The 144,179-nt window shown below is 38.9% G+C and overlaps 1 pseudogene across 1 annotated transcript; it reads right to left on the bottom strand.

The window, feature by feature from the left end:
* Positions 1 to 10,801: 10,801 nt before the first annotated feature.
* Positions 10,802 to 12,162, bottom strand: LOC307117298 (putative nuclease HARBI1; annotated as a pseudogene). The gene is made up of 4 exons: positions 11,728 to 12,162; positions 11,474 to 11,589; positions 11,250 to 11,361; positions 10,802 to 11,167 (listed from the first exon to the last, which is right to left on the bottom strand). The product of its transcript is annotated as a putative nuclease HARBI1 (transcript).
* Positions 12,163 to 144,179: the final 132,017 nt, after the last annotated feature.

Raw genomic sequence — 144,179 nt, 5'->3', positions numbered from 1 at the left:
TGCTGTCAAACGATTAAAATATTTAATCGCGATTAATCGCATTAATGCCATAGTTAACTCACAATTAATCACAATTAATCGCACATTTTTTTTTATTCTAAATGTCCCTTGATTTCTTTTTGTCCCATTATTTTTTATTATTTTAATGCTCTTATCAACATAGAAAAGTGGATCGGCTTGCTTTGTTCAAATGTTTGTTTTATTGAAAACAACATTGGCATACTGTAGTGTTCGATTTCACACCAACATTCTCACTTGAAGCAGTCATTCACACTTGGAGCAAATAATCGCTCACACAATGTAACACTGTCCATCAATAAAAGGGTGAAAAAAAATACTTTGTTGCACAAACAGCCCCTTCAACAGCCCTTTCTAAGGGATCAAAACAGGGTGATACAAAATAAAATTACAAAGTGCACATGCAAGGTAAACTAGGACTCCGCCTATAGTGCAGTTAAACCAGGGGTCGCCAACTAGCGGACTCCGGTCCAAATCCGGACCGCGAAGCCTTTTGACGTAGGCTAATGAAACAGTTAACGTTGCAATGCTCACTGTTACGTTCAGACCCAGACGCGCGGTCAAGCATGCAGGTGCGTTCACACCGGACGCGAATGACGCGACATGCACGCCGCTTAATTCGCGCCGCAGAATGTCTATTTGCGTCTTTGCATTGACTTAAATCACTCGCGCAAAACGCTTCATTCGCGTCCGGTGTGAATGCACCACCAGAGCAGAAAGCAGCGCTCAAGACGAGCACTTTTAGTTGAAGACCCCTGAGTTAAACCATGGCATAATACGTTTCTCATTTCGGCGTCTCACGCTTGCCATCCACGTCTACTCTTTTAATGGCGAACAAGTGTGGGCAGCCGCAGCGTGCCTGATGTTTTGTTTCCGGTCTAGCTACATCCGGAGTGGTGTTGTAGTTTTTCTAACGTTACTAGTTGCTGCAACAGCATGTGAAAAAACTACAAAGTTTGTTAGACCAAAAAGAACGTTAATCTCGCGATAAAAAAATTGACGCCGTTAAAATAGGTTTGCGTTAACGTCGTTAATAACGCGTTTAACTGACAGCACTAATATATATATATATATATATATATATATATATATATATATATATATATATATATATATATATATATATATATATATATATATATATATATATATATAATTTGTATACAGAACTGCATTTATTTATTTATATATATATATATATATATATATATATATATATATATATATATATATATATATATATATATATATATATATATATATACAGGGAGTGCAGAATTATTAGGCACGTTGATTTTCTGATCATATTTTTTTTCCAGGCACATTTGACCAATTCCAAACCACAGTAATCCTAATAACTACTATTGATTTAGTATTTAATAATGTATAAGTGATATATAATTGTTCATGAAGGCTGGAAATGAAAATCACCTTATATTCAGGTGTGCAGAATTATTAGGCATGTTTTCTTTTACAGATAAATTGAGCCAAAAAAGAGATTTAACTCAGACTGAAAAGTAAAAAAAAAAGTTTTCATGCTCTCGTGTGTACGCAGATATTTCTTGAAACGAGGGGGAGAAAAAAGATTGTGTAGGGAAAGCTCTGGCTTCCTGTGGACGGGGACTAAGTTCCATTATTGTAATATATGTCCCCCCTCCACTTCTCACATCTCCCTCACCTTATCTTCTTCCCAATTTGTTTCTTGTATACAAATTATATCACTCCTAACTTCCTTTTATCCTTAAACCCATTTATGTCTATTGAAGTTACAGTGGCCATGAAGAGGCCATCATCCTCTTCACCATAGTCATCATAGTCCAAAGTGTGTCGGGAGAGGCTGTCAGAGCTAACAAAGGTGTTCCAACAAATAGTTTTTCAAACACTAAACTTAAATCCATAAACAAACACTCTTGCGCTGCTTCTTTGCCGCCTCACGCTCTGGACTGTACCACCACGTGTGCTCAGGATGATATGGCCATAAGCGAAAGCTGCAGGCTATTTAAGACATTCATACACTATACATTTTTAAATATATAAAATATAGTTTGACCATTACAATTAACATTCTCATTTAAAAACAGCGGTTGATTCAAAATCTGTTGTCTGCCTTTAGGTTCAAAATAAACCATTTCATGTTTTAAGACTTCCTTATTCAGGCATATCTACTATCATATTTTCTTTAAGTTTCATTCTGTTGTGAACTTCTTTTGTTCCTTGAAGCAGAGACCAGGAGAACTTGGATGTATTTTCAGCAGGGATTCTTTATTGAGAACACAAATGCATAGATGATAACTCAATCACTCAGGGGCTCCAAGAGCCATTAAAGACAAATCCATAACATATCATTACCCATTTGTCCACACTTATTGATAAAAAATACATTATTTTTCCCCAAGCAGAACCATCATTGTTTAAAAACCTTTAAAAAAAAAAGATTTAGTCTATATTTGTGGCAAGCAGCGATGCCGAGGGACCATGAGGAACGGGTCTCATGGAGGAGCTCAGATGTATAAGAGGAGGAGCGACGGCAGTGAAGGATGAGAGAGGACCAGGCCAGGAGTTACGTCATGTTTTGTTTACGTTTTGTTATGTGTGTGCGGCAGTCGTCCATGAGGGGCTGCCGCTTTTACTTTCAGTTTCTTTATTTTTCATTAAAGTTTGTTAAAGGTCCCGTTTTTCGTGTTTTTTTGAAGCTTTGATTGTGTTTACAGTGTGCAATATAACGTGTTCATGTTTCATGTGTAAAAAAACTGTATTTTTCACACAATTTACTTATCTGTATACTGCTGTTTTCACTGTCCTCAAAACGGCTTGAGGATTTCCTTGTTCTATGAAGTCCCTCCTTCAGAAATACGTAACGAGTTCTGATTGGGCCAGCGGTTCCTGTGTTGTGATTGGACAGCAGCTTAGCTCACGTTGCCCGGGAAGGTCACGCCTCTCACCATAACGGGGAGATGAACGCGCTCAAACTACAGCCCCTGAAGGCCAAACAAAGGTGATTTGACTCCGGGATGAAAATAACAGCGTCTGAACAGCATGGCGACAAACGCAACCAAACCGAACGCAACACTTCCTCTTCTCCACGTGGGAGCAACAAGACCACGCCCCCTTTTTCGCGTGTTCTTGTGGGCGGAGGTTAGTCGACAAACTGTTCTACTGACGTCATTAAAGCAGGAAGTACAGGGATGTAGAACAAACCAGCCGTTCGCTGTAGGCTTTGAAAGGGAACTTCTGTTCAATAAAATATCTCGCTTGGCATTGAACTTTGAGCTTTATAATTTTACAGGTATTATATATGCTCTAACGGCAACATTACACACTAACTAAAGTTTGAAAAATGGGATCACGAAGAACAGGACCTTTAAACATTCGCCGTTTCCCGCCTCCTTCTTCCCATACCTACAAACCCTAGTACAATATATATATTGTGGAAAAAATATTTAGTGGAAATAGCAAATAAGCGCTCCGCTCTAGCCATCTACTGATTATAACGGTAATTGAATGTCTTTTATTTTTAAACAAGTGTGAGTTTTGCTGCATCTTGAAACTTTTAGTTTTACAAATGGGACAATATTTCAAGGATGAACAATTAATGTTTTGGTCATCACCTTAAAAATAACATTTAAACATGATAATATTAGAGTTTTGAAGTGCTGGAAAAAGAAGTACTTGAAAGCATTTGACTTTCTGACACAATACCATGGCTACAGTTAGTGTTACTACATTAAATCCATGGTCCATGTTGCTGATTTTGGACTGAAAGCCTTCTTGTTTCTCCTCGTTTCCAGGTCAGTGCTGTTAGATCTGATATCTCTGGTTTAGAACAGAATTCTTCACTGAATTTGAACGCCTCTCACTAAATCTCACGGCAATCGTATTCATTTGGTGGCCCATTTAACTTTGCCACAGAATGAATTACATCGCTGCGTTATAGGTCTAAAGATTCCTATCTTATCACCTATCTCTGATCTCACACACAAAACGTACATATTTAGACATAAACAAAAACGATCCAATACGTACATATCTTTACGTATTATAGTGTCTTTCACGTATCATATGGACGTAATTTCAGGTTTGATGCGTATCTATATTTACGTGAAAACAACCTAAAATACGTATAGATTCAACGTATCCATTAAGGCATATGAAGCCGCTTTTAAATCGTATATGGTGAATTTATATTTTAATTATTCATTTGAACTTATGAACTATAAACGTTACGATTCTGTGGTTTTGATATAAAATTAATACGAATCTGACGAAACCAGAAAAGTGCGTGTTCCCGACCTGTCGGAGTCGGACTCATTTCAGAGTTGCAACAGACTCAGCTAACGTTACGGTTTGGACGTCTCGTTTTTCCAGGTTGCATTGGCGAGATAGGGGGTGAGTCTCAGTCAGCTCCCTAGTTTAGTAGTAAGGGCACTGATCAGTACACAAGTCAATGGGCTAGCTCCCTCATCCGTGCCCTGACTACTGAACTAGGGAGCTGATTGAGACGCACCCAGGGTGACCAGACCCCGTTTTCCGGGGACAGTCCCGGTTTTTGGTGTTCTGTCCCCAGAAATGTCCCCGTTTTACATCTCGTTCAAAACAACCCACAGATATATTGCAAAAAAAGCGCCCAACCAACATACAGCAGCCTGTGAGATTCGCTGATTCTACTTGTTCGCGCGCTCGCCGCTACTTACTTCATGAAGAACGTAACCGAGGGCAGAGCGCCATTATCGGCAAATATCAAAAGAAACCTTGTTATCGCTTTAAAGGTAGTAACATACTGACTGTTCATGTCAAATTAAAGTAAAACTGTTTGTATGTGCTTTAATAAAAGAGCCTCAACAGGGTGCGGGATTGTTTTGTCCCCAAAAGTTCTGCAGTCGCAAAGTGTAAGTACCACACACTTAACTATAAAAACCTAAACAATTAACATTACAATTGCAACAAATACATGTGCAGAAATGCACATACTTTCTGCTTAAAATAAGCCTAAAATGCAAAATAACAAGACCAACTGAGGATAGTAAGAGTTATTTGCAAGCACAAACTTTTGAAATTTAATTCAAAAACATTTGAATTAAAAAAGTAATTTATATAGTACAAACTTGTGAAAATAAAAACATTAAATACAATTATAAGTGTTAAATTATTTGTTAAATAGTTTTATTTATCATATTTAATTAATTTTTGTAATGTTGTTGTTGGAGGCTTCCTATATTATATTAACATTAATAATATTATGATTTAGTTTTAGATTATTAGGATTTTTGGTCTGGATTTAATACAATTCAACGAACCTGCAAAAAAAACAAAACAAAAAACAATGAAAACTGTTAATAGTAACCACAAGCAGTTCAAAACAATATTATAACATGACTTAACAAAAACACAAAACATTCAAAAATGTATTGTCCCTGTTTTTTAATTAAAAGATAATAACAAATGAGATTTTAGTGATATTTTGACCACTCAAATAGGTAATGTCCCCGGTTTCCATTTCAAAAATCTGGTCACCTTAGTTTAATACTATCTATCTAATATAATAAATATCTTCATAATTATTTTGATGCATTTATTGTTTGTTTTTTACATGTTCAGATCACACACTATGACAGATAACAAACTTGATGTAGTAACTTGTTGAACTAGTAAGAAAAGGGCCGCAGTTGCTGCAGCTCTCGATGAGCTGTATGACCGCAGCCAAATGGACGCCCTCATTAAAAACACACTGACCCTGCACACATGGACCTGGGTCAGATAGTCAAACAAGGACAGGCGGTTATTCAAGCACTGAGCCAGGAGAGCTCCAAGAATAATCTCAGCAATCTTCTGAAGGAATCCAGAGATCTGTTTGACCAACCAAACAAAAATGACCCAAAGGTCCAACCAGTGATGGTGAAGTAATATAATGTAGTTTTTGAACATCCACATTTTTAGGCAATCAGTATAACATTTGACTGAACATTTAAAAATATAATTAAAGATTGATGGAACAATAGATGTAATCTAAATATTTTAAATTATATTAATAATTTGTACTACGATTCAGACGGTCATAATCTTATCAATCTTGATGTGCGTAACAAACTGTCTGATCTTAATGATGCACAGATATAGTGTAATGTTTGATTTCACAGACAAAGAGAGAAAAAGGATCCAGTCCAGCTGTAAAGTCCAGCGTATAATGAGAGAGAAGTCACGTCCGCAAAGGGCAAAACCTTCTACTTCACATAATAAGATTTCATCATCCTAAAGGAAAATCATTTATTATATTGTACATTAGTTTTTTAAATAACAAAGATGTTTTGACTGACTTTTACCTTCAGATTCAAGAGTCAGCCAATCAAGGGCATGTCCAAAGCCAACAGAATCTATTCCAGACCAGGGTCCAGATCATGGTTGGTTAGGCCTATATGATTATTATTTTTTTATTACATTTATTAGGTCTTATTGTAAATTCATGTCTTTATTTTTGGATATAAATGATATGAAACAACACATTTTTCATGGTGTGCAATATGCACATATGAGCCCCAGTAGCCCCAAATGATTTTGATCTGTGATACTTCTATAAAAATGCTTTCCTTAAAGGGGTGGTAAAACACATTGTTTTGAAGGCTTGACTGTGTTTGTGGGGTGCACTGTAACATGTGTTAATGCTTCGTTTTTTTAAAAAAATCTTTATTTTTCATATATTTGACATTTATTCTACACTGCTCTGTCCCTCCTTGTAAAATGGTCTGATGCTTTCCGGGTTGTATGAAGCCAGTCCCTCAAAAATACGCAATGGGCTCTGATTGGTTAGCTGGCCCAGTGTGTTGTGATTCGCTAACCGCAGTGCACGTTTGTCGGAAACGCCACGCCCCTTACCTTACCGGTAGACTGTGCTTTGGTCAGTATTAGAAACAATGGCGTCAATAAAACCATATGAGCCCCAATCAGACCCAGAACATTTTAGTGAAGATGATCGAGCAGAACCCGTTCAGTCCTAATGAGTAAAGACTGCGGATCTATAGTGATCGCTACTGAATGGCACTGTTACTTTTGTATTTTTAGAACGATTATAGCCAAATATCTGTCGCAAGAACTATTAACCCAAAACACTAAACACTGGCTTTACTATAGTAGCCAAATCACACACAGAACCATGTTTAGCATGCCTGTAGATAAACAATACATAAAAGCTCTAATCAAAGAATCATTTACACTAATGCCAAGTTCGCTGTTGAGATATTAACGTTAGTGTTTGTAACGTTAGGTGTTCGTCGGATAACGTTAAGTATGAATAAGCATTTAACAGACTGGTTTGCAGAACAGCGTTGTCATCTGTTTACTTCCTTGCTACAACCTATTACAGGAAAACACATCGATGAAAATAAATCAGACTTACAGGTTGTGGCCCGTAAACAGCTTCTGTTTGTAAATCCAGCTTTCAGGACAAGCCGTTGTGCATATCCTGCATTGAACTCGCGAACATTGTGAAAGTTTTCCTCCGTGAAATGTGCTGCGGGAGTGAACCCCGCGCGCGTCGTGCATCCACGCACCGGCAGTGTTTTTTTCACGCAGCTGATGTTGTGCAAATCCGGCATTGAAATCGCGAAGACGGTGGATGTTTTCCTCTGTTAGATGTGCTGCGGGAGCCCTGCGCGCGTCTGATTCCCCGCTGACTCAAACACACGTGCATATAACATGCTGTATGTTAAACGCTCTGCAACGCACCCCTGTCCCTATGAAGGCTGAACAGAGCAAGTACCCCAGACCTGCAATCCGGATTAATATAACAGCGTTTCTTCGGCATCGCGGCAACAACACTCCAGCCATACCACAACAGCGCGGCGATACAAAATGGCCTCACCCCCCTTATTTAATATTCTCGGAGGAGGGGTTTATGTAAATATTGAGCCTGGTGATGTCACCAACCCTGGAGGAATGTGTGTAGTCGCCTACTGGCCGTTTGCTGTAGTTCTTAGAAACTGATTTCTTTAAAAGCAAATATCTCCCTTTGCTTTAAACTTTGAACGTTGTAACTTTGCAGATGTTGTTTATGCTCAAGCAGCAACATTACACGCTAGCTTAAGTTAGAATAGTGAAATCGTGGTTTACCACCCCTTTAAACTTAAAAAAATGAGCACAACAGTGCCTTACATTGTAACAAAAAGCAATTATCTGTAGTAAGGTAACTGCACTGCGTCATTAGACAGGAGACAGTTTAGCGACTCTCAGTGGTGTACATCATTTGCAGAATCTGTGGTTGCAGACCTGCTGTCAGTGGCTAGCTCTACGCCTCATTGTGAGAGTTCTCCACATGCAGCATCACTACACTGGGGCAGAAGGACAGCAGCTTCATCAGAGAGATGGAGGGAGGCTGGACCCGTGTTAATCAGCACCACAGCACATCACACACGGTTGTGTTCAGAGCCAGGAGAAGGTGGCGGTGGTCAAATGCAAAGACTGTTTGCCTGAACAATACACCTGGGGCCTACACCATGAAGGTAGTTGAACAAACTCAGGGTTACAGGATTGGTTTTGAGTTGACAAAACCAAACCGATGCAATCAGGCTTTATTGGTACCATGACGCAGCTCATCAACTTTCTCTGTCAACTCAAGCTTTGATCCTGAAGCTATGATTACTTCACGCGCGCGTGCACATAAAAGAGTGACGTCGGCACTAAACAACCAATCGCGTTCGATATGGATAGAGCGAGAGCCATATATTTTTCCGCGGAGGAGCAAGAGCTTATACTTCAGAAATATGAAGAATATAAAAGTGTATTTCAAGCACGCAGTAACACTGTCTCTGCTGCCAAAGCAAGAGAAGAATGTTGGAGGAAAATTGCTGATTGCATTAAAGCGTATGTAAAAAAAGTTTTTTTTTTTTTAAAAACATTCTAGGCTTTAGGTCATTCATGTAAAAATATGTGTATATACACTGCAAAAAAACGCTCTTCTTACTTAGTAATTTTGTCTTGTTTCTAGTCTAAATATCTAAAAATTCTTAAATCAAGATGCATTTACTAGATAATTACATGACATAAGATATGTTTTCTAGAAAATTTCTGTTTTGTCCCAAACAGAAATATGATTATTTTCCTCACCCCATTGGCAGATAATTTTGCTTGTTTTAAGCAAAAACTCACTTTATTTTGATTTTATTTTTAAGAAAACAAATAAATCTTTTGTCACTTAATTAACTAGTAAATGCATCTTGATTTAATAATTTTGGAAACAAGAAAAAATACTAAATAAGAAGAAATTTTTTTGCAGTGTAATGCAGCCTATATGTGTTCGCTTGTAACACTTTACAATAAGGTTGTATTTGTTAAAATAAGTTAATGCATAAGCTAACATGAACTAACAATGAACAATAGTTTTGCATTTATTATTCTGTTAATGGTAATGGCAAAACCATTGTTCATGTTACTTCACTGTGCATTAGGCCTCACTAATGTTAACAGTTACAACTTTTGATTTAAAAAATGTTTTAAATGCTAAAATGAAATGAGTATACATACATACATACATACATACATACATACATACATACATACACACATACATACATACACACATACACACAACATATGTGTGAATGTATAGGCTATCACATCCTAAAAAAATGATATTCATTGACTTTTAGATGCAACCCCAACTCCAAACGTTCTTTGCAGCAGATCAAGACAAAATATAAAAATATAATTCAAAGTGGTGAGTATTTACCACAACCTTTTATTATTTTTGTGAACATTTTATCATAATAACTTGTTTGCAGCAAACCGAAAAAAGTGTGACCTCCGTGAAACTGTGTGAGAGCCAGCTCGTCCTGTACACACTGTGGCAGAGGAGTCGGCTCTGAGTAACAATAAGGAGAGGCCGATTATAGATGGCATTACAGATGCTGTGCAATCTGACCCTGGTGCTGGCTCCTCTAAGCTAGTGACTCTGGGTATGTGTGCAATGCATTACTATTTTTATTTTTTATTTTATTACTCTAACTTCAGATTTTTCTGCCTCTATGTTGTGCAGTAGAGGGAAATGCAGTGTCCCTGTTGAAGCCAGCACACATACGCACCGTCTCCCACACAGATGTCAGTATGCAGCAGACAGAACACCATCAACATAACCTGCTTTATAACAGTTATGCTTTACATTGGCCTCATTTTATTTATTAGGGTGACGCAAATGATGAAGACACTCTGTGTGTTCTGATGCAGCTGCTGAGGTGAATGCACTGGGCTTTTTATTATGGCACACATTTGAATGCGTCATAAAATAGTGACTGGCCCTTACACTTATCTTTTTTTATCGTAGGATTTTTCACAACCTGCCCCAGAAACTGAGGCCTCTGCTTCAATGGGCTATAGGAGGAATGTGAACAAGATAATTCTTAACACCCTTGACCTAAATTAGTCAGTCCTAGTTATGCCACTTTTTAAAAAAAAAACATTTTATTTAACCTCCAGAAAACTTTAAATGATTGTTTGTGGTGGAATGATGTTTCAGGTGGAAACAGACTCTGTCAGGGTCCTTTACAAAAGGAGTCTAGAACTAGACTGTTCCCTAAAGGAGCTGGACTGTGAGCTGAGGAGGCTCCAAATGAAAAAAAGTAAATTGGAGATCAAACAGCTGGAAAAACAGATCTCAGTATGTGAACTTATTTAACCAAGTAACACTTTAATATGAACATTGTATATTTATTAATTTAACTTTCTCTTGCTCTTTCTTCCTCCCTAGCCACATGACCAATAAAACCGTTTGAGACCAGTCTGCAGTGTCAATGTGCTTTTATTAAGTAAAATTGTGTGTTGTGATTGCATCTCTGACAGCTGCCCCAGCTGGGTGGTCAAGTGTGATGGGCTCAATTTCATCGGCGAGAAGCTGGTTTTGTGGTGGTACTCGCTCCTTTCTGATAGTGGCTATATTGTGCAGAATTGCACATGCAGCCACTATCTGTGATGCCCGCTGTGGTGACGCTCTTAAGCGCCGAAGGCAGTCCCTTTAGGATGCCAAAGGTCATCTCGATCTTAACCCTGGTTTTACTGAGGGCCACATTGAAGCGGTTTTGTGGCCCTGTCTGCGGGTCAGGATAGGGAGTTAGCAAAAACCTCTGGCATGCATAACCCCTGTCTCCTACCAACAGGCCATCAAAAAGCCCTGTCAGGGAACAGAAAAGGGGAAAATTGTGTAAATGTTTCTGTCACAATTAAAATGATGTTTTGTACTGTACCAAATTTACCTTCCTCGAAGCGCTGACACGACACAGACTCACGGAAGATTCTGGAATCATGCACTGAGCCAGGCCATTTGGCATCCAAACTTGTGATCATGTATTCATGAGCACAAGTCATCTGCAGATGAAATGTACAGTAAATCATTGTCCTATCTGTTAAAGTTATTATTCATTTAAAAGGTTAATCTCAATGCAAATGAAAAATCATCTCATGTGTATAGTAGCCCTACCTGAACATTAAGGCTGTGAAAGGACTTTCTGTTCACATAATCAGCCTCATGTTCTCCTAGAGCTGTGGAGATTGCAACATGTGTGCAGTCAATTGCTCCTATGACTCTAGCGAATCCTATCATAGGATTTAAAAATACTTAATATGTAGCTAATGTAGCCTATAATATATATAAATCTGCCTTTTGGAAAGAAAAAAAGAACCTGAATGTGAACGGTTGAATTGTTCATATGTCACCCTATCAATATATCTTACCGGCAATTTTATAAAAGCCCTCTTTTATGGACATGGTCGATAAATGTCCAGGGAACACAATGAAGCCATTTATGTACCCCTGCAGTGCAAGGACCACCTTGCGAATGGTTCGACAAACCGTGTTTTTCCCAAGGTTCTCTAAATCACTGACCGCGTTCAAGTATGTGCCACTTGCAAAAAAAAACGCAACGCAATTCATACCATTTGCGGTACAGTAAGGGCATGGCTTCGACGAGTCACATTTGTTATGTGCGGCTCAAGAAGTTCGCAAATATAACCGATTCCTTCTACGGAAAATCTGTACCTTTCATACAAGTACGTATCAGGAAAGTCAAGGGGATTTTGTCTGTCCCTAAAAACTCTTTCTCTACGAAGTGCTCTTCTAACAATTTGCGCGGAGATGTCCACAGGATTCGGTAGAAAAGGTGAAGCCATTGCAAAAGACGCTGGGAATTAGTTACGTCATCTATATATATTTTTTTGCTCACAGCTGATTGGTCAAACTTAAATCTGAGATCTCGAATCCAGAACATAACCTGCCCCGGAGCAGGTTAGCCGTGCAGCGTAAGATACACAGATTAAAGCTGAGCTACTTTCATAGTACCTAAAACCCAGGATTGGCACAAACTAAGCTTAAACATATCTGGCTAGCCAGCTAAACCGGCTTCATGGTACAGGCCCCTGCAGTGACTGCGACTGAGCTGTACACCGTACACAAGTGTCTGATTGATTTGATTTCTTTATTTCAAACATGAGAGAAGAAAAAAATAAAATACAATAATGTTCAAACATTTTAAAAGAAGAAAAAGTAAAGAAGAAAAATAAATTTAAAAAGAAAACAGCAAAGTATCTTACTTTCCTGTATAAACATGCGTCTATCTCATGTGCGAAAAGGAGTAGGAAGAAGTAAAACTTATGAACTCCTATCCCCTTTAATTCTTGCTTTCCTTTAAATAACAAACATATGCCTACACCTACGCATATACATATATATTTACATACACATATACACATCTATATATATATATATATATATATATATATACATACACACATACATATTTATACCCCTATATCCACATAACACATACCTACACATAATCATACTTCAAAATGACCACTAACAAGTATTTCAAATCATAACAGAGCTCTCCTATTTTCCTACAGTACTTCTTGATACTTCTTAAAAATCTTTTCTGTATAATTTTTTTTTAAAGAGGAATATGTTAGGGCATTGCTTTAGGTTTTCATCTAGTTTCAGAAGCACTATGATTTCAGCTTCCACAAGGCTCCCACCACAGTGGTGAAGCAGGACTCGCATGGGCAATATTTTCACCATCATGAAGGTACTGGCTTATTTTAGCTTTTGAAGAGTTATTTTCTTATATATGTCATTATAAATGTAATACTTAGAATAGTCACATAACTACAAGCTGCCGTTGTCAAACTTCCTTTTTGATTTTTTATTGAACTTGCAAAGTTATGAATTCAAACACTTTTTGAATGTTTTCTTTTTTCTTTTATTGTAGATCGACTCTTACCAATGGCACTGCCTAATTCCATATGCAGTTATGGTGAAGAAACGTACAGTGTTGGCATAGGGAGGTCCATTGCTTTAATTAACATGAAGGGTGAGTGTGTGTGTGTGTGTGTGTGTGTGTGTGTGTGTGTGTGTGTGTGTGTGTGTGTGTGTGTGTGTGTGTGTGTGTGTGTGTGTGCTTGCGTGTGTGTGTGTGTGTGTGTGTGCTTGCGTGTGTGTGTGTGTGTGTGTGTGTGTGTGTGTGTGTGTGTGTGAGCGAATACTAACATCTGCCCTTTAACATAAGCATGTTTAATAATAAACTAGTATCCACCCGCTCGCTCGCTAACATCTATCCCTTAACATATGCATGTTTATTATTTGAAAATTAAATGCATGTATGTAGTCTACTTTTTAAAAATAGCTTTGGTCCTAATTACTATTTTACTATTTGCAATCATTTTTTTCTTATTAAGCTGCTACACATGTACTGCAGAAGCCAATTTGTGTATTTCTGTTGGTTGATATTAAACCAACATGTTGGTTTGCTTTACAAGCACATTTCTGAGGATATAGTGTGTATAATATCAGCACCTGATTTGTATAATTTGTCTAGAATATTCTTGTCTAGAGAAGACAAGAAAATATAAGTCATTGGCAGAAGCTGTCTTTATGCATTTAAATGTCTGTACTCTGCTCGGCCATCATTTGCATTCTGTCATTACTAATCTAATTTACTGACAATTATGGTATAGGTCACTACGAACTGTCTTTGCCCCCAACATAGAGACACTTTATAGTTAACTTAATGTATTACTAACGTAATAATGACACCAAAACATATTTCTTCTAATTAAATAAATGTAAAAAAAAAAAAAAAAAAAGGTTTAAGGGCCGATGTAGAGCCCTAATGCACAGCATCCTGTCTCCCAGGGACAGCTCCAGTCATTTGAATGAACGATGATACAGAAAATGTTGAATGCAATGTCTGCAAAAGTAATTTTCCTAATTTAAAGTATATGTTTAACAGTTTGACACAGTCACTTGCCTATTAAAAGTTTTGCCACAAAAAATATTCCAACATAAGCAATTTTGACAACATTACATTACGTCTGCATTCTTTGATATGTGGAGCAGTTATTGTCTAATTACCAAAAGATATATTTCTGTCTTAACCATTTAAAAGATGTTAAATAACTTATTGATTGTAGCACTAAAAATGCCATGTTATTTTTTATTCACAATTTATGATATACCTTTATAAAAACAAATAATGTCATCATATGCATTAATAATGTATGTAATTATTGAATGTAAAAAATCTGGTAAAGTTTGAACAAATAGTGAATTTTTAACTATTGTTGTGATCACAGACATTTTCATTATTTCCCGTGTCAGTAATACCCCAGCAGTGTATAATATGTACAGTTAGGTTAGGGTTATGTACAGTTCCATGATAAATGAACTGTAGTGTCAGGGTTGTGGATAGAGATGAGGCAGACTGTGTAATAAACTTTATTGAAAAACTACAAAAACCTCTCCAATGAGGGAAAACACAGTCTTCTCAAACGCCGGCAATATGTTCACAGAAAATGACATTTGAGGCACACAGGACAGGCAAAAACATCACGGGTCAGGACTCCTGACGGGGAACCACAGAAAACACAGGAGGAGAACAAACAACACAGGACAGGCAAAAACATCACGGGTCAGGACTCCTGAAGGGGAACCACAGAAAACACAGGAGGAGAACAAACAACACAGGACAGGTAAAAACATCACGGGTCAGGACTCCTGAAGGGGAACCACAGAGGAGGAGAACAAACAACACAGGACAGGCAAAAACATCACGGGTCAGGACTCCTGACGGGGAACCACAGAAAACACAGGAGGAGAACAAACAACACAGGACAGGCAAAAACATCACGGGTCAGGACTCCTGACGGGGAACCACAGAGGAGGAGAACAAACAACACAGGACAGGCAAAAACATCAGGGGTCAGGACTCCTGACGGGGAACCACAGAGGAGGAGAACAAACAACACAGGACAGGCAAAAACATCACGGGTCAGGACTCCTGAAGGGGAACCACAGAAAACACAGGAGGAGAACAAACAACACAGGACAGGCAAAAACATCACGGGTCAGGACTCCTGAAGGGGAACCACAGAGGAGGAGAACAAACAACACAGGACAGGCAAAAACATCACGGGTCAGGACTCCTGACGGGGAACCACACAGGAGGAGAACAAACAACACAGGACAGGCAAAAACATCAGGGGTCAGGACTCCTGACGGGGAACCACAGAGGAGGAGAACAAACAACACAGGACAGGCAAAAACATCACGGGTCAGGACTCCTGAAGGGGAACCACAGAGGAGGAGAACAAACAACACAGGACAGGTAAAAACATCAGGGGTCAGGACTCCTGACGGGGAACCACAGAGGAGGAGAACAAACAACACAGGACAGGTAAAAACATCAGGGGTCAGGACTCCTGACGGGGAACCACAGAGGAGGAGAACAAACAACACAGGACAGGCAAAAACATCAGGGGTCAGGACTCCTGACGGGGAACCACAGAGGAGGAGAACAAACAACACAGGACAGGCAAAAACATCACGGGTCAGGACTCCTGACGGGGAACCACAGAAAACACAGGAGGAGAACAAACAACACAGGACAGGCAAAAACATCACGGGTCAGGACTCCTGACGGGGAACCACAGAAAACACAGGAGGAGAACAAACAACACAGGACAGGCAAAAACATCACGGGTCAGGACTCCTGAAGGGGAACCACAGAAAACACAGGAGGAGAACAAACAACACAGGACAGGTAAAAACATCACGGGTCAGGACTCCTGAAGGGGAACCACACAGGAGGAGAACAAACAACACAGGACAGGCAAAAACATCAGGGGTCAGGACTCCTGACGGGGAACCACAGAGGAGGAGAACAAACAACACAGGACAGGCAAAAACATCACGGGTCAGGACTCCTGACGGGGAACCACAGAAAACACAGGAGGAGAACAAACAACACAGGACAGGCAAAAACATCACGGGTCAGGACTCCTGAAGGGGAACCACAGAAAACACAGGAGGAGAACAAACAACACAGGACAGGCAAAAACATCACGGGTCAGGACTCCTGACGGGGAACCACAGAGGAGGAGAACAAACAACACAGGACAGGCAAAAACATCACGGGTCAGGACTCCTGAAGGGGAACCACAGAGGAGGAGAACAAACAACACAGGACAGGCAAAAACATCAGGGGTCAGGACTCCTGACGGGGAACCACACAGGAGGAGAACAAACAACACAGGACAGGCAAAAACATCACGGGTCAGGACTCCTGAAGGGGAACCACAGAAAACACAGGAGGAGAACAAACAACACAGGACAGGCAAAAACATCACGGGTCAGGACTCCTGACGGGGAACCACAGAGGAGGAGAACAAACAACACAGGACAGGCAAAAACATCACGGGTCAGGACTCCTGAAGGGGAACCACAGAAAACACAGGAGGAGAACAAACAACACAGGACAGGTAAAAACATCACGGGTCAGGACTCCTGACGGGGAACCACAGAAAACACAGGAGGAGAACAAACAACACAGGACAGGCAAAAACATCACGGGTCAGGACTCCTGACGGGGAACCACACAGGAGGAGAACAAACAACACAGGACAGGTAAAAACATCACGGGTCAGGACTCCTGACGGGGAACCACAGAAAACACAGGAGGAGAACAAACAACACAGGACAGGCAAAAACATCACGGGTCAGGACTCCTGACGGGGAACCACACAGGAGGAGAACAAACAACACAGGACAGGCAAAAACATCACGGGTCAGGACTCCTGACGGGGAACCACAGAGGAGGAGAACAAACAACACAGGACAGGTAAAAACATCACGGGTCAGGACTCCTGACGGGGAACCACAGAAAACACAGGAGGAGAACAAACAACACAGGACAGGCAAAAACATCACGGGTCAGGACTCCTGACGGGGAACCACAGAGGAGGAGAACAAACAACACAGGACAGGCAAAAACATCAGGGGTCAGGACTCCTGACGGGGAACCACAGAGGAGGAGAACAAACAACACAGGACAGGCAAAAACATCACGGGTCAGGACTCCTGAAGGGGAACCACAGAAAACACAGGAGGAGAACAAACAACACAGGACAGGCAAAAACATCACGGGTCAGGACTCCTGAAGGGGAACCACAGAGGAGGAGAACAAACAACACAGGACAGGCAAAAACATCACGGGTCAGGACTCCTGACGGGGAACCACACAGGAGGAGAACAAACAACACAGGACAGGCAAAAACATCAGGGGTCAGGACTCCTGACGGGGAACCACAGAGGAGGAGAACAAACAACACAGGACAGGCAAAAACATCACGGGTCAGGACTCCTGAAGGGGAACCACAGAGGAGGAGAACAAACAACACAGGACAGGTAAAAACATCAGGGGTCAGGACTCCTGACGGGGAACCACAGAGGAGGAGAACAAACAACACAGGACAGGTAAAAACATCAGGGGTCAGGACTCCTGACGGGGAACCACAGAGGAGGAGAACAAACAACACAGGACAGGCAAAAACATCAGGGGTCAGGACTCCTGACGGGGAACCACAGAGGAGGAGAACAAACAACACAGGACAGGCAAAAACATCACGGGTCAGGACTCCTGACGGGGAACCACAGAAAACACAGGAGGAGAACAAACAACACAGGACAGGCAAAAACATCACGGGTCAGGACTCCTGACGGGGAACCACAGAAAACACAGGAGGAGAACAAACAACACAGGACAGGCAAAAACATCACGGGTCAGGACTCCTGAAGGGGAACCACAGAAAACACAGGAGGAGAACAAACAACACAGGACAGGTAAAAACATCACGGGTCAGGACTCCTGAAGGGGAACCACACAGGAGGAGAACAAACAACACAGGACAGGCAAAAACATCAGGGGTCAGGACTCCTGACGGGGAACCACAGAGGAGGAGAACAAACAACACAGGACAGGCAAAAACATCACGGGTCAGGACTCCTGACGGGGAACCACAGAAAACACAGGAGGAGAACAAACAACACAGGACAGGCAAAAACATCACGGGTCAGGACTCCTGAAGGGGAACCACAGAAAACACAGGAGGAGAACAAACAACACAGGACAGGCAAAAACATCACGGGTCAGGACTCCTGACGGGGAACCACAGAGGAGGAGAACAAACAACACAGGACAGGCAAAAACATCACGGGTCAGGACTCCTGAAGGGGAACCACAGAGGAGGAGAACAAACAACACAGGACAGGCAAAAACATCAGGGGTCAGGACTCCTGACGGGGAACCACACAGGAGGAGAACAAACAACACAGGACAGGCAAAAACATCACGGGTCAGGACTCCTGAAGGGGAACCACAGAAAACACAGGAGGAGAACAAACAACACAGGACAGGCAAAAACATCACGGGTCAGGACTCCTGACGGGGAACCACAGAGGAGGAGAACAAACAACACAGGACAGGCAAAAACATCACGGGTCAGGACTCCTGAAGGGGAACCACAGAAAACACAGGAGGAGAACAAACAACACAGGACAGGTAAAAACATCACGGGTCAGGACTCCTGACGGGGAACCACAGAAAACACAGGAGGAGAACAAACAACACAGGACAGGCAAAAACATCACGGGTCAGGACTCCTGACGGGGAACCACACAGGAGGAGAACAAACAACACAGGACAGGTAAAAACATCACGGGTCAGGACTCCTGACGGGGAACCACAGAAAACACAGGAGGAGAACAAACAACACAGGACAGGCAAAAACATCACGGGTCAGGACTCCTGACGGGGAACCACACAGGAGGAGAACAAACAACACAGGACAGGCAAAAACATCACGGGTCAGGACTCCTGACGGGGAACCACAGAGGAGGAGAACAAACAACACAGGACAGGTAAAAACATCACGGGTCAGGACTCCTGACGGGGAACCACAGAAAACACAGGAGGAGAACAAACAACACAGGACAGGCAAAAACATCACGGGTCAGGACTCCTGACGGGGAACCACAGAGGAGGAGAACAAACAACACAGGACAGGCAAAAACATCAGGGGTCAGGACTCCTGACGGGGAACCACAGAGGAGGAGAACAAACAACACAGGACAGGCAAAAACATCACGGGTCAGGACTCCTGAAGGGGAACCACAGAAAACACAGGAGGAGAACAAACAACACAGGACAGGCAAAAACATCACGGGTCAGGACTCCTGACGGGGAACCACACAGGAGGAGAACAAACAACACAGGACAGGTAAAAACATCACGGGTCAGGACTCCTGACGGGGAACCACAGAAAACACAGGAGGAGAACAAACAACACAGGACAGGCAAAAACATCACGGGTCAGGACTCCTGACGGGGAACCACACAGGAGGAGAACAAACAACACAGGACAGGCAAAAACATCACGGGTCAGGACTCCTGACGGGGAACCACAGAGGAGGAGAACAAACAACACAGGACAGGTAAAAACATCACGGGTCAGGACTCCTGACGGGGAACCACAGAAAACACAGGAGGAGAACAAACAACACAGGACAGGCAAAAACATCACGGGTCAGGACTCCTGACGGGGAACCACAGAGGAGGAGAACAAACAACACAGGACAGGCAAAAACATCACGGGTCAGGACTCCTGAAGGGGAACCACAGAAAACACAGGAGGAGAACAAACAACACAGGACAGGTAAAAACATCACGGGTCAGGACTCCTGAAGGGGAACCACAGAAAACACAGGAGGAGAACAAACAACACAGGACAGGCAAAAACATCACGGGTCAGGACTCCTGACGGGGAACCACACAGGAGGAGAACAAACAACACAGGACAGGCAAAAACATCACGGGTCAGGACTCCTGAAGGGGAACCACAGAGGAGGAGAACAAACAACACAGGACAGGCAAAAACATCACGGGTCAGGACTCCTGAAGGGGAACCACAGAGGAGGAGAACAAACAACACAGGACAGGCAAAAACATCACGGGTCAGGACTCCTGACGGGGAACCACAGAAAACACAGGAGGAGAACAAACAACACAGGACAGGCAAAAACATCACGGGTCAGGACTCCTGACGGGGAACCACAGAAAACACAGGAGGAGAACAAACAACACAGGACAGGCAAAAACATCAGGGGTCAGGACTCCTGACGGGGAACCACACAGGAGGAGAACAAACAACACAGGACAGGTAAAAACATCACGGGTCAGGACTCCTGACGGGGAACCATAGAGGAGGAGAACAAACAACACAGGACAGGCAAAAACATCACGGGTCAGGACTCCTGACGGGGAACCACAGAGGAGGAGAACAAACAACACAGGACAGGCAAAAACATCAGGGGTCAGGACTCCTGACGGGGAACCACAGAAAACACAGGAGGAGAACAAACAACACAGGACAGGCAAAAACATCAGGGGTCAGGACTCCTGACGGGGAACCACAGAAAACACAGGAGGAGAACAAACAACACAGGACAGGCAAAAACATCACGGGTCAGGACTCCTGACGGGGAACCATAGAGGAGGAGAACAAACAACACAGGACAGGCAAAAACATCACGGGTCAGGACTCCTGACGGGGAACCACAGAGGAGGAGAACAAACAACACAGGACAGGCAAAAACATCAGGGGTCAGGACTCCTGACGGGGAACCACAGAAAACACAGGAGGAGAACAAACAACACAGGACAGGCAAAAACATCAGGGGTCAGGACTCCTGACGGGGAACCACAGAAAACACAGGAGGAGAACAAACAACACAGGACAGGCAAAAACATCACGGGTCAGGACTCCTGACGGGGAACCACAGAAAACACAGGAGGAGAACAAACGGAGAAACACAGGAAGAGAAATGAGGAGGGTGACGAAGAACAGCAGGTGAGACAAATGAACTAATAAAGAGTTAACAAGAGGAGGGGGCAAGACAAATATGAGTGCACATCGCAGACAGATAGACAATGTTTTGAAGTGAAGTATCTGAAAACTGCAGTGAGACTCTGAAGAAGAAAACAAAACTTCTATTCATTTACAAATCAGTCTGCGTGGAAAAGTTCATAAGGCTCCCATGTGTCCTCCCACTTTGCTCCACTGAAAAACTAAATACATTTGAAGTAATTTATCTTTGTGACATTTATTGATGCATTTATTATGCAACTGCATTTCAGTAGCAGAATATTAGAAGATGCAGAAAATAAAGATTGATTTAAAGCTTCTTAACTTGAAAACTCTGCATGCAAAGCTTAGACTAAAAAAAACATTCAGGTCCCTGTGAAATCAATGTAAAAAGTACATATCAGCCAGAGCAAGGCTGCCAGCGCACCTTTGTCTCTTCTTTCCCCTGAAATTTAAAGCAAATTACATTCACTTTTATTTACATCTATATTATTAATTCATGTGCGATCGGAATTATTGTAAATACTAGTTTTCCTAGTTTAAAAACTCAAGTCAGAACTTGAATGCAATGAGCTCGACTTCAGAAGTGGGAAGTATGAAATTTCCGCTAGCACGTGAAGGCAGCATGAGCAGTTTCTTTAATTTAATTTTTTAGATCCCATAGCTATCCTGATCCTTCACAGAAACTCAAATAGAAGACAAATAAAATCAATTCAATGTTACTTACATTTTTTGTTATTCTCGTTCCCATGGTTTTTAAAACTGGAAAGTGTTCTTGGTTTAAATGCACTGGACAGTCTATTGGGAAAAGAGCAAAAAGAATAATATTACTATTTGAAAAGGACTGAGTCTTAAAACATACACAATGCTGGATGTATGTATGGATAGAAGATAGAAGGCATATATATGTAGTGATGAGTGAAATAGAGAAATAGATCTTCCCTGCTGAAAAATCCAACAGCATAATGTATATTTATTATATTTATGCCTGGGCCAGAATGGGATGCTGCTTGCTGGTTTGCTGGTCATGGGAAGCGGATGTTCTGGTAGACCAGCATATGTTGGCCTTTGAATGCTGGTCTGATGCCGGCAAGACCACAGTGGAATTCACATGTATTGCATATCACATTTCTTATTGTGTGTTCATAGTTAAAAGACCAAGAAAATCTTCCAATTCATTTTAATTAAATATCAAAATGCTGTTTAATGGTGCAATGCAAATACCTCAGTGTTAAATGAACACTGTTTAGTGTACATATGGTTCTGAACTATAGAGAGTAAAGTTATACTGATGCAGTGTTGCAGTTAATACAATTTATGTGATGACTGACAATAAGTAACATATAAATAAACATCTACAAAACTGTTTTGCAAAGAACATTGTATGAGAAATGCACCAAAGCGACTGAGAAAAACTGTAATGTGTTGAATATTGTAATAAGTAAGCAAAATCAACATTCAGGGAATTAGCTTTAATCTTGTAGTAAAAATGTTCAATGTTGGGACGACAGCTGAAGGACACTGGCTACTGGAGCAGAGGCTTGTCCAGCACAGTGTCTTCACAGAGTCTTCACTTCTACAAATACAGGTCAACAGGACAATAAAAAATGTCATATGCCTAATTTGTTAATCTCGCTAAAACAAAAAACTGTACTTTAAAGAATAACTACAAATACATAAATTGCTTGTTTTGCTAATGGTTTGTTGTGAGCTTTACTACAGCCACATTCAGTTATTAAGTCGTCAGCATTAAGCTGAAAAATAAACATGATTTAGAAGTTTACAGCATTAACTATATCACAAATTCAAACAGCAGCAGTCAAACATATATAAAGATTTGAGTGTATATGATTATTCATCTAGATGAAACATTGTGCTAAATCGAGAGTTAATTGAACTTAGAATATAGGAAATGAATGTAACATCAGGTAAAAACAATGGATAACATACCTTTGAGTTTGGAAAAGAGACATTTGTCGGTGGAATAGCTGTGATGGCTTTTGGAGGGGAAGCACTAACTCCTGAAACAGGTAAAGCAGCCTTGTGAGTTAAAGATGTATTCCTTAAAGATATATCAACCGTTTGTGACACAGTTACAAAGTCTAGTACTTAATAATTGTATGCTTGGTATATAGTTAGAAACAATACCTGTTATTTGTCAACTAAATAGATTATACATAATTACCTTTAGACATCTCAAGGATCCTCTTTTTTATTGGTGGCTGGAGGGTGGAGATGGGAGATCCAGTTCCGCCAGTGCTGTCACTGGGAGCATCCTCTTCAGGAATGATTGTCTACACAATCATCTTCCCTGCTGGATGCCATGCTGTGGTCCAGAATATTTCACTTTAAAATTAGCAGAGCAAACCACATCAATTTCAATCATATCTTTAAGGCTAAGCTTCACACCACAGCCCCATCATACTAAGTAGTAATATTTAATATTCATATTTAAGGCACACAGAACAGTAGGACAACCTAATAATATAATAGACTCATTTTAAACTGTAATTTTCCTTTATACGTTTGCTTTCACTGTTATCAAACTTCAGAAGTTTATTTACAATAAGGTTGAATTCATTAAAGCAAGTTTTAACCACTTAAAAGAAACCTCTGGAATTACACTGTTCATCTTTATAAACAATAGTATGCTATTGGGATCACACAGCCATCATAATGCATATGAAATCTCTAAGAGATGAATGCAGTTTTGTGCACAAGGTGCAAATCAATCCCAGAATAACAGCAGGTTGGAGAGCAGCAAGGACCTCAGATCCTGGAGGAAACAGCTGGTCAAGTGTCTACATTAAAACAGGCCTGATACTGACATGACCTGAAACGCTGCTCCGTAAGAAAGAAACCATTGCTCCAAATGTCAAACCCAAATAAAATAACACTACTTTACATTCACTTGCATTAAATTGATATCACTGCTGCAGTTTAATGGAGTTCTATGGCGGTTTTGTCCTCCAAGGCTCCGCGACAGTCACGCGACTGAAAACTATGAATACACTTACATTACAGCATTTATACGTAATTAATGTACAAATATGTAAGAAATGTACGTTTATAAAGCCATAATGTGTCTATATTGTATGCATATGCATCCATTCAAACGTCAAATGCATACGTTTGCCTTGAACAAACTTTACGTATTGAACAGGTATTTTCATGAGATCACGTTGAATAAATAACTATGCTCCACTCTGTCAAAAGCTTTTTCTAGATCCACACTAATTAAATAACCACTTTCTCCCTTTTCTTTGATATACCAGACAATATCTCTTATATTACAATCTGTATCTGTTTAAAACACTAGAAGCGTGATTTGTAGTTATGATGTTAGGAATCACCTTCTTCATCCTATTAGCTAAAATCTTTTAGAATAACCATGTTCCACATCCTCTCTCTACTTCACTTAAATCAATTATTACATATAAAAAAATCATGATCACTCCCACAATATAATTTATAATAGATTTTTGAGATAAATTGATCAAATTTTCTACAGCATAGTAAAAAATCTAATCTACTTTGCTTCAGAACATAATTCACAATTTGTGTTCGTGAATGTTCTCTTTTGTGTAGTGTAACAACGACTCCAGTAGATTGGGATCCATGTGCAGTTTGTTAAAAGAACTCAAACTCACAGTATAAACAGGCGTGGGCCAGTAAACCAGGGCGGACATATATTCAGGTGAGTGAGATCTCCAGTGGCTGATGGTGGAATCTTCTCCAGTGTTTGTGACAATAAGTAACATATGTCTAGAAAGCCAACATTTAAGAGTTTACAATTCAAGACTCAGAATTACTCAGACTGTTATTAATATGGAGATATATAGGCTCAAACATTAAAACAAACATAAAAAATATATTTTTTAATGTATAAAAATATTATGTGAATGTAGTATAACAACTTATAACCACAACTAAAGTGAAGCCACAAGTGTGGTCATGCTTTATTTCAAATCTGAGGATGAAATCTCTAAAATGATGAATTTTATGAAGCATATTGTAAGACTATATCATGTGAGTTTTAGCGAATGCTAAGATGAGATGCTATCATTATGTTATTGGCCTATAAAACACATACTTTCTGTCTACTAACTAGTCTTTCAACTGCTTAATTCATACTCAGTTTTCACTCAATTAACTTTTCACACGTCTGTCATGAATGACTTAAACCTAATTTATAGAAATTCTTTTGTTTTGTTTTGAGCCATTATAACCCATTCAGATTCTGGATTGGCCCATCAACTCCACATTCATCCCACTTTACATTAAAACTTACTATCTGAAGTCTTTCTAGCAAACAAACAAGAAAAAGCATGCCTTTAGTACCTTATGTGAAATAAAATCTAGCTCCTGGCGTGACAGGTGCATTAGAGCTACAGTTAGCATCAAGCTACATAACACAATATAAAAGATTAATATTACACTTTAACTCCAAACTCCCTTTAACCCCTTTTTTCTGGACAAGCAAATGTTTTACTCGGCCAAGTGAGTGACAAGGACAAGCACATGAACAGGCGTAATGTCGAGCCCTGACTCTCGGAATTATCGTAAAAACAAGTTTCCTAGGTAAAAATGGCACATGAACGCCCTCTGATGTCGTGTTTAACACAGGGAAGTTCGGAAATAATTTTGAAACCCCAATTCCCGAGATGGGCGTGTCATAAGCTTTAACATGGTGGCGGGGAGAACTACTGCTGTGGCAGGTGTGGCTTTATTAGCTTTTTCCCCTAAAGAGCTAGGTCATCTTATCTTGACTTTAATGTAGTGCATATTTACATGTAATCATTTGAAGCGTATTGTATGTTTGGTACACAGCTAAAATAGCCTGCATTTGACGGAAATGACAGAATTGGCAGAAAGTGGACTATCTGGAATGTTTATATGGTTGTCAGTGCATATGTTGGTTTTAATAAGATTTTCTCAATAAATAGGCAAGAATAACCTGGTGTCCACCATGATTCCTGTTCATTCCCACAACAAAGCACTTGAATACAACAAGCTCGTAATCACGACTTCTGAAGTGGGAATTGGGAAATTTCCGATAGCACATAAAGGCAGCATAAGTCATCTCATATTTGCTGAGGAATACATGTGTCCAGGCAGCTGGTAGGTTAGCCAACAGTTTGACCAGAGTATGGGAATTTCAGCAGCTGATTCTGACGATTGATTTAGTTCGGATTTAGAAGAAAAGAAAAAGGAAATAAAAGGAAAGAAAAAACGACATATTCCAAATTATGAAATATTAATTTGCCATTTGCCTCCTCTCTGACATCTTTGACACATGCAATAATTAATAGCCTACTATGCATTGTCTGGATAAAATATAATGAAATAGCCTAGGCCAAATGTTTTCACATTTCTCTCTCACAAAAACCTTATGCCATAGTTATCGTGTGTTTATTAGCTTCTTGGTTCACATGTTGGCAATGTTTATCACGGAGAGATGACATGAGGAAGTGCACTGAACAGCGTGACCAGAAGGGGCAAGATTATGATCCCGTTGTGTTTATTAGCTTCCTAGTTCAAGCGTAGAAATGTAGAATTGGTTCGTTCTTCAGAGACAGAATGAGGAAGTGTAAACACAGAGTAGGGATGGGCATATCAATATGAAGTAGCGATATATCGATACTGATGTGAGCATCGAAAACACACAGAAGAGCATCAGTCAGAGGGCAGGATCGAGCAGGTAAGATGATTGACAGCTCTAGAGGACGAATGATGACTCATATCCGACTCAAATCAGGAAGAGGAGACAGAGAAGAGCTGTGTACATGTGTCAGCTGAATGGAGATCGGATAATTCAGTGGGAAATGAATAGAAATGGTATTCTGTATGACGAAATATTTTGCAAACGTGATAATAAATCTATATTTGTCCAAATATGTGCACTTTTAAACTGGACCCCGAACGGATGCGGTTTAGTGCATGTGTGTGACCACAAATAAACCGGAGAAGACGTGACTGGCTTTCGATTCTTGTTGATCTTTCATTCAAAATATTGTTCATTACAGATCCATTATTTTCAAAATTAACTCTCTCGTCCCTCATTTGGAGCTTGAATATTACAAATTATTTCTTCTTCTTTACCTTTTAGTTCAATAACCCAAACTCTGCCATCACTGTCTTTATACACTACATTTGTTCTGCTAATCACTTCCCTTCTGATTAAAATAGCAACACCTCTTTTTTGTTGTGGATCATTATTATACAACATTTCTCCATCCCACATTTTTTAAAACCATACATGTTTTCATCATTCCAACATGTTTCTTGTAGACATGCTGCTTATCTTAGTCAAATGAATCAAATCAAATCCTCTTCCATTAATGGAAACAATACAACATTGACTCTTCAATACAAGAAAGGAGAGATTAACAAACAAACAGCAAAAACAACAACAAAACACGCTTCTCATCGTCTAATTCAGTCAAACTTCATCCACTTCAACTGTTTCATTGTCTTTCAACAAAGCATACCTTCACCCATTCCAGCTTTCCTCCTTTGCAGTCTTTAACTCTTCTCTTCTTCTGCCTTTTAAGCACACGTTCAATGTCTATGCCACCTTTTACACCTCTCTTCAGCCTTTCTTTTCCTTTCTTTTCCATTGCTTGAATCCTCCCCACATTTTCTGCTTCTCTTACCTCAGTCGATGTCTTTATTCCCGTATCCTCAGCTTTTTCCTTGTCTTGTCCTTTTTCGTAGTCCAGTTCATTAGTGTCCACATCTCCCTGTGCCTTAGAAAAGTCTTTTTTATCAATCTGTCCTTTGGGTCTATATGACACCAATCAACTTTTCATTAGTTGAAAAAAAAAAGGTTCCCTTCATCTCAAAATGTTGTGACTTTTCCTACATTATCTATCTATACATACACAAATAACTGGGCTTGATTCGGTTGTTCTGAAGGTATGTAAACATTTTTTTATTAATGTTGTCTTTGGGGTCAATATGAACCCAATTGAAAATGAATGGGAAATGCAAAAAAAATATTACTTTTTCAATTTGTCAAAAAAAAAAATCCAGCATAATACTGAAAATGTTCACACAGAAATGAAGGCTACTTGAGCACAAATGCAATGTAGAAAACACACACACACACACACACACACACACACATACTTGTTTTTGTGGTATAGAAGGACTTTGATGGCCAAACCAGTATGGTGGTGGTATAAAGGGACACCCCTTTCCCAATGCCCTACAGTGATGATAAAACTATCAAAAATTTTGTTTTAATCTGCAGATCACAAATCTGACTTCAAATATTCTATACACACAACAGAACAGAAAATATGATAATATGATATTTTGGTGGTACACAAGGACATTCCCGCCCATCCTGAAATGTTCCCGCCTATGACATAATTGTGATTTTTGGGGCCCGACCGTATTATGAGGACACTCGTTTTACAATACACAAAATATGTCATTTCAGTGGATTACAGGGACCAGTGTGGTTTACAGGCACATGACCACACACACACACAAATGTGACAACACAGTGTATTACCAAGACTAAGGTGATTTAAGAGGACTGGATCTTAAACACAATACACAACTGCACAATCCAACATTACGGGGGCCAGTGTGTTTTACTGGTACATGACCACACACACACTAACCTGAAAACACTGCGTATTACCAAGACTAAGGTGATTTAAGAGGAATGATCTTTAAACACAATACACAACTGCACAATCCAACATTATAAGGACGTGTGTGTTTAATGGTTCATGCCCACAACACACACACACACACCTGAAGATATGGTGCATTACCAAGACTAAGGTGATTTAAGAGGACCGGATCTCCAATACATTACACAAAAAAACTTACAACATTACAGGGACCAAAGTGTTTTAGAAGTACTTTAATTATGACTTAAAATATTAACATAAACATTGAGTTTTTCCAGTTTTACCATGTGATACCATCATGTCATGCCATTTTAAGAGGAAAGTGACACCCTCAAACATAAAAACATGTTTCAGAAAGCATACAGCATCATTACAAAGCTTCGGAAAGATAGACAAAACAGCCCATTTGGAAACAGGCACATCTGAAATCAGTCATTAAACAGCTTTGATATATATTAAATTAACCCACTCGACATGCAATAAATGCTGCAGCATATAGAGAAACGACTTATAAGAGACGCTTTACCCAAAAAGACAATTCTTCACAATTGTCGAGTCAGTTTCAAAGCAGCTTAGAGGAAAACAGTGATAACAGGAAAATGATGTATTATTATTACATTTATTAAAATGATATTTGATTATGAAGTTAGTTTGGACTGTAGAGCAGCTCTAGAAGAGTATAGTGTCATCGTTCAGTGTTGATTGAGTTATGTTGTACAAATCATCAGTTATTCCTTTAGTTAATATCATCTATAGCATGGGCGCCGGAAGCAAAAAAAAATGTGGGTGGGTCCTCTCAGAATATTTTTACTGGAGTAGACGGCATTTACATTAAGTAGAAATATACCGCCTTGTTTGCTAAACGTCTGGTTGGGCCAGACAAAAAAAACAGAAATCACCGTATCAGTGAGAGCAGCAATAGTGCCGGGTGAGACGCATGGCATCAAGCTGACGCAAATCGACCCGCGGTTCGAATCCACCTTTTGCCGAACTCACTCTACTCCCTTTTTCCATCACATATCAGATCGGAAAGGCATTTATTTCCAATAGAAATGAAGAAAATATTAGAAAAGTTGAAATAAAGCATCTAACGTGTTTAATAATGGTTTGTGCACAGACGTGCTGAATTACAGACGGTAAAAGTGAGTGGGTCCAATATCATTGATCGTAAAAAGTGGGTGGGTCTTGTCCCGCACACATACAATGGTTCCGACGGCCATGATCTATAGCAGCTCTGGAGAAAACACTCTCATTCTCGTTCTCATATAGTGCCGATGCAGTCAGATCAATAATAGTTTTGAAACTTATAATAATACTATTTCTTTCAAGAACAGTTCAACTTCTAGATGTATAGAGTGAGCTCTTAGTATGTTCTGCTGCCCTACATAAGTTTAGCTATAGAATGAAACTAACAAAACCAACAACCAAAATAATAATCCAGCATCAAATGAGACACATGATGTAACATCACTTATTTTAGGCTTTGCTTTTCAAGGTAATTCCTCGATTTCTTACAAAATATCTTTTGTCCTCTGTGCTTTCCCAAAACAGGATCCTCAGCGGTCTTACACTGCGGTCTTTCAGTCAGTGTGGCCAGTTCTCCTTTGGCTATATGAGCCTTAAAATGTTCAATTACAGCTGTAACTTCAGCATTTGACCAGCAAACGTTTTGTCCTTTCAGTTTCTGCCTCACTGTCATTGTCTGTCCAGAAGAACACATGCTTTAGTAAGCTCTAACTATATTAGAGCTCCTGTACTTACACTGATGGAGGTATTCTGATTTAAACCTCAGGTACCTTGAGAAACTTCAGTGGTTTTCTCAATGGGCATCTTCTGAACACCTGGAAGAAATCAGTTATACACTGATCAGAAACTCAGATATAACGCAAACCTGTATCTAGATCTTAAAACTGAATATACACCTGATATCTAAAAAAAATCACATTTCAAATGACATTCAAAATATTATTCTGGAGAAGAAATGTTATATTAAACACCTCCTTTTTAAGTTTTTGACCAACATGAACATGATCAACTTATTGGTATAGGCCAGAATTACAATGTTGGTCCAACACTGATTCCATTAATGTTCTTCTAGAAAAGTTTCACTATATAAAAGTGCAAAAATCTGATTATTGATAACTGATTATTACAATTAATGGCAAAAGGAATGTTTAGAAATGTAAACTGATATTACCTACTGACACACTGCAGCATTATATATTATAGATCTATATATATATACACACACACACACCGTATATAACTGTCTTAAAACCACTGGCTTAAAATGAACATTTCTAACGCATCATCTTACTCTAAAGGTATAAATTCTGTTGTGTACCTTATCAACATTATTTAATATTAAGCCATTGATTTTGGGCTGTTGGCAAACATAATTTTAAAGTGGAAACCATCTAAACATCAACAGACAGGTTGTTCATGTTTATACGCACTTTACTATCATTACTAACATTCAACAATGCATGTATTGATGGATTTTGTTACCCTTGTTATAAAGTGTACACTATTTCAACATTACCTGATGTGTTATTAACATTTGTAGACTCTTTATCAACATGACTTGTCATTAACAAAGCATTTATTATTATTTAATGAACCTACAAATGTTAACACATCAGTTAATGTTGAAATAGGGTACACGTGATAATAAGGTTCTCAAAATCCAATAATATACATGCTTTGTTTAAAGGTCCCGTTTTTCGTGTTTTTTTGAAGCTTTGATTGTGTTTACAGTGTGCAATATAACATGTGTTCATGTTTCGCGTGTAAAAAAACACAGTATTTTTCACACAATTTACTGATCTGTATACTGCTGTTTTCACTGTCCTCAAAACGGCTTGACAGATTTCCCTGTTCTATGAAGTCCCTCCTTCAGAAACACGTAACGAGTTCTGATTGGGCCAGCGGTTCCCGTGTTGTGATTGGACAGCAGCTTAGCGCACGCAGAGCGCACGTTACCGGAAAGGTCACGCCTCTCACCATAACGGGGATGCATGCGCTCAATGATCTCTAAGTACAGCGGCCCTGGGAAAGCCAAACAAAGGTGACTTGACTCCGGGATGAAAATAACAGCGTCTCGACGACATGGCGACAAACAAACTACACAAACGCAAACGAAAGCAACACTTCCTCTTCTCCACGCGGGAGCAACAAGACCACGCCCCCTTTTTCGCGTACTCTTGTGGGCGGAGGTTAGTCTACAAACTGTTCTACTAACGTAATTAAAGCAGGAAATACCAGGATGTAGTCCAAACCGGCCGTTCGCTGTAGGCTTTGAAAGGGAACTTCTGTTAAATAAAATATCTCGCTTGGCATTGAACTTTGAGCTTTATAATTTTACAGGTATTATATATGCTCTAACAGCAACATTACACACTAACTAAAGTTTGAAAAATGGGATCACGAAGAACAGGACCTTTAATAATGTTGATAAGGAATACAACAGCATTTTTACCTTTAGAGAAAGATGGTGAGTTAGAAATATTCATCCGTAGTGTGTGTGAACTGCTGTGTAAACTAATGTAAATATGTACAGTAAGATAACCTTACAAAAACAGTAAAGCTACAGGTATTGTTCATGATTAGTTCATGTTAACTAATGCATTAACTAATGTTAACTAATACAACCTTATTGTAAAGTGTTACCATAATAACTATAATACTTTTAGATCACTATTATTAGAATTGTTGCTAAGATACTAATATACTACTACTGTCAATGAAAAATTTATATTTTATAATGATTATTTTATTTTACAATACTTCTTTCTTAATTTCTTCGCTTAAGCTGTTATACTGGCAGAAGCCTGCAGTTTCAGTGAAAACAGGTTTATAAACGCATCTTATTACAAATGGGGTGAAATACTGTAAATCAACTGTTTAACATTTATTGGCTGTGAAACGAGGCGTGGACAATGCCAGATCATGAGCTGAGCTGGAGTGAGGAAAGTGTGCGGTTCAGTTTGAAACACGCAGCACAACAAACTGTAGACTTACTTCATTATCGTCTTGTGTGATTTGATAAGGGCACGAAGCTATATCGTGCTTTTGATTTTAATTTCATTTTAGAGACGCTTTACCAAAGTGCATGCCGCAAGATACAAAGACAATTTATGTTATTACACAAACACATTTGGAGACAGAATTAAATCCGGTGACTCAAAGCACTTCAGGAGGTGGTCTGAGACGCATTCCAGATGAAACTGGACAAGTGTAAATGCAGATGGTTGTTGAAACCGCATATGGTTGTTGAAACCGCATATGGTTTACCACAACTTTACTCCTCACAAAACTGCCAAATTATAAACAAGTGAGAGCGTGTTTTAGGCTATCTGACATGTTCTAGTCAGATATGACAGCGCTCATCTTCATTAAAAGTAGTGAGAATAAATTATTAAACCAGTGCTGATGCTACTCTCTCTCCTATTGATCTTGAAATTAGCTGATGATAAATAAAATGCTTCTCATAGCGGTAGTTTTACGATGACGTGAACACCGTTAAACCAGCGTATAGCATGGAAATAAAATATTGGATATATATCCGTTTTGCAAAGGCCCATTTATGTGGCCAAGTGTAAATGGAATTGTTTTGACAAATCATATCAGTAAAAACACATGAAAAGGTTCTTACTAGACTAGCATTTTCTAAAATGATGCAAAGTTCTTTTTATTACCATCTCAGCACAGCCTTGATCATCCAATGAGAACTGGTCCTTCTCAGGGCTCACCTGAAAGCAAGGTAAAGAAAGAAGAGATAAACATTCAACTACAGACAAAGATTCAGAGATGATCCAAATGAAGCAGCACAGACACTGGACTCCATCTGATAATAACAATGAGGCCGATATATTAAGACTAATAAATAATGGATTATTTCCTGCAGCTTCAGATGTGTACTGTTCACCATGATGGTTGTGAAATGTTTGAATCACTTTGAAAAGGAAGACACAGTCAAGGTGCATCACAATCAGCGCGGTGTTACAGGGAGAGTTTGTTTGTGCATTCGCAGCATTTTGTGGAATTGTAAGCTGTAATATATTTAAAATGTTGTGTATATCTGATTTATCTCAGATAGGATGAGTTACTGAACGCTAGAGTAAAGTGCTTCACTGTAGGCCCACCGGTGATCATCTCTTCCACACGCGAGCTCAAACAGCAATGCAGGACAATAATAACTGACTGTCATATATACATAACATTATAATGAGAAGACTATTGCAATAAGACGCTGTGAATTCTTTGGGTCTAGCTGCCGTGCTTCAGCACTGTTGTGGGAAGAACGCGCTGAACAACAGGAGTTCCACATTTTGACAAACACAGTCAAGTTCACTTGTGCATTTGCATCAATGTGTGCAGATATAAGTCGTGATAGTAAAGTTATGTAGTATAAACCTTTGATTTCTCTCATATAGGATGGATTAGGATTAGTTAAATAACTCAAGCAAAGCTCTTCATTGTACCGCTGATGATCATTGGCTTCAACGCAGAACATTAATAACAATAATTGGGACTGTCATATATAAATTACATTATAATGAGAAAACTATCTAAGTAAAACGCTGTGAATTCTTTGGGTTTAGTTGCCGTGCGTCCACAACAGGAGTTTCAATACGTAACTTAGTTCAAGTTCATCTATGCATGATTTTGTGCAAGTATGAGTTGTAATATTGTGTTTATTTTGTATAAATATCTAATTGATCATATATAGGTTGTGTTCCATTGAGCTAAACAAAAGCGCTTGGGTTTATGGGTGTTCATTCAGCTCTTCAGCTTTAGCGCGCGCACCTCAAACACACGTTATTTGAAACCATCCAATTAAACACGCATAATATTACTGTCATTTTAAAAATGTTCATATGTTTTCAAAAGTATTGATGCATTATTTATCAGAACTAGTACTTTTATTGTTCTTGTATCATTTTCATCAACAATATGAGTAAAATAATTCCCTTATTGTCCATTTGATTTGATTTATCCATGGCACAGGCATTTGATTCTTTATGTAGACTAAGTAATGTTGCCCATGACTTGATTGCATTTTAATTTCATTTTATTTATTATTATTTGTAAGGCAATAGATGTTTTGGGTAAAACTTTACAATACATTTGTTATTGCATTAACTAACATGAACTAACAGAGCAAAACTTTTGTTAATGTGAGTTAATGTTAGTTCACAGTGTGCACTAAATGAACAGATACAACACTGGATCCTAGACATGTTGATATTAACGTTAACTAAGATTAATAATCCTGTAGAAGTGTTGTTCATTCATTGTTAGTTCATGTTAGCTAACACTAACAACATGAAAACTTATTGTAAAGTGTTGTCATTTTTTTTTTTTATAAAGAAAGTTAATTAATTTAATTTTTACAATCATATGATAGCCAATAGAATGAATGGCTACTGTACTGTATAGGTTTGATTGATGTTGAAGTGTTTGAGTCATGGCTTTTAATGATGAGCCTTTTGTTTTTGTAATCAGGCTCTCAAAGTATATAAAATTTGGATTTAGATTAATCGGCCAATATATCAGTTATCGGCTTTCAAATATAAAGAACGATCAGTTATCGAACTCTGCCCAAATGTTTATATTGGTGCACCCCTAATTTTAATTTCCAAAAAAAAGAAAAAACAATACCTTCTGTACTCTCTGTATCTCTGACTTCTGACTGGGACAGAGTGAGGAGGGATCAACCTCACAGAGAGTCTACAAAACATCAAATTAGACATGAAACACTGATGTAAATATGTGAACAAGCCTAGATCTCACACGTGTGTTTGCTTGGTTTGCTCATTCTCTTACAGCACAACTCTCACTTACCTCATGTAGACCCACAGTAAGAGCAGCACAATCATCACTGCCTGATGACAGCTGGGTCTGACGGCTGATCTGAACATATGAAATAAAGCGTTACATACAGAAACACTTCACCTAAAAACATAATATATGGAATATAGCAAAGGGATAATGTACAGTCAGCCAGTAATTAATACAAAATAAACATGGACAGGATAATCAGATAATCATACATGACTACCCATCAATAAATATTTGCACATGAAATATTGATTTGAGATAATATACAAGATTACAAAATAGTTCAATTTCAAATCAATATTTCAAGGTAATGTTAATGTCTTTTATGCATCACATTAGATGCGTGTTCATTATAGTATGTCATGTTGTGTGTGTGTGTGTGTCTTACAACAGTTTTATGAGGACACCGTTTTATGAGGACATCATAAGAACATGTTCTTGATGTTTGACTTTGACTCAGTGTGTTGTGTTAGTTTGTCAGAAGTCTGGTCTATGAGGACACTAGTTTTACCGGGACACTGGTCACTAGACACATTTGGACGGCACCTGAGCTCCAGTATTTGTGTGTATGAGAGTGATACGAGACACTGCGTCTGTGCTAGTTGCACAGTAAGTGATCCTGACTCACTTTTTACACACAATCATAATTCAGTGACTGATAACTCTGGCAAACGATCTGTTTCTGAGCTGAAATCTGTTCTATTCTTTAAGGAATAACTCAATTATTACATTACCTTCTTGGATACCTTTAGAGTTGCTGTATCTTGTTTGGTTTAATCTGATTCTTCTCAGTTATCATCTGGAAAAAAAAGAAGAGCAAATAAAAATCAAAACAAAATAAAGACAAATAAATACTCATTTTAGTATTACATATTGAAAGCCAATTTCAACCGAGGGTCCTATTTTTTTCTTCTTCAATTATTATATATATTATAATAATTATAATAAATATTTTTCGATATTGGTATTAGCCGAAATGAGCTGTGAATTATGGGTTATCAGTATCGATCCTAGTATTCCATATGTGCACCACAGTGTCCCAGTAAATCTAGTGTCCTCATAGACCAGGATTCTCAAACTAACACAACACACTGAGATCCTTCAGTCAAGACAAACATCAAGAACATGTTCTTATGATGTCCTCATAATACGGTGTCCTCATAAAACAGGTGTAAAGCTACACACAACCTGACATACTGTAATGAACACACATGTAATGGGATGCATTAAAGCCACGAACATTAACTTGTAGGGCTGCACAATACATTGCTTTATCATTCATACCTATTCATGGTAGTGACATTGGAGTATAGCCCTATGTGAAGTCAAGTAGGCTATATGGATCATAGTTGATCTCTTACAGTGAAAACAGCCTAATAAACTGCTGCGGACTGTCATTAATTGCAATAAAACATCCAAATACAAAGAAAAAAATCTGTTTTGTAGCTTTAACCAGGAATAATTATATCTGATGTATACAGTAAAGACTATGCAGTGTTATTTTACAGTTGATTACTCTATATACCCTTATTACTGTTCCTAAATGCTATTAGACTTACCTGGAAAACATGAGGCACTGTTTATTTCATATTTTTGTTCCATTTTTGTATCTATGCTTGCAGTTTATTATTTTCTATGCAGACGCACACCCCTACAAAAGCACACCAATCATTCTAGAATGATTAGTTATTTCCAAATAAAGCTATTTAAGTCATCTGGTGAAATTGTTTTTCATATTGCATTATATATTGCAGGGGAAAAAAACAATATTGCCATATCAGTTTTTTTAAATATTGTGCATCTCTATTAACCTGGGTAACATTTAAGCTTTAATATTACCTTTAACAATACTCTGTAAATAAAATATAATGTACCAGCTTTATTAAACAAGTTTTAAATGACGAGCATCGCTGATTGTCTGTAAATAGAATCACTATAAGTGCGCTAGCACCGTTAGCATCAAGCGCTAGCTGCTTTCTAAGTGTAAAACGAGCTGGGAAGAGCTAACAGGACATGCACAAATAAGACAAACGGACCCACAGGCTATTAGAGAAGCATTATAACATTATTAAACAGTGTTATAACTTACCTTTAAATAACAGTTGCCTTCATCAGGTCCGCAGTCCTCTCATGTCCGGTCCAAACAGGAAATTAACTTGCCCCATACACCTCTGACTACACCACACTTATCATAATATAAACGGGATTTTATCATATAATTAATATATTACTTGCAAAAATACTTAAATAATTAGTATTTTGCATTATGTTGCATTATACAGACTTATGCTGAAGCTGAATGAAGCTCCGCCCACCGGCGCCATCTTGTTTTCACGATTTCCCGCCTACCGGAACCGATCTGTCCAATCAGAGGCCTCAAAACTTACACTTGTGTGTATTATGCAAATTTTTGATGACGCAGGTGTTATACCGGGACCTGGCTCCAGGGGCGCACTCCCGAAATCAGGGATACACTGTGTATAGTAAAATTTCAGGGTTTTGTGGTATGTAAGGACATCGCGCCAAAATTGGAGAGGGTGCTTCTGGGACATAGTAAATGACATCCACACTGCCGGAATTATGAGGACATGGCCCCTGTCCTCATAAACCCAAATGTCCCCGTAATGCTGGTGCGTATTCAGGTCAAAAGTCCTCGTAAACCACAAAAACAAACACACACACACACACACACACACACACACACACACACACACACACACACACACACACACACACACACACACACACAAACACACAAACACACAGGTATGACTGCCACAGAGAGCATTTGTATAGAATTTGGCAAATAAAATCAGCCACAAATGCATACAAAAATATATAAAGGGGTGAGACACTGTTGCATTATACGACTGACAGACTGCAACGGTTGGAGGAATGTTAATTTGTGTTCTACCTATTGGATGCCCTGAGGGTAAGCAGATTAACATCACATTTTCATTTTTGGATGAACTATCCCTTTAATAATAAAGTCTGATTTCATATCGAGTTGCATTTGAATGAAACGAGAGCGTGTCCGTTGTGATGTGTGGATGTGTGCTGTGTTATAATGCGAATGGCGCTATTGACTATGGCCATTATAAGGAAGGAAATGCCACATAATAGATTCTTGCTTAAAAAAGTGCATAGAGCTGTAATGTTTTGTCTGAAGTTCCTTGATTTTACCACTAGATGGTGATATTTTTACCCAGATAACTTCTCCTTGATTAAAGGGTTGTAATGCTCTCACCTGTGTTGAATCACACCTAATGATAACCCATATTTAAGGCCTCACCGCCCTTTGTTCTTGTTCAGTCCTGACGTTAGCCAAAGGGTTGCCATTCCTAAGAATGTTTTCCTGCCTTTTCTGTTACCTTTTTGTGGATTTCCTGTGGGTGGGGATATATTAACGGGGTATACTGTGCGGTCGCACACTTGGCACATGCCTTGCGACGGTACTGAATCCTAGTCACAATGAAGAGATAAAGTTAAGCTTCTAACAAAGTTTCTAACCATTGTACTGCTGTAAATTTCCTCACTAAAACATTTTTAATATACTCTAATGAACCCACAAATCCCAGCTCATTACATGAGATATATTGGTCAAACTTTGGGTTCATCATTGAGATTATACCTTGAGCTGCAGTCTCAGAGAGGAGAGGCGATCCAAAAGTGCCAGAAGCAGACATTTCTTCATTGTCTAAAAACAGAACAAGAACAACAACAAAAAAAGAACAATGTTATCAACTACACAGCAAGGAGGGTAGGCAATAAAAAGTGCATACATGTTTGAAATAACAGTAGGCTGTTATCTAAATGTATAAAAAAGCCTATTTTAAATATATCACCCATACAATTGCAAAATCTGCAACACGGAATACAACAATTTCAGTAGCCTTGGGACCCAATTTTAACAGTACCTTGCAATGTGGGAACATTAGGGAGTTGCTGTCATCCATATTGTCTATGACATCTGTTAAATGACATTGTAAAAATGTTATCAAGTATTATTATACCAACCATACACACATACGGCAAGTAGATTTAACAACATGTAAATGACACATACCACCAATTTCGTCCAGAGATTTTCCTTGAATGTCCTTCACTACAGCTTTGAGATCTCAGCCAGCTGAATTGTTGATTGGGGCAGTCGATAGTACTCCCTATACACCCTAATATCATGGCTGAGAAAATCGGCCAGCTGGTCCAGTTCATTATCTTTCAAGTTCATGACTTATTGTGGCGATCTGTTTGCGAAGGTTAGTTGATCTTAGGTTTTGAGGATCTTCGGCTCCACGAGCATCTGTAAATTGACCAAATTGCCCTCTGTAGTGACCATTACTACAAGGAATAGCAAAGAGGTAATTGTTGTTTTCAGTTACTTCACACTCTTTCCTGTGACAGGTTAGCAGTCATATCAGGAGTCAGGATCACCTTTCGAAGCAACCTTTCGTCCTTTTCCCCCTTAATTCCACTCTGGCGAATTGTTTGCAAAGTCTCTTCTCAACTTCTGTAAGTCCACAGCACTACCTCCCCTAACAGCAAGGGAAGGGTTTATTTACCCTGGACTATCTATTTAAGTAAGGTAAGACATGTAAAAACAATTGTTAGAAAAGAAAGTAATTTAGAATAAAAATGGAACATCTGTGTACATGCGTGTGTGACACAGACAAACTCAAGGTATGCAAGGACACTGTCCTTTGGACTTGTAATGACATCCAGTCTTCCACAAAACAGTGGAATCTACCAAACATACAGGACAAAACATACAGATAAGCTTGCTGGCATACCATGAGTCATGCAAGTTCAAGATTAACCTGACAAGATTGACTGAAAACCGGATTGAATACCACCAAGAAGTGACTTCTGTTTTTGGTAATAATTGTTGGCACTAACAAGCGATAGGTATTGTGTAATCTCTGTGGCATCATGAAACTGACACAGCTAAACCCACAGTAGCTTTTAAGACAGAGATGATTTCATTGTTATCAAGATGTCAAAATATAGGCTTTAAACCTTGACAGCAATTCATTGGAGAAACAATCTAAATGACCCACCTCTTTACGCCAGGGCCATTCTTTCCCACCATAGTCATAAGTGATTTCAGTTCCTGCTGTAATTTCCTTCAGGGCAAAAAGGCAGAGATGTGGCTTCCCTTCTGCTTCGATCAACTTCATTCTGCAAGTTGGTGCCTTGTGCTCATCGTTTACCAGTCGCCCAAATGACCCATCTTCAAGTGCTCCATCAATACTGCAAATTTACAAACATCATGCAGTAAACAGTTTATAGTGACACGCTTTTGAATTGTTCTTTAATTTGTGAGCAACTACACTAATGCCAACATCCAATACAAGTATAGTTGTGTATACATGAGATCTTTCCTTCAGAAATCCTAACTTCTCACTATAGAAATCTAAACATTAGTAATTCTGAACCTACCACCATGTCTTCAGCTTCCATATGAAGTCAAACATGAAGATTGAACATGCATTGTGGTACAGTTTATGGCTATGTTCAGCTTCAGCTGCATCAATGAGCTCCCATCAATACTCCACCACAAACGCTCTTTTGACGCTCTTTAATGTGGCGTGACTGATCACTGTTCAAGCGCCCGCGCGCGATTATATGTGAACACGATCGTCTGTGAATGTGATCAATCATCTCTTCCTGAAGAATAAACATGAATTAATATCTTAAGGTATGTTTCGATACATTACAACTTACCGAAGCGTATCATATGTGGTGTAATCGCTCAATCAGTGTTTCAACTGTGGAAAGACGTCAATAAAACCGCTTGAGAACAATGTCACGCAGCATTACATTTACCTCAGAAATCATTCAGTGTCCACAGCTGTGAGTTCACCAGAGGAATCAACTCTTTCACTAAATATATGACCTATATTAGCCTATATATTCATTATATCCTACTTAACCTGTTAGTGATGCCTTGATTATTTCACTTTTCAAATTTCCTTTTCCACTTTGAGAAAGTTTATGTTGAGATGTAAGAGCAGCATCTGTGGATGACGCACGTGGATCATTCTGTGCTGGCAGTATGGCAAAGAGGTCCACTCTTCTTCAGACCCTCGACTATGGGCTGGATTCCAGCGAAAATGAAGAAAACCTGCAAGACTCTGAGCCTGAGGACTGCAATCCCCCTGAAGAGGAGGAAGAGGATTACCAGGAATCGGAGGATGACTGTGAGGAGGCAGATGCTGACCAAACCTTCATTTCTAAAAATGGGCAAATAACCTGGTCTACCATTCCACCTCCACAGAGGCCAGGGAGATCACCAGCTGCACCAGTTAAAGTTGATACTTGGACCAACTAGGTACGCGTGTTCTCGTGTAGAGGACATAAAGTCTGTGAAGCTGCTTTGAAACAATGTGTATTGTGAAAAAGCGCTATACAAATAAATTTGAATAGAATTGAATAAAGTCCACTTTTGTATAATATTTTCCATCAAGCATCCAAAGCATTTTGGTGGAGATGACACATGTTGAAGGAAGGTGTGTATGGTGCTGACCGGAGGGATGTGGACTGGACAGTATATTGGTCTGCTCCTTCTTGCAGAAGTTTATTGATCCAGCAATGAGAACCTGGCAAGTTTGTGGGAGGCTCAAACTGGGCGTGCAATTTTTTGGTGCTGGCATTTTATGTCTTGGCCATTAATGCCTTTGTGGTGTGGAGAGAAGTCAATCCGTCATGGGAGAGAGGGAAGAGCACGTAAAGGAGGATCTTTCTGGAGCAGCTGAGGAAAGCTCTGGTGTCTCCTCTCATGGAGCGACGGCAACACCTGCCTCGTGCTCCAGCATCTGCAACAATCCTAAAGACATCGGGATTCTTCCAACGCTCCAGGGCCCTCCACTGAACCGCCACCATCAAAGCGAACAACGTGACAGGTTAGTCCACGGGCCAAAGATTCAGAAACTGACAAGCAGTGTGCAAACTGCAAAACAGCCATTTGTGCTGCTCACACGGTGTTCTTGTGCCAGATTGTGGGATGATTATTTGACCATGCGTTTTACACCATGTATTTTACATATTTTTGGTAGATTGTCATTGCTTTTATGTTTAGTGTTCAGAATGTGATTTATCGTCCACTTTTACTCCTGTTCATTTCTGGATATTGCTGTTGGTTATTTACACTTTTTTTTTCTAAAGGTAATTTTTTATTTTTTTCTACACCTCATTAAATCAATAATATGCAACTACTATCTGACTCTGAGTTTTGTCCTTTAGGTGTGACTTATGTGGCCACATCCAGTCAAATGAGCGGCTTTCAATGGCCCTCTGCTGGTCAAACAAGTTATTGCTTAAACTGTAATCCCCTAAGGTATATATCTAACCACTAGATGGCAGAATTCTACACCTTACACCTAGATCAATATCCAGAAACTATTTAAATTAAATTTAGATAATAATTTAAGTGATTGTTTTCATAAAAAATTGATCTTTCACATGCAAGCTTATGGTGTAGTTGCGGATTTTTGTGGTAAATAGATACAAAAGTTCTTCAAATCTCCCAAAACACAGCATTAATGTATAGATGAGAAGTAAACAAAAAAAGTATATATTATTTGTATTATTGAAAATGTATATATTTTTTTACAATTATGCTTTAAATTTTGGGGTCACATGGACCCGAAAGACAACATTTGTAAACAGGAAACAAGGCTCATTTGAGGGTTAATCAAGTTTATATCCTCTTTGTTTATGCTCTGGACTTGCACAGATCCTGTACGTCTTCACTTGATTATCACGTATCACTCTGAAGTGCTGCATTCCTTCTTCCGTCATGAACTTTGTGTTATAGGGTAAAGACGTCACCTCTTGTGGAAACTTTACCCTCATGAAACATGTTCCGTCTGCGACTGTTGTCCCGGATGGTTTCTCCTCCTTAGAGGCAAGAAGGGAGTTCCACCCCAATCCATCAGTTTTTGAATGATTTCCTCATCTTCTATGCAGCTGGGCGGACTCGAGAAAGATACCATTCATTCTGTTACACACAGTTTCCTTATCTCGCATTCCTGTTCGTTAATCTGTATTCCATTCAACAGCAAATCACAGTCCATCTCATTTCAAAATCATTTTTAGTCTTTCTTCTTAGTCCAATCAGTTTTCCAATTACAAGCTTCTCTTCAACTGCTTTATTATCATTTATATTGTTGTACTTTCTATGTCTTTTACAGTCATTGTTAATGTTGCTTCTTTCTTATATTTCCTCTGATACCTTGTTTGCTTAACTTTTTATCATTTCTTGTCGTTGAGATGCATCATTTCGTTTTTCTCCAACTTCTTTATCAATTCCAAAATCTTCAGTTGTTTGTAGATCTCTTCCTTTCTTGTCCATTTTTTCCCCTTTTTGTTTTCTCCTGGAAACCTCCATCGCCCATGTTTCATTATTATTTTCTTCATTCCCTTCATTTATATTCCCTTCAGTCCTGTCTGCAATATATCCTGGTTCTGCATTTTCCATCCATTCCAATTCATGTTCTTTGTCCATAAAGTCCATTTCCGAGTTGTCTCTAACCCCAAACAGTAAAAAGCTTTATGGGGTTAAAAAAATAAGAATAAAAAATAGACCAATCCTAAATCAAAAATAAATAAATAATAATAATTAAAAAAATAGATAAACAAAGAAAAGGAAGAGCCTCTCTCTTCCAACTACTGCCAGCTCTCTACGGCTCAGGGTGATATGGCCATAAGCTGAAGCTGCGGCCAAGAGCGGGCTATTTAAAATGTTATTACACTATTGAAGAAAATCAAAAATGCTTACAGCACCTGGTATATACCAGGCGGTCTCCCATCTAACTAGGCCCGACCCTGCTCAGCTTCTGAGATCAGACGAGATCAGGCGTGCTTTTCTTAATTTTTAAAAAAAATAGTTCATTCAAGAACATTACAGATAATTTTCAAAACACTTTCTCCCCCAGAAATCTACAAACCAGGGCTTAAAAACGAAAAAAAATATCAATCGGTTCACTCCGAACAGAATCGATATTATAGCGTTTCCGTTTTTGCGTTCCTCAATAAACATTACTGTTCCGAAAACGGTTTGATATGAAAAAATACCGGTTAATAACGTTATTTTAATTAAGCCTATACTTTAAACAAATATGTATAAATAGACTTATTTTCACTCAATAATAATATAACACATGGTAATTAAACTTGAATATTTATTTAATAACATTTTTAAAACCAGAAATACATGCGTTAATTACAAGGCATAAACAGCGGACCTGTTTTAATGGAGCGTTAGACAATCTAAAGTGGCCTCTAATGCCGAATTATTTTCAGAAGAGTGATAACATTCTTTGTACATAACTTTTTTTCAACACGACTTGTTTTAAAAAATGCATGAATAAAGAATAAATAAACTGGATAACCATTGCTCTTTTAATGCACCGTCAACTGCTAATTTTAAAGCAAACACTGCGAAACACGTTCTTGCATCACATAATCAAATTCAGTCAGTTAATAAAGCTTGATCATTTAATGCAATATAACATACCATTTAATACGAAGCATCAACCTTCTATATAGAAAACATTGACCTGTCCTGTATTGGCAATCTGAAAGACTATAGGAAAAATGTTTGATAGATGCTAGTAACCTACTTGGACAGGCTTAGACAAAATCCATAAACTAAATCAGTCTATTTGAGCTTAAAGTCCGTACTGCTTATTTAAACGTACGAAAATAATGTCCTCCAATACCTGCGCTTTCATTGTAGACCTCAGCGGGGAAAGAAATGAACTTGAGGCGTGAAAATGCGCTCACACTGACTTGCGTACCGATAGATTCATAGATGATGGTGCGCGGGCATTTCACTCACGCTTGATCCGTCAACGCCACATGCTGTACTACTCATTACATGATTGGTCACTGCCAAATTAAAATATTAAAGAGAACGATAAAATAATGTTATTAACCGGTTAATGGTCATTTCAAATTAACGTTTCTGTTCAGAACGATTCAAATTGATTTTGATTTCGTTTCCGTTTTTGTTCCTCTTAATTTCGTTCGTTTCCGGTTTTCGTTTTTTGAACCGGTTCAGAGCCCTGCTACAAACATACATTCAATGATACACTGTAGTCTAGGGTGACCATATTTTGATTACTGAAAACCAGGACACTCAATGAGATACTCAAATGATACTCGGATTCATTATTCATTTCAATACATTTAAAGTATGCCCCCTCTGTATGGATAGAGAAATGTTATATTAGGGCCAGGAAATGACCTGAAAACAGGATGTTTGGTCACCCTACTGTAATTAACCATCATGCATTTATCAAACCTCACACCTCTTTTTACAAATTCAATTCTAATCCATTCAATGTATTGTTTTTCCCAATCAATATATTGAGCATCTGCATCTTCCCTTCACTAGTAAAATACTCTTCTAATGTCTTTATATATTTTTCATTTTAAAATGAATCCACAAATCCAACTTCATCTTTTCCCTTCTAGCTAAATTCCTTCTACACCATATTACATATCTCACAACAGTCAAAAAGATATTTTGGTTTTCATGATCTATGTTGACTCCAAATAAGACCATACAATTCCAGTTCTGTTCATTCTCAATTTCATCTCCTTTATCCCCCAACAATTCTTTTACCACCGTTTTCATATTCAGTTTAAAAGCTTGTAATTCTGCACATGACAGAAACGTGTAAAATCCCCTCCTCTTTTATCAAACAAACTTTACACATAGCATGTTCTGTTAATCCCATTTTATGCAGTTTTAATTCAGAGAATATTATATTGTCTTATACAAAAGTCTAATTTTCCATTCCTGCATCTACATATAATTTCCTTAAATTTTTCCATAACGTCCTCTTATCAAAATCGTCAAACACTTTTTTCCAAAATGTTCCAGCCACAGGCTCTTTAAACACTAAATTCCCCCCAGTACTTTTCTAATATTTCCATTGCTCTTTTAACACTTTTGACATCCTTCACTATCAGTGTTGTGTCATCTGCATATTGATATACTTGTTGTAATTCTTCATTTTCTCTTAAATCCACTCCTTTGATTTCCTTTTCTTCCATTATTGCTAGCCCAGGGATTCTGCTAACATTATCCCACCATATTCTTTTATCTTCTTTGTACAATTCTTCTTTTTATTATTTCTTCTACTCCTTTTTTAAAACGACTTTCCTTTAGAAATTCCGTATTTAAAATCCATAACCCCGGCCCTCTCTTCATTCCACTCAAATCAACCTGCAACAACTTTATGATCACTTAGTGATGTTTTTAATAATAAATAATATAATAAAGATAATAAATATTATCAACCACATTCATAAAATCACTTTTACATATTGCAAAATCCATTCTGCTTGCACATACAATTTTGAACCACTTGTTGTCTTGGAAGTTCTGATACCTTCATTTCTTCTCTCCATATAACCACTAAATCATTTTCTTCCATTATACACTTAAATTCCTTCCTCCCTCCATTAATCTGATTTAAAGACCATGCCCTCTGCTATATCCATCTTGCTATTTACAATATTAAAACCAAAAGTAGTTAATCTGCAGAAAAATGTGTCTACTGTCAGTGTTGTTCTATTGTATATTCTCTTTTTTAATTATTCTTACTGCTGCTTTAATGTTTAGCCTATATTGCATTGTACTGCTGTTGCCAATTTATATATATAATAATAAAATATACAGCCCCCTATTGCCCATAAATGAGACAGCTGAAGGCAAGGAGGAGGTTCATATCCACGATCTGACCACTGGTGGGACACAATTGTTCCGGATGTTTTTGTTAGAAATGGCCCCTTTCTTTAATAATCGTTGGAGAGTTCCACAGTGTGTTGGTGCAATTGATGGCAGCCACATTCCAATAATTGCACCAGAGGACTATCCCGAGACTATTTCAGTCGGAAAGGCTGGCATTCTGTTGTTCTGCAAGCAGTTGTGGATGGCAAAGGTCTTTTCTGGGATGTTTGTGTTGGTTATCCAGGGAGTGTGCTTGACGCCAGAGTGCTCCGACAGTCACAGTTGTGGGAGGTCCAAAGTGATGGGAATGACTTGGGCAACACAAAGTGTCCATCTCTGGCTGTGCTGTTGGACATTACCTGATAGGTGATCCGGCGAACCCCATGCAGAATTGTATTATATTCTCTTCCATTGATTAAAAAAACTGAACCAGACATATGTATTAAGAAACTGTATTAAACAAAAACAACTAATACAAATATTTCTAAAACATTGCAAAATGTAAAGTGTAGTAAATGAAAATTGTACATCATTTAAATAAAATTTGTACATAAAAAGAAGCAACCAAAAACACTGTGGTGATGTGCAATTATTTTGCGCTTGTGCCTCCATTACGGCCACCATGCGGCCCATGAGTCCAAGCAGAGAATGTGTGTCCGCTCTCATGTCCTGCCGCAAGCCATCGTCCATGTCTTTACTGTGCTGCAAGAACCTCTCATCTGCCCTTTCCAAATACTGCACCAGTTCAGAAGTACTGGCTCTTCCTTTTTCCTGTGTAAAACAATAATAGCAGATGACCGATAAAAAAAAAATTCTGCAGGGAAATATGCGTATGCATCTGTTACATGATTAAATAGAACTATTATATTATATATATATATATATATATATATATATATACTACTGTAATATTATAGCATTATACTACAACACTATCACTTCATCTTTTGCTCATGTCCCATAATAGATCCTCCGTATTATTTTGTATAAAGCAAGTTAATGTAATTAATGTTACATATCAAAGCATGTTGTATTGATGTTCATTAAGTTAAATGAAGGAAAAAACATTATTTCAGTACCTTATAGTTATACATACACACACACATCTCAAAGTTTGCATAGTGTATGGTGTGGCCATTTGCACAGGAAGTCTTACCCCGTTGTGAAGATGTTTCTCCAGAGCTGCAGCCCAGTGGTGGCGGTAACGATGGCAGACAATTCTATAATCAAACACAAGACAGTGCTTCAATAAAAAACACTTTTGTCCACTGTTTTTTATACACGGTTCTGCTGATACTTTAAACAATGAAATCACAGATACAACAATCCTAGCAAGCAACATTGCAAACGCTGATGTGAGAAATTAGCCTCGATAAACAGCTAAAAACACAACTGACCGTGAACAAGTAAAATATTGTAAAAACAGAACTTACCAGGATCAGCTTTGCTGCAGCGAATCCTCCACCATGGCCTCGAACACTATTGTGGCTGAGTTCAGTGCCCCAGTCTCCTGGCATGCGGGTCGATCGCCGAGGACAGAGTCCAGGACGGAGAAATGTGGGTTTCAGCGTGGGCCACCATTGCTGCTTCGACTGAGATCTTTTGTTTTTTGGTCCCTGTAGTCCTTTTTTAGTTTTTTCAGTTTGTTCCTAATCTGTTGGATGTTCCTGTTGAACCGCGCTGTAGCCATCTCCCGCTGGATCTGCTGTAACACAGGTTTAGTCCCTGAAGCCCGTCTAATTTACTCTGGACTTCTGCAGAGGACCAGAGTGCAAGAAAGCAGCTTATTTCCTCCTCGGACCACTGTTGCTTTTGCTTAAGCGCGTCCATTGCGTTTAGCGTTAGCTGCTAATTCAAAAATGGCGGTCAGAAGTTTGTGTTGGTCTTGTTGGTCACAGTAACCCAGCCGCTGACGTAATCGGTTCTTACTTCTAGACCAGCAATGTTTTGGTGCTACTTAAGAACCACTTTTCCTGGCTCTGAGCTGGGGCTTTGGGTGTGGAAACACAAAGAACCGATTTGAAACTAGGCTCTGGCTCTGAACTAGCACCAGCACTGCCTTGGTGGAAAAGGGGTATTACTAATCTAACCTAATATTTCTCCTCACCCATATTGCATACCTTGCATTACTCGAAATCAAATTCCATAAATTCACCTTCTTATCCTTATAATTTGTACATTCACTAAATAAAAACAGTTTTTTCCACTCATCCCCTTCCATCTTTATCAGTTTTTTTCATTTTTACATGAAACTCCTCAAGCTTCTTGGACTGAAAGAAAATGTGCATCAGAGTTTCTGGCTCTGTCTCACATGCATCACATTCTCTACTCACATTTTTAATTATTTGATGAGTTATCACCTTTGTATATATTCTGTTGTATCGTAGCTTGAAGTCCAAATTCTCGCAGGCTAGTCCATTGTATCTTACATTTAAGTTTCCTCAGATTGTCTTTCTTTCCAATCGGGAAACAGTCTTTGCCATACCGCCTCTGATGCAGGCACTTTGATTTCCTTTTCCATCATTATTTTGTATATTGTTTTCACATTTACCTCCCTTAGAAGTAAACGTGTGGATTACATCTGAACGTCTGAACGTCACAACGATCTAAATTGACAAATGTGACTAGGTGCGTGTGACATGCGTGTGGAGAACGTCTGCACGTCTGAACGTCTAATGCAAAATAAATTGTACGGCCCCCCTAACCCCGCCCCACCAAGTAGGCTACATCGAGGCATTTATAGACGTTCACTGTAGTGTATCAAGAAAATACCAAACCAAACAATACCATAAAAACACACTCTACTCAGCAATTTTTTCTCTTAAACAAGCTCAGTCACAGCCGCGTTTCCATTACAGATTTGCGAAAAACTTTTGAGATATTTTCTAAATGTCAATAAAACCTATTGCGAAATGACAGCGTTTCCATTAACAGATGTTATGCGACTAAAGCATTTTTTTCTCTCCTGAAAAGTTATTCCGAAAATGATGTCATGTATGTTGGGATTATGTGTATCCCAGCCACCGCCTAGCCATTATGTTTAATGGAAGGAGACGTGTTATTCAAACACTGACAATTAAAAGAGCGAAATGTTTGCATTGGCATGGTGGTAGCTCAAAGTTGTTGTTTTTTTACCATTTCGTTATTTAGGCTCGGAATTTCGTTTGTTAGAAATATGAGCTGAATTTAGAAATGCTTTTGAAATTAAAAACGTTGCATTTAATAAACACTTTTTTTTTTTTTAATGAAGACGTTTTGGAGTGGAGTAAATTAATCCGTTCCCTAGCTGTGTTCGCGTTGGTATTGTTTATAGTTTATAGTTCATAATCATGTCTTGAACTTATACCTAATGCCTGTACCTATATTTAATAAATAAGAAGTAATCGAAGAACGTGGGGAATTGATTGAAGTGCGTAACGAACACTGTTTCCGCGGCCTTTGAGTAAGACTGGAACCATAGAGTCTTTGTGTTTAACACATTTCTTGAATATATGTCTTAATTACAGTAGGGTAATTATATATGGGAGTAGGCTAGAGTAATTATAAATGGGAGTTTTGGCGAAATTGATGGCAGTTGCAAATCAAGACCTGACCTGGTCCAGGCAGCCCTACGATATTATGTGGAGGGATGGATGGAAATGCCCCTAAAACAGTAAGATTAACTGCCTGATCACTCATGCAGTATAAATACATGTATTGACAGGTGAAAATTAAAGGTAAAAACAATGAACTCTCACTGTAGGGGTTTCCTTTAATATGTTACCTGTCTTTTGCATGCCAAATATTGATAAAAACCCTACCGTTGCTTTTATACATGTTAGATTTATAACCTTACATATTTGCATCTGAGAACATATGTACTTATCCTTTTTTAAGACTGAAAGAAGGACTGGAGACGTTGGGGGTCCTAAATGCCCTAGAGGTGCACTCTACACTCATGGAGGAACTGTTTTGTGGTGGAGCACCCAGCTTGTCAGCTGCCTCCTTACTTGACCTCTTCACAGTGAAATATTCTCCTAGAGGAAGCAGCAGGAGGGCCTTGGAGGAGGTTGCAATTGGCTACTGGCGGGACTGGGTAATTGAAGTTGAAGGTGAGTTCATATAATTATAAATTTGGTATTGAATATATTTGCAAGTCATGCTATTCCTATGCTATAGGAATGTGCCAAAGCCTAAATATTAATATGATTAACGCATTCTACAGAGCCCCTAAAGGGACATCGTTAGGCTTGCAGTGGTACTCGGTTACATTGCAATGCGTCAGATTTCACATATCACGTGGAGATAGTAAGGAGTGTTGACTGACAGGATGATGTCGGAGGATTTGCAGATCCTGAACGTCATTGACATTTATCTTGTAAAATGTGCAGTCAGTACCACCGCTTCCTAAAGTATATATTACAAATTGGAAAGCTAAAAGCAAGTGTGCATTAAAAGCGATGTCAATACTACACATGCTGGTAGTGGCTTCCTGATACCCACAAATTATATACAATTTAACAACCCAAACGTATAATTGCAGAGAATGGGAAAGAAATTGATATATTTTCCTCCCATCTCATATTTCTTTCTGTCATGTAGGTGCTGTGTAGAATGTGTCATTTTATTTTCTGAACATGGTATTTGAGCTTTAGGCACGTCAATAATATTAAGTCAATGACCTTGTACTGAGGATTGCTCCATAACACCTTTTAATTGTAAGTATTTAATGATACAAATCACCTGTAAGGGAAAAACTGGACTCGGAGACAGATTTGTGAATCACATAGGTAATTTATTGCACAGAGTGAAGATGACAGCAAGCAGGCTTTTAATGTTATGGAGATGTTTGTAGATGCTACAAGCATTTACATGTATATGATAACTTGGAATATGTCAATTGATTGTATTGGACGATATATGTTTAATTATCTATATGGTCAAAAAAATCTCTGCTCAAAAATATTGGTGAAATGTAATCAGTTGGTAGAGCTATATGCAATTATGACATGTAATTTTGTACACTCAAATTTGTGCTGTGTCAAATGTCTGGTTGCAACTGTAGGTGTTAATGATTAGACTGTTTGTGTGTCAGATCTGTTTTTAAGATTTTTCTTAAAGTTTATTTGGTTTGTATATTACAGATGGAGATGCAGCAGTGGAGGTAGAAGGTGGTGACAAAATCGAAATCACCATTGAAGATGTACTCGTGTTTGCTTCTGGGGCATCTGCCATACCTCCATTTGGGTTTGTAGAGACTCCGACAATTACCTTTTTACATCAAGACCTGAATGGCAGCCGGCGAACGTTCCCAGAAGCAAACACGTGTGCCATTACATTGAAGTTGCCCATTGGCCATGAATATGAAGATTTTTGTAAATTCATGACCTCTGCAATTATTCAGTCACCAGTTTTTGGGGTAGCCTAAAAAAAACCTGGCTGATAGTTACCCAGCTGGCCCACCCAATGTTGTTGTTGTTGTTGTTGTTGTTGTTTTTTTACATTGTTTATAAAATCTTATAGTGTGTATTGTTTGCTTCTTTTACATTTGTGTTCAAATGTTCATTGTATATTCTAAACTTTAAATATTACACCTATGCCCTAAACCTTGACTGGCTATTATTTATACCTTATTTAAGTATATGATATTGGTTAATCATTATTGAAGTATTGTAAACATGACTGTTATTCCATAGCTGTAGTCAGAGTTTTATACAATGGGGGAGCGCTGGGCACAACCTTATGTGGGGTTAATGTAACACGCATGGTTTAACCCTTTCCATACATGCTATGATGATGAAACTTAGTGTTTACTAGTTTCCATATCAACATTATATAGAGAAAATATTGCGCCAAAGTTTAAAAATCTCTGGAAGATATTACTGAACATTTATTTAACCATAGAAAAAGTACATTTCTTAAGTTAATTTTTCAACTCTATTTTTTGTTTATTTAAAATATGTATCTGATATTATTGTAATTTTATATCTGTTATTTAACAGTTGAGATCGTTCTTTAATGCTGATCTAATCAGCAGAAAACATGAGCCGCTGTTTAAATCCCAGATGGGGGTGCGTTGTGGTTGTAACACTATTAGAAATATGCTATTATATTCTATACTTTTATGAATTTTTAAAAAAACGGTGAGTTAATATTCAGAATTTTTTCATAGTTTTTTTTAACTGCTGTTTAGCCGTATTTAGCGACGTGTCAAACTCAAAAATGTGTATTATTATTGATTAAAAATGCCTTTTGAGAAAAATTCTTACTTTTAAAAAGTTAATAACTGTATTTTGTTGACAAAATATTTTAGTTTGTCTTGGTTTTTTTTTGTGACCATCAGATATTAAGCTGTCATTTGGTCATGTGGCAATGTGCCCCACCTATGGGGCGTATCACATTTCATTTTCACTTTTGGGGTAAATCAAGAAAAAAAAAGTATACACTATTAATGAAACACAACCACATAATTGTAGGCTACTAATTGTGGGGAAATAATGTGGGGAAAAATAAATGAACCACAAGTGGATTTACACAAACTGAGACAGTCAAAAAGCTTTCCCCTATAACTGCAGTTTATTTGACTTCTAATTGATGTCAGTCTGTTCTTACAAGAATTCCAATAATGACAGAATTGTATAACAATACAGATTTCAAATACATGGAGCAAAACGTCAAGTACCCATTGAGTAACTGCCCTAACTAGCTTGGCGTGCCGAACGGTTTCTCATTGGTCGGAAAAGCCGCCTGTTCCTGTTATACTTTTACGCTATTGGCCTATAGATTAAAAGGAAGCAATACATCAAACATAATTCTATAAAACCAAACAAAATTATTTAACCGTAAAAACAACGTTCGATTAAAATTTTTTTAAAAAAATTACACTCGGAACATCTGCATGTGTCGCAGATAACTGACGTCATCACCGCGAGTTTAGACCTAAGTTTAAAAACCGTTAAAATAATGTTGAAAAATTATTTGTTAACATTAATTTCGACATTTTCTAATACACATTATAATCATATACTCGGAACATGAACAGCTGCATTTTTATTACCTAATAGCCTACTAACAAATATTAATAAATATCAAGTAGCCATATAGCCTATTGCTTATTGTTCATTCATCATTAAGGTAAATGAAACCTTCTTGTAAAGTGTTACGCTTAAAAACAATGTTTTGCCTGATAGAGACAAATATATGGTTGATTAAAAAAAAGATAATTGGTATTGAAGATAATTGTTTAGTAATCTTCTGTTTTATGACATTAACTAATTTAGCACACTTTATCCACTAAAACATTAATTCAGTTTTAACAAGTCAAGTTGGTTTCACAAGTCAAAAAAAGAAGAGAAAACCCACACAAATCTCTTTTCATTCATTCATTGTTAACGTGTCTGTTAAACAACAATAAAATAAATACTAAAGCTGCAACCGCGAAGGAAATAAATGATGATCGTATTTTAACAAGCTATTGTACTCCTGCCTTGAAAACGTCTACTTCATTAACTGCGATATTGCTAAGTGAATGCTCGTTTTTACTGTAATTTTTATATTTATGTAACAAACTTGTTTTATTCCCCTGATTTAAAGATTTAGTGTAGCATTTATGAGTGTTTTGCGTGTGCTTAAGAGCAGAGTAGAGCTATGTATCTGTAAAGGCCTAAATAGGTTTACAGGAACAGGACCGGCATGCAGACGATTACTAAAGTCATACTCTGACCATTTAAATCCATCATTTTGTTGTTGAGATATGCTACAAATGATAGGCTATTAGGCTACCAACTTTTTGTTTTTATTAAAAAAAAAAAAAAAAAAAAATTTAATTTTCATTTGACTCATTTATCTTGTTATGGAATATAACTTTTCCCAAGATGCACTGAACAAATCTCTAAGGCATTTACAGCACTTCAGATATTTAAAAAAAAATCTAATGTATATTGATCATTGCTCCTTTCAGAAACTGTTTATGCATTGTTGTATTCGGTACAGAATGAACAGAAATACATGACTGCTTCCTAGACATCAGGGAGTGGACATGCTAATGAGAAAATAACTGTGCCTCTGCAGCCATCTACTGATTATAGTCATTAAATAGTAATATATATATATATATATATATATATATATATATATATATATATATATATATATATATATATATATATATATATATATATATATAATCCTCCTGCTCAAACATAAATGCATCACTGGACATGCAGCGCCATATCTACAGGAACTCATCACTCTGAAATCCTCCACCAGCAGCCTCAGATCATCAGGCCACCTGCTTCTTCAACTTCCAGTACCATGACTGAGCTATACTGGGCTGGGGAACCGCCTCCCCAGAGCTGAGAGCAGGAGAGAGCTTGGACAATTCTAAAGCTCAACTCAAGACTTTTCTGTTCAGAAAGGCTTTTATGTGGTGATTATTTGTATTGGTCTATATTTTTAGTGTTTCATTTTTGTTATTTTTCCCTTTTTCCATTGTTGCACTTTGAGATTCGTTGGAATGAAAAGTGTTATAAAAAAAATCCATTATTATTATTATAGTGGTAATCTCAGGTCATTTTAGTGTCAAGTGTTTTATTTCATGCAGGTGAAAACAATATGCATCTATTTGCACATCTTACTTTACTTATCTGGGATGTCAATTTCAGAGAACTGGCAGTTAAAACATTTAGCGTCTTGCGCGATAAGCGTGTTACACGCGAATGGTGCTTTTGTGCATTCACGCGTTTGAAGCGAATTCGCGTCTGACGCCGGAGTTGAAAAATTTGAACTTTGGCGTCAATTTGCGCCGCGTTAACCAATCAGGAGCCTGCTTGCTGCTGTCACGTGGTAAAGTGACGTGTATGAGAAACCCTGCATAAATTAAAAACAGTAGTATTGTGTCACAAAATGTAGTTTTAAGACGTTTTCAGGTGGGAATGTAGTTGTTTAAAGCTCAAATCTGTGGTTTATTTATAAAGAGAGCGCCTATTTAAAAAAATAATCTTGTGTTTTTGGAGTTGTGAGATCCAGGCGATCACCGGGCAATCACTGCTCATAACCCCAGCGAAGGCAGCCTTTCCTCGGCCAGTCCTTCTGGCGTCTGCCGCTGGCTCTGATGTCCTGTAGTGATTCGTTCTGTGTAGATCTAACGGCCGATCTTTGCTCTCATGAATCTATAATTTGTTGTCTGCCAAATCGTTTTGACTGAGGGCAAAGAGAAGTTTAATAACTTTATATTTTAAGGATATTTAAATATACATGTACTGAAGATGATGTAGGAGTTGCCTGGACCACATTTGTGTGGCTATTAATGCTTAATATATATGTTTAATGAAAATGAAAAGAGGCAGAGTGGTGTTTTATGACATATTTCTCCTGGAGTGCCTTGAACGCGCGTCAATTTCGCTTCAAACGCTCGATTTCTACGCACGTCCAATTCTCTGCGGACGCGCGAATGCATTCAAAATGTTTGCGCGTGAAACTAGACGCGGTAGACGCGATTTTGACGCTCAATTCGCGTTTGGTGTGAACGCAGCATTAGTCTTGCTTGATTTTGCATTCCCTCCTACGTTTAACCGTAGGATCTTTATATAAAATCTTTCATTATTTTAAATGGAGCTTCTGACCCTTCTGCCATCACTCCTCCTAAACTCATTATTTCAGATTTTTTCACCTGATGTTTTCCCATATTTTTCCATCTGTTTTCTGATTTTATTTATGCTCTGTAAAAGTTGTGTCATCTGCATATTGGTGTATTACACTCAATTCCTTTTATCTCCTTATCTCCTTTAACCAGTGTTGCCAGCGGACATCCTTGCCTAACTGACCTCTCCAAAGGAAAGGGCTCAGTTAATATCCCATTAACTTTTACGCAACTTTTAGCATTTTCATATATTAATTTGATCCACTTTTGCACCCTCTCCTCAAACCCAAATCTCCCCATTGTCTGTTCTATAAAGCTATGTTCCACCCTGTCAAACGCCTTATTTAAGTCTATGGGTGAAATGAATTCCCCTTTCCCATCTTTCCCCATCCCTTCTACTACGTCCCTTATTGTGCACATCTATGACGTCTCTTCCCTTTATGCTTGGTTTGGTGATACTATTGTCCCTGCTACCTCTTTTATCCTATTTGCCAGTACTTAGTAGACAAAATAACTACAAAGATAAGTAAAATAATATTATATACATAAATTGGAGTGAAAATAGACATAAAAGCAACAATTATAATAAAGATTAAATAAGATTAACTAGAGGCCAGATTAACCTCAGCTCTCCAGTGCATCATGAATGTAAAGAGGAAGAGGAGGGGCCAGAACAGGACATGATATTGACTCATGATGGCATCGCCACAATTAAAGGGGAAAGCACTCACAGTTCAATTAGGCAGTCATATCAGGTGTATGTAAATGAACACATTTTGGGTGACTTCTAATAAACAATGCATTTAACAGGAAACTTTCTGTACCTGTTCCAGTTGCACCTTCCTCTTCTTCGATCTCCACCTCCTCATCCACCTCATACAGATCCGACTCCTTCCCATCGCTGTTTTCCTCACCTATCTTCGCCGGTGTTTCACACACACATAATCCTGGTCGCATGTCGCACATATTGCAGTTGGCCTCCTTGCACTCTCTCTGTAATGGCCCTGTTTGTCACATTTAAAGCATCTGAAGCTCGGGCAGTCTCTTTCACTGTGAGCTGGCTGAATGCACAGACTTTCACTTGCCTGTCCTGTATTACTCTGAAGTGCTCCGTCCCTCCCAATGTCTCAAACTTAGTTGAATATGGCAGTGATTTTACCGCATCATTGAACTTTACCTTTAAAAATCTTGTCCCATCAGCAATATCGGTCCCCGGCCACATTCTCCTCTTCGCTCTCGAGACCCCTTTAACTCCTCATTCCGACAGCTTTCTCAGCATCTCCTAGTCCAGACCGAGGAACAAAACCACCATCTGCATGCAGTCCACCTCTTTCACCATCACTGACTAATCTTTATCCTTAGTCCATCCAGGAACTTCTCCTTTCCTTTTTCCTCTTCCATTGTTAGCTCGTACTCTTTCGGTGTTTTGTACCTGCAGCCGATCACCACTTTGTACTCTTCTCCCACTTTCTTCAGTATCTCCATCATCGTTATTCTATCTTCTCCTTCTATTTCCACCAGCACTGTGAGCCTCTTCTCATAATTCCTTCTTCATTGATCCAATTCTGCGTCCTTATCTCTCATGTTCCTTTTCTCCAGGCCTCTTTCTCCATGTTGTCACCCAGCGTTGTGGCCTTCTCAGCACCAAAACTATTGATCCCCAAACAGCAAGAGATGCTTCGGGAGTAAATAACACACCAATCCCCTTTAAAAAAAAGAAGAAGAAATAAAAGGTTGTTTTGAGATAAGGTTTCAGTTTTCAGTTCTCAAACTCACAACACTCTTTGTTTGCTTTCTTCTGCTAGCCGCACCACTTCCTGCTTCCACTAGTGCGTGCTCAGGGGGTATATGGCCATAAGCTAAAGCTGCTGCCAAATTCGGGCTATTTAACATATTCATACACTTATATATATATATATATATAAATCAAAATTGCTTACAGCACCTGGTATTCCCAGGCGGTCTCCCATCCAGGTACTAACCAGGCCCATCCCCGCTTAGCTTCTGAGATCGGTGTGCTCTTAAAAAAAAATATATATATATATTTTTATTTATTAAAAATCATATATTTACAGCAATTTTTTACATTGACAACATAATCTGTGACATTATTTTTTTTTAATCCTTCAAGAAAAAAACATTTACCAGTTAAAACAAATCTCTTTTCTCTCCCCCTCTTTTATAAACTTGTTCCCAGTTACAAAAAAATCCTTCACCTCCGTTCCTCCATATTTCAACATCTCTCTTTATTATTGCTTTGAACCAGTCTTATTTTTACTTTTCTCCCTTGAAAGTGTGCATAATTCCGTCTGAACACAACTGCTAATCTGGCATGATTTAATACATAATTGATTAACCAAAAGTCCATTGTTTTCTTTTTGTTTCAAACACTCCAAATAAGAATATTTTTCCCCATTCCTCCACAATTTTTTTTAACAGACTTTTAAAAAAAAATCTTAAAAATCTTTTAATTGATTACATTCCAAAAAAGAATTGTTTTTTGTTACATACATCACACAGATCACACATCGTAATTTTGTTTAGTACCACATTTGTATAGATTCTATTGTGCCTGATTAAGAAGTCACTGTTTTCACATTCTATAGTATTGTATTTTATGTCCATATTCGACCGTGTTTTCTTTACATCTAAGTCTTCACTCTAGTCCAGACTTTTTCAGATGCTGACTGCTTTATTTGACCCATTATTAATAAGTCATATACCCTCTTTACACTGATGCCAGTCTCTATGGGGGTGCCCCAGGGTTCAACTCTTGGACCAACCCTATTTTCTATATACATTAATGATGTTGCTAGTGCTGCTGGTGATTCGCTGATACATTTGTAAGCAGACGACACCATTTTATATACAACCGGCCCCTCTTTGGATAGTGTGTTAATTAACCTTCAAACTAGTTTCAATGCCATACAATACGCTTTTCGTGATCTCCAACTGCTTTTAAACGCTAGTAAGACTAAATGCATGATATTTAATCGAACACTGCCATCAGACTACCATCACTACTCTTGACGGGGCTAATTTAGAATGTGAATTATTAATTTAGAATTGTGGACTCTTACAAATATCTAGGTGTCTGGTTAGATTGTTAACTTAATTTTCAGATTCACATTAACTATCTCCAATCCAAAATTAAATCTAGAATTGGCTTTTTATTTTGTCATAAAGCCTCCTTCACTTATGCTGCCAAATATGCCCTTGTAAAACTTACCATCCTTCCAATCTTTGATTTTGGTGATGTTATTTACAAAATAGCCACCAAAACTCTACTTAGTAAACTGGATGTAATTTATCATAGTGCTATCCGTTTTGTTACCAAAGCTCCATACACTGCTCATCTTTATTCCCTTATTGGCTGGCCCTCATTATACACTCGCCGCCAAATCCATTGGTTCCAAGTCATCTGTAAGTCTTTATTAGGCTTATCCCCGCCCTATCTCAGCTCCCTGGTAACCATAGCAACATCCACCCCTAGTATGCGCTCTAGCAGGTATATTTTACTAGCCGTACCCAAAGCTTATACTTCTTTTGGTCGCCATTCCTTCCATTTCTCTGCTGCCTATGACTGGAATGAATTGCAAAAATCTTTGAAACTAGAGGTTCCTGTTTCCCTCACTAACTTTAAGCATCAGCTGTCAAAGCTGTTTACTGATCACTGCACCGGTGTATAGCCTCTTATTTCCGTTTTTTTTTTTTTTTAAGATGTAATTTATTTGTTACTATGGCGTATTTATTATCTTACTTTTTTAATTATATTGTATTTTGCTTTTTTGTATATGGATTGGTTTATTGATTGTGTGTATTTTTGTGTTGTTGTCTTCGTCGCACTGTTTAGCTTTGTCTTGGCCAGGTCGCAGTTGTAAATGAGAACTTGTTCTCAACTGATTTTATCTGGTTAAACAAAGGTTAAATAAATAAAATAAATTCATCACCCAGTCAGGCATTTCAATTACATGCATTACATATACACATACTGACAGCATAAGATTATTAACCATAAGTATTTTCCATTTTAATCTTAATGTTCTACCTCTCCATGATATACATACTGTTCTTATCTTATTTATCACTCCCGTCCATGTTACAACCCTTGCATCCTCAGAATCTACCCCCAAATATACTCCCAACACATTCATTTACTTTTCCTCCACCCTCACACCTACATCAGCTCTTTCTACTTTTCCTATGTACATTATTTCTGAATTGTTTATTTTTGCCCCGATGCCTTTTCCACACTTCCTATCTTTCTTACGGTTACAGTTGTGTCATCGGCGTACTGGTTTATTACACATTTTCCCCCATATGGCATCTCAATTCCTTTTATTCCTTTATCTCTCTTAATTAATGTGGCCAGGGGCTCTACTAAAATAACATATAATAAAGCTGATAGGGGGCACCCTTGTGGCACTGACCTTCCCACCTCAAATGTATCAGGCAATATCCCATTCACCTTTACACAGATTCTTGCACTTCCATACAATCTCCTCACCCATCTTATCATTCTCTCCCCAAAACCAAATTTTTCTAAAAATCTTAAATAAAAACTTGTGCTCTACCCTATCAAATGCTTTATTCCAGTCTATCCCCAACACTACCCCACCCTTCCCATCCCTCTTCATATACTCAGTCACATCTCTGATTGTTCAAATTGTGTCTGCTATATCCCTTCCTGGTATACTGTAGCTTTGTGTTGCCTGAATTATATCCCCTATTACTTTTTTCATCGTATTCGCTAAAACTTTGATGAGTGTCTTGTAATCTGTGTTCAGCAAACTAATCGGCCTATAGTTTTCCAAATCTAATTTATTCCCCTCTTAAAAAACTAATGTTATCACTCCCTCTACCATTCTGCTCTGTATTAGGCCTTGTTGCTTGGGTCATATGGCGATCCATCTGAGACGTCTCCTCCGGGTTAATGAGCTTCAGCACGGTGGTATTCGGGACCCGATCCTGCCATGATAGGCTAAGGATCTGTCGTAGACAATGGAAGTGAAAAGCATTAAGCTTGTGCTCCTTTTGCCAGTATGTAGGCCATTTTCGCTTCAATATAGTAGAACAGAGAGCACACAGGATTCATATACGCGCATATGGTGAGTCCGAACTCTGTGCAGGCAGCGGCAAAAGAATTGCACATCTCCTGAATTTCTTGTTCAGTGTGAGCCACGAGGCAACTCGCACACAAGGATGCGCTTCACCCTGGTTCTGGCCCTCAGACGAGCCAGGCTGAAGAAGTTGCCATCACACCTGGTGTGCAGCAGAATCCCACCCGGATCCGGAAACGCCCGTCACAGCACAGCCGAGAAATAGATGCCAAAAAAGTTGGGAGCGAGGACACACCCCTGCTTTACTCCGCATCAGACATCAAACTCGTTTGAGCAGGCACCGTTGAACTGTACGCTTGCCCGCATCCCATCATGGAAGCCTTGGAGTATAGTCAAAGGAGTTGCCGGACAACCGAGTCGCTGCAGATCGTGAAAGAGACCAGAGAGACTCACATAATCAAAAGCCTTAGTCAGATCGACAAACACCATGTACAGTGGGCGTTGCTGTTCCACACACTTTTCCTGAAGCTGGGGAGCACTGTTGAGGTCGAAGTGCACTCCAAGACTTCTGATGTTCCAGCCCGCCAATGTCAAAGCAGAAGAGGCAGTCTCAGAATGTCGACCTGACCGCACCTGCCTTGCATGCATGTCCTGCCGAGCAATGACAGCGATTGAATGCAATGGCTCCCGATTTGCCAGTCGCTGAATATGTATATGACTTTCCATGCATGCTATAGCACCGAGTGCCGATCGCCCTGCAGTAGCCAACTAACTTAGCCTGATACTCGCTGACCGTTGTCCCTCTAAGGATCATCCACCCACCGAGAAAGCTGTGGTAGACCAACCAGGAAAACATTCCAATGCTCTCCTGCTGCCGAGTTGACATCTACTATTTGACATATAGTTGGGGGGCATAGAAGGTCTGTTCTGTCACTTGCCCATGGTGAGCCCCTATGACTCGTGGTAGGGTGGGGTCGTCTTACTGTCCCGTACTGGTCTGTTAGACCTGCCCACATTTCCTTATATATCTCCACTAGTATTGGTTCTACTTCATTTTTGTATACTTTACACCATCCTGTCCCTATCCCATCACTTCCTGGGCTTTTCCCACCTATTTGCAGCTATTACTTCTTCTCCCTATATCTCTCTATCACACCATCTCTTATCTTCCTCCCCGAGCTCTCTCTCTACACACTTGAATATTCATCTATGCTTGCCTCCTCTTATATAACTCGCCGTAAAACACCTGAACCCTCCCTAAGATCTCCACGTAGTCTGTTATGATCTCTCCTTTTTTGAATGCATTTCATGGATGTATGTCTGACTTTGCCTTCGTTTCTCTAACCCCAGGAAGTACCTGTACACTTCTCTCCTTCTAGTGCAAATTTCACCTTACTTCTTAAAATTGCTCCTCTACATTTCTCCTTCTCATATCTTTCTAACTCCATTTTTGCTTCTATATACTTTTCTATAATATATCCTTTTTCCTCATCCTCATCCGCTCTGCAAAGTGCTGTCCTTACTCATTCTCTGAGTTCTTTCCTCTCTCCTCATATTTTCTTTTCTATACCTCATGCTGAAAAATATTATTCTTTGTCTCCTCCCATCTTTTTCCAATATCTTAATTTATCTTTCGTTAGGCATTCCTCTGACCCACTTTATATTAGGTGGCCTTAACTATGTACTTACATTTTAATTAATAATTGTGAAGGGTCAAGGGTCAAGCCAAACATCACTTGTCTCTTCATCAGACACATATCCTTCAAGAATGATTTTATGTTCAATATTAAAATAAGAATGAATGATAATCATGATTTTGAATATTGTAGTGTTTTAGTTGCTCTGTGCTTTTGAATCCAGCTCTGATGTCTGTGTCAAGACGTGCTGGCAGGTAGATGTCCTTGGTGTAGTAATAACACTCCAGGGAGTCAAACGAGATCAGCATATGTTAACTATATGTCTTCCTGAGGTGACCCCCCCGGGGTCATCCCTGAAACATCTTTGGGGACTCTTTTGGGGAGAAATGTACCTCTCTGATACTTTTCTTTCTTTATAGAATAAAGTCACTTCTGTACTAAATGTAGTATCAGCATGTTTTGGAGAAGCTTTGTTGATAGTTAGTTAAGATGTCCCGACCTTGATGGAAACTGTTTTTCTGGGAAACTTTGTGTGTGCGTCTCATGATTCTGTGCAGATCCAGTATTGGAGATGGTCCTTTCGGCAGACGATTCCAGACTTGGAGGCGTCTTTTCTATGACCTCCGAGGTCACTGTGGACTAATCTGGGCCTGGGCGACATCAAGTCTACGCATTTTTAGAGATATATGCTACTATCTGTCTACGTGTGGAAAGTTGCTTACGTTGCATGTTGTTAGAACCAATCAGAATCATTCCACATGGCAGTAATGACGTGTCTAGACCTTGAAAACAGTATAACTGTTCAGAAAATTGTATGTACGTTAGACGGAGGCGGGGAGACTGTTAGAGGGAGCGCGGCCTACAAACTCCTCTTGAGCTGGCTTCTGCTGATGAAACTGCAAACTATTCTTCAGTAAATTTTCTTTAATTAATCTGACTCCTGATCTTCATTTTTCACTACTGGTCCTGGGTCCTAAGCTGTTACCCCAACAATTGGATACAATGCACTGTGTACATACTGTCACATTTATTTATTTGGAGCCCCATTAGCTTCCACGAGTGGTCGCTAATCTTCCTGGGGTCCATTTTACAATGTCAAAACATATTATACACAATCACATTACACTTTTTACAATAGGTTATCAAAAGAATAAATACAATTCAATTTGAGTCATTACACTTAATTTTCATTACAGATCATACATTTTTACCGTCTTTTTAAAATAAGATCTGTTGCTTATTTGTCTTATACACAATGACAGTTGATTCCAAGCTACTGAGGATCTAAATAGTACAGTTCTCCTCATACAATTTGACTGTGCAAAAGGAACAACTAAATCACCAGAGCTGACCTGCCGAATAATATATTGGTGACAATACCCACTGTACACCAATTTATCCACCAAAAATCTGGGGTTGTTTTTATAGATGGCATTATGCATGTAGCAAAGAAGACTCATCTTTAATTTATCCTGTACCTTCAACCATACTAATATAGTGTGCATCTCACTCACACTGGTCCTGTACGAACAGCCAAGAGCAACTCTGGCAGCTCTATTCTGTTCAAGATTTCTCAAGTGCTCCTGTGTAGCACTGGACCAAATAACTGGGCAGTACTCCAGGTGTGACAAGACCAAAGACTGGACTACTGTTCTCATGACTGAGGGTGGACAAAACGGCACACACTTCCTAGCTAAAGCAATGCCTCTGCCCATCCTAGAAACAATATGATTTATCTGATCAGTCCATGAGAGCTGATTATCCAGCTTGACACCCAAGAGTTTAGTTTTAGTAACCTGCTCAACCAAAGTTGAATCAATAGTCAAATTTAGGTTACAAGGTTTCTTTAACAAATGTTTAGTACCAAAAACAATACATTTGGTTTTGGAAATATTTAGAACTAATTTGTTCAAATTAACCCAGTTCATAATCAAATTTAATTAGTTTAGAAGGTTCATACTTAGATTGGTTATTGAAGGAGATGCACAAAATAAACTTGCATAATCTGCATACAGTACAACTTCTGCATTTCTAACAACATGGGGCAAATCATTCACAAAAATTGAAAATAAGAGTGGACCCAGACAGCTGCCCTGTGGAATACCGCATGATATACATTTACTATCAGAAAAACTACCATTAAAAAATACTTGCTGAGTTCTGCCATAGAGATAACTCCTTATCAGTGAAACAGACAATTGTGAGAATCCATAATACTTGAGCTTTGACAACAGAATATCATGGTCAATTACATCAAATGCAGCTGTAAAATCTAAAAGTACTGCACCAACAAGTCTTTTATCCTCCATATGTGTAAGCCACTGATCAACCATATGCACTAATGCAGTGTTAGTTGAATAGCCTGGTCTATAGGCATGCTGTGAACTAGTTAGCAATTCATTTAATGTAAAGTACTCTAGCATTTGATTAAAAAGTAACCTTTCAAATATTTTGCTTAATACAGGAAGAATATGAATTGGTCTGCAATTAGGAGGAGTAAACCCTGCCTTATCATCATGTGTGTCCTGTCTTGTGTAGCACATGTGGTGTTTTGTTATTTTGGGCCATGTGCTCCTGTTTTTGTCTGTTCCCTCCCCTCTTGTTATCTAATTAGTGTTTGATTTCTCCCACCTATTCCCATTAGTTACCCTTTATATCTCGTGTTTTGCACTCCTGTTCACCGTGATCCTGTTAATTCTGTTCATAGTTGGTTTGTTATTTCATGTTTGATTTTTCCCCCCTTGTGGGTTTTTGTTTTTGTTATTATGTTTCTTTTGTTAAATAAATCCCATTTTTGCTGCGTTTCAGAGCTCCAGCATTCCAAAACATTCGCGGCGACAGCTGAGAAACACGGACACTTCATCATTCAGTGGAGACAAGCTTTTAATTTTCTTTAAAAGACAGAGAAGAAGGCTTTGAGTGCACCCAGTCTTAAAGAACAGTCTGAAGGGGAGGATGCTAATCTTGTACAGGAGCTAAAACTTTATCATGGCCGGTTCCGAAGTTACTTTCAAATGTCCGTGGGACAATTTGAGGAGCTCCTCCAGACAGAGACGGTAGCAGCGCATCTGACGACACACACACACACACACACACACACACACACACACACACACACACTCTTCAGGAACGGCTCGATCCAGAGCTGCTGTGTTTCCAGTTGAGTCACAATGTAAACATTTAAGTGCCACAGTCGTACTGACAGAAACACATTCACTTTCTATAGTCGCGGACACAATTGGATAAAAAAAAAAAATCAATGTATTGATTATAATATCGTAATCTGTAGCCTATAGTGGGCAAACACAGCTGCATCTGTACAGCTGTAAACACAACTACAGCTGTAATCTCGTGAGAAATGCGACACCTGGCAAAGGTTAATGTTGATTGAATGGCTAGTGACATCAACTGGACATTTCGTCACCTTTGTTTCCTTGTATGTGATTGGTTTAAGCCTTTTCTGTCGCTGCGAGTGTAAAAAAAAAATCGACATCGAAAGGAAAAAAATAAACATAGTTTTTTCGCCACAGCACATTCGCGTTCGGTGTGAAAGCTCTCATTACACAAACAGCTGATCAAAAAATAAAACCATCGCGCATATTATTTGCGCGTCAAAATCGCATCCAGTGTGAAAGGACCTTTACGGTTGTATGGTGCAGCAGTGAAGAGGAGATTTGGGACTTCCACAAAGATAGGTTTTATTCAGCGAAACATCGGACAGAACACCACATAGCATACACACAACTTGTAAGTACAACGGGTAGTATAACGGAGACCAGACAAGAAACGAATGCACAAGGAGGAACTTAAATACAGGCACAGATGAATGACTAACGAGGGGCACAGGTGATACAGATGAGGATAACTAAACACAGCTGAACAGAACTAGACTAACGAGGGTAACCAAGGAGACAGAGAAAGTGGCGGGAAACATAGACAAAGGAACATGTGACCAAAGCAAACAACACGACAGAAACAGAGATATGTAACACCTACCATATCCCACCTCAATATCAGCAAAAGGGTTTTGCAATACAATATAAACACAGTAAGTATATTGTATTTATTTTTTGATGTAAGTACATAGTAATTAAGACCCATTCCTCTAACCACTGATTTTCCTGCAGGAGTAATACTTGTATCTGTTGTCTCTATATCTCTCTTCCTCAATATACCCTCCACCCACCTCTTTCTTTCCAACTTTAATTCCAAATCTAACCCCATCATGATCACTAAAGTTATTCCTCTGATGTCTTACTTCATCAATATAGCTTATTTGTCCCCTTGTACCAACACAAGATCAATCCTACTGTTTTACCATCCCTTCCTTCATCTGCCTCCTTGTGAATTCTCTCTTCTCTGGATTCTCAAATCTCAATACATTCAGTAATCCCGTATCTCACATCACATCCATATTACTCTTGATTTTTCCCACCTGAAACTCCCCCTTTTCACGACATCTAATCTACTACTTAAACACAACATCTAATTTCACATAAAATTAATTTACCATAGCACATATAGCAGCAGCCGGTTGCCGCTGAGAGGCTAAGTAGTGGGATTGAAATCCATGACGCATTTTGTTGCAAACTTATGATGGTTTTAATTATAAATGTACAGATGAACAGCCAAGTGTTGTATGAAGACAGTAAAGTAGAAAACATAAAATAAACAAAATAACAATACAAAACTATATGAAACGGTCAACAGAAGTGAGCGCCCTAGCTACTCATCCCCTCCCTTCATGCTATCCACAACTAACAGGTAATCTGCATCTACACACCAAGTGACGTAACCCAAACAGCAAGTAACAATTTCAAAATAAAAGACATTGCACCATACCTGGCACCTGCAGCGCGGTTCTTTTATCTGTTCAACTCTTTCCTTGTCCTTCTCCGCCTTTCTTTAAGCACTCAGTCTTTGGGCTGTCGTCTGCATCCTCTGTGGGCTGGTCTCTCTCCCTTTTCCTTTCTTACTATGGCTGGTCTTCCTCTCTCCTCTGGTCGCCATCACTTTGTTCTCCATCTTCCTCTGTCACTCGCTGTTACTCGCTCTCCACACTCTCTTGCATAATGACCCACTTTGCCAAACGTGAAACATTTAAACTCTGGGCATTCTCTGAACAAATGTCCTGGTTTGATACACATTCTGCAGACACGTATGAGGCGGAAGTACTCTTTACCTCATAGTGTGTCAAATCATGTTGAATAGGGGAGTGAGCGCACTTCATCAGTAAAACACACTTTCAAAAATCTTGTTCCATCCACCGTTTCTGTTCCAGGCCATACCCAGCGCTTGATGGCAGATAATGGCTTTATTCCCTGTTTTGGTCGGGGTATTCATTTCTAGTCCACATAAAACTCCAGATCAATTGAAGAGTAACGTTGACATTTATTAGTAACTTTCATAGTGCACACTAAGCCAACTCCATTAGGCCAACACCATTCACTCTCTGCACATGCGGAAACATATACTAGACAGGGTTGCCACTACTCTATAAAACCAGCCGCTATCATTATATCTTTCTTTTTTTATTTTCATTTTACTAATTGACATCAATCTCAACATTCCATTAAATATATCATTTAAACTTCTAAGCAAAATACAAACATGATTTGCAACAAGTCTTTCACCATTTCAGGACTACTTCAAATTTCAGCATGTTTCAATGAGAGGCATTTCTTTACATGAATAGATCTTCTCAATGTTTTCTCTGGCTGTTCTAATTCAGCTGGTAAATCCTTCTGCAGATGTTGACGATTCCTCCTTAACACAACACCACCAGCCATGTCAACATTATAGGACCTTGATTGAATTTGTTCATGTACAATGCCTTTCTGATTCCAGGTATTAGTTTTATCTTTAAATGTGACCTCCTCACCAGCACAACGTTCAGACAAATGATGAGGTCCTTTATCATAATAGACCTTTTTGTTTTGCCTTTTGATGTTCTTTGAACTTTTTTGGACGTTGTCCCATCAGAAGATATGCCAGGGAATTTCCTCACTTAAGAAGTGTACTACGATAAGCAAGCAGTCCGATGTAAAAACTACTCCCATCATCCCTTGCCTTCTGCATCAACCTTTTCACAACTCCAGTCCATTAGACTGGAGAAAATATGGATTCGACGTTGTATGTCTGAAGTCCCAGTCTTTTGAAAAACTCTGGAAACTAGCCTTAACCCCCTCGAGTCGGCGGTCGCACCGGCACGATCGGCTTGCTTTTTTTCTTATCAGTGCCAGAGACTCAAATAACTGTCGGTTTTTTATCATTCAGGCAAGTGTTATACATCATTATAATCTATTAAGTTTAAAAAAAAATTGTGTACAGTCACAATAAAAACAAAATATTTTTAACAAAGTACGTTTGCCTGGTATTATATTTATAGCATCTGAGCAGACATTTGATAAAAGCTTTACTGATGTGACACTAGGCTTTATTGATTTTACAATAAACACATTATAATCTGTCCAAAATAAATCTTGTCTAAACAGGCTTACGTATGACATTTTATGTTGCTGCAGGATTCATATTTAAACTGTCTTTTTGCGTTTAATATTCACAGATGCTAACAGAATAAAGCCTACCTTACAATCAGTCCTGAATCTGTTGCTCTCAGAAATGAACAGCTTTTTATGAGGTTTATTATTCCAGGATTATTGCTCAAACACGTCTCAAAGCGATGTAGCTGAAGTAACGTTACAGCTCTTCACTAGATGTGTTTGTATGAGTTGATGTGGGCGTTGACGCATGGATCGTCAGTGTTTGAATCTGATAGTGTGGTCGCATTACCGGATATTGAAGTGGCTAGCGGGTGATTGACATCGATCTCTTTTCAAACAGATTACATAAACACAGAACATTTGTTTTCGATTTGATTTACATTATTTAAAACCTGACATTTAAACGTTTCTTTAGACATATGTCTCGTGTTTGTGAGACAAGTATTCACTAAGCTAGAGGTCATTTTCTGAAGACTATCTGAATGAACGTCTTTGACAGAGAGGCTGAAGATTGCACATCATGTTTGTTTTCTTTATTTTGCAAAAAGCACAATGCAAGGAGGAAGGAGACATGGGTCGGCGTAACTGGAACTCGTGCATTTATTCAGAACTCTCTTTGTCCAACACAAAGTAAACATTGCGCTCACAGTGCTCTCAATAACTCAGAACTATATAACTTGTTTCCAACAATCTGTCCTCTCAGCTTTCCAGCTCTCAGTGTCCGCACGAGTTCCGCACGAGTTCTCTCTCTCCTCCGTTGATGACTTCCCTCTGGTTTTATACCGTCTCTCCACACCAATCACTGCAATCAAACACAGGTGTTCATCATTTGAACTTGACTTACTTACTCACCGCCACTCTCTCTCAGTGCAGACCTTGCTAAACCCCCCCCCCGTCTGCCACATACCCCACCGCCCGACTCAGGCCGGTGCGCCATCCGGCCCCCATTTCTGGCGAGGAAGTCGGCTACGACCATCTGGGCCCCCTGCCTGTGGATCACCTTGAACTTAAATGGCTGTAAAGCTAGATATCAACGAGTGATCCGCGCGTTGGTATCCTTCATGCGGTGGAGCCACTGCAGAGGCCCGTGGTCCGAACAGAGAGTGAACTCCCGCCCCAGGAGATAATATCTGAGGGTGAGGACAGCTGATGGCCAAACATTATTTTTCTATGGTGCTGTACTTAGTCGCTCTCTTAGGGCGTTTTCACACCTGAAAGTCCGCACCAAGGTCCAAACCGAAGTTCATGTTTTGATACATTTGATACTTTCGGTTAGTTTTGGTTTGGTTTCACATTGCAATTATGCAAGCGCACTAAAGAACTTTACATGACACACTTACGTCCACTCGTCATCATCTATGTGGGCGGCATCTGGACATTGATTGGTTTGTAAACGGACGTGTGTCTGATGTCAGCGTCTTTGACAAGAGTGAATGAACGGACGCATATCATCGTTGCCACAATTGAACAGTGCGCATTGCTTGACTATTTTCTTTTCGTCACGTTTAAAAGTGGACATTTCAAGCTTTATATACACATATTTCTCATGTTTGTGAGACAAGTAGCTACTGAGTTTCGGTTTATTTGAGACGCGCTCAAGTTCATGCGCAAAGCATGTGATCGCTCCCGCAATTATTGACTGCTATAGATTATTTGCTTCTTATTTATTAAATCCAGGCAATTATCTGATTAAACGTTGATTAAAATTAAGATACAATTTATACAAAACGTTGATTAAAATTAAGATACAATTCATACAAAACGAAATTCACATGAAAGAAAGGCTTTCTAAGCAAAATCATAAAAAATTTCGTTCAAAATCATTTGTGACCTTCTGTCTTCTAACATTTTGCGCATCTTTTCACTTTTCATAATCAATGTAGCCTAGATGAAATTTAAAAATAACATTAAAATATTTAAACATAAACATGAACTTCCTGTAAATGGTCTGAAAGTCCGAACCATACAGAAAATGCTTTCACACTAGAGACGAACCGAACCTTTGTTCGGTTTGATCCGGACCGAGACTACCTCTTTTCGTCGGAACAAATCTCGTCTGTTTGGTCCGGACCGTGGTACGGGGAGGTTTCACACCTGTAATTTTGATCCGGACCAAACTGAAAAGTCAGAAAATCCGGACCAAACAAGGTAGGTGTGAAAGGGCCTTTAGAGACTTCCGACTAAAGTACAGCACCGGCCATTCCTCACCCCCCATCTCCTGGGACAGAACCGCCCCGAACCCCCTGTCCAACACGTCAGTCTGCAACAGAAATGGGAGAGAAAAATCAGGAGAGTGCAATAACAGTCTACCACATAAAGCACCTTTCACCTGGATAAAACGCACGGCTCCGTCCACTGGGCGGTATCTGGTCCTTCTTTTTTAGTGAGGTCAGTCAGCGGGCTTGTGAGGTCCGAATAATTAGGTACAAACCTTCTATAATATCCTGCTAGCCCCAGGAACTGCCTCACCTCCTTTTCGGTCCATGACCCAAGTGGAAACCCAGAGACCTGGGGCCTCATTTATAAACGTTGCGTACGCACAAAAGAAGGCGTACGCCGCTCTCTACGCAATAACTGGTATTTATAAAAAGCAAACTTGACAGGAAAATGTGCGGTCCTTCACGCAAGCTCTGACCCAGGCGTATGCACAAAAACGGGTGAAATGAGAAATGGCGACACCGTCGGCAGATGAAGAAACACGAGAGAGTGTGTGAAACTGCAGACCGTTGTGTAAAAGAAATGGCAATACTGCCTCTCATAAATAACATGAAGACTTCACAAAGCAAGTCTTACAATTAACAGCCTACACGAACACCCGTTTGATCGATCTGCAGTGTAAAACAAACGAAAATTACAACAGAAATGCAAATTAACACATATTTGCAAAAAGAAAAGAGAAATATGTTCTGCAATAATATTGCCATGTTATGCAATTCATCCTCATAAATAATATGGTAAACAGAACGAAATAATGTAGCCTACAAAACTGATATTCTCGATGCAATTAGATAGATGGATAGATAATTAGGGAGATATATAGATAGATAGATTTATTAATTGTCCGCTGGGGAAAGTTGTTTTCATAGTAGAAATTTCTTCATCAGCTAAGGAATCATATTCATACATATGCCTTTAGTTTGTTTTATTTTTGATAAAATAACGTATGACGTATGTCTCAACCATTCAGAAAACTGCAAGAAATTACATTTGCACTGAACTATTTCCCATTTCCACGTAGATAATAGGGATAGGGATAAATATGGATTCTCCAATAATTGCGGCAGTCTCTCATCAAGAGGGCTCAGCTCCGGTGTCCCCTTGCCCCACCCGTGGCAGACACACTCTGATGGAGCGCTAGACGCTTTTTGCCTCGACTTTGATGTCCGACCATTTCTTTTTTATTTCGGCCATGGTCCGAGGTTGTGAGGCTACAGCATTTACGGCGTCTGCAACCTTTTGCCACTCAAGTGCCTTTTTGGCATTTTTCCACCAAAAATTTCCACCTCGCCAACGATAACTTCTACTTCACATTGAGTGAAGTTACGTTTTTTTGATTTCCTCTCTGTGTTTGCCATGGTTTCGCAAATTATGAATATTAACTTGTGGGCGTTTCACGGACTATTTATGGGCAACTATGGGCGTGACATGAAGCCGCAAAAGCTGCGCTACATTTAGAATTGATTGTGATTTATTAAGGGAAAACTGTGTAGGATGTGCGTGTGCCCGGTTTTATAAATCTGAATATTTCTGTGCGTACGCACGTCCTATGTTTCATCCGTACGCCACTTCTGACGCAAATCCTACGCAAAGTTTTATAAATGAGGCCCCAGACCTCCACACGCCCAACTGCACACTTCTCCGGGTTGGCCGTCAGCCCCGCCCCTCTCAGTGATCCAAAGACAGCTCGCAAATGCTGCACATGCCACTGCCAGTCAATACTATAGATGACAATGTCATCCAAGTAAGCCGCGGCATATGCAGCATGCGGTATCAGAATTTTGTCCATGAGATGCTGAAAGGTGGCCGGTGCCCCGAACAAGCCGAAAGAAAGCGTCACAAATTGATGTAATCTGAACGGCGTCGTGAAGGCTGTCTTTTCTTTGGATAATGGCGTCAAGGGGATCTGCCAATAACCCTTCGTTAAATCCAATGTCGAATAAAAGCGAGCCGTGCCTAACCGATCAAGCAGCTCGTCCACTCGAGGCATTGGATATGCGTCAAATTTTGACACAGCATTCACCTTGCGATAATCCACAAAGAATCTAATCGAGCCGTTTGTTTTAGGGATTAAAACTATTGGGCTCGCCCAGTCACTGTGGGATTCTTCTATTACGCCCATGTCCAGCATTGCCTCTAATTCTTTCTGAACTATTTTCTTTTTATGTTCAGGTAACCGATGCGGCCGGTTGCGCACCACGACACCCGGCTGTGTCTCAATATTAGATTAGATTCAACTTTATTGTCATTACACACGTACAAGGCAATAAAATGCAGTTTAGGTCTAACCAGAAGTGCAATAGCAGCAAGTGCAGGATATACAACGGTTGCATAAGTGCAGGACATGGATATGTACTGAATATATATATATATATAGAGAGAGAGAGAGAGAGAGAGAGTTGGTTATTACTATAAACAGAATTTACAGGTGAATATGTACAGTGAATAAATGTACAGATGGCTATTACTATAAACAGAATTTACTGGTGAATATGTACTATGAATATTATATTATAAACAGAATTTTACAGATAGAGGTATACAATGATATGTTAGGCTAAGATGAGGAATATAGCAGTGGATTAAGGTAGTGCAATGAAGTATGGACAGAAGCTATCCGAAAAAAAAGTGTAAAAGTGCAGTGGAAAGTGATTGCATATTACAGTTAGAAGTACGGTGCAAATGTAAACAGTCGGCAGTGCAAATGAAAGAGGCCCAAAAAAAGAGGCTGCTCGACAGGGACGGGAAAAAGCTGCTGCACAGGGGACCAGTCGTCAAGCTGTCCCTGCTGAAAGCAGAGAGCCAACGGATAGTGGAGCCTGCGCGGCACCATTTAAGGGCTGTTCGACAATGTAAAAAACAATGTAAATAGTTCCTTTTTTTATGTGATTTTTTGTTTTTGATGTGAAGTTTTGTTCATTTCGAAATGCTAAATCTTTATTGTTCTCGTTCAAAATGTTCAGTAAAGCATTGAAAAACACCTGTTGTGCTTGTTTTGCTTCAGAATAAAAGACTTGTGGTATAGGTATCCATTACCAATTTATTGCATGGGATTTATTTAATAGGTAAGCGGAACAATTGTCCACTTATCTATTAAACCGATCCCTTCATTGAATGACAAATGGACACACATCCAACCTGCAACAGGGCTGCGACAATGGCCCCACCACCTCAGCTTTTGGACTCAACACCTCCAATGGTGGCCCAACCCCCTCAGGGGCAGGCCTCACCAGGACAAGTGGCATCGGCCCCATATGACCTGGAGACCATCCACCAAGATATCCTGGACTTAATGGGCAGGTGTCTATTTTTCAGGAAAATGCTGCAGATACAAAACAAACGGTAGACTAAACGGATGGTTGTTTTACAGGTGACTTGGGTATGGAAGAATCATTTCTAATGCCTAGTTCACACTGCCCGATTTTAGCCCCGATTTTTGACTCGCCGACAGGTTTTGGGAAATCGCCGACAAATACCTGAAATCATAGGCAAATCGGTGCTCGTGCATGTGAGTGACAATCACGCAGTGTGAATGATCAAAGACGCGATCAGAGAGAATCGCAGATGAGTCGCCGATGCCCGTCAGATATTTGGCATGCTAAATATCTGGACCTGTCTGCAATTCAAACTCCTGCTGTGTGAAATGTGTTCTGACTGAAAAATACACCTGCGATGGCCGACAGCCAATGAGAGAGTGAGATACAGGACAGCGGGAGGTTCAGGGAGGAGTTATAGACCAGAATATCCGTATTTTTAATATATATACAGTTATATCAAGCAGAAACAAAGCACAAACATTTTCTTGACCAGCCGCAGCAGCAGCAGCAGCACATTGCAAAATGATTTCTTTATCATTTTTTGTCACCACACTTTTTGGGCATAGACGTGAAAATGTGCTACCCCAATTTAAATGGTTGCTTGGGAATGCTAAGTTTGCTGCTGAGACACTCAGCAGATTTTTGCTGAGGTCAAAGTACTTCAAAAAATTTCAGTGTAAAAAATAGAATTTTAGTTTACTGTAAAAACAAATGTACAGTACTAAAAAAATTATTGCACATACAAAATGTTTTCTCTAAAATGACTATAAAATCATATTCCATTGAATTTTTGAATGCATTCTCCTGTGATAAATTAACACATTTCTGTCATAATATCACTTCTATCTCAAAACATCCCGTCACGACTTTACAAGTGGATAAGGACAGAATGGCCCCTGGCCAGCGTGAACGACGCTCGGGACGGAGCTGCCCGATTGGACCAGTGCTGCATTTATTTACTGAATTCAATTGGTCCGGCCCTCTACAACCGCCCCAGTTTCTCATGTGGCCCCTTGGGGAAATGAATTGCCCACCCCTGGTTTAGCTCCAGGATGAACAGATGAGCAGGGGTTTGTCTCACAGCAGACATCTTTGTCACTGTGAAAACATAAGGAGAGGTGTGTGTGTGTGTGTGTGTGTGTGTGTGTGTGTGTGTGTGTGTGTGTGTGTGTGTGTGTGTGTAATATTGTGAAATATTATTAAAATGTTAAAATCTACGTTCCTACTCTCACCTATGGTCATGAGCTGTGGGTCATGACCGAAAGGACAAGATCCCGGATACAGGCGGCCGAAATGAGCTTTCTCCGCAGGGTGGCTGGGCGCTCCCTTAGAGATAAGGTGAGGAGCTCAGTCACTCGGGAGGAACTCGGAGTAGAGCCGCTGCTCCTCCACATCGAGAGGGGTCAGCTGAGGTGGCTCGGGCATCTGTTCCGGATGCCTCCTGAACGCCTTCCCGGGGAGCTGTTCCAGGCACGTCCCACCGGGAGGAGGCCCCGGGGAAGACCTAGGACACGCTGGAGGGATTCTGTCTCCCGGCTGGCCTGGGAACGCCTCAGGTTCCCCCGGAAGAGCTGGAGGAAGTGTCTAGAGAGAGGGAAGTCTGGGCGTCTCTGCTTAGACTGCTGCCCCCGCGACCCGGCCCCAGATAAACGGAAGATGATGGATGGATTAAAATGTAAAATCATTGTTACATGTTATCATACTGTCATTTTCTTATAGATCTTTAAAGGGGTGGTTAAACACATTCTTTTGAAGGCTTGATTGTGTTTGTGGGGTGCACTATAACATGAGTTCATGCTTCAATTTAAAAAAAAATCATTATTTTTCATATATTTGACCTTTATTCTACACTGCTCTGTCTCTCCTTGTAAAAACGGTCTGATGGTTTCCATGTTCTATGAAGCCAGTCCCTCAAAAATACGCGATGGGCTCAGATTGGTTAGCTGGACCAGTGTGTTGTCAGGGTATCTGCAGGTTTCACCAAGTCAAATTTAAGACTTTTTAAGACCTTTTCAAGACCATTATGAATTAAATTTAAGACCTATATCACGCAATAAAAAATAAAAAAATGTACAAAAGGAAATGCAGAATCACAAAATTACTTGCAAAGCAAATTAATTAATTCAAATTGAACAAAGTATTAGTAATCTTGCACTTCCTCATAGCTCAATCCCACCAGGATTAATATACAAACACACTACCGGTCAAAAGTCTGAGAACGGGAAGATTTTTTAATGTTTTTACATTCTGCTCACCAATGCTGCATTTATGTTATTAAAAATACAAAAAGCTGTAATATTGTGACAGTTGTGTTGTGACTGTTCTCATATGTGAATATATAGTAAAGTGTCATTTATTCCTGTGATCAAAGCTGAATTTATCATCATTACTCCAGTCTTCAGTGTCACATGATCCTTCACTAAATCACTAATCATTCTCAGGATCTGATGATCAACAAACATTTATGATTATTATCAGTGTTGAACACAGTAGTGTAAAACATTTTTTTTTTGTGGATTCTTTGATGGATAAAAAAAAGTAAAAAACAAAAAAGATTTCTGAAGGATTATGTGACTCTAAAGTCTGGAGCAGTGAATCTGAAAATTCAGCTTTGAATCACAGAAATAAATTCTATTTTAAGATATATATTGAAATATAAAATAGTTATTTTAAATTGTAAAAAAAATAAATAAAAGAAATATTCACAATAATACTGTTTTTGCTGTATTTTGGATCAAATAAATGCAGCCTCGGTGAGCAGTAGAGACTTCTTTAAAAAACATTTTAAAAATTGAACCGTTCTCAAACTTTTGACCGGTAGTGTGTGTGTGTGTATGTAAATACATTTTTTGTGAGATCAAAATTACTGATTTTGTGGTGGTCATTTTCAGAAATGTGCATGTTTCTCTTTTTTTCATAATCAGGATGCCACATTTACCATATCATTATATTAGATGCACAATAGTCACACATGGCAATGAAACAAACAAAATGCATGAATCTTGTTTGACAATAGGACAAATAAATACAACTTAAATATCCAGATACAAACAGTGCTTTAGGTTTAGGGCTACTGTTTGTTTTTCCCCATTGTTGTTGTTTGATTAATACTAACGACACAGGCAGGAGGGGGTATAGGCTAGGCTATATTGGGTTGCTTTCACTTTAAGACCTACAGTAATGAGCCCATAGATATGGATATGGATATGGATATGGATATCTATGAATGAGCCTAGATTCGGTACACTCGCGCGAGCACTGAGACGGCAAACGCGTGCAGAATCCGCGGCCAGTCTGACATCAGTCCGTGTATCAGTAGCGAATGAGTTCGGGGTTTCCATAGCTTTTTAAACTCTTTGTTTAGTGCTATTGGGCATATCAAACTTTTATTTGGTCATTATACGAGATGCCAGGTGAGAAAGATTCGCCTTTGCTGTCACTATCGCGTGAACTGGAAGAACTGGAGAATTGAAGCTGAAGAATAAAATCCGTTTGATGTGTCTGTGGTACAATCAGAGAGAGCCTCGCGCCAATAACACACACACACACACTCTCTCTCACTAAAACATCGCGGGAGCATTTCAATGAGCAATGGAGTAGCGTTACATGGACATACTTACATACGTACATCTCTTCACGAGTTCATCGCAGGATTTGCACAACGGCTTGTCCTGAAAGATGGATTTAAAAACAGAAGCTGTTTACGGGCCACAACCTGTAAGTGTGATTTATTTTTCGTCGATGTGTTTTCCTGTAATAATTAATTAATTGTGTTGTAGCAAGTATGTACGTAAAAAAAAAAATTCTTCTTTGAATTAAATAATTTTTTTGTGAAATTTGGCGTTTCCATCACTCATTTCTGATGTGATACTTTAAAATGTGAATAAAAACAGGGTGTTTGAAACCCAACTAATGGCACTGTTGTGAACTTCTGTTGTTTCTTGAGACGAGGAGAACTTGGCTAGGTTTTTCAGCAGGATTCTTTATTGAGAAAAACGTGCTGTCTTTCCGCTGAGGTTCTAAGTCTAACTCAAGGAGTTATACATTGCATTTGATCTACATTTCAGGGGGAGGGATTATACAGCAGGGGAGGAGACACTCTGAACAATACAATGCAAATGTTGTGTAGGTAAAAGGACACACCCTACATAACTGTGTTACTCGTCCAGATTCAATCAGCATAACAGTGTCATTCAAATGCATAGATGCTAATCCAATCACTCAAAGGCTCCAAGAGCCATTAAAGACAAATGGTGCTCATTTTACTTACAATGAAGAGAACAGGAACTGGCCGGGAAAATAGGTTTTGGGAAACCTGCCCAGACAGAGTATCACCAATCTCACCAAATTTACTGGATTTTGTGACACTTTTTCTTCTGTCAAAAGTATTGCAGATACCCAGAGGTACACATGGTCAATGAGGATTTTCCTGATGTTAACACATCAAATCACGTTTAACTGCTGGAATGGTAAGACCAATGTCTGTTAAACTTATTGAAGGATGAATGTGTGTTTGTGATGGAGTTTCTAGAGTTTTGGATGCAGTAAAAAGGCCGATTGGTGTCCTCTGTGTCACTTCAATGTGTATTTTCTCTGTACTGTAATCACAATCCCGACCATCCGAAAGGAAAAATAACATATGAGATGGTCACAACTGTATTTCTTTCTCAGTTTATATATCCTGTTGTTTATTTTTGGCATTCATTTTTAGCGGAAGAGGTAAAAGTCGTCAAGCTTCCAAAGAATCTTACTGAAACAGACTTTCAGGAATTCCTGAGGACACTTTATCCCAAACTTGAAAACAGAAACTTTGACCTTTGCAAAGTGAATAGACATCGGGTTGTGGTCCCACTGACTCAATGCACTACCCAAGCCATTAGGTCAAGTGGAGTGTTGGGGCGCTCTGCACTGTACATCCGTCCAGAGGTGAGGTACAGGTAGTTTTCAAAGTAAAATTTTCTCTCTGATTTTCTTATTGTAAGAAAAAAAAAAATCATATTTTGTAGCATGACATCAACACAGATGGTAATAATGACAGCACAGATGTCATTTCTTTGGTAATATTCTGAACAATTTAATGTTGGCAGCACCAGCAGCCACGGCACCAGACTTGGAGCGTTTTTTTATTGGAGCGATTATTCCAGATCCAATAGCGCATACTAAAGTTGCTGCAGTTAAAAAGCTCGTCGTTGGATCTCGGGAGTGGGCTGGCGGTCCGCTGTGAGGCGAGCTACCGCCTGTCCCGGACCCTGCCCCCCGGATGCCCTTAACTGGGTGTCCGGTCCAGGGGCCCGGAGCGTTTACTTTGAAAAAATGTGTTCAAAGCAGGCCACCCGTCGCCGCTGAATACCGCAGCTAGGAATAATGGAAAAGGACTCCGGTTCTATTTTGTGGGTTTCTGGAACCCGGGGCGCCATGATTGGGAGGGACGGCCGGGGGCATTCGTATTGTGCAGCTAGAGGTCAAATTCTTGGACCTGCGCAAGATGGACGAAAGCGAAAGCATTTGCCAAGAAAATTTTCATTAATCTTTCATGCAGGTCGGTGTCAAGCAGGGAGATCCCATGTCTCCATTGCTTTTCAACCTCGAAAGGCTTGGTAAGGGGTTGAGTGTATCCGGCGTCAGGCTTACAAACCTAGCATATGCCGATGATATGGTCTTGGTAAGCGACTCATGGCCAGGGATGGCCCATTACTTGGGTATCCTCGAGTCATTCTGCCGGAGAACGGGGCTGAGGGTTAACACGAGCAAGGGTTTCCTACTCACCCCATCGAGAGGTTCATGTACCATCAATAACTGCCCCCCATGGGTTCTGGGGGGGCAGTCCTCTCACCATGATAGGTCCAGCAGAGACCGTGGGGTGTCTAGGGGTGCAGATAAGCCCCTGGAAGGGAGTGGTGAAGCCTACCCTGTCTGAAAGCCTGATGCGCTACTGCGAAAACATCAGCAGGGCCTCGCTCAAACCGTCTCAGAAGGTGGTGATCTTGAACAAGTTTGCCATCCCCGACTCCTGTACCTGGCCGACCACTGCAACCCCAACTGCAGTGCACTCTTGTCCCTCGATAAGACCATCAGAGCGAAGGTTAAGGAGTGGCTGCACCTTCCGCCTTCAACCTGTGACGGGATTTTGTACGCAAGGAATCGAGATGGTGGCCTGGGAATTTGCAAACTTGCCCGTTTGGTCCCATCGATTCAAGCAAGACGGATCCTACGATTGTCTAACTCGACTGACGCGGTTACCCGAGCATTCGCTACGGGAGAGCTGGTGGAAGATAAGCTCAGGGGACTTTGGTTAAGAGCTGGTGGGACGGAAGGGACCTGCAAATCCTCAGAGTAAAAAAGGTGACAGTGTCGCGGTGGGGGGGATTTTAATATGCAAATGACACATTTCTGAGCGTGACTTAAAGAGAATGACATTTAATATTTTAAAAATGATTTTATTTACAACACGGAAAAGCCTGGAACTGAAGGAAGTGTTGTGACACACGACACAAAAAATAAAAGACTGACAGTAGGAGTGTAACGCTACACAAAACTGACGGTTCGGTACGTATCTCGGTTTTGAAAACACGGTACAGCATGAGTTCGGTACAGCAGTTTTACAAAATTGCTTTTTATTTACTTTTATATTTAACAGTGGTTTACTGAAGAAAAGAAAAAGTGCTTGTCCTTGAATTAAATAAATTATATCTAAAAGTTTATTGAAGATATTTCTGTAAATTATATAGGGAGCCCTTACTTGCACATTAATATTAACAACAGAGCCCGAACTAGTAGCCTAAATTCAGTTGCTATTTATTTTAGGTATAATAATCAACACTCAAATAGCACATTGTGTGCAAACATGTCAACTTCACATAAGGCAGTTTTTGCATGAACTTCTAAATCTAATTATAAAATAGTTTTCTCCAATTCGTTGTTGAAATACAATCATTTATACACAGTGTCTGTCATTTTCATGACAGGTTTATTTAACATGCATGAAATAATCAAGACATCACTAACAGGTTAAGTAGAATATAATGAAAATAGGCTAATATTATAGGCAGATATATTAAGTGAAAGAGTTGATTTCTGTAGTGAATATAATTCTGTGGACTCTGAATGACTGCCTGAGGTAAATGTGATGCTAACGTTACATGACATTGTTTAGTTTACAGCAGTTACATTGACGTCTTTCTGCCGTTGAAACACTGATTTAGCGATTACACCACATATATACCGGACAGTAAGTTGTAATGTATCCTCAGCATACCTTCAGTTGGTCATTCATGTTTTTAGTAAGAGATGATCGATCGCCTTCACAGATGATCGCGTCGTGCGGCCGCTTGAACTGTTATCAGTGACCAGTCACGCCACATAAAGCGTCAAAACGGCATTTATCGTTTGAATTTCGTGATAAAATGGACTGAATAGTTAATATGTTCGTGTGGGAACTCAGATTGACAAGCCGACTGTGAACAATTTGCACCCGGAAGCCGTCCGGTAACGTTACACGCGTGCACCGAGCCTCCCCAGAAAACAAAAACTCTCCGGTTCTACGCGATTCACGTAAATGACCCAATTGACCAAGAAAACGGCGATGGTCGCCTAAAAGCGACAAGTTTGCAGGTGTGAGGAGGGACGTGCACTATAACTCTTGCTCATTTCAATATAACTTGATATTTACTTTAAACACTTCTTGAACAGATTGCGTCAACAAAATAGCTATTACAACCAAAACATTGCCAGTGCTTTTCTCCAAATTGCCACCATAGAGGTTGGACAGTGGGTCCTGGTTGAATACGATGGTGACTTGTTCCCTGGTAGTCCCACAGGTGAATTTAATTTCAAGATTTCTGTTAATATGTGAATATTCTCCAGTTACATTATAGTACATGCTGTCCATCCAAAATGTGCAGAGACTATAAAAGTGTTTCTTAAAACAGTATGAAGTCGACACAATGAATTGTGCAGGGGAAAACCGCTTCTGTGTACCGAGCATCAGATTTCCAGGAGAAAGAGTCTGGTACTATCGTCAGGACATACGGGATATAATCCCACTTCCTGTCACCTCCTCTGCTAGACATTTCTGCATTTTACCTGACATATGGGCAAAATAAAGAAAACGCTCATGAATGAGTTACAGTTGGGGGGGAAACGTGATTGGTACAAAGCAGTCGTTCCAGTTGTTTGACCAACTCATAAATCTGCTATAAAGTTGCTGCTATTCAAGTTCTTCACATGAAACTATTCTCAGAAAAAGGTTGTGTGGTTGAATGTCAGGAGTGTTTTAGCTAAAAGAGCACATGATGCTGTTATGTTGAAATGTTTCTCAGGACTGCATGCTGGTATGTTACACTGAAAAGGTTCTCATGAACACTTTATTGTTAAACTAGAATGACAATATTTATACTAATGGTTGTATATGTGTTATCATTACAGTGATGGCTACATGACATGATTCTTTATGAGCATAAGATTGTAACATGTATATACAACACTTGTTAACAGTGTTAATATAACTTGTGATATTACGATAAATGAGAAAATTCAACACTTTATGAAAAAAATATTCTTTTAAAAATGATATGTTTTAAATATGTAACATAGGGTTAGGTGACTGACGGGGTTTCATGGCCATCATAATAATGTATTGCATCATATCATGTATTCTATACAGTTGGACTTGTTGGAGCAATTTCACAAAAATATTGAGGTTACTTTTTAAAATAACACTTGGCAATTTCTGAAACAATTTACAGTAAATTCAAAGATTTCAATTTTAGACAGTGAATAAATACCAAATGCACTAAAATACGAGGAACACAGAATGAAACGCAACCCATTTGGCAGTGAAATACAGTGAAACAATGCAGTCAGATTTACATCAATCACCAAAATACACTGAGGTCTTTACCCAGACATTAGCAGAAATATACTGAGGTCTTTACCCAGACATTAGCAGAAATACACTGAGGTCTTTACCCAGACATTAGCAGAAATACACTGAGGTCTTTACCCAGACATTAGCAGAAATACACTGAGGACTTTACCCATTACCCAGACATTAGCAGAAATATACTGAGGTCTTTACCCAGACATTAGCAGAAATACACTGAGGTCTTTACCCAGACATTAGCAGAAATACACTGAGGTCTTTACCCAGACATTAGCAGAAATACACTGAGGACTTTACCCATTACCCAGACATTAGCAGAAATATACTGTATAATCACAGGACATCGCTTTATAACAACATCCTTAACAGAGATTCATCAAATAAACATGGCACTGAAGCAGAAATCATGACACTTCCAAACCTTCACTCATCTCACACACAATCCTAAAGCATCTACTGAGACTTACACATCAAATCTTCTTTAGACTCATTTCTGTAACACACTGGTGACTATTCAACACACTGGAGTGATATTTTCTGAGAAGATGATAGTATAAAGCAGTAAATCAGATCAATGCTCCACCACAATATGAGCTCTCCATTATAGTGACATGGCTTCTCTGGTCGCGCGCACCATCCAAACACGCGATTAGTATCGCGAGAAGACAGACGAGATTTCTTAAAGGGGCCGCGAACATTTTTAATACAAACCAGAAACATTGTGTATTTATAGCACTTGGCCACATATATCATTGAAACATATGAATAGGCAAATAAAATAACTACAATAAGCAAGTTTTGGTAAACAGTACAGCATAGTGTGCATTGTTACGTCAACCATACATGATGGTTTTATAATGGAGAGTGATGGAGATCAACATTGTTAACATTAATGTTAATGTTTTTATTGTATTAAGCCCTCAGGTATTCCTTACTAATTGGTCACACTCATACTCATTGATGGTCAAATGTGACCATACACCTTAACTATTTTTCAATTGAATAAATATTTTAGTTTAAAGGTCCCATGGCATGGCATTTTTCTATTATTTTATAATGTTTCCTGAGGTGTACTTATATTGTTAGTATGACTTTTACATCATAAAATGTCATAATTTAGAAATAAAAGGCATTTTTTCTATACTGCTGTTTGCCCTGTGGCTGAATGCCCTGCTTCAAGAGGCGTGTCTGCTGTGAGACTTCAGTAAAAACGCCCACTGTTGTGATTGGCTGACATCTTTGCATTTTAAATGAGCGGAGGGGGCGTGGTTTAACGAGGCACGAGCAGGCACGAGCTGCTGCCAGAGAGACGGACCTGAGTTCACTTCACATCAGTTCTCAGCATGTCTGAACTGTTGTAGTTACAGCATATACTTCAGGTTATTAGTTTATTTCTAGTCGGAGGGGCTGTCACTCATGTCAGAAAGTTAGTAACTTTAGTAAATTATGGATCAGCGCTGACTCGAGACGCGAACCGTTTACGATTCAGTCCGATTTGGTGAACTGGTTCGGTTCACTAAAAAGAACCGATTCAAAAGAATGATTCGTTCGTGAACCGGACATCACGGAGACGGAGCGATTGCTAACAAAGTTATTTATAGTAACTACTGAGTTATGAGAGCGCTGTCAGTCAGCGCGAGTTTATTGTGTTTGTATCTGAGAGTTCTGAATAAACACGAGTCCCAGTCACACCGAGTCCTCTTCATCATTATTCTACCAACTTTGTAACACATGCAATGTACCATTACAGCTGTCGAGATGAACGAGTTAAAAGTAAGTGTTGATAATAGCATTATTTTTAAAATAAAATAAAAGCGTCAGTGACGCGCGTTGAGTACACAGCGCAAACAAAGACACAACAGCAGTAATCGAATGTAATCCAGTTTATTGTGGGGCTAGGCTGGCTAGCCCGGATATGCTCACGCTTACCCCCCTTCTGCTTAATCTCACGCCGCGTTTGGTGCCTCCGCTGTGGGCAGATGCAGTACTGGGGGTCGGGGATGTTGAAGGCCGAGTCAGTGCAGCCCGAGCTTCGGCATGTGTGAAGTTTATCTCTAAAGATCTGACTCTGCCGATGTTGAGCAGAAACTCCCGACTGTATGCACATTTTAGAACCGATAGACGCGACGAGGACGTACAAAAACACTGACTCACAAGATAGAAAACACCGTTCTGTCTGGAGAGAGAGAAGCCGCTGCGTGTGCAGGAATAATAAATAATTAGCTGCACATCAGAAATCACTGATCACAGATCAGAAGGAACTGAAGAAAGACTTCTGTTTTCATTTGTACATCCAAACACTGAGAAACTGCCAGCGTTCACTCGTTCACAAGCAATGATCTCTCGAGCGTTTGCATGGGCGTGCCTGATTCTCTGGGCGGAGGAAAGGGAGGAAACCGTTCCTGTTATGACTTCATAACAGGAGACTTCAGGATTGGCTCGTCTGGGCTGTCATTTTCTCAAAGGCAGAGAAAGACAGCCAGAACTCGGGTTTACACCGATCAACATTTCTATCCACTTGGGGACAATATTCAGGCTAGGGGAACTCATATTAATGTTGAAAAACCTCATAAAATGATAATTTAATGCCATGGGACCTTTAATTATATTTATTGAATATTTTGATATATTTTGGTACTAAAGACTATTTGTGCAATAATTAAGGTCCATTAATGACCACTTAAAATATTATTCTTCTAATATTTTTTATTATTTATATTACAATTAGTATAGTAATTAAGGTTAAATTAGAGAATTCTTATTCAAAAAGGCAAATTAGAGTCATTTTGTGGCTCGAAAAATTATTATTTCCATTTATAATGCCATTACCCACTGGTGCCTTTATGGCTCTTTAATCAATATACATGTATCTAATCTAGTTGCTCAAAAAAGTATTGCAGTTTTGCATTTTAATAAATATTTAGATATGATCAAACACTAGATTTCTTTAAATGTGAAATTATAAAGTTATAAAAAATCCAAGGTGCACGGGTACATTTTGCTACCCCTTTCACCCAATGTTGTAAAATTACAACATTGACATTACAAGCTCAAAATCTAATATGATTAAAGTATTCAACTGTACCTTAATATCTGCATAATCTAGACATATTACTAATCACATAAAAAATATTCTGGGGAATTTTACTTACTTGAATGTTGATTTATCCAGTCCAGTAAAACTTCATGATCTGCTTCTAGTCAAATCCGCAGGTTGTGTGAGTTCATGGTCAGGTAAACAGGCCTATTCACAAAATCTGCCATCCAATAGCATTGCAAGACTGAACAATAGGACCTATTAGTTGTGTAAATGTGGTTTTAGAGAGAAAAACAATATCTACAGGTTTATTTTAGTAGAGCTAAACTTGATGTTGTAATATTACAACAGTGGGTCTTACAGGGTTAATAGAAGTGGTATTTTATGAAGCATGTTATAGTTAATGTTTATAGTTATATAATAGATGGTTAGATAACATGAGCAGCACTGCAACAGCTGCTATATCCAGATGCTATCGTCATATTTCAACAGTTTTGAGATCTTTCTATCGAAAGCGTTTCTATGAAGTAGCCCATTCGAGGAATAAATCGTATAACGCCTATGAATGATGAATATGAATAACGCCTGGTTAAAAAGAGTAAAATTAAATTGGTTGCCCTAGAATCATTAATTTATAAAATGACCTGTTGTGTATGCTTATGTGAGACATAAAATTCAGACGTTAACAACATTTAAATTAGGCTATAAAAGAAATGACCACTATAACCAGTAGATGGCGGAAGAGGAACACTTATTAGCTCATTAGCCATTTTTTCTCTTTTTGAATGAATTTTTATAGATCATCAAATCACTATTATAACATTAAAATGTCTATTTTTGTTACTGTATTTGTACTGAAGTGTTGAATATATAGGCTGATTATAGGAAAAAACACAAAGTCTCATGAAAAACAAAAACTTCTGACTAAACTTCACAATAAATCTTTATTTGAATCGCCTCTGTGCTTTATTTGTTATTTCACGAGTTCACACTTACATCAAATTAAATAGAGTAAATATTATGCGTATTTGGCGTGCTGTCCGGGGGAGGGCTCCGGGCTCGGAATTTTGCCCGAACCCAGAGTACCCCCCCCCCCCCCCCCGTGATGGAAATAGTCTAGAACTAGACTACATATATTAATTTGATGTCTTATGTGAGTTTAATTAAGTGAGGAGAAGGGGTGGTGGAGGGATGCTAAGAAACTGTCAACGACAGGAAGGTAAATCGGCAGTCTATATACACCTCCTATCGTTGATTTTTTAATGAGCTCCTCTTGTGTTCAATTAGGTTTAATTATCTGGGTCTGCTCCACTTAACAGTTTTAATTTCCTGAATGTGTTCCTCCCGAAATTTGTTTATAAAACATCAATTCACGAGTTCACACTTACATCAAATTAAATAGAGTAAATATTATGCGTATTTGGCGTGCTGTCCGGGGGAGGGCTCCGGGCTCGGAATTTTGCCCGAACCCAGAGTACCCCCCAAAATGCAAAAACAGAGGACAGCCACCAAATCCCCCCCCAAATACGCAGATAATTGGTAGGCTGGCGTTTTGATGAGCCTGGTTGCTTGGCCCGGAGGGCCTGTTGCTTCAGATGGGAGCTGCTCGCGGCATTGGGCAGGCGAGCCCTACTGGCTGATGGCTGGAAGCAGCCTTAGTTTTGAACGACTGGTCAGGAAGGCTCTTGCAACATCCGATGGGAGGCCAATGCTCACTGTATCAGATGGAAAGCTTTAGCGGCTGATAAATGAAAACAGCATGGTTGGAACTACAGTTTGGGAAGGCTCTTGCAACATCCAATGGGAGGCCAATGCTCACTGTATCAGATGGAAGAACCCTACCGGTAGATAAAATAGGAGCAGCAAGGTTTGGAACGACTGGACGGGAAGGCTTTGCAACATCCAACGGGAGGCCAATGCTCACTGTGTCAGATGAAAAACCCTACCGGCCGATGATGAAAAGCAGTATAGCTTGGAACGACTGGTCGGGAAGGCTTTTACGACATCCAATGGGAGGCCAATGCTCACTGTATCAGATGGAAAAACCCTACCGGCCGAAAATGAGGAGCAGCATGTTTTGGAACGACTGGTCGGGAAGGCTTTTACAACATCCAATGGGAGGCCAATGCTCACTGTATCAGATGGAAAAACCCTACCGGCCGATAATGAGGAGCGGCGACTGGTCGGGAAGGCTTTTACAACATCCAATGGGAGGCCAATGCTCGCTGTATCAGATGGAAAAACCCTACCGGCCGATAATGAGGAGCGGCAACTGGTCGGGAAGGCTTTTACAACATCCAATGGGAGGCCAATGCTCGCTGTATCAGATGGAAAAACCCTACCGGCCGATAATGAGGAGCGGCAACTGGTCGGGAAGGCTTTTACAACATCCAATGGGAGGCCAATGCTCGCTGTATCAGATGGAAAAACCCTACCGGCCGATAAATGAGAAGCAGCATGTTCAGGAACTACCTGGCCGGGAGAACCCGTGTTGCCTCTGATGGGAGCTCATAGCACCTGGCGGAACGGGCCCTACTGGCTGGTAAGTGTGGAGCAGACAGAATTTGGGGTGACCGATCGGGAAGGCCTTTGCGTCATCCAATGGGAGGCCAATGCTCGCTGTATTGGACGGGGAATAAAAGCCCTACCGGTCGAAAAAGAGGAGCACATGATTTATTCCGCCCAACCAGAGGGACACCCTACTGGCTGTAAACGGAGGGCGCGTTGTTTGAAACGGCCGGTCAGGAAGGCTCAGGCCACATCTGGCGGGGAGATCAATACTCGTGACGACAAACAGGTGAGCCCTACTGACCGATAGACGGGGCGACGCAATTTAAAAAGAAACGACTGACCGAGGGGGCCCACCCAGCCTCCACCAGGAGCATTTTCTGGCTTCAGGGGAGTGGGTCCTATCGGCTGACGGCACGGTAAAGGAGAATTGGAACACCCGGCCAGGAAGCTCTCGCCGACATCAGATGGGAGCACAATACTCGCTGTATCAGATGGGTAAGCTTCGCTGGCGGACAGGTGGAGGGTAAAGCATGCAAGTTCGCCCAGGAGAGCTTTTGCAGCATCCGAAAGGAGATCAATACTCGCGGTTTCGGGTAGCCTCGCTGGACGGCGGAAAGCAAAGTGGATAGACATAGACCTGGAGAGCTCTGTGGTGTCCGAAAGGAGATCAATACTCACGGTATCGGACAAGCAAGCCTCGTTGGATGGAAGAGAAAAAGATTGATAGCGACTTGGAGGGCCCTCGCGGCATCCGATGGGAGAACAATTCTCAAGGCATCGGAAAGGCACCCTCGCTAGTCAGGGAAAGAAAAGATGGAAGCTGGCCTGGAAGGCTTCCACGGCATCCGAGGGAAATCAGCTCGAGGTGTCGGATGAGTGGGCCTCGCCAGATGGAAAAATAGGGAAAAGGAAATAGCCACTATCAAGGAGAACTCTGCGGTGTTCGACAGGAGATCAAGACTCGCTGTATTGAACGGGTGAGCCTCGTTAGTTTGAAAAAAGAGAAAGAAAGGATAGGGTTTTTTATAAGGGTTGTTAATTAATAAGGGTTTGGTGAGCTTTCTTGATGTGGTATCGGTCGGTCCTAATGTAGCTTTGAAAAGCGTGAGAAGACCATCTCCAGAGAGCTTGGATCTGCTGCTGGGAGAGTCCTTTTTGCGCTGCAGTTGTTGCCGCCCCAATGCGGAAGGAGTGGCTAGAAAAGTTTTGCGCTGAGATGCCTGTTTGCTGGAGAACAGATTTGAGCTGTTTTTGAAACCAGAATCGTGTGATGGGTTTGTCTACAAAGAGGGGTTCGGACAGAGATTTAGCCTGAAATCTCCTCATTTGGAGGTATGCAAGAACAGTTTGAAATGGTTGAATTGGGGAGGAGATGTTGAAAATGTAGACTAAATGGCCTTTTTTACTTTGCTCTGTCTTGCTTCGCTTGATTAAATATGATATGGTTTCATCGTCAAGTACTGATAAGTCTGAGACAGTGGGGTGGACTTTGTGGTCGAATTTGGAGGTGATTGCGATTTCTGAGCATCTAAAAAAGCCAAAGAAAGCCAAGATAAACATGGTATCCAGAGTGCGGGCTGTGTCAAGGGGTTGATATCCTGTACGAAGGGTATGAATGCATTTTGTGAGTAAATCTAGAGTTATGGGTTGTCTACTGTCAGGGCGGGTGGGTTGTGATCGCTGAATTCCTTTGATCAGGAGGGAGGTTTGGGAGTTTTTTTTGTTTTTTTTTTTATCTCCGGAGATGAAGTGCCGTGAATTAATTTGTGGAAAAATTGAAGACCGCTCAGGTAGCCTTTGATTGACCCAACTTGGAAACTCTTAATATTTTTGAGATAAAAGAGGTAATTGAGAGGAGAGAAAAATCAGGGAACTGCAAGCTATATGAGAAGTGGAAAGCTTTAAAACATCTCCAAGCTGTCACATATGATTGGATTGTTCTGGGGGAAACTGCTTGGAGGATACTGTTGAGCGATGCGTCCAAGAGGGGTTTTAGTGGGTGATTTATGGAAATATCAGTTCTGAATAGTGAGGTACTGGAGTTGGGAAAATATCCGCCTCTGGAGCCAATGTCCTGAATTTCTGAAACAGAAAACGAGACAGAGTCAGCAATTAGGTTTTCGGACCCTGGGACATGTTTTGCAGTAATAATAAATTGATCACAAGCTGAGATCCAGATGAGACGTCTTAGGAATGGCATTAAAGCAAGTGAATGAGAGCGGCCTTTATTAATGCACTGGACTGTTGCCTCGTTATCGCAGTACACTAATATGCTACTAGCCGTCCATTCTTTCCCCCACAAAAAAGCCGCGACTACAAGAGGGTAAGGCTCAAACAGAACTGAGGACTGTAGCATGTCTTGACTGTGGTGGCCATGGAGACGCGAACCAGCGTCCTTTATAGAATCCCCCAAAGCCGATCGAAGGGGCTGCATCTGTGAAAAGTTGGATGTCAACAGGGGAAGAAACGAGATTATTATAGAAAAAAGACAAGCCGTTCCGCTGGTTTAGAAATGTTATCCGTAGCCTAAGTTCGTCGCGACACGCCGTGGTTATTGGAATTTTTGTCCTCCAGCGCGTGAACCGAAGATGCAAGTGGGAGAAGATGCGAGATGAAAGGGCGGCCTTGCGGAATGATGCACATTGCGACATTTAAGTGACCTAGCAGTGATAGGAGTTCGTGTTAAGAATGGTGGGAGTCATCTAGAAAAGTAGGTGCGATGAGAATTATCCTATCTATTTTCTCGATAGTATGTCGAAAATCTTGGGGCTGCTTTTACAACCGAACGGCGAAGTAGAATTTCTAAAACATTGTGGAAATATGTTTATCATTTCAAGTTCATCTTATCACTGTATGAGGATGTGATTGACTATTTATGGTTGAAGTATTTATTTATTTAAAAATTTATGTTTACTTGTAATAATAATTAATGAGGACACATTCACAAATTGGGTTAGTATTAAATAAACAATGTTTTAATAAAAATAAAAATATTAAAGTGTTCAAATACACACATATTAAAAAGAACAATTGCTGGAAAAGTGCACTTATACACTGTAAATGTCTTACACGCTATATTTAACAGGTATTGCCTGTTGTTTGTAAATGAAAAAGTTATAGTGCTTTATCCAAAATAATTAAATAATAATAGCAAAAACAAGGTGAAAAGCAGTTTTAGACAGAGGTTAAGGGACCATATGCAGCTTGACCGTCTCTTATAATAGGTTTGAATGAATTCAGAAAAACACTCTGCCTGTCTTTGTTAGGATTCCATTGTATTTAAATTGTAAACAAGGTGATAAAGATAAAAATGACGTAGCCTAATTAAACTACAGCGAAGGTGAAGCAAGCGACTCCTTTTGAATCGCTCTGGCGGTTCTCGAATCTCAATTTCGTTCTCGTTGTTGAGTCAGGAATCGATTGCAACCGGTTTTCGGATTAGCAGTACACTGAACCGAGAACTGTTTGTTTCGAACATGTCCGATTGAAACCGATGAGCTGATGATACTGCGCATGCGTCGAGCGACTGACTGACTGCACGGCGAGTCTCTCTGAACCGAACGAACAACAGCTGATATGAGCGCGTGTCTATGAAACGACTCCGACATGAATGAGGGGGAAAACTGGCGAACCGTATTTATTTAATTACAAAAACATAGTAAGTGGATCATGGTTTCTTCACTGATGAAGACTGATTTATTGATCTTATAACTGTAAAGATCGTTTGCAACACTGCATGTGTTTGGATGCTTTAGATGTAAAACATTTTTTAATAAACTATCAGATTATGATGATATTTTATCTGACTGATGTTATGATTACTGACTTTATATATTTTAATGTGTAAAGTGTGTTTATCCAGCCCGCAATAGACATGGCATAATTACGTCATTGTGAAATGACGTCATTACGTTTGAGCGCAAAAGAACTGGTGAACCAGTTTTTGATCCGGTTCATTGGACGAACTGTCCGAAAGAACCGGTTCGCGGAAAAGAACCAAACTTCCCATCACAACCGGGCAGGGAAGGGAAGAGTTAATTTTAGAACATAACACAGTAGCATGTGCTATAGACCTGCCGACTGCACGCGAAATATTCCTACAGTCTAAGAACATCCTGCTGTGGAGGTCTGTGTCGAGAGCGACCCAGTAAGCGCACTGGTTCCACTGAGCTAGCCGCACGGCACACTTCTCAGAGAAGAGTTTGTGGTATATGTAAAAATGACCTCCCCCATAGGACAGCGCGAGCTCGGCTATGATTGCCAGATAATCATTCAGCTCGCGGCGCCTTTGGGGGAAAACTGAACAAATAATGTCCGTGAAACGGGAAAAAGCAATCGAAAATTCAGGAAAAGAAAGTAAGCGGGATGAATGTGGGTTGGGGTTTTTTAAATTGACTGAAAAGTCCCCGCAGTCTATTTGACGATTTATGTCTGACACAGGAAACAGAGAGAGTGATGACAAATCAATGTCCAAACCTGCCAGGATCTGAGCCCTGTTTTGGGCCACTGGAGGCGGCTCAGAGGAAAACGCGTTAGCTGGGACAGACATCGGTGTTGCTGTGAGGAGAGAGAACGAAGATTTAGTTTGCAGAAGGCGGTTGGAATAGAGAGGAACCGGGGCTGCGTCTGGAGCATGGAAGGAACAAAATGTTAGGGGCATGAGAAAGAGAAGGAAGCATCCGAGACGTATGCTCTTGTGCTGCTGGTAGAGGCGGCCCTGCGTTTGCTGGAGCTGCAGGCCACTGAAAAGAATGAGTGTTAGTTAATTGTTGATAGCTTGGACCGCTAGCAAGCTCGCGCTAGCATCTGCAGTGGGAGCTGGAGGCCACTGAAAATGCAAAGGATTAGGAACTGGAGGAGGAATGAGCTGAGAGGCTGAGAGGAGACCTGTGGGCCCAGCCCCAAACATCTCTGCGCCTGTAGAAGTCCATGCTAAGAAACTGTCAACGACAGGAAGGTAAATCGGCAGTCTATATACACCTCCTATCGTTGATTTTTTAATGAGCTCCTCTTGTGTTCAATTAGGTTTAATTATCTGGGTCGGCTCCACTTAACAGTTTTAATTTCCTGAATGTGTTCCTCCCGAAATTTGTTTATAAAACATCAAGATGAGAGGATTTGTAGATAACTGGAAGATTCGTGTAAAACGTAAACTTGCACAATTCATTCAGCGTTTAGAGACTATATAAAACTTGTTTTAATCGATATGGATTCTCATTTCTGGTAAATAAAACATATGACTGGTCATTATTTTCAACAGAAATGCCTGTGATTGGCTACAACACTCAACGCTGTAAAATCATGCACTCACATGACCCAAATAAAATAACCAGATCATTAAAAACAAACATTAACGTTATCTCTTCTTTATCTCTCTCCAGAATAAAATGCTCCTGTAAAGCCTAGACGAAGTCGATGCACATATTGTGTTAATATTTAGCAGAAATTGCTGCAAATATAGTGAAACTGCAGTCTGTCCTGCTTAATCCTGTTCACACAGATGGACAGCGCGAGTGTGGAACTATTGAGAGCTCCATGAACCACATGACCGCCAGATCAAAGAGTGGCGCAACTCTCTTATTATATGGCTCTGGTTTTATTCAGCGAGAATGAAGTAAATGTGTCAGAAGTGACAGTAAAGACATTTTAATGTTACTAAAGCTTTCTATTTCAGATCAATGCTGTTCTTTAACTTTCTATTCATCAAAGAATCCTGAAAACATGAACACAGCTGTTTTCAACATGGATGTCCCATTACAGTATCAGCGTGATTATCATAATCATGTGTTTGCAATATAATCTACAGATGCACACACAACACAACAGATGTTCCTGCCACGTTTAAAGGCGTTTACTCCCATAGACCTACACCTTGTTTGCAGAATAAACTAAACCACAAACTAAACGCTCCTGTGGTGTCTGCCGATGCCAAGCGATCATGATCCGTGTTCTCCATGAGGATGAAGAAGTTTCAGCAACGGATAACTGGATGTCCTTGCATCAGCTCCACTGCTGGATATATTTATGGAGATGAGCAACGATCAGCTGCTCGTCTTTCTTGAGCTTTCAGTGTTGTTACGGAAAGGCAGAGCAACAAGAGAAATAAAAGCACACGAGCAAAGCTGCTTTACCGGTGTTTGACATATTAACCAGACATTAGCAGAAATATAATCACAGGACATCGCTTTATAACAACATCCTCAACAGAGATCATCAAATAAACATGGCACTGAAGTCGTGTTGTCACGAGACATTACTAACTGCGATACGATACCTGGAAAAGTTTCAATAGTCGGAACCATTTTCAATACCACATGAAAAAACACTGCATATGCTGTCAAATAGATATTTTTATTGATAGAGATATTTCTTGAAAGTCGAAGATCTCAACAGATTCTTCTGATGAGATCACTTTATGTAATAAAGCTTTTGAGCTTTCTTCATATATAAACGTTGATCAATCACCATTACAAATATTTGCTCAATAACTCAATGTATTTTTATTAATTGTGTTGCAATAAAACAGCACAAGGTTGATTTCAAATGGCAAATTGTATTTAGTAATAAAATAAGAACAAATAAACAAATGACTAACAATAGCTCAAATAAATGCAATAGAATAAAGATACAGATGAAATACACTGCTTTATTTGATCAGGTCTGACAGTATTCAGGTAAGAAACTGAATTAAAAACAATAATCACATGTAAAATAACACTGGATAATCTTCTGATGAATCCATTAAAGGTGCACAAGTTAATGAGTCAAGAGCAGTGAGTGACCGTTTGTCTTCTGTAGTCTGAATAACATTAACAACACAGAGAGTGAAGCGTTTATTCGGCTGCTGTCCCTTTAAAACCTGACACACACACACACACACACACACACACACACACACACACGGATTGTTCCTGTTACTCGTTCTTCAGAACCGCTTACGACTGTGTGTATGCTAATACTCACCAAGATGGGCATTGTGGCATTACTGTTGAGTGGATTTGACCATTAATAAGCTGGGAAAAGGAGCTCATTTTGCACTAGTATGTCAGAAGTGGCTTTATTACGATCATCTTATTAAATCATGAAACTTACAAACCTTCACTCGTCACACACACACAATCCTAAAGCATCTACTGAGACTTACACATCAAATCTTCTTTAGACTCATTTCTGTAACACACTGGTGAATATTCAACACAATGGGTTGGGTTAGGTTAGGTTAGCTTAGCCCTATCAGTGCCAAAGAGACTCAAATAACTCAGTCGTTTTTTATCATTCAGGCAAGTGTTATACATCATTATAATCTGTTAAGTTTCTTTTTTTGTGTACAGTCACAATAAAAACAAAATGTTTTGCTTTTTGCAAAATAAAGAAAGCACACATGATGCGCAATCTTCAGCCTCTCTGTCAAAGACGTTCATTCAGACAGTCTTCAGAAAATGACCTCTAGCTTAGTGAATACTTGTCTGACAAACATGAGACATATGTCTAAAGAAACGCTGAAATGTCAGGTTTTAAACACTGTAAATCAAATCAAAAACAAATGTTCTGTGTTTATGTAATCTGTTTGAAAAGAGAGAGATGTCAGTCACCCGAGAGCCACTTCATTATCCGCTAATGCGGCCATGCCCACGTATCGCGTTCTATCAGATTCAAATACTGACGATCCAGAGTCGACGCCCACATCAACTCATACAGACACATCTAGAGAAGCGATGTAACGTTACTTCAGAGACATCGTTTTCAGACGCGTTTGAGGAATAATTAACCTCATGAAAAGTTGTTCATGTTCTGTTCAGGGCTGATTGTAAGGTAGGCCAAGTTTATTCTGTTAGCATCTGAGAATATTAAACGCAGAATATTAAACGCAAAAAAACTTTAAATATGAATCCTGTTGCAACATTAAATGTCATACACAAGACTGTTTAGACCAGATTCATTTGGTCTGTTTTGGACAGATTATAATGTGTTTATTGTAAAAGAGCCTAGTGTCACATCAGTAAAGCTTTTATTCACAAATGTCTGCTCAGATGCTATATATAGTACCAGTCAAACGTATTTTGCTTCATATTGATGTTTAAATGTAATATCAAAGTTTGTTTTATCGAGTTAATATCAAGTTTTGTTTTGTAGAAAGTGATTTTAGTTTTTGTAGAAAGTGAACTGCTTTCTTTACAGTGAATTTCGTTCTGTATAAATTGTATCTTCAATTGTAATTATTAATTATTTTAGCATGAGACAAAAAGTGTACAAAAAAATTATTAAAAAAATACTCCAAGTAATTTGTGTCTTGTTTCTAGTCTAAATATTTAAAAATTCTTAAATCAAGATGCATTTACTAGATAAGTACAATATATTATACATGTCCTTTGTCCTGTTGCTCTTTGTCACATAGGCCTACCTGAAGCTCATTCATTATGCAGCTCTTATGCAGGTCATTTGTGCTCTCAGGTGATACTCATCATTATTCATTAGATATTACGCCTCCTCGCATACTGGCTTTGAGAAGAGAAACTGTCTTACAAATTTTAAATCAGTGTATTGTTTTATGTGAATGAGTAGGCTCAATGATTCTCACATCAGTTTGAAGCAAAAACTCAATGCAACAACACCCATTATTCAAAGGTCTTGTGAACACATATCTATTGTGTGTTTTGAGGCCTTAATTTTAATTTTCAAAAATTAAATTTTTTCTGTTTTCTTAAAAATCATGCATAAAAATACAAGCATGTCCATACATGTTATCCTCACATATTATGGTATCCCAGTTTTTGCTGAATTAATTAATGTGTTTATAAGCAACTGAAAAAAACACAAATGTCAGAGCATGTCAAAACTTCTAAAGGGCCCCAAAACAGCTCAGACTCCTAGGGGTTAATAACTCACCAAGATGGGCATTGTGGCATTCTTTTTTGAGTTTATTTGACCATTAATAAGCTGGGAAAAGGAGCTCATTTAGCACTTGTATGTCAGAGGTGGCTTTATTACGTTTGTTTGTGTGTGTGTGTGTGTGTGTGTGTGTGTGTGTGTGTGTGTGTGCACTTACTTATATCACTTTTGGGGACATTCACCAGAATACACACCAGTAAACTGAGGACCACCCAAAAAATTGGGGACATTTTGTATGTCCTCATTTGTTTGACTATACAGTGGCATTCAGCATGCTCTAAAATGGTGTCCAGGCTTAAAATCTCACTTGTCCCAAAAAATCACTTTTACATGATTTGTGTACCTGAAGTGTGTGTGCCCCCCCACTAAAGTGTGTATAACACAGCGCCCTCTAGGAGTACTGCACTTCCGGAAAAGATACACACTTTTGTGATTCTGACCAATCAGAGCGCAGGAAGCCACCATGGGAGCGGGACTTGGTGATCTGACCAATCAGAGGCCAACACGTCATCAAAAAATATGGCGGAGGCAAAAACATGTAATGAATTGACAGATAATCCACATTAAATTACAGATAAATTCCCAATAATTAGTATTAAATAAGATTAGACCAATTTGCATTGAGCAGCAGGAGCTCTCGCGATTCATATTGGCATGTTTTAAAACTTTTAATCCTCGCGTTTTCTCTCGCATCAGAGCATCAGTCTGCTCTGTGTGTGTGTATGTGTGTGTGTAAAGATCGCGCTGCCCCGCGTCACCATGACTACAGCCTACAGTACAGTAAAACTTGCATCAGATTTTATTAATGCTGTAGGAACGAGCTTGACGCGGGGAGGGACAGACACATTACATCATGTGCATTTGAAAAGTAACATATTTCCTTCCAAAAGCGGAGGAGCAACTGTTTAAATCTGTTATTGTGGGTGTGGTGATATTACATCTGAGTTTATTCAATAAAAATATACAAGCAATTAAAATATGTGAAAACAGGCAAATTCGCGTGCTTTTATAAGTGATGTTATTTGTTTTTAAGTGTTTTCTTCTACTTTGCGTCCAGCCGTTTCCCTGACAGCCGCAGCCACGCCCCTCCCCCACCCAGAGCACGTGCGTCTGTAACCAGAGCAACGCATTCACTTACAGCAAACATTCTCTTTATATTATATTACATTATATATTATATTAATTATATTACATTGCATTACATTACATTCATTAATTTATTATATAATTATATTATATGACATTGCATTGCATTATATTACATTATATTATACTATATTACATTACATTATATTATATTAATTATATAATGTAATGTAATGTAATATAATATATTATATTACATTACATTATATTATATCATTCATATAATATCACATTATATTATATCATTCATATAACAATGTAATTATGTAATTAATTATATGGAGGAAAGAAGTTACAACAAACATCTTTTTATTTCATATTAATTATATTTGAAGTTTTTCTCAGTCGCTTTGGGGCATTTCTCAGATCACAACTAAAATTCTTTCAACCTCCACGTTATCTAGTTACTTGTGCACTTCATAAAAGCAATTTCTCATCATTTGAACAAATTGCAAATGCAATTTATTATGTACAAGTGTTATCTGTTTCTTACATTATCAGTTGCTTATACCATATTGATCAAAATGGTTCTCTGTTGAATAGTCTTACTCCCCAAAACATCTATTAATTCCATAAGTCATTAAATGCAGAATAGTAATTGTCATAAACTGTCAAGCAAACTTTCTACCCACTTCTGTTAGACATTTTTTGTCCTGAATTGTTGAATTGCAGAGGTGAATTCTGATTTTCACTAATGAAGGGGAATGTAAAGCATTCGATCACCAATACTCCACCAGTTCTCTAAAATAGCTCAGAGTGCATCTGAGAAGCAGACAGACAGAGCACAACACACAACACAGTGTTACACACTCTGGCAATGAAAGAACAACAAGGTACAAACATTGTGAACAGCCGAGAAGAAGAAGTAAATATGTGTGGTGGAAGAGAGGTAAAACAGAGGAAGAGGCAGAAGAGGACAATATTCTGAAGAAATAAGGGCCACTATTGTAGTTCATGTTCTCAATCATGACCTTATGGCCGAGGCGGGTCGAAAGGTGAGCCGAAAGTTGGGAGAACAACCGTGTGTGTCCTCAGTCATTCAAACATTAGCAGACAGGACAGGTGTGCAATCACACAGTGTTCACTATACTGTAGTGCCAACATATTTACATTATATTACAGCAGTCTACTTGCATTTTACATTATACAGTTAATATATTTTAGAGACCCTAATGTAACACACGTACATATATACAGTAGCCTATATGTGTGTCTTATCTTTTTCTTTATATAGCAATGACATTGTACTGTCATTTTTGACAGACCCACAGTGTCTGAATCATGTCCAGTGTCGAGTAATGCGTACATGTGTACCATTGAAATGTGAATATGTCATAAAGATAAAGTGTAATATTTTGTATTTTCAATCATTGTCATCAAAATTGTAGCCATAGTTTACTTCTGAAAATGTGAACAGAATACACTATATTGACAACATGACACAATGACTTGTCATTTTTAGCAAGTTACAGGCTTTTGATGGTAATCTATTGGGTTCTGCTGTTTGTACAAATTGTTTATAGAAATGCACTTACTGATTTGCAAATCTTAAGGATGGTTCAATGAATGTACTAAATTGACTGAGAAGAAATGTTACAGCAAACATTCTATCTATCCATCTATCCATCTATCTATCCATCCATCTATCTATCTATCTATCCATCTATCCATCTATCTATCCATCCATCTATCCATCTATCCATCCATCTATCTATCTATCTATCCATCCATCTATCTATCCATCTATCCATCTATCTATCCATCCATCTATCCATCTATCTATCTATCTATCCATCTATCCATCTATCTATCCATCCATCTATCCATCCATCCATCTATCTATCTATCTATCTATCTATCTATCTATCTATCTATCTATCTATCTATCTATCTATCTATCTATCTATCTATCTATCTATCTATCTATCTATCTATCTATCTATCTATCTATCTATCTATCTATCTATCTATCTATCCATATATCTCTCTATCTATCTGTCTATCTATCTGTCTGTCTGTGTACGCATGTATATATATATATATATATATATATATATATATATATATATATATATATATATATATATATATATAGAGAGAGAGAGAGAGAGAGAGAGAGAGAGAGAGAGTAGTCATTCACCAGAACAAAGTGTTTAAAAGGATGATTCAATAAATGTACTAAAGTGACTGAGAAGAAATAGACAAACATGCTATCTATCTCTCTATCTCTCTATCTCTCTCTCTCTCTCTCTCTATCTATCTATCTATCTATCTATCTATCTATCTATCTGTCTGTCTGTCTGTCTGTCTGTGTATGTACGTACATATGTATAGCTATATATATATATATATATATATATATATATATATATATATATATATATATATAGAGAGAGAGAGAGAGAGAGAGAGAGAGAGAGAGAGAGAGAGAGAGAGAGAGAGAGAGAGAGAGAGAGAGAGCAGTTAAAGTCATTTTTAACAAAAATAAACAACTTGTTTTCTCATCCAACTTCAAAATCATTCGACATCATTGTTTAAATGGCGTTTGACTCTGTCTTTGCACGTTCGCTTTGTAAACACTGGATCAGTACTTCTGCCTACCTTCCGCATGACCTTTCAACGTGATTACGTAATGTGTGACGCATTACAGCTAGTGCAAGCATTTATGGTTAAAAGTATATAAATGTTTAGTATTTTTATAAAATTGCTGCTGGTTTGTCTAGATGCGACTCTTATTCCTCGGCTGGCATCGTGTCGAGACTTTGAAGCTGCACTGAAACTCACATTTGGACCTTTATCCCATTGGACTCCATTGAAGTCACTATATGGTGTAAAGTCCTGGAATGTTTTACTCAAAAATCTTAATTTCTTTTTCACTAAAGAAAGAAAGACATGAACATCTTGGATGACGTGGAGGAGAGTAAACTATCAGGAAATTATTTATGAAGTGAACTAATCCTTTAACTAGTTATTTGTTCAGTGTTTTAATGTCTGAACCAATGTAACTCTTAATGTGACTATTGTCACAATTTGTATGTAAAGTTTGTATAAATGTTTGGTTAGAGTTTTTTATTTCATTACTTTATTAATGATCTTTGCTTTGAAATGTGCAAAACATGTTTCTTTATTTTTTGATCACCCCTACAGTGTGTTTGTTCTTGTCTTATATGGGTGCCACAGTTTTCAATATTGTTAAAGTGCATTCTATTCTTATTTAAGCTAAATACCTCTTATTATATCTGCAGAAGCAGTTTCAATCAAGACTGTTACAGTCATCCTCAGTCGCATCCACATCTGATGCACCCTCTTCATCTGCACCTTGTGCTTTGTTCACCTCTATAATGGCCTTATCAACCTCATGCCCTCCTGCCCTGTCCTCATCACCGTCAACACCTCCTGCGCCACCCATGTCACCTTCAACCTCGGCTGTGCAGCCCTTATGCTCCTCATCCTCGCCTGTGCAGCCCTTATACTCATCCTTGCCTGTGCAGCCCTCATCGCCTTCTCATGCGCAGCCCTCATCATCCTCGCCTCTGCAGCCCTTATGCTCCTCATCCTCGCCTGCGCAGCCCTCATCGCCTTCGCCTGTGCAGCCCTTATACTCATCCTTGCCTGTGCAGCCCTCATCGCCTTCTCATGTGCAGCCCTCATCATCCTCATCTCTGCAGCCCTTATGCTCCTCATCCTCGCCTGTGCAGCCCTCATCGCCTTCTCATGTGCAGCCCTCATCATCCTCATCTCTGCAGCCCTTATGCTCCTCATCCTCGCCTGTGCAGCCCTCATCGCCTTCTCATGCGCAGCCCTCATCATCCTCATCTCTGCAGCCCTTATGCTCCTCATCCTCGCCTGTGCAGCCCTCATCGCCTTCTCATGTGCAGCCCTCATCATCCTCATCTCTGCAGCCCTTATGCTCCTCATCCTCGCCTGTGCAGCCCTCATCGCCTTCTCATGTGCAGCCCTCATCATCCTCATCTCTGCAGCCCTTATGCTCCTCATCCTCGCCTGTGCAGCCCTTATACTCATCCTCGCCTGCGCAGCCCTCATCGCCTTCTCATGCGCAGCCCTCATCATCCTCATCTCTGCAGCCCTTATGCTCCTCATCCTCGCCTGCGCAGCCCTCATCGCCTTCTCATGTGCAGCCCTCATCATCCTCATCTCTGCAGCCCTTATGCTCCTCATCCTCACCTCTACAGCCCTCATCGCCTTCTCATGCGCAGCCCTTATGCTCCTCATCCTCGCCTGTGCAGCCCTTATACTCATCCTTGCCTGTGCAGCCCTCATCGCCTTCTCATGTGCAGCCCTCATCATCCTCATCTCTGCAGCCCTTATGCTCCTCATCCTCGCCTGTGCAGCCCTTATACTCATCCTTGCCTGTGCAGCCCTCATCGCCTTCTCATGCGCAGCCCTCATCATCCTCATCTCTGCAGCCCTTATGCTCCTCATCCTCGCCTGCGCAGCCCTCATCGCCTTCTCATGCGCAGCCCTCATCATCCTCATCTCTGCAGCCCTTATGCTCCTCATCCTCGCCTGCGCAGCCCTCATCGCCTTCTCATGTGCAGCCCTCATCATCCTCATCTCTGCAGCCCTTATGCTCCTCATCCTCACCTCTACAGCCCTCATCGCCTTCTCATGCGCAGCCCTTATGCTCCTCATCCTCGCCTGTGCAGCCCTTATACTCATCCTTGCCTGTGCAGCCCTCATCGCCTTCTCATGTGCAGCCCTCATCATCCTCATCTCTGCAGCCCTTATGCTCCTCATCCTCACCTCTACAGCCCTCATCGCCTTCTCATGCGCAGCCCTTATGCTCCTCATCCTCGCCTGCACAGCCCTTATACTCATCCTTGCCTGTGCAGCCCTCATCGCCTTCTCATGTGCAGCCCTCATCATCCTCATCTCTGCAGCCCTTATGCTCCTCATCCTCACCTCTACAGCCCTCATCGCCTTCTCATGCGCAGCCCTTATGCTCCTCATCCTCGCCTGTGCAGCCCTTATACTCATCCTTGCCTGTGCAGCCCTCATCGCCTTCTCATGTGCAGCCCTCATCATCCTCATCTCTGCAGCCCTTATGCTCCTCATCCTCACCTCTACAGCCCTCATCACCTTCTCATGTGCAGCCCTTATGCTCCTCATCCTCGCCTGCACAGCCCTTATACTCCTCATCCTCACCTGCACAGCCTTCATCGCCGCCTTCATCATCCTCATCTTCACCCTGTGCTGCATCAACACCTGTGGTTCACTCATCACAGGCGTCTGAGACCCCCTCATTAAGGGAGGTGGGTAGATTCATTTTTGGACTGGTAGAACTAACAATAGATTATATGAAATTATATATTATTTATATTTATTTGTATTTCTCCTCTTCCAGATATCCTCTTTAAGGCCATCAAGAAAAAGACAGGTATGTGTCTTGCCATGAGATAATTTATACGCTCAATATTTTTTGCATAATCATGGCTTTGCTTGCCAGTATCCGCAAATGATGAAAAGTAATGTTACATGATCCACTGCCATACCCACTATGCCCTAGGGATGGGACGATACACTAAAACTCACGATATGATGCACCTCGATATGCCAGGGTCACGATACGATACGTCACGATACGATATCAAAAAAGGAAAAAAAAAGACAAAAATATTACTGTATAACAACAACTTATTGCCAAATCATACACAACCACGCAGGTTAGATCGATGGGGCTATATCTCCGTGGCAGCAACCACACAGTGTGTGCAAACACTGTCTCTCTTTTAACAGTGTGTACTTTTTGTAATAAATAGATTTTGAAATTCAAAATCCTCTATCTCTCTCTCTCTCTCATAAGTTATGTTTAACGGAATGGCTACTGTTGCTTTTCAACAAATCATTTGCACAATATTTCCGTCATTTTTCTATCTGAAGCTATAGCTGCAACATTGAAAGCTCCGGTCTCTGTGTTAAGCGCAAAGGCTCACGTGATTGCCGCCGGCTCGGGATAAAACTCATGCGGACAGTCGTGCCGTGTACCAGCTGCTTTGACGTGATTATCATTTTAACTGACTCGTAACGTGTGCAATATCTCACGACCTCCCGAGTGTCCGAACTCGCACCGTGTACGCCCGCCTTTACACACAGTTTTAGTCTTGTCAGTTACTCTATTGCCGTCTTTGTCTTTTTTAATGAGAAAGCCAAAATACTGCCAGACATGACTTGTATCCAGGCGGAGCGTCCTCAATTTCGACCTCATTTGACCATGGTCGGCTGTTTGGGAGCAAGGCAGTTGGTACTAATGCTATTTGTTAGCTCGCTGTAGACTGCAGTGTTGTTGTTGCAACATGCGCTGACTTGACGTGACGACGTACCGCACCGTTCCCCGGATATATATTTTTTCATTTAGTTTTACCCTGCTTGATCAGCAGATGGTCCTGCCAGCCTGCCACCATAGACTGTATGTCAGCCCTATATACATACACACACATATAATACACTAAATTATCTATATACTACGCAAATCATGCAGCAGTGCCATCTATCTTTATTTCGCGATCCATTTTTTTTCGACCTCGATGCGTTTCGTCACGTTATTGTATCGCGATATTTTGTCAAACGATATTTCGTCCCATCCCTACTATGCCCACATACTACCTGTTCTGTTAGATTTTGGCAGTGGTGTACTCGTGTGATCACTAAAAAATATAATTGAAAAAAAACACAAACCATTTTGTACTATTTGAGTAAGTGTTAAATTCTCTCAATCAGTATTCAGGAAGTGTCGTCTGTGATACAGACTACAGCGATGTCACAGACTACAGCGATGTTGACTACATACCAAAAATCAGCTCAGATGATTCGGATGGTAGTTCTTCTGGACATGACATGGTCAAAAGTGCTTTGATACATCCAATATCTCCCAAAGAGGCAGGTAGTTTATCTGATCAATTTATGACCGCACCATCACCAAAAAAGATGAAATGCCAATCTAAAGAGACAAACACCTTATCTGGTAATAAGAGTTTTATTCAGTCAATGCCATCACCAAAGCAGGAACGCAAGTCGTACAACAAAAAGCAGTATTGCCTTTATTGCTGTAAGCCATATTCAAAAATGGCCAGACACCTTGAGTTTGTCCATCGCAACGAAGTGGGGGTTGTAAAGGCAGTAGCATTTCCAAAACATTCCAAAGAAAGACGAGTCCAGTTAAACCTCCTTAGAAAAAAGGGAAACTTTGCCCACAACACCGATGTGGTGAGACAAGGACATGGGGAGATGATTGCCTGCTACCGACCAAAAAATAGACAAAGAGCCAAAGAATTTATTCACTGCATATACTGCCAAGGGCTTTATAACAAGCGCAGCCTTTGGAAACATATCAAAAACTGTCCCCTGAAACCAAAAAATGATGATGCCCAGGGCAGGAAAAGAGTTCGATCCATGTGTGCTCTAAACACACCAGTCGGCTTAGAAGTGAGCAATGGATTCAAGAAAATACTGTCCTTTATGAACTATGATGAAGTTTCGCGTGCAGTTCATTCTGACAGATGCATCATGCAGCTGGGGGAGCACATGTTCAACAGGATGGGGTCTGATGTGACCAAACATGACTACATCAGACAGAAGATGAGAGAAGTAGGCAGACTTCTTCTTGAAGCAAGGAAGATTACCCCACTGAGAACAATGGTAGTAAAAGTAGAAAAAGTAGCAAAAGTAGAGTCATAAAAAAACATGTCCTAATATTTCACGTTTTTCTTTTCACCAGTCCCGGTGATATGGTGATATGGATGCTATCAGCCTGTGGCACTGCTGAGGTGTTATGAAGACCAGGATGCTTCAATAGCGGCCTTCGGCTCTTCTGCATTGTTCGGTCTCATGTCTCTTATCTTTCTCTGGGCAAAGATTCTCTATGGGATTCAGGTCAGGCGAGTTTGCTAGCCAATCAAGCACAGTAATCCCATGGTCATTGAACCAGACTTTGGTCCTTTTTGGCAGTGTGTGCAGGTGCCAAGTCCTGCTGGAAAATGAAGTCAGCATCTCCATAGGGCTTGTCTGCTGAAGGAAGCATGAAGTGCTCTAAAATGTCCTGGTATATGGCTGCGTTGACTCTGGACTTAATAAAGCACAGTGGACCAACACCAGCAGATGACATGGCACCCCAAACCATCACTGACTGTGGACACTTCACACTGGACTTCAAGCATCTTGGACTGTGTGCCTCTCCATTCTTCCTCCAGACTCAAAATTTGCTCTCATCAGAAGACAGGACTGGACCACTGAGCAACAGACCAGTTCTTTATTTCTTTAGCCCAGGAAGGATGCTTTGACCACATTTGAAGCCATTTGAATTTAATTCAAATGAATAAATGTAATTGATTCATTTGGATAAAATCGCTGGAGAGACAAAAGGTGAGTAAAAAAAACACCCTAAATATATGAAGAACCACAAATTAACTTTCTTCTGTCGATTCTTATTTTGTTTTTTTACCGTCACAATTCCAACCATCCTCCTTTATCCAGGCTTGGGACCAGCAAAAGTGACCCAAAAGAGACACTCTGGAGATACTTAGTTATTATTATTATAATTATATATATATATATATATATATATATATATATATATATATATATATATATATATATATATATATATATATATATATATATATATATATATATATACGTTTTTTTTATTATAAATTTTTTTGGTTTAGTTTTAACCTTGTGGTCAACTTAGGAGCCAACTTAGGAGGAACATGAAAATTTTTTACCATAACATTTAACAAAACATTTTTATACAATCTAGATTAACAATCTAAGGCCCCGACCACACGGAGACACGTTTAGTTGTATATGTTAAAAATTCGTCCACACGGATCCGGCGTTTTGGCAGCATGAAACTGCCAGAGTGGCTAAATCTGAAAACGACACCCTTGCGTTTTTGTGTGTACAGCCAATCCGTTTCACCACGTCCTGCGCGGGGCGAGACTAGAAGGGATACAGCTGCGGGCACTGGGCATGCGCACATCAATGCTGCGTCGTTTAATGACTGTATTTGCATTATTGTAAGGGTAGGTTTAGGGTTGGGGTAGGTGTTAATTAAACACATCTGGTAAGTAGCACATTTATTTTAATGTTATTTTATCGGGAGATTTTGCCTCACCTCCGACTGTTGCTGTACCCCTTCTAGCCACAACTCTTCTTCTCTGTTTTTAGTTTATCTCTGTGGCAGAATTACAGCGCCACATACTGGCCTGGCATTTATACTATATCGTTTTGAGCTGTTTTCATGCTCTCGTGTGTACGCAGATATTTCTTGAAACAAGAAAAAAAAAAAGATTGGATAGGGAAAGCTCTGGGTCAAGACAGAAGACAGGAGCACACATGACACAGAAACAACCCAAAAACACCATGAGTGCTAACACAGGCCAGACAGATGTGTGACACTACCCCCTCTCCAAGGAAACCAGGGACGGGAGGGACAGACCAGGGAGGGATGGTGAGGGCGCAGTGAGAGCAAGATGCCTGGGCGGCGCGTCTGGAACGGCAGGGACCACTGGCACTGAGACCACCGGAACAGTCACGGATGGCACCTTCCTTCTTCTCCGCTTAGAGACCACTGGAGCTGGGTCCACTGGCACTGAGACCTCCGGAACAGTCACGGATGGCACCTTCCTTCTTCTCCGCTTAGAGACCACTGGCACTGAGACCTCCGGAACAGGGACCACCGGAGCTATCGGGACCATGGTCATTGGAGGACTGGGGTCCAGACGGTCAACAAACTCCCAGAAGCCAAGACTCCCCATTCTCCTCATCTCCTCTGGACTGAGGGGCATATCCAGGCAGAGGTTGAACACCTCCTTGGTCTCTGCCTCACTCAGGTCCAAGTGATCTATCTCAATGAGGAAGACCCGAGCAAACCTCCTTACGTCAGCTCCCTGCTGACATAGATAGCGGGAGTTGACACACCACATGGCCTCTAGGTGGGTGACAGGTTCCATGGAGAAACAGAAAAAAGGGGCAACCAACAACTGTTGAGTCCTCTACTGGCGGTTATGTTCTGTCATGAACAGTATGGTGAAAAAAACGGTGAGGACTCAAAATGCAGGAGAACATTAATTTATTAACAAAAGAAACAAACACAAAACAAAAACCCAAAAGAAAAAGAAAAAATCAAACATCAAACCAGGATCAGGATCAGGGACAGAGATCAGGGACAGGTAACATCCACATGTAACACAGACAACATAACTGCACAGGACTGAAAACGGAAGGAGACTAAGGCCCTGTCCACACGAACACGGGTATTTTCAAAACCGCAGCTTTATCTACGCGGTTTGGCTGTTTGTCCACACTCAAACGCAGTATCCGGTTACTGAAACCGGACTTTTTTGAAAACTCCGGCCAGGGTGAAGTTTTTTAGAAACTCCGGTTACAGCGTTGTCGTGTAGATGGTGAAACCGGAGATTTCGGCTTGTTAAGTAAAAATGTGCGCCGTTCTCTCCTTTGTTTGACGTCAGTTTGTGCGCCGTTATCGCTTTTGTTTACATGAGTGGAGTCTATGCAATGGCGGACGTATCTTTTAATAACTCTGCTAATAGCACTTATCATCACATACAGATACATGCACAGTTATCTCATTGTATTGCAGAACAGAAGTGCCAGAATTCAATAATACAACATAGTAAGGCAAGTGTGTGTGAAGCTTCAGTCCATTTGGGCCCTGCCTCTGTGTACAGTTACTGTCACTGAGTCTAAAGTAAACTTGCAGAAGGGTTTCACTGAGCCCATGGCATCCCTCAGTGCATCAGGGCCGTGGGTGGGACCCATGTGGAAATCAAGCAGCCAATCATAGCGCGGTTTTGCGTTTTCATGTGGACAGAGATTTTTTTTAAACCGTACTTGTGTGGACGCGATTGTTTTTTAAAACGGAGGAGGAAAAAAATATCCGTGTGGACTAGGCCTAAATAGTAGACAAACAAGGCAGGTTACAAGGGACAATAGGTGGGGCAAATTAACCAATAATCAGATAAGAGGGGTGGGGCCAAGACAGAAGACAGGAGCACACATGACACAGAAACAACCCAAAAACACACAGAGCAGACAGATGTGTGACACAGTTAGCATCAAGCTACATAACACAATTTAACCGCTAGAGGTTGACGATCACGCCGGCACATCAGCCTCGATTTTTTTTCTTACCAGTGCCAAAGAGGTTTTTTCAGTCAAATAACTTTTTTTATCATTCAGGCAAGTGTTATACATCATTATAATCTGTTAAGTATCTACTTGTATTTGTATACAGTCACAATAAAAACCAAAATGTTCTTTTTGTTAAATAAAGAAAACATGATGCGCGATCTGCAGCCTCTCTCTCAAAGACGTTCATTCAGATAGTCTTCAAAAAATGTACTGTAGCTTAGTGAATACTTGTCCCACAAACATGAGACAGATGTCTAAAGAAAAGCTGAAATGGCAGGTTTTGAAACACATTCTGTGTTTATGTAATCTGTTTGAAAAGAGAGATGTCAGTTGTTCGTGAACCTCGTCATTAGTGTTAATGTGGCCATGCACACATAGTGCGTGTTCTTTTGAAAGTCAAATAATGACGGATCCATGAGAGCAGGGTCAACACCCACATCAACTCAAATAAACACATCAAGATTAGTGCATGTAGGCCTACTTTACATCGTTTTGAGACGCGGTGAGGAATAATCCTGGAATAATTTACCCCAGAAGAAAAGCTGTTCATTTCTAAGAGCAACAGATCCAGCCAATGATTGTGAGGTAAGTTTATTCTGTTAGTGTCTGTGAATATTAAACCGCAGAAGACTGTTTAAATATGAATCCTGCTGCAACATAAAATGTCATAGATGTAAGACAAGATTTATGTAAGGGTTGAATCGGATCAAATAACTCAATGGGGGATTGAATTACAATAGAAGAGACTTGAATTACATATAAATAACTCAGAATTAATTTTTAACACCTTATCAACTTATTCGTCCACCGATATGTAAGAACTTAAAGGAGCTCTGTTACAGGGAAACAGGTCTATTTAGCTCAAATGAATGAATAAATGAATTCATAGGGAATTTTGAGAGTCTATTTTACAGCCGAGCAAATGACTCTTCTAGCGTTCATTTGAACGGGCCGTAAATATCAACTCTGCAGCGGATATTAATATCCGAACAATAGTGAAACACTATTTAACAGCCAGGAAACTTAGATCAGCAGTTCAAGACATTAATTTCATAAGCATATAACACAATAACACCTATCTTTAAATATAAACAAAATTTTATTGATTACTCTAACACAAACTAATATCAAACACAAACACACGCACTCACACATTTACACGCGTTGCAGAAAGAAAGTGAGGAAAAGAATGAATTTTAAGAGACTGAAATTATGAAGTCCCAAGATTCTAGCAATATGTAACCCCATCATCTAACAAGAGATGAAGATAAACCACTACAAATTGCTTCCTCCCATCTTAACAGAGTAAACCATATATAAGACAATGGGAACCCCACTGGTTATAAGTACAAAACAAAATAAAACAAAACAAAAACACAAACACTTTGCCAATTCAATACACAAAACATCAGTCAATATTAGTCATCTCTCCAGATACTCATTTAGCCATAAACACTTTCAATAAAGTAAACGGCAATCATGCATCATCTGTGTTGCTAAATATATCTGCTTAATTCTCAGAGGCACCAGTCAACACCATTCCCTTAAGGACACGCCACATTTCAGTTCTATGCTGCTCAATCCCAGGGCCCGTATTCATAAAGATTCTAAGAGTCCTCTCAGAAAACTCCTAATTTAGCTTAAAAACTTTTACGTAGGAGTCTTAGCTTAAGAGCTATTCGGAACCGATCTGAGAGCAGCTCTGAGCAAGGAAAATACAAAAACTTTTATCTTAGTGAAGAGGCGGGGCTGACCCGTTGATACGTATGACACAGTCTTTTGAAGACTGTGATTGGTTGGTTGTCCAAAAAGGGGAAAAAAGGAGCGCTTAGGTCCTATTATTATTAATAGGGTCTATTCTAAGCCTTCACTTTGAAATTGTCCTATTTTACCGTTCTCTCTCACTCACACACACACACACACACACACACACATAATATATATGTATATAAATCATTTTATTATTTACCATGCTGTTAATTTCCTATAAGGTATTTGATTGGCTTAGAATTATAAACATTGTTCCACTCTTTCCAATTACACTGATTGCTGGCATGTCTATTTAATTGGTGGTTTGAAAGTTGGGTTTAATGCAACAAACATGATCCTTGCACAATCAAATCTATAGCTAAATAAGTCACTGTCATCCATTGTCTGCAACACATTTCTTCTCCCTCTTCGTCTTTCTGCCATTTTCTCCACTGCTAAAGAAACTCTTAAGCCTCTTAAAAGTCCTCATCCGTGCTCCTAACAAATTTGACCTTAAGACCTCTTTTAAGGGTTAAGATGCTTTATGAATTACTTTTTTCTTTACTAGGATTTTTTAGTTAATTTTAAGAGTAAACGCCTAAATTTCAAAGAATTTTCTTGGAATTTTGTCACTAGGAGCTACTCTTTGCATTAAGATTCTTTATGAATACGGGCCCTGGTCTTTTCATCTGCCAGTACACAAGCATGAGAAGCTGTGATGTTTTTCAAACCTAGCACATGGTACCACAAAGAGGAAGCGCCAAAATGTCTCATTTCCTTTTATAGTGTGTTGACTCATGGGATTTGTAGTCCTACAACTACCCCATTACAAATATATGAATTTATAACACATGACCTGAATGAACCATCGATCATTAATTTAACCCTCCTATCGTTTCTTAGGCGGGGTTATTAAATTTGATCTAATGCACCAGTTCAGCTCAGAATCTGGAGGTATTACTTGTGTTGGTGTCTTGTCGTCCCTGAATGGGGAATTCCCTTTCCGGTCCTGGCTGGAGAGGGGTTTTCCCGGTTCTTTGATTCGCTGAAGGTCTGATCGTGTCTTTTGATCGACGTCTTGGGAAGCCAATCACGTGGCGTGTTGGCGGCTGGATGGAAGTCTCGTGGGCGTTGTTTGAGGTTGAAGCGCACTCACTGTAGATTCGTTGAGAAATTTTGTGGCAAAACTTAACTTAGAACACGAGACTCAACGGAAATAAAATAAACTTAAGTAAAAGAAAGTGAGAGGAGAGTATTCAGACTGCCTGAATGAAAACGTTAACCCATTTTCTCTGATCTTGGTCTGCCACGATCGTCTGATCGTCTCCTTGGGCGGATTCTGGAACTGCACTGTGAACAGAACTCAACCGAATGGGCCTTCGAAGTGCACGAAGGCCGAACCGAGGGACAGGGTTGCCAGGTCTGCACAACAAAACCCCTCCAATTGCTAATCATAAGTAGCGGAATCACAGGCAAAACGTGCCAAAACGCAAGGGGTGGGCGAAAGAACTATTGCTAAAGTAAAGACAACTTAAACCTGTGGACTATAGGCTACAAACAACTCAGAGCAGCAGTGTAAAAGTAGCCCAATTCCTTGGCAACACCAAACCGAGCGGCGTCAAATGGCCAATAGCAGGCGTGTGAGGTTGTATTCCTGATAAAAACTTATAACTTATAAACTTTGTAATGGAGCATTACACGGTTGATGCTACTTCCGTTTTCTTTCACATATCCCTTTCAACTAACGAATAATCCAAGCTAATAACACATTTATTAACCAAATCATTATGATCATTATCTTCATGATTTATCTGAACGAAAATAAATATTAAATGAGGAAGAAAAGGGTGTGGTCCGCTAATGGAGATCAAAAATGAACATGCGTGAAGGGAAGGAAGTGGAGACGCGTCGCGGAAGTGAGAGCCGGTGGAAATGGTGGAGTTGCTGAGCAGTTGCCGAGAATAGTTGTCGTTGGAGTTTAACCACATTCGATTGAACTGCAAAACCTTGTGGGTACACCAGGAAGATCGTGCTGAAATCTTCGGATGATCCTCTGCACAGGGAAGAATTGTGGCAATCGAAACAGAATCGGAACCGGACCTACCCAGGTTTCAACGACACACGCCGAACGGGTTTGAGGGATTTTGATTTTCTACCCCTTTTTTGTTACTTGACTGCTGGCATAATTATTCTTGAACAAACTCCCCCGTGACTCTCAAGAGGAGAGCTCAAATCAAACTGTCCACGCTTTTAAAGCTTCCTTCGATCCGATCTCTCACTCATCTTCACTAAAGTTAGACCCTTGCCCCGATACAAACAGAACTCTAACGAATATATCACTTTAAATTGAATATTTTTGGTTGGAGAAGTTTGTTTTGTCTTTTTGGTTAATTAATTTTACATTTTTTTTTTTTTTTGTTGTATGAAAACTGTGTTCTAGATTATCATGACATTTAAGTTTTGAATTGCAAATTCTCTAAAAGAGTTTGTGCTATATATGTTTTGAACTGAACTGAAAGAATAATAACACTTATTTTCGGAACTTTTTGAGAGTGATTTAATGTGTTCAAATGCTGGGTGGGGTCAGGGTTTTTTTTCCGAGAGTAATTTAAACTGTCTGGCGCCCGAACTGAAACTTTAAAATACCGGGGTGACCACGCTACAACTTAAGTTATAGTAAACAGTTGTAAAAGTACTTAAAGTAATGTATGGCCTATACTACCAATTTATTTTCATTTACACATTTTAATTTACATGACAAAATAAATGTATTGAAGAATTTGTTTAATGTACAAATTATAACTTGCATTACAAAAATAAACAAATGTACAGAAATCACTTCTCTTATTTAGCCTACACGTGTCAAGTTGCATAATGAAAATAAAAAAATGTAGGCTACTTTAGTAGGCTATTACTAAAGTAAATTAACTATGTAAATTACTAATTACTATGTAAATTAACTATGTAAATTAACTTTGGTTAATTTACAAATAACTTACATTACAAAAATAAATATAGGGTATAGAACATTTTCGTTTTTTATCTTAGGCCTATGCATTACAAAGAAAGAACAAAGGAGCAATTACTTTGTTACATTTATAAATAACTTGCATTACAAAAATAATGTATAGGCCTACGCTTTAAAAAAGAATATATAAAAATGTTTTCGGTCCATCCCGGCCACGAGTTTAGAGAGAATAACATTCAGCCTTTGTGCTCGGGGTTTGGAGGAGACTTTAGGTAATGGACCATTGTCAGTGAACGACATTAATTTATTAATTAATTTGTTCATTTTGCAGTATAGCTATAAGCCAACAGTTTTTTTTTTTATTTGTATTTTGGCTTATAGTTTTGAGTGACAGATGTCATATTTGATTCAGCCTATTTTTCTCTGACATTTTTATTATAATTGTTTTATTGAATTTTCATTATAATACAAAAAGACATCACCAACCATCACAGACACACACACACACACACACACACACACACACACACACACACACACACACACACACACACACACAAATTGCTCAGAATTATATATAAAACAGGACTACATCATCATAAACCAGATTAGAAAAAAAGACGATAACATATGTCAAAAAGAGGACAAAAAATGGTTCCGTGCCCAGAGAGTTATACAGTTACAATATTCCTTGTAAAATAATAGGGCGAAGGTGAGTTTCCAAATAGTCCAAAAATGCTGTCCAGACTTCATAAAACTGGCTTGTTTTTTGATGCAAAACATAGGTAAGACGCTCCAGGGGAATCAATTCAAAAATAATCGCATGCCAACCTTCAAAAGATGGAGATTTATCACGGATTAAAATTTTTTTCTGGCAGCAAAAGACAAAATATTATACAATTTCTTATTAGCAGATGAAGCAATGCGTCCATTAGGAATACCCAACACCAATGAGACTGGGTCAAAATCCAGCTGAATATTAAAGATCTTTTCCATTTCCCCCAGCACCAAAAACCAATACCTTTGCAGCCTGTAACATGACCACAGACAATGTGTTAAAGTACCCATCACTGCATGAAAACACTGAAATCCGGCACTATCCGGGCATGGTATACTCCTGTGTAATTTGATGTTTACCGGATGTATGTGGGAAAAAGCGGATCAGAGTAACACGGAACAGTATATTTCCAGAAAAACCCGGAAACCTTACGTATGCGGACGTATACAGGAATCCGTGAAATTTCCCGGACATATACAGCTGAAACACTGCTGGGTGTGCTAGGACTGAAGACTGTTAGGTGTGAAGAAGACCTTTCATATGTTAATGACTGACACTAGGAGCTGGCTGTTCTCAGAGGGAGGACTTCAGGATTGAGAATTATCTCTGGTCTACTATAGGCTACAGCAAACAAGCTTTTTACACAGAAAAAATAAATTCTTAAGGCCCTGAAACACTAAACTGAACTAGCAATGACTAAAGCCGACTGTGGGGTTGGTTCACGTTGCCTGGGTCTGGGCCAAACCATCATAATGGTGTGTCAGGGCCTTAAAACCACTGCATGAAAAGAGTCTCTTAATCAAATATTTTTTATAAAAACAGTACAAAATAAAAACCCTGTCTGAACATATACGTTCACAAAAAAATCTGAATATGTAATGAAATAAACAAAGAAATGTAATGGAATTAACAAAGGATAATTAACCAAACATTTTAGACTATCCCCAAACAATTTTTGCAAAGTTTTACAAATTGTAGGCAATAATAGAATTAAATAAAAAGGAGATGAAATGTGGAAAATGAAAAAGTTTGTTTTAAAAACACCAAAAACTGATATGCTCAAAATAAAAATATGGAATAAAAAAGAGCAGGGATTCACTTGCTCAAGAAACACAGAAACACAAGCAGATCTTTCAGCTCTGCAACTGTTCACAAAAAGTGTCACTCCAAGATTCTTAACTTTAACACGCTGCAAAAGAGGGGCGTTTTGAGGTTTGAAATCCACCACTCACAATAGATGTAGGTGCAACCAATAAGGTTACCAATAAAAATAAGGCAACCAATAAAAATAATCCTTATTTTACAGAAAAAAACTTTTCTTTTTTTACAGTATTTTCTTGTAATTTTGAATTATGTTTAAAACGATGTAAAATTACAAACAATATCTAAATAAACAACTTGACTGTTATTTTAAGGATTATATCATTAATGACAAACTACAGTAATTCTCATTTTTTTATACAGGAACATCACTGTATTATTTTTCTGTTTTCATAAATAACAAATTCATGCAAAATTACAAACAATATCTGTAAATTAACAACTGTAATACAATATTTAGCTCATTATATTAAAGGTTTATGTTTATGTCCATACTAACAATTTAACATTATTCTTTGTCATTTTAAAGTAAATCTTATTAGTTTTATATTTACACTGTAAAAATAAAAACCTAAAAAAACAGCAGCTACAGCTGCAAAACAAAAACCGTAAAATTAAAGTCAAATATCTTAAGTCAAATAAAGTTAAAAAACTTCACAGAAATTTACATTAAACGTTTTAGAGAAAACACTATTAGTTTACAGATTTTTCCTTATTTAAATTAAGATATTTTACTTTAATTTTCTGTTTTACAGTGAAGGTGTATTTTTACATTCAAACTGGTTTTACATTCAATTCTGGATACAAATATAACAAAATATATAGCAAACTAAATATCAAACAATAATTGTTTTTAAAGAGTACAAATCTGCACTGCTCTCCAGGTTGAAACTTCTGCCCACACCACAAAACACCATTTGACCAATTAATGAAATATAACCGCAAATAAAAATAAATATACACATTTTCTAACTGTTGTTTAAAACAAGTTTTTTTCTATATTTGCAAGGCTATTTGCTGTCTTTCCGTGTTCTTTTGAGCGTGATTGGTCAATCTGAACGTCATCCAGAAATCTGGCCAATGACAGTGCGCGCCTTCAGTTTGAATTATACACCCGTTGCCGTTGGAGTTGCTCGTGGCTCGCGGGGACGCGATGCGATCGCGGCTTCTAATCTTCACGTTGGTCTATTAATGGCATTGCATGGACCATTTAAACCTGTTAAAATCTTATTTTGGACGAAATTTTGATGGTGGGATGTCGACTGAGAACGAAAAAACATGAATACGAACAGACAAAGTTTCCAATGGCGGACAGCAGACGGCAGAAGGTAACGTTAATCCCTTTATATTTTTTCTACTGCTCATCAAGATATAACGTTAGTGCATTAAAGTCATATGCTAATCGTGATTAACTTACATATTCTGTTTCTGTGTTTTGTTGTGTTGTAATATTGTTAAGATAGGGCTGGGTGTTATGGCGATCTGATGATACTGACTATTGTTAGCGATTTTGCTGTAAACGTTAACATTACCTTTTTATATTGCGGAATGGGAATATAGCGTATATAACGCAGCACTGACTGTACTAAAACTTTTTGACATTTTGACAAGGAAACATGCATGAATGTAGAATAATGAACGGGACATGCATGTGTTAAAATAAGCCTCTCTCAGACAGCAGGCGATCCCGAAATCAATTATCTTTCTGTAAAATGCACACAGTTATCTCAGTAAGCCTGTCATGTGAGGTATTCACTTGATTTAAACAGTCAGTTATGTCTTAAGTAAATTAAACAGTTCAAGTTAACGTGGGGAAACCCGGATGCGTGTCATTCTGTGCATCCGTTCTTAAAGGGGCTGCAGCTTTGTCATCATTTTAATAAAACAAAAGAATAGAGAAGACCTTCTGCTTCTTTAAGAATCAAGTGATATTAATTAATTGAATATCATACAGTGAAGACTTTTAAAGCAGTATTATTCTGTAGCATTTTAATAAAATATCCATCAAAATAAATATATTGTGATATCGTTATTGTAAAATAAAATTTCTCATGTATGTATAATTATATGGTCATAATGCCCATCCCTACTGTCAGCTAGTTTTAAGATCAAGCTTGTCATAAAATGTAACAGAGCTTTGGAAAGAGTAATCTGAGATCATGTAACTTACACTTGTTCTGCAGAGAGGACAGGAAACCACCATACTTGGACTCTGAAGAATTACAGGCAAACCAGGATTTTGGATCTACTGTAAAGTTTTTGTATGGGCCTGGTGAGTATGTTTTGCAAGTCCTTGTCCGTAAGTTGATAATTAATATTAATGTTTTATCATACAAATTAATATTCATTTGTGTGTGTGCATGTTTCTTCCCCCCTCATGATCCAGAAGTTTTGGATCCATGATCCTGAAGAACTTTTACAGATGTTGACCCTGAATGTGTAAAAGGTAATCTTAAAAATATTTTAATGTTCTCTGTTTTTTTCTGTAATGTAGACGTATGCATTTTCTGTGAAGTTGCTTTGAAACAATATCAGGGTTTTTCCTACATTGACATTTTTTTGCCGGCCGCCAAAACAAATGTTTGTCCCGCCAAAGTCTTATTTGATCAGTTATTGTGATTTTATGAGTGATGTAGAACAGATGACTGCTGCACTTGAGTTAACTGAGTGACAGAGAGAACGACCAGTGAGCTCCTCCCTCGCTCGCACTCTCTCTGTCTTCAAAATAAGCATTCTTAGCTTTCTAATGTTTCACATATTACGTTAATCAAAATCAAAAGGTCGGAAGACCGAATCCATGTTGCACGTGGCGCTATCAGACGTCTTCCTTTAATTACCGCTGGGTGTGAAATGCGCTCAAAAAACATTGACTGATTCTCTGACCAGCTGCATAAAGCATACTTTAAATAAACAGGAAACAAATCCTATCCGGTTATGAAGTGTTTTCTGCGTGTTGACAAATCTTTTGCGATGTTCTAAAGACGGGATTCACACACAACGCGTCTGCTAATGTCCGATTCGCCACCTAATGACTCCTTTGAACTGAATCATTTTAACGACTGGTTAGAACTGATCTGTCCAACACTGAACTCACGAATCAGTTTAATCATTTACTCAGAACAACACCTGAAATGAGAACACAAGTGTGCTTACCCACTTTAGCAAGAGTGGATAGTAAGAATTATTTTTAATTATCAACAGTCTTTCAGCTTATTTATGTTCATAATGTGTAGTAAAATAAATAGCCTAAAATCACTTAGTTTAGACTGGAGTGAGGTGAACCCAGAACAAAGCTGTTGTTGTTACAAACTTTCTTTGAATTTATTTCAAATTTATTGTCAGTTTTGCGCTTGCAGATCAAGTGGGTAGGGTTTTTTTTTTTTACCGTGTGTGTGTGTGTGTGTGTGTGTGTGTGTGTGTGTGTGTGTGTGTGTGTGTGTGTGTGTGTGTGTGTGTGTGTGTGTGTGTGGATGACCATGTCTGTCAGCCACCACCGAAGACCATTTTTGACCCAGGAAAAACCCTGAATATGTATTGTGAAAAGCGCTATACAAATACATTTTGATTTAATTGTTTTACTTACTTTTATTGGCATTAACTATATATTATTAATGTATTATTTGGCAGGTCGCAAGATGTATTTTATTTTGTGAGACTTTGCTGAGGAAGTATTCTTTGGCTCAGTCTGAAAAGGCCCAGAAAAGAAACACTATGAAGAACATCACACAGAACCGTCAGAGAAAGAGACGGGTAAGTTAAGAAACCGGTTAAGCTTTCCCCCCCCCAGAATGTTACTATACTCCTCTCTGAGTTTTAGTGGTTAATTTACTGTCATGTTTTGCAGTTGCTGGAGACCAGGTCCAGGGTTGCACAAACCAACACAGAACCTGTGGAAGACCGCAACTATAGACCTGATGAAGATGAAGATGATGATGCTGTTGTTGATGGAAGGCCAGTGTGGATGGTTAGGCTAGCTACTAAAAACCAGACTAGACTGACCCACACTACGTGTCACATCACCAGCCCATCACGGCAGTTTGAAAAAAATTTCAAAACTCAAACAACATTGTGTTAGAGTTGGTCACAATTATTTTATAATTATAATTTTAATATTCAATTGTTCCATTTTATATTTTCTTTATTCCTATGTTTATATACTTATACTTTTATTGGTTCCCATATATAGAACATTTACATATATTTTATATACACTTTTTAATGTATAGATTTCTTTGTCTCGTTTTATATTGTATACTTTGTATGTTTGTTCCTTTTTAGATGTCCATGTTGCTTTTGATCTCCACGTTTTGTATTGTTGTTCCTCTTACGTCGCCTTCCTTTAGAAACATTTTGTTCACTTATCTTTTCCCCCATTCATTTGAATGTATGTTTATAATGCTCTTTGTTCTTTTTATTTGGTTATATTGTTTACTTGGAATATGTATGTGTATTTTATATACACTTTTTTTTGTCTTATAAATTTATTGTTCTCATTTTATATTGTTTAATTTGTATATTTATTCTTTTCCTTTTTATGTTCACTGTGTATTTTATTCCTTTACATCTGTCTTTTTTTCCCTTTTTGTTTCTTTACCAATTCAATTTAACGTATATTTATGTTCTTTGGACTGTTTGTATTTTTACATTTGTTCCTTTACATTTTCATCCCTTTTAAATACATTTAGTTCACTTGTTTTTGTTTCACCATTGTTTTAATGTTCGTTTATAATGCTGTTAAGAATGTTTTTTTTTTTAATACCTTTTTAATAAATATTTCAGACTTTCGCAAATTGTTTTGTGTGTATTTTTCTTTTAGGAGGGAGAGGGGATTATTTTTTATATATATATATTATATATTAATTAGCAAAATCTGCATAGCTGGCCTATAACCAATCAAGTCCCTATGCTACAAAACCTAGCCCACCCTTAGCCTTAGAAGTAACCAATAAAGTCACTTGACTGGGTTTTCAATGCGTCCTGTCCTCCAATAGCAGTCTGGGTTTTGGGAGTGGTTTTAAAAAAAACAACCAATCCAGTTTGAGATGAAGGACCAATAGGGGGTGGAAGGCAAAGCTGTTTAGAGGTGTGAAAATGTCTCCTGGGAAAAACTTGATGGGATTATTTGCCATGGCAACAAATGGCTGTAGCATGGGAGTATACGGCCACAACATACATCCGATTTGGTACCATTTCGGATGAATACGGACATATACGGATCCATGGAATTTGACCTATCCGGCCAGTATACTCCTGGATTCTTCCGAATTTCAGCAGTGTATACAGGAGTATCCTGGTCCGGATACACCTTTTTTCATGCAGTGGAAGACTGTTAGGTGTGAAGAAGACCTTTCATATGTTAATGACTGACACTTGTGCTGGCTGTTCTCAGAAGGAGGGGGGGCAGGGGACGACTTCAGGATTGAGAATTATCTCTGGTCTACTGTAGGCTACAGCAAACAAGCTTTTTGCACAGAAAAAAAAATTCTTAAGGCCCTGAAACACTAAACTGAACTAGCAATGACTAAAGCCGACTGTGGGGTTGGTTCACGTTGCCTGGGTCTGGGCCAAACCATCATAATGGTGTGTCAGGGCCTTAAAACCACTGCATGAAAAGAGTCTCTTAATCAAATATTTTTTATAAAAACAGTACAAAATAAAAACCCTGTCTGAACATATACGTTCACAAAAAAATCTGAATATGTAATGAAATAAACAAAGAAATGTAATGGAATTAACAAAGGATAATTAACCAAACATTTTAGACTATCCCCAAACAATTTTTGCAAAGTTTTACAAATTGTAGGCAATAATAGAATTAAATAAAGAGGAGATGAAATGTGGAAAATGAAAAAGTTTGTTTTAAAAACACCAAAAACTGATATGCTCAAAATAAAAATATGGAATAAAAAAGAGCAGGGATTCACTTGCTCAAGAAACACAGAAACACAAGCAGATCTTTCAGCTCTGCAACTGTTCACAAAAAGTGTCACTCCAAGATTCTTAACTTTAACACGCTGCAAAAGAGGGGCGTTTTGAGGTTTGAAATCCACCACTCACAATAGATGTAGGTGCAACCAATAAGGTTACCAATAAAAATAAGGCAACCAATAAAAATAATCCTAATTTTACAGAAAAAAACGTCAGTTTTTTACAGAATTTTCTTGTAATTTTGAATTATGTTCAAAACGATGTAAAATTACAAACAATATCTAAATAAACAACTTGACTGTTATTTTAAGGATTATATCATTAATGACAAACTACAGTAATTCTCATTTTTTTATACAGGAACATAACTGTATTATTTTTCTGGTTTCATAAATAACAAATTCATGCAAAATTACAAACAATATCTGTAAATTAACAACTGTAATACAATATTTAGCTCATTATATTAAAGATTTATGTTTATGTCCATACTAACAATTTAACATTATTCTTTGTCATTTTGAAGTAAATCTTATTAGTTTTATATTTACACTGTAAAAATAAAAACCTAAAAAAAACAGCAGCTACAGCTGCAAAACAAAAACCGTAAAATTAAAGTCAAATATCTTAAGTCAAATAAAGTTAAAAAACTTCACAGAAATTTACATTAAACGTTTTAGAGAAAACACTATTAGTTTACAGATTTTTCCTTATTTAAATTAAGATATTTTAATTTAATTTTCTGTTTTACAGTGAAGGTGTATTTTTACATTCAATTCTGGATACAAATATAACAAAATATATAGCAAACTAAATATCAAACAATAATTGTTTTTAAAGAGTACAAATCTGCACTGCTCTCCAGGTTGAAACTTCTGCCCACACCACAAAACACCATTTGACCAATTAATTAAATATAACAGCAAATAAAAATAAATATACACATTTTCTAACTGTTGTTTAAAACAAGTTTTTTTCTATATTTGCAAGGCTATTTGCTGTCTTTCCGTGTTCTTTTGAGCGTGATTGGTCAATCTGAACGTCATCCAGAAATCTGGCCAATGACAGTGCGCGCCTTCAGTTTGAATTATACACCCGTTGCCGTTGGAGTTGATCGTGGCTCGCGGGGACGCGACGCGATCGCGGCTTCTAATCTTCACGTCGGTCTATTAATGGCATTGCATGGACCATTTAAACCTGTTAAAATCTTATTTTGGACGAATTTTGATGGTGGGATGTCGACTGAGAACGAAAAAACATGAATACGAACAGACTAAGTTTCCAATGGCGGACAGCAGACGGCAGAAGGTAACGTAAATCCCTTCATATTGTTTCTACTGCTCATCAAGATATAACGTTAGTGCATTAAAGTCATATGCTAATCGTGATTAACTTACATATTCTGTTTCTGTGTTTTGTTGTGTTGTAATATTGTTAAGATAGGGCTGGGTGTTATGGCGATCTGATGATACTGACTATTGTTAGCGATTTTGCTGTAAACGTTAACATTACCTTTTTATATTGCGGAATGGGAATATAGCGTATATAACGCAGCACTGACTGTACTAAAACTTTTTGACATTTTGACAAGGAAACATGCATGAATGTAGAATAATGAACGGGACATGCATGTGTTAAAATCCTCTCTCTCTAAGCCTCTCTCAGACAGCATGCGATCCCGAAATCAATTATTATGTGAGGTATTCACTTGATTTAAACAGTCAGTTATGTCTTAAGTAAATTAAACAGTTCAAGTTAACGTGGGGAAACCCGGATGCGTGTCATTCTGTGCATCCGTTCTTAAAGGGGCTGCAGCTTTGTCATCATTTTAATAAAACAAAAGAATAGAGAAGACCTTCTGCTTCTTTAAGAATCAAGTGATATTAATTAATTGAATATCATACAGTGAAGACTTTTAAAGCAGTATTATTCTGTAGCATTTTAATAAAATATCCATCAAAATAAATATATTGTGATATCGTTATTGTAAAATGAAATTTCTCATGTATGTATAATTATATGGTCATAATGCCCATCCCTACTGTCAGCTAGTTTTAAGATCAAGCTTGTCATAAAATGTAACAGAGTTTTGGAATGAGTAATCTGAGATCATGTACACTTGTTCTGCAGAGAGGACAGGAAAACACCATACTTGGACTCTGAAGAATTACAGGCAAACCAGGATTTTGGATCTACTGTAAAGTTTTTGTATGGGCCTGGTGAGTATGTTTTGCAAGTCCTTGTCCGTAAGTTGATAATTAATATTAATGTTTTATCATACAAATTAATATTCATTTGTGTGTGTGCATGTTTCTTCCCCCCTCATGATCCAGAAGTTTTGGATCCATGATCCTGAAGAACTTTTACAGATGTTGACCCTGAATGTGTAAAAGGTAATCTTAAAAATTATTTTAATGTTCTCTGTTTTTTTCTGTAATGTAGACGCATGCATTTTCTGTGAAGTTGCTTTGAAACAATATCAGGGTTTTTCCTACATTGAAATTTTTTTGCCGGCCGCCAAAACAAATTTTTGTCCCGCCAAAGTCTTATTTGATCAGTTATTGTGATTTATGATTGATGTAGTAGATGACCGCTGCGCTTGCGTTAACTGAGTGACAGAGAGAACGACCAGTGAGCTCCTCCCCCACTTGCACGCTCTCTGTCTTCAAAATAAGCATTCTTAGCTTTCTACTGTTTCACATTTTACGTTAATCAAAATCAAAAGGTCGGAAGACCGAATCCATGTTGCACGTGGCGCTATCAGACGTCTTCCTTTAATTGCCGCTGGGTGTGAAATGCGCTCAAAAAACATTGACTGATTCTCTGACCAGCTGCATAAAGCATACTTTAAATAAACAGGAAACAAATCCTATCCGGTTATGAAGTGTTTTCTGTGTGTTGACAAATCTTTTGCGATGTTCTAAAGACGGGATTCACACACAACGCGTCTGCTAATGTCCGATTTGCCACCTAATGACTCCTTTGAACTGAATCATTTTAACGACTGGTTGGAACTGATCTGTCCAACACTGAACTCACGAATCAGTTTAATCATTTACTCAGAACAACACCTGAAATGAGAACACAAGTGTGCTTACCCACTTTAGCAAGAGTGGATAGTAAGAATTAGTTTTAATTATCAACAGTCTTTCAGCTTATTTATGTTCATAATGTGTAGTAAAATAAATCGCCTAAAATCATTTAGTTTAGACTGGAGTGAGGTGAACCCAGAACAAATTTGTTGTTAGCTAGCTGATTGTATATGGCAGAAAATTAGGCTATTTGTTCATTTTTTTAATATTGATATGATTACCAAAACAAACAATTATCAGTAAATAGTGTACAAATGAGGAAAAAAAACAAACATCAAGGTATCAAAATAAGATAAGCAAAAGTTACAAACTTTCTTTGAATTTATTTCAAATTTATTGTCAGTTTTGTGCTTGCAGATCAAGTGGGTAGGGTATTTTTGTGTGTGTGTGTGTGTGTGTGTGTGTGTGTGTGTGTGTGTGTGTGTGTGTGTGTGTGTGTGTGTGTGTGTGTGTGTGTGTGTGTGTGTGTGTGTGTGTGTGTGTATGGATGACCATGTCTGTCAGCCACCACCGAAGACCATTTTTGACCCAGGAAAAACCCTGAATATGTATTGTGAAAAGCGCTATACAAATACATTTTGATTTAATTGTTTTACTTACTTTTATTGGCATTAACTATATATTATTAATGTATTATTTGGCAGGTCGCAAGATGTATTTTATTTTGTGAGACTTTGCTGAGGAAGTATTCTTTGGCTCAGTCTGAAAAGGCCCAGAAAAGAAACACTATGAAGAACATCACACAGAACCGTCAGAGAAAGACACGGGTAAGTTAAGAAACCGGTTAAGCTTTTTCCCTCCAGAATGTTACTATACTCCTCTCTGAGTTTTAGTGGTTAATTTACTGTCATGTTTTGCAGTTGCTGGAGACCAGGTCCAGGGTTGCACAAACCAACACAGAACCTGTGGAAGACCGCAACTATAGACCTGATGAAGATGAAGATGATGCTGTTGTTGATGGAAGGCCAGTGTGGATGGTTAGGCTAGCTACTACAAACCAGACTAGACTGACCCACACTACGTGTCACATCACCAGCCCATCACGGCAGTTTGAAAAAAATTTCAAAACTCAAACAACATTGTGTTAGAGTTGGTCACAATTATTTTATAATTATAATTTTAATATTCAATTGTTCCATTTTATATTTTCTTTATTCCTATGTTTATATACTTATACTTTTATTGGTTCCCATATATAGAACATTTACATATATTTTATATACACTTTTTAATTTATAGATTTCTTTGTCTCGTTTTATATTGTATACTTTGTATGTTTGTTCCTTTTTAGATGTCCATGTTGCTTTTGATCTCCACGTTTTGTATTGTTGTTCCTCTTACGTCGCCTTCCTTTAGAAACATTTTGTTCACTTATCTTTTCCCCCATTCATTTGAATGTATGTTTATAATGCTCTTTGTTCTTTTTATTTGGTTATATTGTTTACTTGGAATATGTATGTGTATTTTATATACACTTTTTTTTGTCTTATAAATTTATTGTTCTCATTTTATATTGTTTAATTTGTATATTTATTCTTTTCCTTTTTATGTTCACTGTGTATTTTATTCCTTTACATCTGTCTTTTAAATGCATTTTGTTAATTTTTTTTCCCTTTTTGTTTCTTTACCAATTCAATTTAACGTATATTTATGTTCTTTGGACTGTTTATATTTTTACATTTGTTCCTTTACATTTTCATCCCTTTTAAATACATTTAGTTCACTTGTTTTTGTTTCACCATTGTTTTAATGTTCGTTTATAATGCTGTTAAGAATGTTTTTTTTTTATATATACCTTTTTAATAAATATTTCAGACTTTCTCAAATTGTTTTGTGTGTATTTTTCTTTTGGGAGGGAGAGGGGATTATTTTTTATATATATATATTATATATTAATTAGCAAAATCTGCATAGCTGGCCTATAACCAATCAAGTCCCTATGCTACAAAACCTAGCCCACCCTTAGCCTTAGAAGTAACCAATAAAGTCACTTGACTGGGTTTTCAATGCGCCCTGTCCTCCAATAGCAGTCTGGGTTTTGGGAGTGGTTTTAAAAAAAACAACCAATCCATTTTGAGATGAAGGACCAATAGGGGGTGGAAGGCAAAGCTGTTTAGAGGTGTGAAAATGTCTCCTGGGAAAAACTTGATGGGATTATTTGCCATGGCAACAAATGGCTGTAGCATGGGAGTATACGGCCACAACATACATCCGATTTGGTACCATTTCGGATGAATACGGACATATACGGATCCATGGAATTTGACCTATCCGGCCAGTATACTCCTGGATTCTTCCGAATTTCAGCAGTGTATACAGGAGTATCCTGGTCCGGATACACCTTTTTTCATGCAGTGCATTTCAGTTTTACATTTTAAACACATAGGCGATAGAGAGGGATTGAAAAAATGTCTGCGGTTAGGGGAAATATGGAGTATATGTATGATTTTAAATTGTATTTCTTTTAAAACAGATATTTTCTTAGCATAAGACCAAATGTCATTCCATGTTTTATCATCAATGTCAGTAGCTAACTCTTCTTCCCATTTAGTTTTAATATTCTGTGTATCAGCCGAATAAAATGAACACAAAGAACCATAAAACCTACTCAGAGACATTTTTCCAGATGATAAAAATAATAACTTCTCAATAGAAGATATTTCACAATTCCTAACAAGTGTTGTGCTATTAGTAATATAATGTCTCAATTGGAGGAAACGAAAAAAATCTTGTTTAACCAACTGATACTTCTGGGTTAACTCAATAAATGACATAAATTTATAGCCTGAAAACATTTCCCTAAGCCTTATAAGTCCCATGTTACACCAACGTTTGAAACCATCATCCAAAATTCCTGGGGTGAAATCAGGATTATTTAATATTGGGGTAAAGGAACAAGTCAATTTAGATCTACCTTCAAGTCTACAGATTGATTTCCATGCTTTCAAGGTGTTAACTATAATTGGATTATCATATATCCCTTTTACTTTTTGAAAATTCTTAACAAAAGGATGAGCTCTTAAAGGAATTTGTGTAAAGGAAGATTCAATATCTAACCAAGTAGAGGAAGAATCATTACTAACCCACTCTGCAATATATCTCAGATGAGAACTTAACTGAAATCTTAATATTTGGAAAATCCCCCCAGACATTTTTAATCTAGGCTTGCGTTTACTCCATATAAAGGAAGTCAGCCAGCTATTCATACCTCTAATGCCCTGTTTGAGAACAGTATAGGAACCATTCGAATAGGATATTATAATTTAGGTAATACAATCATCTTTATAAGTGCTATCCGACCTAACCAAGATACTGGCAAGGAATTCCAACGTTCTAAATCCTGGCGTATTTTCTCAAATAAAGGAACAAAATTAGATTCACACATTTGCTTCAAAGATGTAGAGACAGAAATACCTAAATAGATGAAACCTAGAGGTGACCATTTAAAAGGAAAACAGGGCACACTATTAGGATTGGAAATAAAAGTACCTAAAGGCATAGCTTCAGATTTAGCTAAATTAATTTTATAACCAGAGAAGGAACTGAACCAGTTAATCAACTCAATCAAAGCAGGAACTGACCTCTCAGACTCGGATAGAAAAAGCAAAACATCATCAGCATAAAGCGCAATCATGTGTGTGTATACAGCACTTTGATCCATTGCACAAAATGTTCACCTAGACCAAACTTTTCCAAAACAAAGTACAGATGGGACCACTCAATACGATCAAACGCCTTCTCCGCGTCCAAGGACAGCACTAGCCCATCAATGGACTTCACTTTAAAGGCGTAAATAACATTTAATAGGCGTCTAATATTATCAGAAGAATTCCTACCCTGTATAAATCCTGTTTGGTCAATTCCAATTATCGTAGGGACAATTTTTTCAAGGCGCATTGCTAAAATTATAGAAAGCAATTTCCGGTCCACATTCAGTAAAGCAATTGGCCTATAAGAAGAACATAAATCAGGATTTTTGCCTTTCTTTAATATAAGAGAGATATTGGCTTCTCTGAGGGTCTGTGGTAATTCTTTAACCACAAATGAATAATTGAACATTAAAGCAATGGGTCAACAAGCAACTCTTGAAACTCCTTAAAGAACTCTCCGCAAAACCCATCTGGCCCAGGTGATTTAACATTCTTTAGAGCATTAATAGCATTAATAACTTCCTGTCTAGTAATAGGGCTATTAAGAGATTCTTTTTGTGTAACTGAAATTGTCAGAAGATTAATCTCAGAAAAAAAAAAAATCAACCATTTGTTTCATATGGTCACCTGTTTTCTCAGAAGAATATAAAAATTTCTAAAAGAGTTATTAATATTCTTATTATCAAGAGTCAACAATTGTGGCAATAAATTGAGATGCTGCACGTTGTTTTGCAATATATGGTAGAAATGTTCCAGGTTTGTCTCCATGCTCATAAAATTGTTTTGAGTTTCTTATTTTCTTCTCTGCATCCACAGTCAGGAGACAGTCTAGAGCCATCTCGTAACTCTTTTAAGAAATCTGCTGAAGGAGATCTATTATACACTTTTTCCTTAGCCAATAATTGAGCCTCCAAGGCCCTTTGATTCGTCATTCTTTGATGTTTTTTGGAGGAAGTATATGAGATAATTAGCTCCCTTGCATACGCTTTACAGGTTTCCCATAATAAAGATGGATTATCTGTGGATAAAGAATTAACACTGTTAATGACTGTCCATCAGCTAGGCCTGTTGATTCTGAAGCTCCAACATCAGAGTTAATGACAAGTTGAAGATTTTGAGCCTCTTCCATGACTGCACTCTTGAGTGTTTCATCCAGAATTGCCAAGAGATGCTCGGACAATTCTCAAGATGCAAGGTGAAATAAAAACTAAGAAAATGGAGGGTGGGGAATATTATCACTTTGGCCAGCCACAGGGTTGATGTCAAAACTTAAATCTTTGAAGCTGCCTGCTAATTTGACCACAAACTCAGTTCTGGCCCATTCTGGCTACCATTACTTCTGATTCCAGCAGATCGCCATTCCTTGTCGGCCTCTTCTGTGGCTTTACCTAACCAAAGTGTGTCTTTGAGTTCTTGGCCCATTTATTGAGGACCTTAGTGGCATTCTAAAAAAATGGCATTGCTCACAATGGGCAGCAGACAATGGCAGAAGTGGGCTCATTATATGCAATGCTCCAGCGCAAGCTTTTATTAAAAATATAAAAAGCCACAACGGTTATTCAGGCTGCGACAAGTGTTTTCAAGTGGGTGAATGGCACAACAAGATGACATCCAGAAATGAATGTTAGATTGAGGACAGACACAGACTTCAACTCTATGACTGATGAGGAACACCACTTAAACCAAACACTGTCCCCGCTAGCTAGTCTGGTCAAAATGGTGGCAATGTTCCCACTAGATTACATGCATTTGCGCTGTCTTGGGGTAACCAGGAAGTTGCTATATATTTGGATGAGGGGCAAATCACTGGCAACTAGGTTGTCCAGTAAATCAATCGAGGAGATGTCCGTTAAGTTGAAGGGACTAGAACCTTAAACTCCTTCTGAGTTCAGCCGGAAACCCAGGCTCCTCTCTGAAATAGATCGGTGGAAGGCTACAGAGCTTCGATATTTCATGCTGTATGCTGGCCAAGTAGTCCTGAAAAATACCATTGCCCATGAAATTTATGAAACTTTATGTTGCTTTCTGTGGCCAAGCATCTGCTGTTGTCTCCTGGGACATCAGAGGAAATGATTGATTGTGCTCAGCTATATGGGAAAAGTGTCACGGCCAGCTCGTTCTCGACCGTCACATAAAGAGGATCACACATGCAAACAAATAGTTTGACTTGCAAGATTATTGATTAAATAAACTAGAAAACTAGAAAGCAACAAAGTGGAGCATAATGACTTCTCTGGAGATGTTCCCCCAGAGGATGAGCTGATGAGCTCTACTGATGAGCAGGTGAATACAGCTTTTATACTCTCCGTCCATAAATTAATCAATTAGGCATGATTGTCTGCAGCCAATCACACTGTCAGAAAGCAAAGGAAGACAGGGTCGGAACAAAAGTAACCTACAATGTCCATCAGCTGACACACTTGGCGTCAGAATGCTGTCTGTTTGGTCCCTTGCGCATTTCCTTATGAGAATTGTTTAGCGCAACTGAAGCGCCTATTGCGCAAGCCTCACTTGCCGTTACAGCAAGTAGTAAAAAGGCTCTCAGACTCACCTGCACCAACCTCGGACACTGTGAAGAAAGGACAAAAGGTCATGCATCCTCATTATGATGGTCCGTTGATTTCTTCATTAAGTTATTAAGCTTGTTACAGGGAGCATCATTTTTTTGATTGTTTACCAAGAAAGAGTCCTATGGCTAGTATCCCTTTCCATCTGCAAATATTGAGGTATAAACAATTTGGGAGTTGAGCAAGAATGTGTGAGGAGGCTTCAGCACATTGGCAAAAAGGCATACTTTACCCTGACAAAACACAGCTCACTGACATTCCCATCATTCATACCAATTAAAATTTCCAAAATGTCCAAATCAGTTCATATAATCAGTTTATGCAGTCCGTTCATCAGTTTATAAGTTCATTTTGGGGTTCTTTGTTTTCAGTCTTTGAAATCCCCTGCCTTAAAAAACCCCAAGTGTAGCGCTGTATAGTTCAGCAGTGGTGCAACTGAGCTTGTGCCAAACACATGGGTTGAAGAGGATAAAGTCTTCTGGCCCCCATACCCTCATAAGGACTCTATTAGGCTGAATGCTGCCATCCTGAACCGAGAACAGTCTGGACATGGATGGCACACACCAACCAATCCGTCTCCTCATAACTCGTGGTGGGTGTTCTCAAATTTGCTTTTGACAATTAGAATCTGAACATACCCCTGTCTGACAATATTTCTCCTGCCTCATATAAGTTGCTTCAACCATTTGCTGTTGACATACAATTGAACAGTTTAACAATTTGTTGACGTGTGCAAGTTGACAATATAATTGCTCCCTTGTTTACTTTTAGACCTAATCCAATTTATCATTTGGATGAGGAGCCCCGGAATGAACGCAGATTCGCCCAAGCCCATAAAGCGTTATTTCCAGGTGTAGTTAGCTACATTGTGGTGTGTGTGCATGTACATAAAGTAAGCTTTTGCAGAAAATAGAGAACCTAATGACACATTACACACATCTGTGTGATAAACCCCCGTGCCTGTTGTGACGATAGACCATGGTGTAGCTATAACAGAGAAAGAGCCAATCAAATGCATCAGCTATCGATATCAAGAGGATTTAGCATTTACAATTTATCTATAAAAATAATAATTATTAGGGTAGGCCTACTTTTATTATTAAATTGATTTTACATTTAATTTGCCCCCGCGATCATTTCATCCATGCATAACCGACACGCAGCATAATAAAAAAATAGATAGATTAGCTTACTCCTCATTATTTTATTTTTTTTCCTATTTTTAAAATATAAATGTTTACCTTCAACTTATCTTATGTTTTATATGTTCAGATAGTTAGCCACTGGAGACTCTCCTATCGCTTCAGAGTGGGCTGGTCTACAGTGTCCACCTGAGGTGGCAAAGGCTATCTGGGAGGGCCTGTCCCATCAGTACATGCCAGTGCCACAAGAAGAAGATTGGCAGACGATCGCCCACGACTTCAATGAGCGCTGGAATTTCCCAAATTGTTTAGGGGCCATTGATGGTAAGCATGTGGTCATCCAACTCCACCCAACTCAGACTCCCTTTTCTACAATTATAAAGGAACCTGTTCGATTGTTTTACTTTAGGGTAATCAATGTGGGTGCTTATGGCCGCGGAAGTGATGGTGGAACCCTGAGGGACTCTGCTTTTGGCAGGGCCCTTGAAGCCGGCACCCTTACAATCCCACCAGATGCCCATCTACCAGGTGCTGAACATCTAGGCCAGGGGTCATCAACTATATTTGTCCAAGGGCCAGAATTTTTCTCTGCAGACACTGTAGGGGCCAGATACTCGTTATATAAAATAAAATTCGAATTGTATCCTAAGTAATATGATATTATTTGATATACTAATTCTAATTCCAAATTTATGTTATTTTTTACATATTACCTGTACTGCAGCAAGCCACCAGGGGGCGATAGCGATATTTTAGGCTTCATATTTGTGAGGCTGTCAAGCTGTCCATCACTGTCATGCAGGTCGTAGTTTGTGGAGAACACTAGAAGAAAGGCCTTCTGAATATATTTGAATGAAAAATGGCACTCTCAAAGAGCCTTAAGCGAAAAGTTGATTCAAAGAACCGTAGTTTTAATGAAGAATGGACTGATAAGTACATATTCATAGTGCCTACTTTTAGAAATGCTGTACCTGTGTGCCTCATTTGCAACGAAACTGTCGCTGTCGCTAAAGAGTACAATCTGAGGCGTCACCACAGCACAAAGCATGCAAGCTTCAAGGAGTCTTATCCTGAACAGTCAGAGGCCCGTCAGAGAAAAGTTGCTGCTTTGAAATCTCAGTATTCCCATGCCAGCGAAATTATTAACCGAACTTCAACTGAACAAGAGGCAACAAGTGCGTCTCTGCAGGCTGCCTGGGTACTCTCCAGGCATAACAAGCCATTTACCGATGCAGAGGTTTTTAAGGAGTGCATGGTGGCTGTAATGGAGGAACTTGCCACTGACAAATCTATGGACAGGATAATTGCGTCTGTTAAGCAGATACCTCTGTCTGCTAAAACTGCTGTTCGCCGTGTCCATGTTTTGGCAGAGGATGTCCAGCGACTTGTAATTGATGAGATCAAAGAAGCCAGATACATATCGCTGGCTATTGATGAGTCCACCGACAATACTGACATTTCCCAAATGTGCGTTTTCGTCAGATATTTTAATGGCAAAGATTTCAAAGAGGAGCTGCTGGCCTTGATTCCACTGGAGGGCCTGACCACTGGCGCTATTATCTTTGGTAAGCTGGAGGAACTATTTCAAAAGCATGGACTGTCATTTGAAAAAGTCAACCTGGTTGTCACAGATGGTGCTCCTGCCATGATTGGCAGAAACAGAGGAGTAGTGAGCAGAATTAAGGCTGTCGCTCCCAGCATTAACGCACTTCACTGTCTCATTCACCAAAGCGTGCTGTGCGCAAAATTAAGTGGCGATCTTAAAGAGGTTATGGACAAAACAATGAATATAATAAACTTCATCAGGGGGAATTCAAGCACATAGCACCGTTTATTCCGAAAATTTGTGCAGGAATCTGAAGCCTCTCATGATGACCTCTTACTCCACAACGATGTGCGCTGGCTCAGTAAGGGCAAAGCACTGGAGCGTTTCGTTGAACTCAGGGATCAAGTTGTGGATTTTTTTAATGCAAAGTCAATCAAAAGCGGCAGCTGACCACCTGCGCATCATTCAAGACACAGAATACATGTGCAACGTTGCATTTTTAACGGACATATTTTCCCATTTGAACGCACTCAATTTACAACTACAGGGGAAAGAAAAACCTGTGGTGAATATGGTGGAAAAACTTGATGCCTTTGGAAACAAACTTGATCTTTTCCACGAAGATTTGTTGTCGGGGAGGCTGCTACACTTTAGCACACTTAAGACAGTGGGTCACAGAAAGGTCACAGAGAACATGAAGACATTTATCACACAGCTGAGGGAAAATTTCTCTGCCAGTTTTGATGACTTTGCCATTTCCAGGGATGTCATTGGATTTGTGCGTGACCCGTTCACTATCAGCCCAGGTGGAGAATTCTCCGCTAATGTGTGGAAGGTGATGCCCCTGGACGAGGCGGCTATTCAAAGTGAACTGATTGACATCCAGGCCGCTGGTGACATGAAGGCAGCTCTCTGTGGTGCTGAAAGCTTGATCGCCTTTTGGGTGGCTTGTCCCCAAGAGTATAAAACACTGAAGACATTGGCCATGTATGTGCTCACCATGTTCGGATCCACATACACCTGTGAAGCTGCGTTCTCAAAAATGAACTCTATAAAAACACATGAGAGGAACCGACTGTCAAACCAGTCTTTGGAGGACTGCTTGCGCATAAGCCTGACAGCTGTCAAGCCGGATGTCAAAAAGATGGTGTCGGAGGGGAAATGTAACTTCTCCCATTAAGCAAACGTAGGTATTTTAGTCTGAGATTTTCTCGGTTTTACTTTATTTGTGTTTATTTGTTGGATCACAGGCTACTTTAATTGTATGTAAATAGTAAGATTTCTAATAACTGAGGCCTGTCGCTTTTATTTGTCATTAGAACTATTTGCTGATGTGCAAGGCTTGCAATTACCATGTTCTTCTCTGTTATGTTAATGGTTGTTATTGAGACAATGCAATTGTGCGCAAATCCCAGGCAAGGAAAATTGACATTTGTGAAAAAATGAGCATGTGAAACAATAAAAGATCTTCAATGAGAACAACGCGTTTATCGTCATTCTTGACTGAAGCCAGGCTATGGCACAAGCTACTTTTCAGAAGGCTTTTTTTCCCGTTAGATTTAAAAATAAATAAATATGGAACGGACCCGAATATTTGAATATTCGTTTGGTGGGTTGGTTTTCGATTTGAAAATTTGACATTCGAATATTCGTTTTTTTGTTGTTTTTTTGCACACCTGGGATCCCCCGCGAAACGGTTCTCATTCCCGCTTGAATAAGGCCGGCGACACACTGGCTGCGTGAGCATCTCAGCTGCGTGGCGTGTCCGTTTTTATTTCGGCTCCCATATTTAACAGGTTGGAGTTTGCACACTGAGACACGCGTTTCAGGCGCGCTCGAGCCACACGGAAAACGCGCGCATGCTAGAAATAGAACCGACGCGTGTTCCAGCAGTGTTCTCTGGCTAGTGCAGAACAGCGGAGTTTGTATGGACCAAAGTGCATGTCTGAGCTTGTGTTTTGTTGCTTTGACATTGTGGTAAATAGAATAATAGAAACAAAATGTATTAGCATTTTTACCCATTATTATCAATCATTAATCTCGTTTTTAATTTAACTTAATTTCGTTTTTTCTTTAATTAAATTTAGTTTTTCTTTATTTAAATTTAGTTTTTTCTTCATTTAAATTTCGTTTTTTCTTCATTTAAATTTCATTTTTCTTTATTTAAATTTAGTTTTTTCTTTATTTAAATTTAGTTTTTTCTTTATTAAAATTTAGTTTTTTCTTCATTTAAATTTCGTTTTTTCTTCATTTAAATTTCATTTTTCTTTATTTAAATTTCGTTTTTTCTTCATTTAAATTTCGTTTTTTCTTCATTTAAATTTTGTTTTTCTTTATTTAAATCTACCCTTACTGTGCCAGTTTGTTAGTCAGAAAAATATTAGACTACCTTAAAAGTATTGCTTAATTTAACAGACCTGTGTGTGTGTGTGTTTTATATCACTAGTGCAGTGTCCGTTCTCGGAGCATAAGCTCTGCCCGCGTGAGGTGCGCCGCTTCCCACTCGCGCTGATCTGACTCTTCTGACTGTAGTTTACTAAAAGTTTATTAATTCTGAATGTGTCGTGTCTCGTGTGTCCATCTATATTGCACCAAATGTGACACTGCACTCCCTTGTGAAGTCGATTGGATGAACGGTTCTCGAAATAATAAAAATGCAAACGGACATACAGACATAGATTCCTGCCTTTATTAGAGAAAAATATGTTCAGCCCCTCTCTCCGAAGCTTTGAATAGTAGATGTTCATTACTACCGAAGCTTCGAAGCTCAAAAAATGGTATTCAGACCAGCCCTAAACCTTTTCCTCTTACAAGGCTATTCCTGAATTCAGTATTATTCTGGGGGCCGGATGGAAATCTCTGGCGGGCCGGATTTGGCCCGCGGGCCGGCAGTTGACGTTGCATGATCTAGGCCCACTTCCTTATGCTTTTGTAGCAGACAAAGCTTTTCCACTCCGTCTCCATCTTCGGCGGCCCTATCCGGGAAAAACCTGCAAAGATGCCAACGCATTTTCAATTACCGTCTGTCCCGGGCCAGGCTGGTTGTTGAAAATGCATTTGGCATCCTAGCATCTAGGTTCAGAATGTCCCACAGAGTCATGGGTCAGCACCCTCAAAATGTCGAAGCCTGTGTGAGAGCGACATGTGTCCTGCACAATCTCCTGCGGAGGAGCAAAACAACACCTCACCCATCTGCACCAATGATGGATGGACAAACAGCAGCACGCAAGGCATCACCCGTCAAGGCCCTAACAATTCCTCAAGGGAGGGAAACCTACACATCTTACTTTCCTCGATACACGGTGGAGTCCCATGGCAGCACCAGGTGTCATAGTCCGTGCTACAGACCAAAGGCCCTTTTAAGGGCCACAAGAGTTTCACAAAAGGGTTTTTCCAGTTCCGTGTGTATTGTGTTTCTTATTTCTGTGCATGCTTAATCTTCCTACTTAAATTATACTAGATAAAGAATTCAATAGTACTTTTGAAAAGAATAAGTTAAACAACAATCAGATCTAAAGCAGATTTATCATGGTACTGGTTGCCTAAACAACAATGCATGGTACCAATTAACAAAAGTTCAAGTAAATGAGTATTAAAAAAAAAGTTTATTATAGAGGAAATATTAAATGTATGCTGTGTAAAGTAAGTGATCTCAGTTTACTTAAATGCAACATTTCCATTATTCACAATAAATAAATGAGATCTCTAAAACTCAGTTAAACTCTGCCTCAAAGATTAGCTGGTGGATTTTTAGCTTTGTGAGTTCCCTGCATTTAGGCTGAAGTCTCTTCAGGGCAGAAACGGCATGTCAGGATCTTCTGATACAGCAGGGGCTGTATCCGATTTTCCGCTCAAAAGAAGACACGGATGCTGCTTCAATTCTTCTCCGACGTTGTTGTGGCTGGGCAAAGTATTTTCCGCTCTCCTCCTCTCCAGTCATGTGCTCTACCACATGGTCCATCCTCCTATCTTCTGCACCCATCTCTACAGCGTTTCTTATTTCTGTCCTTCTCTACCTGCATTTCTTGTCTTTCTTCTGTTATTACTTCTGCGCTGTCTTCCTCATGTCTTCTCCTCTTTCTTCCTCCATGTTCCCAGATGTGGGCCGAGAAGAAACAAATGGAACGATGAAAGACATGATGTGATAGTATTTTGTGTGGCAGCTGCTCCACTTTTTCTTTTCTTCTCCTCTCTCCTTTCCCTGACATAAACGTCACGGAGATCCCTCCACTTCTTCCTGCACTCATCAACTGTTAAGTTTAAAAACAATTGTATAACTTTGTAAAATCATGACACTTAGACATACTATGCTTTGACATGTCATTTCAGTGTTGGGTAAGTTACTCTAAAACAGTGTAATTAGATTACTGTACTAATTACTCTCACTAAAAAGTATTGCATTACTAATTACTTTTAAAATCCCACATCAACCTCCACCAATTGAACAATACAAAAATAGGCAAGAAACTGCTCTTTCATTCTTTCAAATAAATAATATACAATTGCATACATTTTTACCAGTGTTTCCCCTACCATTGTTTTGGGGGGCGCTCCACCCCCCCTGAATGAATGGCAAAAATGATTTGTCATTACGGTCGACAATAAGAATTGCCCGATGATCCACTGCCAGCGTGAAAGACACTCGGGCCAGAGCTGCATCTTAACGGAAACTGATCATTTGCGCATTTTTAAGCCTTGCCAATTGAAATATTCAAGCGCTCATAGATGAGAAAGTGTGTCTCTCCGTTTGATACCCGCGAAGCGCAGCAACAACACACACGCACGGCCACGCGTCTCACAGCGCGCGAATATTCACACTAAACTATATCAAAATGCCTGTCTTGTTGAGTATCATCGTAAACATAGTCGGTTAGGTCTTTTAAATGAACGTAAACATGAAATTTGCCAGTCACCGCCAGCATTTATGGTCATTTTCACAAGTTTTAATGGCCCACAGAATATCTAAACATGAAATATATCAAAAGAAAGAAAAGACCCACTGTTTTATTCCAGCTTCATACATAATTTTTTTAATCAACACTTGAATGTTGTAAGTTTCATGAAAAAGCAACATTTTGAGCATAAAGATGAGAATCACGTTTTTGTAAAAGACTAACGTTACGTCTGAACGATGAACAAAACACAGATGTTGTAGATCGAGTCCATCAACACCCCAAAGCTTCACAGTCCTATAACTCTTCCTGGGTTGACATTTCATTCAATAACATTAGGCAGTTGTGATTTATATGCTGTTTAATGGTGATGATCGCGTGATTTTACATATGCATCTGCTTATGATATGGCACTTTGCTGCTTCTTCGGCTGTTCAGGAGATTCTGTTCTCGTGCAGGAAATGCGCTACAGCGCCCCCTACCGTATAACAGTAAAGACGGAAAATATCGTCATTGGCTATATAAATATATAAATAACAAAAGACAACAAAAAAAAATCACTCACCGCTCTTACCAGAATAACTTTTAAAAAGGGTTAATCTATATTTATATGCAGTGGCATATAATTTTATGCAGACTATGCAGTGATATTTTACATTTGATTACTATTTTTGTACCTGACTATCTAGTGTAGACCTACATGAAAATAACTATTTCATTTGTATACGTTTGTTCTGCTGTATTTATTTCTGCTTTTGCTCGTAATTTGATTATTTGTTCTTATTTTATTACTGACTGTCTTTAACAATATAAATTTTTTTTAGATGATTTAGAAAATCCTAGAGTTAGGATATTAGTTTTTAGAGTCATAACCTTATTTATTAAGGTTACATGGCTCAAAAACAATACTAGGCCTATTTTATTTTATCTAGCAGTTTTTTTGTGGTGGGGCGAGTCAAAATTCTGGCGGACCAAGTAAAAATTTGAACCCCTGAAAAAAATCCTTAGCATTGAGCCCTGAAATATATTCCCCCCAAAAATAAAACACGGATTTGCGAGTAGTAACTTTAGTGGTAAAAATGTTGAAGAGGAATGGAGAAGGTGACGAACCTAAACAGGCAAAAATTAGGGTTTTTTTTCTTAAAAGCAACAAAATCCGGAGAAACAACTTAAGCAAAGCCAACCTCGTTTGTGTTGTAAATAGTTATGTGATGTATAAATAAATGTTGTTTATATTTATTTACCAAATTAATTAATTTATTGTCTATGGCAACACCACGTATCCGTAACACTCCAGCTCCGCGACACTAGTAGTTTCGGGATTTTTCGGGAAACCCCCCGCCCCCCAAAGCTGTAATTTTCTACATAATCTATAATATTATCATTTTTATTTTGTATATTTCTGATTAATCTCATATAGAATGCGTTTCTTTGAGTTAAATAACACGCTAACAAAATGCTCCAGTTTAACGGTAGCCTATTCATTCACCACGTGCAGCTCAAACAGCATACTAATATTAATTTGTGACCTGTCATATTACATAAATGGGAAAAAAATAAACATGAAGTCAAACACACTGAAAATAGCTATGCTCATATGATTTTATTAATAGCACATCATTTCAAACCATCAAGCACAAGACACATACTGTCATAAATTACATAACACGAGAACACTATTTTATTAAATCATTGTGTATTCATTGGACTTAGTTGCCATTTTTACTGCATTGTTCCAGGAAGAGCACATCAACAACACGCATTCTAACACACATCTAAGGCAGCGTTGGTGACACTTTGTATAAGTCGTTATATTTGATTACTAAATAATTATTTAAATTTAATGATCAATCACGTTGAAACATTTTACAATCCTACTAGCTATTAAAACTAGCCAGATTAAAAACCATTCACTTCCATTAGGTGAGAAACAAAGCATTTTGAGCAGCATTTGTAGACCCTGTCATGCTGTTGGCCATATGCCGTCACTGCAGCAGACGCATATTGCAGTATTAAGGCTAACGATTCATTCAGATTAAAAAATGTATTTAAACTACAATCAATTATGGGAATTTGTGAAAAATTTAAATAGGGAATTCCTATTATAGATATTAGAAGTTGCTCAAGCAAGTGACAAAACATTTAAACATATACTTATGTTAACATCCCACACTTTAAATTCTTGTATCTTAAACCAATAAATAATGCATGTCACAAAGAACTTGTTTTTCCACCTCCACAAAACAGACAATGTCATTCATTATGTCTTTGTTGAAGTAAATTGTAGTTTTCCATGCTTTTCCCCAGTAAAAAGAAGACTGGTCTAATTAAATGATTTAATCTCCATACTTTGAGTTCGTTGATAGTATTATCGGTTGGTTTGAAAATAGTTTCTTACATCTTAATATTGAGAAGACAAAAGAGTTATGTCTGAGAAATCAGTCAAAAGTAGATACCGCCTCTGTATATAAACCAGTTGTCATAAAAGGAAAAACTGTAGAGCAGGTCTCGAATTTTAAATACTTAGGTACTATTATTGATGAGAAACTTAACTTTGAAAGTAACGTAGATTACATCCATAAAAAGGCAAGACAACGTCTGAGTCTTCTTAGAAAACGGAGAAGTTTTAACGTTAGCACGCACACCTTATCCATGCTATATCGATCAATGATTGAGAGTATTCTTACATATAATATTGTTACATGGTACGGTAATTTAACATTAAAATACAAGAGAAAGCTTTCACAAATAATTAACCAAGCTAATAAGATTACTGTGCACAAACAACAGCCTCTTCAGGACTTGTTTGACTGTTTTATGGAAAAAACAGCAATTGCGATTTTTAAAGATCATACTCATCCGCTTCATTCTACCTTTGAATTGCTTCCATCCGGACGTAGACTAAAAATTCCTCTGGCCAGAAGGAATGTGTATAAAAAATCGTTTGTCCCAATGGCAGTGATTATTTTAAATCGCAGTTTTTTAAAGTAGTATAACATTTCTTACTCTGAAACAATGTCAAATTGTTTAATTGTATTTTTTGTATTTGTTTTGTAAATGTGTGATGTGATTTTGTGTAGTAGTGTGAATTTGTATATGTCACCAGTGTCAAAGATAAATTTCTGTTCTGTGACAAACAGATGGACAATAAAGTTCAATTCAATTTAAATGCATTTATGGTGATATTACTAAATGTTCATGTCAATCTTTATTCATTTGGACCACAAACACTGTCACTTTAATTCAGCGGTTGCAGCGCAGCAGAAATAGACTCCATGCATAAACGATCGCTCCACTTC

This window comes from Gobio gobio (genome assembly GCF_949357685.1).
Source record: "Gobio gobio genome assembly, chromosome: 21".
Lineage (NCBI taxonomy): Eukaryota > Metazoa > Chordata > Actinopteri > Cypriniformes > Gobionidae > Gobio > Gobio gobio.
Note: the sequence above shows the minus strand (reverse complement) of the source record. Positions and strands in the feature narration are given on the sequence as shown.